Source organism: Nelumbo nucifera, chromosome 6 (assembly GCF_055504915.1).
Source record: "Nelumbo nucifera cultivar China Antique chromosome 6, China Antique-T2T, whole genome shotgun sequence".
NCBI lineage: Eukaryota > Viridiplantae > Streptophyta > Magnoliopsida > Proteales > Nelumbonaceae > Nelumbo > Nelumbo nucifera.
The window spans coordinates 69,159-191,054 of record NC_142654.1 but is presented as its reverse complement, the minus strand read 5'-3'; the positions used below and the strand labels follow the sequence as shown (position 1 = coordinate 191,054).

The following is a 121,896-nucleotide window of genomic DNA, read 5'->3' as shown; positions in this document are numbered from 1 at the left end:
TGAAAGTTAAACAATAGATCCAAAATGATACGAGTTAGTGGGTTTTCGCTAATGGTCAGTCGGTTTTGAGTGATAAATTGCGGACTTGACCCGATCGATTTGGTTGGCGAAACAACCTAAAACTGAATTGAACCAATCATTGAATACTCCTAATTTCAACTAAATTTATAGTCTAATCTCTAATAAATAGCAATAGTTGAATCTCCAGTAATTATTGAAAATTTATAGCAAACGTACACAATCATTGAAAATAAGTTTATAATGAAAATATATTAGATATATAATAAAAATACAATAATTACAAAAATATAATAAATACTAAAAATATACTAATTAGTCAATAAATATTGTAATCTTAAATAATAGTTTAATCTTTAATAAGTATTAATCTATCAATTATAAAAAAGTATATTTACTAAAAATAAATTTATAACAAAAATACAATAAATTAAAATTCAAAAGTTAAATAATAGTTGTTTAGTCTCCTATATTTATTGATAATTTTCTATTAATAACAAAAATAAAAATACGTTTATAAATAATTATTGAAAGCATATTTATAAAAACAATAAAATTACTAAAAATAAAATAAATATTAAATATAGTATATATAAATATATAGTGAATATATACTATTATTGTAAAATTATTACTAATAAATATAATTTTGTTGATAGTTATTTTCTATAATTATTAATTGAAATAAGTGAAATTAGTTATTTACAATATTATTCAGTTATTGAAATAATGTTGTTGTTTAAATTCTTAAAATATTAATTATTTATTGAATTTAATAATCCATAAAATTATAATTGTACTATTATTAATTTTGTAAAATATTAAATTATTATTAATATGAATATTATGAATTCTATTATAATTATTTTTATACTTTTTTGAATTTTTTTTGTAAGATGAATATTACATAATTTCGTTATTTTAACTATTTAAACTTTTGTCATGTTAAATATTTAAATAATATGTAAAATATTTAAAAAATTTCATTATTTGAATTTTGTTTATTTTAATGTTATACACAATATTAAATATTTTGTTATATTATTTAGCTATTTTTATTTTTTTTATTTAAGATATTTACTTATTAAAATATTTATTTAATCCTTTATTTTTGAATGTTAGTTTTTTATTATTTGAATAACATTTTAATTAAATAATTCGGAAAATTATAATTTATATGGTTACAACATATTTTCATGATGAATTTTGTAAAAATATTGAATTATTAATAATATGAATATTATTAAATCTATTAATTTTTTTTTGTGTTTTTAGTAAATATTTTAAATTTGTATATAATTTCTTATAACATTTAAATAGTTCTGAATTTTTTTAATTGAAAATTTCTTTAGATAGATATAGATAAATTGTGGGGGAAAGTATAAATAGGAATTGGAGATAGTTTAGGAGGAAGTGGGGGAAGTTGTGCCATTTGGCTAAATATTAGAAAAGCAAATCCCTCTTTTTATGATTGTTAAAAATATTTAAGCATATGTGATTTTCTTATTGGTTTAATGGGTAATTATGTGAAATTAAAAAATAAAAAATAAAAAAATAGAAAATTGGGAAGGGAAATTTGAAGTAAGGAGAGGGCTGCTGACATGGCAAGAACAATTTTAATATATATATAGATTTGACAAAGGAAGGGATAAATCGAACCAACTCAATCCCATTCTAAATTCACAAGAAGTTTTTAGGATAAGCATTCATATTAGAATAAGGGGTTTTCAAAGACTTGGGTTGGCATGGGGTTGAGGCTTACCTTTCCCGACCTAACCCGGCCCGATCTGCACCCTCTACCATGGTCATAGAAAAAGCGAGGAGTGAGGGGACAGGGAACCGCTACAAGGAGAAGTGGCAATGTCTTTCACGGTTTCGACCCAGTCTTCTCTATTGCCACTGCTGTCATCTTCATTTGATTCGGCCCAAGCGCAGAGACGTAAGGGTATAAGATCGGCTTCCCTTCATTCACTCTCTTCCATTTGCATAAATAACGGCAGTCTATCGTTCCACCGCACCACTTACTTTGATTGGAAATGTCACCGTTCAAGGGGCATAGTTCGTCTAGTGGCAGGCTCCGGAGCGACACCTCTGATTGTTGAATCGTCGAAGAAGCAGACCGAGCTCCCACTAGACACTAGCGGCGGAGAGGGTTTTGGTGGCAACAGTGGCGGCGGCGGCGGCGGCGGCGGCGGAGACGACGGTAACAACAATCATAGAGAAGGTAATAATAATAATAATAACGACGGCGAAGGAGGGTCCAATAAAGACGACAGCAAGAAGAAGATGGCATTTTTGATGTCACAGAAGCTGACGCTCGGTTATGCTGCTCTTATCGGAGGTAATCTTTACTAAATTCCCTCTCCTACCAGGAATGGATGAATGCATATGTGTTGCCCAGACAGAGGTGATTGTCTGTCTACAGGAATAATTGAGGTGAACTTAGAGGGCCTTTACAAGAAATCAAATTGGTGCCCCACAAGCACCACACAGCACCTCCCACCCGTGTATTGGGAACATCTCCCCATGATAAGTACGGGAGTGTTCCCAATGCACGCTGAGATGTGTATGTGGGGGGCCGCACCAATCTGATCTCCCTTTACAATTAATTACTAGTCGAAATTTTGTAAAACTAGTGCTCCATGGAAAAGTTGAACATTGTTGAAAGTTTGACGCTCAATTAATTGAAAAAGCATACAGATATGGGAAATTATTTTGTCACTCTAAACCACTGTGACGTTAGAACACGAGCAGTAGCTTGTTTATGATGATTGTAAATATAAAAATTATTGATAGAAAATTGTAAATATAATAATGCATCGACACATCAAAACTCAAAAGCAGTAGTGCTGTCGTGATAGATTGTTTCGTTGCTCAAGCAGAGTATTAGTAACTTTGGCAGTGGTTGGCATTTTTACAATGTAGTCAAGAAGACAAGATCCAATTACGGCTTTTAAAGTCCGACTCTGATATAATGGTTGTATTGGGCTTACCGACTTATCCAAGCCCATGTAGAGTGTCTTTACAGCCACTAGTGGAAATTATGCAAAACTGGTTTCCATTTATAGAATTATCTGTCACTGGAAAATTGATGTTTCAGGTAACATCAGAAGAAACATGGTTGCACATTTTCAAATTGTTATGTTGCTATAGACTACCGTATATGTGAGAGCAGAAGGGATGCGGCTGGGTTGCTAGAAGAATAGGGTGTAAAAGATATATGGCATTTTTATATATAAAATCTTATTTATTTGATATGCAAGCTATGAGTGACCATTCCAAAATTTAATTATTTTAATGTTAACTTGTTTATTCTTTTCTACAAATATAAGATAGAGGAGCATTATGTCGTGATTAATGTTTTGTATAAAAATTTAGAATGGCCTTATGCAGGACTTTTGTGATTCAACACTGTTGTGAGGATTATTTAATTGTTATTTTATAGTTGCTGTTAGTGGGTTGTCAGCTTAAGATGTTGTCAGTCAGTTAGTTTCTTTCTTTCTTATTAGTTTGTTTCTAGGGAGTGCCACCGGGGGCATACTTGTAATCTCCCATTCCTTTTATATTAAGTTAATATAAATAACTAACTGGTGGCAGCCAGAAGTAGTTGTTTTTTTTGTCTCTCAATCATATCTTCCTCTTCTTCTCTTTCTCTCTCTCTCGTCTCTCTCTCTCCATGAATGATTACATGGTATCAGAGCAAGGTTCTAGGCTATAAAAAAAATCGTTTTCTCTCATTTGAACCTGCTTCGTCCTCTTTTCTTCTTTGATTTCTTGGACGTGGAAGACAGAGAAACCCTAGCAGACTACTTGCGGCTTTTCCTTCAGGTTCTTCCTTGGTCGTAATATCAAGGAGACCCTAGTAGAAGAAGGGCGATGCAGAAAAAGACTCCCTTTCTTATCTATTCGATGCTGTGAAGTTAGTTTTTGGTTGGCACCTTCGTATCGGTGCTGGACAGGGTATGTGTTCTTTTTTTTTATGGCCAATGGTGTGAAGGCCTTATTTCTTGGTTTTATTATCTTTGTTTGGATGCTGGATTGTTAGATTGCATGGGCTGTAGTCGGACTGCTAGTATACTATTCTAACAACTAGTGTTGGACTGATTACTGGGTTGTTTTAATGGCTGAACCATCATTGAGTTGATTTCAGCAGTTTTTTTGTTTTTTTTTTTTCCACATTCCAGAAGTACATTCCTTGAGGGTTGGTATTCTGATTGTGGCTATTGTGTAGTTGTGTGGGATTTGGTCTGATTCAGCAGTACTCTATGGCAAACTATGATTCAACTTCATCGGGGGTTACACCGACCCACAACATTAGCTGGTATGGGAAGTGAAAACATGATGTTTCCCATGCCCATTACCCCTTTAAATGGTCTAAACTACCTGGAGTGGGCTAAAAGTGTAAAACTTTATGTAACGGCAAGGGGAAAAGCTGGTTACATAAATGGAAGGGTGAAAAAACCCAAGAGTGAGATAGTTGAACATGATAGGTGGGACCAAGAAAACAGTATGGTGATGTCTTGGCTCCTTTCAGCCATGGAACCTGATGTGAAGAAGAACTTTATGTGAGCAGACACCGCTAGTGAGATTTGGGAACAGGCTAAAACTACCTATTCTGAGCAAAGGCATTATGCCAAGGCAGTTGCAAGCTGAATCCTCAACCTGTAAACAGGGAAATCGTAGTTTGTCTTCCTATTATTCAGCCTTTACTTCTGTATGGAAAGAATTGGATCATTATCTGGCTATAGAGTGGAAACATGATGACGATGCTAAGGCCTATAGGAAGCTGGTTTCTCAGTAGCGTGTGTTTGCCTTCTTGTTGGGACTAAGCCTATGAACCCTTGAGAGTTCAGATCTTAGGAAACAAAGAGTTGCCGTTGGTTCACGAGGTATATGCCCTTGTTCAATCGGAACAAAGTAGGCGGATTTTGATGGTTACAACCGAGGGGGAGCAACAAGTTGCTTTGGCTGCAATGAGTAATAACAACATGGGGAAGAAAAGTGACACCAAGAAGGCTGATGATAAAGACAAGTTGTTTTGTACCCACTGTCGGCGCTCACAGCTGTGGCAACCCAAGATACTCAGGTTGCCGGTACTACCCGGGACCACCTTACTAATTCTGACCCTAAGGAAGATATAATGAATTCCTTCAGAGACCACTTGGAGTCATATGGTAGGGCTTTGCGCCAGATGGATAGTTCAGTCACTGGTACTCCTTCTACTTCATTTGCATCTACATCAGGTAATGCGGCTTCTGCATTCCATGTCGCTACTACCACTGGTTCCCCTTGGATTATTGACTCAGGGGCATCTAACCACATGACCGGTAAGCCGAACTTGTTTCAGACTTATAGTCTTTTGTTAGGAAGGGATAAAGTGAGACTTGCAGATGGATCATTCTCCTCCATTGCAGGCCAAGGATCAATATCTCTTTCCCATGGCCTTAACCTGAATTGTGTATTGCATGTCCCTCAACTTCCTATAAATTTGCTTTCAATTAGTAGTATCACAAGCTCTTTAAACTGTAGTGTAACATTTTTTCTTGGTTCATGTGTTTTTTCAGGATCTAATTTCTGGGAGGACGATTGGTAGAGGGAGCCTAGTGGATGGTCTCTACATTCTCGACAACAAAGCTGGTCTCTCGGTGTCATCCTCAGAGTCACATAGTCAATCAAATAAGAGTCAAATTTTTTTTGTGGCATAGTCGGTTAGGCCATGTTTCTTTTGAAATAGTAAAGTCTTTGTTTCCGGTTTTATTTAAGTCATGTTCAATGTCAGATTTCCAGTGTCAAATGTGTCAGTTGAGCAAACAATGTAGAACAACTTTTAACTCAAATAATAAAAGATCAAGTGTTCCTTTTCATGTTGTGTATTCTGATGTATGGGGGCCTACTATTATAATCTCTGAGGGCGGATATAAGTACTTTATCACATTGATCGATGACTACTCTCGCTATTCATGGGTATTCCCTATGCATAGTAGAGACGAAGTTCTAAATATTGTGAAAGACTTACAAAGGATGGTATTTACGCAATTCCATGTTGAAATACAGATCTTCCAATCCGACAATGCAAAAGATTATTTCCATAGTGAGCTCAATGAGTTCTTTGCCTCCCACGGATCTATTCATAGGAGCTCATGCGCAAGAACACCACAACAAAATGGTGTTGCAGAAAGAAAAATAGACACCTCCTTGAGGTAGCTCGCGGGATGATGTTACACATGAATGTTCCAAAAAGGTTTTGGATGGATGCTATACTTGCAGCTGCTTATGTCATCAATCGCATGCCCTCTAGAGTGTTGAACTACATGGCCCCTCATCAGTTGCTGTTCCCTCAGTCCCCTTTATTTTCCATTCCCATGAGAGTTTTTGGTTGTCGTGCCTTTGTCCATGATTTGTCTTCATCTCGAGGTAAGTTAGACCCTCGGTTCATTCCTTGTATCTTTCTGGGGTATCCCTTCTCTCAAAAAGGGTATCGGTGCTTTGGTCCCGTTAGTCATAAGTTTTTTGTGTTTATGAATGTGTCATTCTTTGAGTCTGAACCATTCTTTCCTGCTTCTCCTCAGGGGGAGAGTAGTAGTGTGGAAGAGGAGAAACAGGTTCAGGTCCGCCAAGTCTCTCTTCCTTCTATTTCGGACCTTGCTCCCTTTCGTGTCTTCCAACGTACACGCCGTAGAGATCAGCAATGTGATAGAGATGTGGAACAGCCAAACATTGAGCAACCGACACTGTTAGCCTCCAGGAGGTTAGTCCAATCCCAGTTGAACCTTCTGATACCCCTACTCCTACTGTGGATGACCTTGACATTCCTATTGCTCAAAGAAAGGGAGTCAGGTCATGCACTACCAAACACCACATTACCTAGTATGTCTCCTATGATCACATTTCTCCCTCATACCGAACCTTTCTATCCGCAGTTGGTTGCATCCCTGTTCCCAGAAATGTTGCAGAAGCCTTAAAATGCCCCGAATGGACATATGCCATGAAGGAGGAGATTAATGCTCTTCATAAAAATCAAACTTGGGAATTGGTGGATCTTTAAAGGGGGAAAGACCCCGTGGGGTGTAAGTGGGTGTTTACAGTTAAACACAAGGCAGATGGGACAGTTGAAAGGTACAAAGCAAGATTAGTAGCCAAAGGGTACACTCAAGTGTACGGGGTTGACTATGATGAGACTTTTGCTCCGATAGCTAAGATGAAAGCAATTAGGGTTCTCCTGTCATTAGCTGCTAACTTGGGAATTGCATCAACGGTGACCTAGAGGAGGGAGTATACATGGTTCAACCCCCTGGATTCTGTGCCAAGGGAAGTGAAAATAAGGTGTGCAAGCTGAGAAAGTCTCTTTGTGGTTTAAAACAATCTCCCAGAGCTTGGTTCAGTAAGTTTCACATGGTAGTTCAGCAGGTAGGCTTCAAACAATGTCAGTCTGATCATACACTCTTTGTGAAGAGATGTTAGGAACAAGTTGCTGTATTGATAGTGTATGTGGATGATATCATCATTACAGGAAATTGGAGTTCAGAAATACAAAAATTGAAACAATTCCTTGCATCTAAATTTGAAGTGAAAGATTTAGGTCCCCTGAAGTATTTCCTTGGAATTGAAGTTGCCCGCTCAGAAAGGGGTATCTTCATTTCTCAAAGGAAATACACCATTGATCTATTACAAGACACAGGAAAATTAGGTGCAAGGCCAGCAGATACTCCCATGGATGTTGATCACAAGTTGGGTGACTGTGATGGTGAACCTCTGAAAGATGTGAAACAGTTCTAAAGGTTAGTGGGAAAGCCGATTTATTTGTCCATGACCCGTCCAGACATTGCCTATTCAGTTGGGGTTCTAAGCCAATTCATGCACTCTCCTAAGAAACCACACATGGAGGCAGCAGAAAGAGTTTTTAGATACTTAAAAAAGTATCCCAGAACATGTCTATTATTTAGTAAACATAATCACCTAAAGGTGGAAGTCTTTACAGATGCTGATTGGGCATGTGCTGTGGATGATAGAAAGTCCACGAGTGGGTATTACACATTTGTGGGAGGAAACTTAGTGACCTGGAAAAGCAAGAAACAAAGTGTAGTAGCAAGGTCAAGTGCTGAAGCTGAATATAGAGCTATGGCACATGGGGTGGCTGAAGTCCTTTGGCTAAAAAATCTTCTAGGGGAGCTTGGAGTTGTTCATAATCCTATGTCTCTTTACTGTGGCAACAAGGCAGCCATAAACATCACCAACAACCCTGTCCTACATGAGAGGACCAAGCACATTGAGGTGGACAAATACTTCATAAGGGAAAAATTGGAAAAAAGGGAAATTTGCATCCCTTATGTCAACTCCAAGGAACAATCGCTGATGTCCTCACAAAAGGGCTTCCATATTCGCGACACAATGAGTTATGTGACAAGCTGGGCATGATAGATATATTCAGCCCAACTTGAGGGGGAGTGTTGTGAGGATTATTTAATTGTTATTTTATAGTTGCTGTTAGTGGGTTGTCAGCTTAAGATGCTGTCAGTCGGTTAGTTTCTTTTTTTCTTATTAGTTTGTTTCTAGGGAGTGTCACCAGGGGCATACTTGTAATCTCCTATTCCTTTTATATTAAGTTAATATAAATAACTAAACTGGCGGCAGCTAGAAGTAGTTGTTTTTTTTGTCTCCCAATCATATCTTCCTCTTCTTCTCTTTCTCTCTCTCCATGAATGATTACAAACACCATTCTTGAAACTAATCTTAGGTTGTAGGTGTGCAGAACAGAATATAAATATCAAATAAGAAGAAAAAGAGAAGGGGAGATGTAAGGGTGAGGGCAATCACACCAAATTCTATAGAGAACTTTTCTTTGTTCATCAACCAAAAGCTGTTATCCAAATGTGCCTTACAAGCTTAACAAGAAAGAACATTGTCAAGGCTCTCTTCTAGGCGACTAGGCGCCCGCCTAGGCGACTAAGCACTCGCCTAGGCAACAAAAATGACAAGGCGGGCACCTTTTATAATATCATTTATATTGCTGTATCTTATTAATGTATGTGTTAGTACATATTATTTTATGCTATATATATCAATTATACTTCGTTTTAATGTTTTACTATTGAAACTTAAAAGATCAAAGGGTTTTGAGAAGAGAAAAAGAAAGAAAAGAAAGGGGAAAGAAAGAATAGAATAATAAAGTTCTTTTTTTCTATTCTCTCTCTAATTAAATAAAACAGAAATTCCATCCTTGTTTTTTTTTCTATTTTACTTTACATCTTGAATATTTATCATATAAAGTTAATAACCTTCTTTAGCTGCTAATTAATATGAATTTGCTCTATTAAATACTTATTATAGTACTATTATTTTTGAAAATAATGAAATTAATATATGTAAAAGATTTTTATCTTTTAGGTGTGATGATTTGCCACATTTTTAGAGGAAATTTAATGTTCTCAATAAAGAGAATTGCTATTTTTTCTATTAACATACATGCTGAATGGTATATATAAAACTAGGAAACTAGCCAAAAGTCAGTTTTTTATATTATAAATTTTTTTTCGCTTAGGCGACCCAGTCGCCTAAAATTGCCTAAACGCCTTGAAAACTATGGAAAGAAGCTAAGGTAGAAAATTGCTCCCACCCCCAAAGGATTATAACACAACCCCAAAAAGATTATCCCTAAGGGTTCCATGCTTTGCTCCACAAGCCAGTGGCCACTTACAGAAAAGAAGCTAGATTAAACTAAAAACGATAACTTTCATTGAACTTTAGATTAAGGAATACAATTGTCAATTGCCCATGACGAGTGTTAACCCCTTAGTTTATCTCAAGGATTATAAAATAACCCCCAAAAGATTATCCCTAAGGGTTCCATGCTTTACCAAAGTATTAGATAAACTATTGGCTAATCTCTTGGACCATTTGAAAATTGCCCCTGCTACCCTTTCTAAGTATAAATTTCCCTTACTTTCTGTCTATATGTCCAAACCCCAAGCTTTTTGTCTGTAACCATCCTATTAGTAACTCAGACCCTCCTTCAACCTCAAAATTGTGCAGTCCCCATTGCTTAGCCAACCCAAACCTTAGCTCTTAGTTAGTTACCAACACCTATTTGTCCAGAATATAGTGCGATCAGTCTACCCTCCCCATCTCTTAATGCTCCTCCAACTCCAGAGGGACCTGGGTTACCCAATGAACATTCATCAAATTTGAACTTCACTATTTGTTGTGCTGAAGGGACCCATTGCTCCTAAATCACATTCTTTATTATTGAAGAATTTTCTACTACAGACCAACCTCTAAGAATGTCCTCAATTGTGTAGTCATTTAATAACTCAATCAATTCCAACCAACCAAATTTTTTATTACCAAAATAAAATTTCAACCCATGTATGAGCTTAATATTTATGCTGTTAATTACTTGCTTCTTGGATCTTTCAATCCCTTGAAAAATTCTATTATTTCCTTTCCTTCCAAATTGACCAGAGGATAGCTGTTTTTGTGGCTTTCTACGTTACTCTTCCCCTTTTCTTTGGTAGTCTAAAAATACTTGGGTAAAAAAGGCCTATCACAAGGGAAACTACTACGCTAAGAGAAACCTCTCCAGTGAAAAGAGCAACAATGGAGTTCGTGCAGGCAGGTCAGTGGAGAAGATCCTTGAAGATAGAAGCAAAAAATCTCATGTTCGAAGAGATGAGAATCAAGGGGAAGGTAAGCCTGAAGGTAAGGGAAGCGAAAAAGGGTACAGTTTTGCTGGAAGGATTAGAAGTGATCGAGTGGCTAAGAGAAGTTCATAGCTGGAGCCTGTTCAAAAGGTAAGCAGATAAACTGGCAGGACTTTACATTAGAAGGGAGAAGATATGTTGTTGAATGTAAGAGGAATAGAAAAGGTTTCTTCATAGCTTTGGCTGAATTTTTTGGTAAGGGACGAAGGCAACTGGTGTGTCTACCAGCAGGAAAACAGAACCAAGGTTGGGGGGAAGTTGACTGGTTGCTCAAAGAGTTCTTAGTCCAAAGAGTAGCAAATGATAAAAAAGCCTCCATAAGGGAGGAGAAGGCATATCTCAGCAACAGCAGGGTAGAACAAGGGCCAATGGTCATGGCAAAAACAAAAGGCCAATGCAGAATGGTGGGAGGTCTAGAGAGCGAGGAGTGGGATAGTAAGTTTGTGATACAAGCCAAGGAAAAGGTTAATGATTGGAGGAGGGTAGCTGATTTACTGGCAACCAGGTTGAAGCTGAAGAGTGTCTTCATAGTAACCCCCTTTGATAGCTGTAAAGCCATCCTAGATCCATTAGAGAATGATCTGGAAATATCAGCCATCAATGTTCAGGCTGATTTCGGATAATTCACAGTCTTTAAATTGAATCCAACATCCAACTCCAAGGATTTTTTTGTTGAAGATGGTGTGGTGGTGCGTGTAATAGGCTTGCCATTTCATCTATGGAAACAAGAAATAGCAGTGTCTATAGCTGTATTGTGTGGAGGAATCTTGAAAGGAGCTTTCTGGGGTGATCTTTACTCAGTAGCAATCCTCTTAAGTGGTGTGAAGCCAGAAGACATTCCACGAAAGATAGAGGTACGAACAGAGGGGAGCTTTGTCTCTGTGTGGTTAGCTTCCTCCATTGAAGCAGGGCTGTGGAAGGAGGCTCGTATGGTAGGAGGGGAGAAGGACGAAGAAGAAGCACTACGTGGACCTGTGAGACTGGGTAATTCAAATGGGAAGGAATGTTTCACTAAAAAGGGCCAACAAGTTCTGGGAAGCCAAAAAGTTTTGGCGCAGTTGGAAGGTCAAACCTGGAGAAAGCAAGATAAGGATATGACAAATGGCAGATCCTTTGCGCAGGTGGTGTCAGGGGAAACAGACAAAAATTTACCATTGGCGAAAGGGAGAGGGCTGAACAAGCAACCTCAGACAGGGAAGGTTGCTGGCTCGACCAATAAAATAGGGGGGCGTGACTTTTTAAGAGGTCACGTGGGACGAAAAGAATTAGAAAATGGGCCCAATCGAGTGGATCCCTTTTGTGGTGGGCCGGAGAAGGCAACTCAAGTAAAGGTCTTAAAGTTGGGTTCCTATAATCTTGAGCCCAAGGCCCATTACAAGACAGTTGGGCCGAGGGACACTTTAAGTAAGCACGTGACTGGGAGGAGGGATGAGCTGATAGACGAGACTAAGCGTCTATCTTCTTCTACCCCGACTCCCTCCTTTCGATCGAACAGATCAGGCGCAAAATCTCAAGACTCTCAGTCTCGAGGCTCTCTACAGTGGGTTCCATCCAACTTGGCGAACCGTCTTTCACCAGATAGGCGCAACCCGAGATACATGAAGCCTAGTGATTTGAATAGAATAGGGTCTGAAGATTGGTTGTGTGAACAAAACAGTAGTGACGATTCTGATAGAGACGAAACATTAAGTTTGGGAAGTCTGTCTCCGAAAAGCAACAATGAGTTACTTGAAATAGAAAGTTTGCATACAGAGCTGTTGTTTTTAGAGGAAGAGACTAAAGAGGTAGGTGGCGGGAAGACTAGAAATGGTGAAGAAAATGGTTCTAAAGTTGTGAAAACTCCTCCTCCCTTCGTCGAGGGAGCTGACCCTGAGTCTAATGAATTACAGGATGTTGGTGGAGAGGGACAAGAATCGGCCGTGAGGATGGATGTGGGTATTCCAGTGTCGGAAACACAGAGAAAGGTTTTCCAAGTGGGTAGGTCGTCAGGAAGTGATTCTTTCACTATGTCTACTTCACAACCTTGTCCAAAAAAGGGAAAGGCCTTAAACCATTTGCCGCCTGTCAGCACTTCAATTCCAGTGTTTCTAGTCCTACCCCCGTCCTACCAGGTATGGGTGTCAATTCTTTTATAGGTACTGACTTGTTTGCTATGCCTGTAACAGATATCCCAGCTTCCCATTCAGGAGGTTCTGATGCAAGAGAGAGGGTGATAGTGGAAGAAGGAGAGAGGGTGTTGGAAGGAAGTAGTAAGGGGGATGCGAACAGAATTTGGGAGATGATTTGTACAATGATGGAGGAAAAAAAAAGGAAGGACTCTTAGAAAGATGCTGTAACTAAAATAAGTGTGAGCAGGGTCAAATTCTTCCTTAGACATTGGCTGGAAAGGATGGAGAAAAGAAAAAGGATGATTGTTATATTAGGAAAGGGGGGGGGGGGAGGAACAAATAAGAAAAAAAGATCTGAAGTGGAAAGGCTAATTTCAGACATTGAGGGGTTTTTAGAATTCAGTGGTAGAGGGGATAGGAGGAAGGGCCTAAAATGAGGAAACTATGGCCTTTTCATGGGTTTTTTGCTATGTTGTTTCGATGAAAATTATTAGCTGGGGTTAGGGAGTGCAAGAAAGAGAAGGGTGATCAAAGACCTACTCCGGAGGGAAAAACCCGATATTGTGCTGTTACAAGAATTCAAATTGATGGAATTAGATGGGAGATGGGTGAGGAGTTTTTGGAGATCTAGAGGTTTAGGTTGGAGCTTGTCTCCTTCTTGGGAAGCCTCGGGGGGGATTGTAACACTGTGGAGGGAGGATGTGGTGGAAGTAGTGGAAGAATTGATAAGCAGATTCTCAGTTTCCATTAAGTGTAAGAAGGGTGATCAAAGACCTACTCCGGGGGGAAAAACCCGATATTGTGCTGTTACAAGAATCCAAATTGATGGAATTAGATGGGAGATGGGTGAGGAGTTTTTGGAGATCTAGAGGTTTAGGTTGGAGCTTGTCTCCTTCTTGGGGAGCCTCGGGGGGGATTGTTACACTGTGGAGGGAGGATGTGGTGGAAGTAGTGGAAGAATTGATAGGCAAATTCTCAGTTTCCATTAAGTGATAGAATGTAGAGAATGGGTGTGTATGGGTCTTAACCAATGTTTATGGCCCTAATTCCTATAGAGAAAGGAATGAGATGTGGGAGGAACTATATGCAATCAAGGGGCTATGGGATGATCCTTGGTGCCTGGGCGGGGATTTGAATGTCATTAGATTCTCTGATGAAACCGGTAATCCCTAACAAGTAATTTCAACAAGCATGAGGAAATTTAATGGTTTTATTGAAGAATGTGAATTGAAGGAAATACCTCTGCTGCAAGCCAGTTACACTTGGTCCAACCTCTAGGAAACCCCTTTGTGTTCGAAGCTGGACAGATTCTTATTTAACCTTGCCTGGGAGAATAGTTTGGAAAACTTGGTTGCTAGAGCGTTACCCAGGGTCACCTCTGATCACTGTCCTATCCAAATAGGTACCGAGTCATTTTCTATAGGACCCAAACCTTTTAGATTCGAAAATATGTGGCTCATCCATCCAGATTTTGTGAAAAAAGTGAAGGAATGGTGGGGTGAGGAGGAGAGGGGGGTAAGATGGAAGGGGATCAAGTTCCATAAGAAATTAAAATGGCTGAGAGCCTAAATAAAAGAGTGGAATAGAGATCAGTTTGGTAGAATTGAGGAGCAAAAACTGTGCCTAATGTCTCGCATAGAGAACTTGGATGTAAAGGAATCTCAAAATGGGCTGACCGAGGAGGACAGAGTGTTAAGGAGACAATTGAAAAAGGATTTGGAATAGGTGCTATTGAGGGAAGAAATCAGTTGGAGACAAAAATCTAGACACAAGTGGATTTTGGAAGGCGATGGGAACACTAGATTCTTCCATGATTTGGCAAATGGGAGACGAAGAAAGAATCTTGTGACCAAGTTAGAGATAGGAGAGGAGGTAATTACCAAACAGGATGACATAGCTAGAAAATTTGTGGACCACTTCAAATCGATTTATAGAAGACCTTTGAGTGAGAGAGTAGTCATGGAAAGGTTGGATTGGCCAAAAATTGAGGATGGTGTGGCAAGGTGGCTGGAAAGGGATTTCGAGGAAGAAGAGATTAAGAAAGCTGTTTTTCTAATGGATAGATCTAAGGCTCCGGGTCCAGATGGCTTTACGATGGCTTTTATCAAGACTGTTGGGAGGTGGTGAAAGAGGATTTAGTTGAAGTCTTTAAGGAATTTGCAGACAATCACCCTATAAGCCCTGGAATTAATGCCACCTTTTTGGCCCTAATACCTAAGAAGATTGATGCCAACCACCCAAAAGATTTTAGGCCTATTAGTTCGGTGACAAGCATCTATAAAATTTTGGCTAAAGTGCTCTCATTGAGGATCAAAATAGTCCTCCCTTCTATCATTAGTGAAACACAGGGGGCTTTCATTCAAGGGCGACAAATAATAGATCAGATCTTAATTGCGAATGAGTGTGTGAAGGAAATGAAAAGGTCTAGTAAGAGAGGAGGATTCATTTGTAAATTGGATCTTGAAAAGGCCTATGATTTGGTGGACTGGAAGTTTCTATTAGAGGTTATGCAAAACTGTGGGTTTGGGGACAAGTGGTGTAATTGGATCTTTGGGTGTATTAGTACTTGTCACTATTCTATTATGGTAAATGGTATGGTGAGGGACTTTTTTCCAGCTTGCAGGGGTGTCAGGCAAGCGGATTCATTCTCACCCTTCCTTTTTACCTTAGTAGCTGATGTGATTAGTAGGATCATTACTAAGGCTGACAGCGAAGATGCCATTAGGGGTTGGAGAATAGGGAGAGACCAAGTTCCCGTCACTCACCTTCAGTTTGCAGATGACCTAATGATCTTTTGTGAAGGAGGTCTTAGCGAAAAGGTAGCAAACCTAAAGGAGCTAATAAAAGGTTTTGAACGTATCTCTAACTTGAGAATAAATCTGGAAAAGAGTTGTATAACGGGTATAAATTTGGAGGTAGGGGAGGTCGAGGCTATTGCGGAGTGTCTTGAGTGTTCCACTTCTGTTTGTCCTATGTCATATTTAGGGCTTCCTTTAGGGGCAAATCCTAGGGAGAGTAGATTTTTGACCCCAGTGATAGAAAAGTTTGAGAAGAGATCAGCCTCATGGAAGAGGAGTTATATCTCTTTAGGAGGGAGAATTACCCTAATAAGAGCTACCTTGGCTAACTTACCTACCTATTCTTTGTCTGTTTTTAGGATACCAGTTAGGGAAGCTAGGAAACTGGAGAAGTTGATGAGAGATTTCTTATGGGAGCCGGGACAAGAAAAAAAGGATCACTTGGTTAATTGGGAAATTGTGTGCAGAAGTAATGAAGAGGGGGGTTTGGGACTTGGGAGGGTAACTAGAAAAAATCAAACCCTGTTAGGGAAATGGTTAAGGCGATGGCCTTTGGAAAGAGAGAGATTGTGGCATGAGGTGGTGGGAAGCATTCATGGGAGGTCATAGAATGGATGGAATGCTGGTGTATCGAGGCAAGCTAACCTAGCAGCACCTTGGAAGGCTATTCACAACACCTTTCCTCAATTCCTCAATTTTATCAGGTATGAAGTTTGTTTTGGCAACTCTGTCCTTTTTTGGGAGGATATTTGGGTCGGAGACACACCGTTAAAGGATTTGTTCCCTTCGCTTTTTTCTATTTCTTTGTACAAAAAAGAGGTGGTCTCAAAATTTGTCTCACCTTTGGGAACACCCTTAGATCCTACTTGGGATTTTGGGTTTCGTAGAGGTTTTAGGGATGCTGAAATTGATTCTCTTTCTGCTTTGCTTGGTTGTGTTAATCTGGTTTCTTTGGATCCCTCCAAGCCAGATAAGAGGGTTTGGACTCCTAGACCCAATGGAACCTTCACTTGTGCTTCTTTCTTCTAGTCCATCTCTCAACTTTCTACTCACCAACCCTTTCCGTCAAAAGAAATTTGGTGTAGGCCAGTTCCCCCAAAAATTATGGCATTTTGTTGGGAAGTATTCCATGGGAAAGTTATCACTTTAGATAACCTACAAAAGAGAAGACGTTTCCTCTGTATTTCTCCTAATTGGTGTATCCTCTATAGAGCTCACGGTGAGGATTGTTACCATTTATTAATATCTTGTCTCTTTTCTGCAAACCTTTGGGCTTGGCTACTTTCGTTGTTTGGGGGTAGTTGGAGTTTACCAGCATAAGTTCACATGCTCTTCAACCATTCTACCTTTTATTGGCCTACAAAAATAAGGAGAATTTTGTGGAGATGTGCTCGTGCTGCTTTGATTTCGACTCTTTGAGAAGAAAGAAATCTTAGAATTTTTCAAGAAAAGGAAAAGAGTAGCCAGGATTTGAAAGACTGTGTGTTAAATAGGGCAATACATTGGCTGAAAACCTTGGAAATCTTTCATCAACTCTCCTTTTGTGACCTCTGGAGAAATTGGTCAGCAGTAGCGAGGTGTTCATCTCTAAAGGACAAATCAATTACAAGTTGGTCTCCTCCATCCGAAGGCTCACTAAAGTTGAACTTTGATGGAAGTAGCATGGGTAATCCAGGTTTATCCGGAATGGGGGGTGCTTTGAGAAATGCGAAGGGAGAGATTTTGTTGCTTTACTTAGGTTCCTTGGGATTTGGGAACTCCATCAGGGCAGAACTCTTAGCTGCTGTACAAGGGGTGCAATTTGCAAACCAGCTGGGGGTACAACAACTAATAATTGAGGGGGACTCCAAAGTGGTGGTGGGTTGGTTGAAAAATTCTGAAGAGGCTATGTGGCGATAGAAGAATGAAATGAAGAAATTTAGTTGGTTGACAAGGAATATGTTGGTCACTGTACAGTGGGTGGGGAGATCAGCAAATACTTTGTCAGATATGTTAGCTAAGCAAGGGGTAAATAGGGAAAAATTATTTTGGGCTCAGTTGTGATTCTTGTTTTTCTTTCCTAGTTTACTTGTATGTTTCAAGGAGGGGCTGCAGCTCGCGCCTCTCGCTGGGATGATGTATGAACTCACTCTAAATTTGTTTCTGAATCAATAAATTTATTATTATTCATCAAAAAAAAAGGCCTATCACATTTGAAGGAGGGGTCCACCTGCAACCAAAGAATGACAAGAACGAATTCCAAACAAAAGGAAGCAAAAGAACAAGATGATAATAGGTGTATAATTGTCTCACCACAGCTCAAGCATAGGCTACAAACATGAGGTGGCAGGTAGCAAGCTAGCCTTCTTTTTTGAAGCTTATCTAAAGTGTTGATTTTCTGGAGCACCATCTCCCAATAGAAAAACCATATTTTTGGGGGTGAAGGGTTATGCCAGACTTCCTTCGTGGGAAAGGATCTAGCCAAGTTAGAAGATTGAAGAAGAGAAGTGAAGGAGGAACAAGTAAAAGAACTAGAAAGGGACACTAACCAAATCTGTTGTCCAAACAAGATTGATCCTGAAACCTTGTACTTAGAAGAGATATAAGGTCATCCACCAATCCCATTTCAGAAAATAGACAGAAATCTATCTTTAAGAGAGGTATCCCCAAACCAAATTTGTTCCTAGAATAGTACTTCAGTACCTGCAGAAGTGTCAAACCTAGTATACAGAAGGAAGGATGGCAAAATATTGTGGATTGCTTTCCAAGGAGATGACTGCGATGCCTTAGGGTCGAGACTGGCATTTCAACCATCTTGTTCATATCTTGTTGAATGTTGGTTTGATAACAGAAGTTAATTCTCTGCTACTGAAACAAGCATGGGAAAGTCATGCACTGGTAGAGTGAAGAAAATTGTAGTGGATGTGAGCAAGGATTAAAATATCAACACGATAATGGCTTTGTACATGTATTAATTTGTAAAAATCCATATAATTTGTGTGTTGGACTCTTGATTGATGCATTATCAATAAAATTGTATAATATTTATGCATCCTGCTATATTAATTGTAATATATTTCTTCATATATACCATTAAAATATACAATTCCTATGATACATTATTTATAGTTATTTTGACGTTAAACTTATTGTTAATAATATATTTATGGAATTTGTATACATTTTTTTGATAAATAATTTGTATACATTTTCCTACGATATCCAAGTGTTTGCATATTTTTCGTGCATTCCCCAAGCGTATCCGTATCCGTATCCAAGTTATCCAATACGATACCCGATATTGATAGCTTGATCCTTGGATGTGAGGAAGGCAGGCAAGATGGAGGAGAGAATGAAAGTTTTACAGGTGAGCCTCGTAGGAAGAGTTGTGGGAGAGGATTATGAAGCTGAAAGAATTGAAGCTTGGGCGATGATGGAGTAGAGAAGAGAGAAGGTGATGGGGGTGATGAGATTGAATGTAGGGCTTCTCCTGTTCATGTTTCACAGCAAACCGTTCGCAATCGTTTGCAGAAAGGGTGTTGGAAGCAGAAAAAGCAATGGAAAGAGAGTTTGATCTGAGGCTGGACTGGTGGTATCTGGCAACGGTAGAGAATGTTGCAGGTAGGCAGAAGTATGTGGTGCGGATTGGAGTCGTTGGCATCCCATTACATGCGTGGAGTATCCTAACTTTTGAAGAAATAGCCATCTGTTGTGGTAGATTTCTGAAATATGATGAGAAAAACAGAACTTGGGAGAAGCTTGGGAAGGATCTTAGTCGAAGTTGCGGATATCACGGCTGTCCCAGAGAGACTTGAATTTGAATTTGTAGGGGAGATATATGAGCTATGACTGAAGGCGTCAATGAGTTGTTTTGGAAGGAGGAGAGGAAGCCCTCAATGGAAACATGGACAAATGAAGAAGTAGTGAGAAATGAAGGAGTTGGGATAGGGAGGGGTGAAGGATCATCTGGTTGCAAAGAGGAGAAGGAGGCGGAGGGGAAGAGGGAGTCAAAAAGGTTGCTCGGTTAGAGACGAAGATGAAGTGGAAGTTTTTGACAATAGGGATGGACATATGAGCAGAGTTGGAACAAAGTGGTTTGTTTGAGGGGCACCTGGTGGGAAGGGAGGATGAACAAATTGGAGATCAAAAGGTGGGAGATGGGGGTGGGGAGAGAAAGAACTAGGAAACAGGTGGTTGTGGGTAAGAGGGGGAGTGGGTCCACTAGTTTAAGAAGCTTATTTTTAATTTTAAAAAGGGAAGCCTGGGTAAAAGTTTTAAAGAGGCAAAGGTTAATTTTGGGAAAAAAGGCTTTTCTTTTTGAAGAGGGGAAATTACCTATTTGGGGTTGAGAAGGACAGAGAACTGAGGACCCAAAGATGATGACAAGTGGGTATGGGTGGTGACTAGGTTTGAGAATGACAGGAAGATCGACACTTAGGTAGGGACAAGAATGAAGGTGTCTTTTTCCTCCTTAGGCAAAAAAAAGAAGTTGCAAAGCTTTGAGATCATCGGGGGAGATGTGGATTTGTTTCCAAATCGGATTCGAACTGGAGTCCTCAATCAAGGGAGGCTTTCATCCCCTCAAACAGTTCCTGAAATTGAAACACAGTTGGTTAGAACCAATGTAGAGAAAGGGAAGAGAGCTTGTGGGGACCCTAGTCTTGTCAGTGGTGGCACAGAGTTTGGGAGATAGAGGGGTCATGAAGCGATAGGTAATGGTTGTCATTTGGGTTCTACTAAGCAATCATCTGAAGAGGTAAGCCTGGCTTCCCATTCCCTTTCTTCTGCATCTTCTCCTTCTTCTCCACTTTCTCCTCATCTTCTATGGGAGTGGGAGCAGTGTTTAAAAGCGCAAGGTGCATGGGTCTATTTGCGCCTTAGGTGCAAGGTGAGGCGCACACCTTTTTGAAGCAAGGCACAAAAATACAAAAAATGCTAAAAAATAAAAAAATGTCAGAAAATTCAAAAAAAATGCCAAAAATAAAAAAAAGTAAAAAATATAAACTTAAATTTTAAAATAATGTTTTAAAAAACCTACTATCTAAAATTAAAATACATAAACATAAGATGTAAAGCATATTCAAATGAGAATTTAAAAATAAAACCAAACATATAAAACATTTTCAAGCATGTAAAACCTCTAATCTCTTTTTTCACTCAATTGCATTACTTCAAGTAGCTAATGTAATGTAAAACATATTACCCTCTTGATTCTACGAGCCGCCTTTGTGCCACGTCTCTCGAGGCAAGCCCAAACAAGTCCACATTAGGTCTTAAATTCTTACTCTTCACACAAAAAACAATGATTTTATAGTTTTAATTGCTTTTTAAGAAGACATTTTATTAGGATGAATGAATGAACAACATTACCAAATTGGGGGTTCTCGGCCCAGCCGCTATGTTCAAAAAAAATAAAAAAAGCATCAAATTTTCAAAAGGCACACGCCTGGGCTGAGGCGCATCATGCGCACCAGGTGTATGCCTTTTGAAAGGGCTGCGCCTAGGACCTAGGCAGGCGCATACCCTGAATTGCGCCTTGCCTGTGCACCTAGGCACGCCTTTTAAATCATTGAGTGGGAGTGTCAGGCGGTGAGGAAGATATTGGGGGGGGGTATGGGGCTGGAGATTTGGAAGTGAGGGGGTTTATTGAAAGAGGAAAAGAGTAGGGGGGAAACTTAGTAAGGTTTATAACAAAAGAAGAAGGGTTGAGGGAGGGGATAAGGAACAACTGTAGTAGGGCAGTAGGTCCTTGGAGATAGGAAAAGGACAAAAGAGGGGGTTGAAGTGGAAAATCTTCACGGGAGATACCCGTAGAGAGGGAAGGCCAGAAGGGTGGACATGTATAGGATGGTGGATAGATAGGTGGAGATAGGAAAATCACTTGGACTTTTCTATCTAGGGGGAAGGGGTGGAAAGCAATAGAACACCTTGAGAGAAGATAAGGGAAGAACATAATAAAAGGAGAGTTAGTGGGGCGGGGGGTGAGATGTGGGATGAAGGAGAAGGGATAGTGGACGAAGAGTAAAGAGTGGAGATTTTCAAAGTGTAGAGAAGGGGTTTTTGGAAGGTGGGTTCCGAATATGAAGTTGGTGTCTTGGAATGTCAGGAGTTTGAGAGAAGAAAAAAGGAGGTCAATAGTAAGGAACGTTTTAAGAAAGCATAAAGCCAAATGTTGTGCTATTGCAAGAGACGAAGTTGGAGACATTCAATTTGAGATTAAAGAATTAAATTTGGGGGTCTAACAATGGGGAATGGGTGGAGGTGAATGCTGTGGGTCTTTTAGGGGGCTTAGTGGCCATTTGGAATCCAAGGGTTCTCAAGAAAATTGTAGAAAATAAGGGAATGTTTTCAATTTCAATTTGCTTTCAGATGGTGGAAGGGGAGTGGAAGCAGGGACTTACAAATGTGTATGGTCCAAATGAAGAAGGGGTATGGGTGGAATTTTGGGAGGAAGTGGAGGGGGTAGGGGTTAGAAATATGGAGGGTTATGTCAGTGATTTAAAAGGCGCGCCTAGGCACACAGGCGAAGTGCATTTTAGGGTAGGCGCCTCGCCTAGGTCCTAGGTGCAGCCCTTTCAAAAGGCGCACGCCTGATGCACCTTGCGCCTTTTGAAAGTATATTATTATTCTACCTCTCTTCTTACCACACATCAAGTATAGTCTCAGATCTAAAAATCTTGTCATATTCAGGGAGCATGTTTGGGTGGGTAATGTACCACTAAGGACATAATTCCCATCTCTTTATGCTCTTTCCAACCATAGGGAGGAATCTATTTCTTGTTTTTTTTGGCTTTGTCTAATCCGAGTGTTGGGCGTAATTGGGATTTGGGCTTTAAAAGAGGAACTCATGACTTTGAAATGGACAATGTCATGAACTTACTACAAAATTTGGAAGGGGTGTGTTTGGAAGTTGGTAAAAGGGATAGGAGAATTTGGACCAATGTTTTCAACCTGTTGTTGACCCGACTGGTCGAACCGTCACCTGGCTAGGATTTCAAGTCCGGTTCAGTCAAGACCTGCCATACGGTAAAAAACCGTTGACTTGGTCAAGAACCGTTTGACTGTTGGTCGGGTCACGAGTTGCACGCTCAATGCACGCTAAACTTTTGGAGGCCATAACTTTGCACTCTGATGTCCGATTGGGGTGAGATTTTTTGATTTTGGATAACTTTTCGAGATCTATGCATTCCCTTGTTATTTTCGCGAAAAAACCCTTTTTTGGCCTCAAATTGCAATTTTTAATATTTTTTTATAAATAAAAAATTAAAAACTGAATTAAAAACATAAATTAAATATAAAATAATACATATAACATTATCTAAAACATATTTATACATTATTTATTGCTAAAATATATATTTATACACATATATATATATATGTATATAAATGTATATACTTAATACATATATGCACTGATGTGGCACGGTCTGAACCGTTCAACCTGACCAGTCGAACTGGTGACCCATGACCTGGAGGCAAAAATGGTTTGGCCTCGGGGGTCGGTTTTTAAAACATTGATTTGGACCTTGTCAGCCTCATGTACCTTCACTTGTGGTTCTTTCAGCCCTTAGTTAACCGCATGAAACCCAAGGGTCTTCCGTTTCATTTAGGGTGATTTGGGGTAAACTGATCTACCTAGGGTGGGTGGTTTGTGTTGGGAAATGTATTTGGAAAGAATTAATACTTGTGAGCTACTAGAAAGAAAAAGACCTAGCTGGTGCTCCCATTTTAAAGTTAATGGTGAATTGCTATCACTTATTAATCTCCTGCTCTTTTTCCTCTTTAATTTGAGAATGGTTCTTATCTTTGTTTGGCTGCAGGTGGAACCCTCTGCCTTATGTACAAAGCCTATTTGCTCCTACTTTCGTAAGCTGGTCAAAGAAGAGGGGAGGAATGCTATGGTGGTGTACAAGGGCAGCGGTGTGTTGGTTTAGTTGGGATGAGAGGAACCAGAGAATATTTCTTGAAAAAGAAAGTTGCAGAGGAGTTGTCATCAAAGCTTTTATCATCATGGTGGTTCACTGGGTTAAGTCATTGGATGTCTTTAAGGATATTCCTAGCAATGAGGTATGAGAAAGCGGAGAGAGGTAGTTGTTTCTGCACCTTGTAACGAGGTGGTCAGGCTTGTTTGGTCCCCTACATCTAGAGGTGTCATTAAGGTAAACTTTGATGGTAGTAGTGAAGGCAATCCAGGTCTGTTTGGCATAGGAGTCTTCAGGAATGGTGAGGGAAATATCATTGAATTCTACCCAGGTCCTATTGGAATTGGGGATTCGCTAAGGGCTGAAGTTATGGCTGTTATGGAAGGGATTCAAAAGGCTAAAGAGCTGAATATCTGTTGGAGTGGGCTAATAGTGTTTATCCCTCCCCTTTCTTGTTGTACTAAGTTCTTCTTGATTAATGAAATTGATTCTGTTATTGATTAAAAATATCAATTACTTGAAGGATCTTTTCCCTTATAAGTGACAGTCAACCCCTATCTTCTTGGTCCTCTCATGAAATATGGACAACAGCTTGATTGTCACAGTACAACTTCATGGGGCTGTTTACTGGAATTCCAATCTCATGAAATAGATTCTTCAACCATACTAGCTCACATGTAGTATGTGGCATGGCTCTATTCCCAACTTCGGCAGCACTCCATGCCACAACTTTAGGGTCTCTTTATACCAGATTTTAAAGAAGTATCTGAAGAGTCTTCTAGAGCAGGGTTGTAGTCTTTTTTAGAGCTGCAAAATGTTGGGGATGGTGACTAATTATATGTATTTTTCTGGTTATTTTATTTTCTTCTATTGTTGTGATTACTCATCACCTTTTCTGATTGTGATCTTTTATTTATTTGAATGTTTTTTTAATTTATTACCAAAAAAGAATATTATCAGCAGAGTTGGAGCTCCAATGTTTGTTTGTCAGAAGAAGGAATAGTTGTGGAAAACTCTGTAAAAAATTGTTGGGTAATGTCTGCAATTAATAGAGGTCCTGATTTTAGAACCGGTTTTGAATTTGTAAAATAAAAGCATCTATCGTTTAAGGTTTCTGTTGTATCCTGAAACTTGAGAAGCAGTTGGGGGCAAGAGAGCTGGAAATTGAAGGGGATTTGTAGAGAACACTGATGTGGGACCCACTGCAGTGGTCCCCACTATGTTCGTAGGACAGCAGTGTAGTTATTTGTTTCATTTGTAGTAGTGTCAGTTTGAGTCAGTTTGTTAATTCAATTGTTATTTATTTCAGCTTTTATTTACTTTATTTATTATGTAAGTACTAAGGGCAGATGTGTCCTTTCCATTATGTACTAAACATAACTTATAAATATTAAGAGAGTGGCGGCGGCAGATCTTTTAGAATCTGTCCCTCCTTTCAACCACTTGTGTTCTCCTGTTTCTCTTCTATTCTCTCTCATTTCTCTCACTTTTCTTCTGTTTTGTAAACCTAAAACCTATTAGGATTCAAGACTGATTACAGTCTTGATCTTCTACTTGGTATCAGAGCCTATCTAGGGCTTCTCATGTGTGTCTAGTCCAGCCGACCACATGAGGACTAGCTAGGGCTGGAAGCTTTGAAGAAGTTTTCGGTGGCTGAATCTTGGAGATTACCAGGAGAGGTTTGCAGCAGTTGAAGACTTGCTGCGGATTGCAGAGAGTTGGTAATCAGGAAGAAGCAACGAAGGTTAGGGTTTAGGTAACCCTAGAAGACAGTAAACCGAAGTACATAAATCAGATTTCGGATCTGATCAGATTTCAGATCAGATCAGATTTGTGTTGGTTTCGGATCAGATTTCAGACTTGCTTGTTTGACTCTGTTTTCTGGTATAGTGGCTCTAACAGTTTGTAGCCACTAAATCTTGATCAAAGATGGAGTTTAAGGGTCAGGGAGAAAGTAGTTTTGGAAACCACAGTTATGGTAGTGTATCTGAAACCGGGTTTCATATTACAACTATGAGATTTGATGGGTCAAATTATTTGGAGTGGGCTCAATCAGCCATGATGGCTATTGGAGGAAGGGGAAAACTGGGTTACCTCTTGGGAGATGTGAAAGAACCTTCCAAGGAGGACCCAACATACACAAAGTGGGTTCAAGAGAACTATTTGGTTATGGCATGGCTGTGTAATTCTATGCAGCCACATATCAGCCGAAATTACTTGTGGGCAAAGACAGCCAAAGAGATATGGGATGTTGTGAAAGAAACCTATTCCCAACCCCTTAATGTTGCCAGAGCCTATGAATTGAAGTGTGAGGTGAACAGCCTTAAACAAGGAGAGAAGCCAGTTTCTGTCTACTTCTCTACCTTGAAATCCTTGTGGCATGAGATTGACCATCTAGAGACCCTTGAGTGGGAGAGTCCCAAAGATGCACAGACTCACAGAAAGCAAGTCGAGACGAATAGGGTATTTGAGTTTCTGTCTGGTTTGAATTCATAATATGACATTGTGCGACAACAGATATTGACAAGAGATAGTGTGACCCTTTCTCAAGCATACTCCTTGGTGCATAGTGAAGAGACCAGGAGGAAAGTCATGATGCAGCCTCAGCCCTCTTTCCCAGCCTTGACAGCTATTAAACCTAAGCCAGGGGGTGACTCAGAAAGGGACCGGAAGAAGGAAGATAAACGAGATCTGGTATGTGAACATTGCAAGAAACCCAAACACACAAAAGATACTTGTTGGAAGTTACATCTTCACTTGGTCCCAGCAAAACTAAGAAATAAGAAGGGTAATGCTCATATGGCAGTGAACACTGATTCAACATCCTCATCAGGCACATCCCTAGAGACTTTAGCTGCTGTTCGGGCTGCCCTCATACAGTTGGAAAAGGAAGTTGGGATTCAGCTCAGCCATCTCAGTCACCATCAGCTCCTGCCACATCTGCATTTGCACATTCAGGTACTCGAGCCTCAACTTACCTTGCTTCAGCTCCAGGTAATACTGACCACTGTTGGGTAATAGATTCAGGTGCATCTGACCATATGACTAGCTTGCCATCTTTGTTCATTTCTTATCACTTGTCCTCTGGCCAAGATAGAGTATCCATTGCTGATGGCTCTCTTGTTCCCATTTAGGGCAAGGGGGACATCAAGCTATCAGATACTATCTCTTTATCTTCTGTCTTGCATGTTCCTAAGCTTGATACTAACCTGCTTTCAGTTAGTAGTATTACCAAACACATGAACTGTTCAGTAACCTTTTTCCCTGACCGATGTGTTTTTTAGGATTTGGAGACGAGGAAGGTGATTGGGACTGGCCGTGAGACGGACGGGATCTATCTGCTTGGAGAGAGTTCTCGTCGGGAGGAGTCAGTGGATAAGAAGTCTTTTGTTTCCCAGTCTGTGAGTTCGGTTATGCCAAAGCATAACCGATTATGTCATTTGTTTTTTAAGTCTTTGAAGAGTCTGTTTCCTGCTTTATTTGAGTCTGTTGAGTTATCAAAGTTGAGGTGTGAGAGTTGTGAGTTCGCCAAACATTGTAGAACCTCTTATTCTTTAAGTAATAAAAGGAGTAATTCCTCTTTTGATATTGTGCATACTGATGTTTGGGGGCCATTTCATATCTCTTTTATGGGTGGGTACAACTATTTTCTACTGTTTGTTGATGACCATACCCGTTTTTCTTGGGTCTATCTTATGCGTTCTCGGGATGAGGTTCCTGCTCTGACCCAAAACTTCCATCAAATGGTTCTCACTCAGTTTGGGATCAAAATCAAAGTCCTTAGATTTGATAATGCAAATGAATACTTTGCTCAGCCATTGACCTCCTACCTTCTTAGCCATGGAGTTATTCACCAGAGCACTTGCCCTTATACACCACAGCAGAACGGCGTTGCCGAAAGGAAGAATAGGCATATCTTGGAGGTGGCTAGAAGCATTATGTTTACCTCCAATGTACCTATTCGCTTCTGGGGTGATGCTATCCTCACGGCAGTTTATCTCATTAATCGAGTTCCTTCCCGGGTTCTTGATATGAGAACCCCCTTTTCCCTTCTATACCCAGACGAGGAGTTGTTCATTGTTCCCCTTAAAACCTTTGCTTGTACCTGTTTCGTTCAGCTTCTCGGGCCTCATCATTCCAAGTTTGAACCTAAGGCCTCCAAATGCATTTTCTTTGGTTATGCACAAACTCAAAAGGGTTATTACTGCTATGATCCGGTTTGAGGGAAACGGTTTGTCTCCATGGATGTCACCTTCTTTGAGGAGACACCCTATTATCCTAGGGTTTCTCCTCAGGGGTAGAGCTGTGAGAGTGGGGCTGTTTTGAGTTTCTTTCCTCAGGGGGAGAGCAGTGAGAGTGGAAGTGGGGCTGGTAGAAGTGGGGCTGTTCCTTTACCTATTCCACTGGATAATGAAGGCTGTAGTGGTGAGGGTGGTCAGAGGGAGCCGGAGTTGAGAGTCTATCACAGGCGATGCAGGCAGGTTGATCCTAGTCTTCGGCAGTCCCGACCAGCTCCAGTTCTTTCTGTGGCTCCAGATCCAGAGCCTATTGAGATACCTCTCACTATTGCCACTTCCCCTCCCGTGGATGACCTTGATCTCCCTATTGCCATTCACAAAGGGAAACGACATTGCACCACTTCTACAGCTCACAGCATCTCACAGTTCGTATCCTATGATCGTCTGTCTCCATCTTACCGGTCCTATCTCACTTCCATTGCCGATGTCCCTATTCCAAGAACAGTGCAAGAAGCCTTATCATTTCCAGAATGGAAAGATGCAATGCAAGTCGAAATGGATGCCCTGTTGAAGAATAATACTTGGGCACTGGTTGACCCACCAAAAGGAAAGAAACCGGTGGGATGCAGATGGGTGTTCACTGTGAAGCATAATGCTGATGGCTTTATTGAAAGGTACAAAGCCCGGCTGGTTGCAAAGGAGTTCACTCAGACTTATTGTATAGACTACTTGGAGACATTTGCCCCAGTAGCCAAGATGACCACCATCCGAGTTTTGTTATCACTTGCAGCAAATCATTCTTGGCCCCTGCTTCAGATGGATGTTAAAAATGCCTTTCTGAATGGAGACTTGCAGGAAGGGGTTTACATGCAGTTGCCTCCTGGATTCTATGATACAGAGACAAGTAAGAAGGTTTGCTGACTAAACAAGGCATTGTATGGTTTGAAGCAGTCCACCTAGAGCTTGGTTTGATAGGTTCAGATTAGCCCTTGGAAAGTTTGGTTATGTACAGGCCTAGTTAGATCATACACTATTCATCAAGAGGGTGGAGTCCTCTTTGACACTACTAGCAGTATATGTTGATGATATTGTGGTGACAGGAAATGACAGTCATGAGACTGAGTCCCTCAAACAGCTCCTTCATCAAGAGTTTGAGGTGAAAGATCTTGGTGCACTACGGTACGTTTTGGGTATTAAGGTTGCTAGATCCAAGCAGGGGATTTTTATCTCTCAGAGAAAATATGTTCTAGATCTGTTGGCGGAAATTGGAAAGTTGGGTGTTAAGCCGGCTGATACACCCATCGAACAAAATCACAAGATTAGTGCAGAGGGTGGGGAGCCTCTTGAAGACAAAGTTATGTTCCAACGGTTGGTTGGAAAGCTCCTATATCTCTGCCTCACTCGGCCGGATATCAGCTATGCAGTTAGTGTTGTTAGCCAGTACATGCACTCCCCTAGAACTTCTCATCTTTTGTGGCAGAGAGAATATTAGCATACTTGAAGAGATGCCCAGGTAGAGGTATATTGCTTAAGAACAATAATCACATGAGGGTGGAAGTCTATACAGATGCCGATTGGGCTGGGAGTGTTGATGACAGAAGGTCTACCTCTGGATATTGTGCCCCTGTGGGAGGTAACCTTGTCTCTTGGAGGAGTAAGAAGCAGAGCGTTGTTTCCCGCTCCAGTGCTGAAGCGGAATACAGGTCAATGGCTAATGGAGTGGCTGAAATCTTATGGTTGAGGTCACTACTTGAAGAGTTGGGTATTGACTATGAAAAGCCCTTAATGCTGTATTGTGATAATCAGGCAGCTATTAATATAGCCCACAACCCACTGCAGCATGACAGAACTAAACATTTCGAAGTTGATCGACATTTTGTGCGAGAAAGGGTCACATCACAAGAAGTGTGTCTTCCGTACATCACATCTAATATGCAGCTCGCGGATATCCTCACCAAGGCTGTACCAAGGAAGAAGTTAGAGACAGACCTATCCAAGTTGGGAATGATAGATATCTACTCCCAACTTGAGGGGGAGTGTAGAGAACACGGATGTGGGCCCCACTGCAGTGGTCCCCACTGTGTTCGTAGGACAACAGTGTAGTTATTTGTTTCAGTTATAGTAGTGTCAGTTTGAGTCAGTTTGTTAATTCAGTTGTTATTTATTTCAGCTTTTATTTACTTTATATATTATGTAAGTACTAAGGGCAGATGTGTCATTTCCATTATGTACTAAACATAACCTATAAATATTAAGAGAGTGGCGGCGACAGATCTGTTAGAATCTATCCCTCTTTTCAACCACTTGTGTTCTCCTGTTTCTCTTCTATTCTCTCTCCTTTCTCTCACTTTTCTTCTGTTTTGTAAACCTAAAACCTATTAGGATTCAAGACTGATTACAGTCTTGATCTTCTACTGGATTCACTACTGGTCATAACATGGGCAAAGCTAAATAAACTTATTCTTAGGGGGTTTAATATTAATGGTGCCTGTCATCACTGTAGGGATGAGGAAGACATAAATCATCTATTTTTAAACTGTTGTTATTCTAAGCAAATCTGGATGATTGTAAACCAGGACCTCCCCGTGCCTACTAATGACGTTTCTTAGGTTATTGGGTGGTTGACTAGGACTTTAGAATCTAAAAACCAAGCTCTAGACCCATTGGGTAAAGAGAAAATTGTGATTCTCCAGTGGTATATATGGAAGAATAGAAATAATCTTTTGTTCAATAGAGGAAGGGGGTTTGGGAATAGGTAATGTTAGATTGAAGAATCAGGCTTTGCTTAGCAAATGGCTTTGGAGGTTTCCAAATGAAAATGAGAAATTATGGCACAGACTTTAGAATCTAAAAACCAAGCTCTAGACCCATTGGGTAAAGAGAAAATTGTGATTCTCCAGTGGTATATATGGAAGAATAGAAATAATCTTTTGTTCAATAGAGGAAGGGGGTTTGGGAATAGGTAATGTTAGATTGAAGAATCAGGCTTTGCTTAGCAAATGGCTTTGGAGGTTTCCAAATGAAAATGAGAAATTATGGCACAGAGTGTTTGCAAGCATTCATGGCATGTCGAGCAACGGATGGGATGCTGGATGTTTCTGTAGGGCTAACTTGGCTGCTCCCTAGAAGGCCATCCCTGATATTCTCCCTACATTCCTAAATTTTATCAGGTATGACTTGTCTTCTGGTATTAAAATCCGATTTTGGGAGGATGTGTGGATTGGGGATACTTCTTTAGGTGAGAAATTTCCTTCTCTTTGTGATCTGTCTAGGTTCAAGGGTAAGCCTTTTTCAGATTTCCTAAGTCAACCATCTCACTTTCCAGGGTTGAATAGGAACTTTGGATTTAATAGGAACCTTAGAGAGTCTGAACTTCTTGTAGTGTCCGAGTTGTTAGGATTGCTGAATTCAGTTTTCTTGGGGGAAGGTGGGTTAGACTCTAGAATTTGGGGTCCTAATTCTGACGGGTCTTTTTGTAAATTCTTTCTACATTTGTTGGTTGCCACACAATCTTCTCTTCATTTTCCAGTCAAACAAATTTGGTGCCCTCCTATTCCCCCTAAAATTAGTGCTTTTTGTTGGGAGGTTTTTCATGATTGTATTAATACCTTTGATATACTTCAAAGGAAAAGACCAAATTGGTGCTTATCCCTTAACTGGTGTGTCCTATGTAAATTGAGTGGTGAGACTGCTTTCCATCTTCTAATATCTTGCCCTTTTGTCAGTTTTATTTGGAATTGGTTTACTTCCCTTTTCGGGTGAAGGTGGTCCTCTCTTGACAGGGTGGAAGGTTTACTCAACCCTAATGGTTTTAATGGTAAGACAAGGAGGGGAAGGATTCTTTGGAGGTGTACTAGAGCGACAATACTGTGGACCATTTGGGAGGAAAGAAATTATAGAATATTTGAAAGTAAAGAAAAATGCAAGGAAGTTTTAGTTGAAACAATAACATTGAGGGTGGCACATTGGGTAAAAAGCTTGAAGCTGTTTTCAGCTTTTAGGGTCGTAGACTTTTTCAGGGTTTGGGGACTTATTGCTGCTTCATCATCTATGAGATGATAGTTTTTAGAGTCTTGGTTCCCTCCAACGGAAGGTTGGAAGAAGCTGGACTTTGATGGGAGTTGTGTGGGTAACCCAGGCCCTTCAGGTATTTGGGGGGGGGGCATTAGAGATGAAAATGGATTCATTATTGATCGAGGGAGACTCAAAAACTGTGATAAAATGGTTGCAGAAAGGGGAAGGGGTGACATGGCAGTTGAAGAATGATTTCAGAAGATTTAAATGGATGTCAAGGAACATGTCAATCAAGGTGGAATGGGTTAGGAGATCTGCCAACAGTTTGGCAGATAGCTTGGCAAAGCAAGGGGTTCAAAGAACATATATGTTTTGGGCACATTTGTAATTCTGTCCTGGGTCAGCTTACTAAGCTGATTTCTTTTGCAAATTCTTGTTGTATCCTAAAGTATTTTAGTTAATGAAATTCTTTCAAAGTTATTGATCAAAAAAAAAAATCTTTTGTTCAATGATAAATCCACACCCCTCCGGTTCTGTTGGAGAAAGCCTTCCATTTCTATGGAGAGATTACGCCCAACCTTCTTAATGATGAATCAGTTGAAGCCCATAAAGGGTGGAAATCAATTGTTTGGAGAGCCCGAAAAAGAGGGGTTATTAAAATCAACTTTATGTCTCATGTATCTCGGAAGGTTGGTGCTCCATCGCTTGCATTGCTAGAGATCATTGTGGTTTGGTGCGTGACCTGAAGGCATATCACATTGGCCTTGCCTCCGTCAACGTTGCTAAAGCTTGGGTGGCTTGGAAAGCGCTTAACATCACCATCAACTTAAAGGATTCACCCATTATCATTGGAGGAGATTCGAAGCTTGCCATCGACTGTCTGAAGAAAACTGTGGATCCACCGTGGAGATTAAAAAGCATCCTTGCTGAGTGTGTGCGTTTGAGTACCCAGTTTACTTATGGTGTTTCCTTCCTTCATTTGATCCATGAAGCCAATCAAGTGGCTGATTGGTTAGCGCATAAGGCTATGGTGGGAGGGTCTGTTCATTTAAATAGCTTGCATTGGGATCTAAGGTATATTTATTTTAGTGACCTTTGGGGATGTGCTACCCCCAGGCTTGTGTAGCACCTTCCGGTTTTATTAAAAAAATGGGAAAAGCAAATTGACTCAGCACCCTGGAAACTCAGATTTATCTTCAGACAAATTGACATGCTTGCTAAGAAATATAATTCTGGTTTTGGATGGTTCAAAAGGGAAGCAAATGGGTTGGCGGATGTGTTAGCAAAGCAGGGATTTGATAGACCCACTTTCGTTTGGGCATTGCTGTAATCTATAGTATCCTGGGTTACATTTATACTGTAACCAGTTATTAATAACTTAATAAATGATTTTTCTTTGCTGATAAAGAAAGTGTTTAAGGGTTTTATTTTAAATTTGGACAATTGTTGGCAGAAAAGTGTTTCTATTTTCTCTTCATTGTTTTTAATCAAATCTATTTTAAAACATTGTAATAGTGGTATTGTCAGAGGCCTTGCAGAATTTTGGGGTCACTAGTTGAAATGAGGGCTATTGGAATTGCTTCTTATTTAATTATCATTTCTTCCAAAACTACACCAAAAGAAAAAAAACTTTCCTTCTTTAAGGTTGTTTTCAATATCGCTTTGAATAGTATAAGTTATTCAGTTTTGACGTAATTACTTGTTGAATGTTATATCTAACATTGATTTTGTTTTGATTGGCATTGTGACAGCTGGAGGTGTGATGGGCTATTTGAAAAGTGGAAGCCAGAAGTCTCTAGCTGCTGGGGGCTTGTCAGCTTTGCTACTGTACTATGTTTACACTGAGCTTCCGGTGAGACCTGTTTTTGCATCATCCTTGGGGCTTGGTAAGAGATCCATATTTTTTGTGCTATTATTTTTATGTTATTAGGGGCATTGTTTAGTGTAATGGTGAAATCTTAGGTTGACAAATGTGATAATGCGGGCCAGAGTCCAAGAGCAGACACTTCATGCAAGAAAATGCAAGAAATTTTCCTAACATTTCCACGGCATATTTCCATTTCCATGGGTATCAACATGAAATATTACTGGAATTGACATATTCCCTAATGAAAACTGTTGGTGCTATGTGGAGTACAAGAGATGGTATTATAACATAAATTGGGGGCAATATTTTTGTTATTTGTACTGTACTTCTAACTTCTTATTAATAATAAGTTATTGCAGTTATTGATAAAAAAATTTAGATATGTGGAATAGTAATGTTTTTTTCTGATAAATAAAATTTCATTGAGAATTTATTATCAACAAAATAAAGACTGTTACAAGCATCCCAACAGGAGGCACGAGGTGCAGCCTCATCCTTTAAAAGAAAAGAACAACACAAAATTCATAAATGGGCCCAATACAACTGTTCCCTAGTTACTCCTTGTTTGTCTAAGCAATCAGCAAATGAATTAGCCTCCTTCCCACCGATTGTATGATTAAATTCATATGTTGTGTTGCCCATTTGAATTTCTTCAATTCATTTCTGTAGCACCATATCACTGAATTTGTATCTCTAAGCCAACCCACCACCACCTTGGAGTCCCCTTCTATCACCAAGCACTCCATCCCTTTCTCTCTTGCAATCTGTACACCTTGTAGGATTGCATACAGTTTATCCCTTAAAGAGTCTCCATTTCCCATCGGTCCTGAGTATAATGCTCTCAGATTCCCATCCATGTGTCTAATGGTTCCTCCAATTCCAGATAGTCCTGGCCACCTGGGTTGCCTCAACTACTCCCATCAAAGTTTAGTTTCATGAAGACTTCCATGGGTGGTGTCCAACTCAGTCGTGTTTTAGCCTTTTGTACTAAACTAGAATCTACTGAAAGCCAATTCCTCCAAATGTCATCAAAGGAGAAACTTTTAAACAGTTCCACAGTTTGTAGCCAATGTATAGTTTTAGCCAAAACACAATCCATAATTTGCTGCTGCTCTCCTTCTCTTGGAAGATTCTGGCATTTCTTTCTTCCCATAAAGTCCAAACCACTGCTGCTCTAGCACATCTTCACGTCGTTATTCTCCTTTTCTTTGGCCAAGTAAATGTAGATGGATTAAACAACAATTTAATCTCCAATGGCATATTCCACCTGCACCCAAATAAAGAGAAGATCCACTCCCAAATTTCTGTAGTAAAAGAACAGGAAATAATTATATGAAAACAAGATTCACCATCAAACTTATACAGAGTGCACCAATTCGAGGAAATACACAAAAAAGGCCTGTTCTTTTGCAAATAATCCAAAGTGCTAATTTTCCCATATACCACTTCCCAATAAAAGGCCTTTATTTTACGGGGGATCGGCTGAAACCAAACGTCCTACCAAGGAAACATCGGAGAGGAAGAGGACTGGCAAAGAGTTTTAAAGAAGGAGGCCCAAGAGAAGAAACCTTTAGGATTTGGTAACCAAACTCTCCTGTTTGGTTTAGAGGGTCTAGGCAAACTTTATCAAATCGTAAGAAAAGCTCTGTCAAAAAGGAGGCTTCTTTATCCCTTAGCCCCCTTCGAACCCAAAATCCCAATTAAGATTCAAAGGTGAAGTAGAAAAGACTAAAAAAGCTCGAAATCACCTTATTTTTGTATAAGGAAATGGAGTACAAGGAAACAGGTCCTTTAGGGGTCGGTCATCAAGCCAAATATATTCCAATTAACGGATTAGGTTCCCTGAGCAAGCATCATATTTGCTAAAACTGAGGAACTGAGGAAGCACATTGTGGATTGCTTTCCAAGGCAAAGTAGCCCAACGTGATACACCAGCATCCCGACCACTCTCTAATCTCCCATGAATATTGTCCACTACTTCATCCCACAAATTTTCCCGCTCAAGTGACCACCTCCATAACCATTTTCCTAATAGAGCTGCGTTTTTCTGTCTCAAATTCCCAAGACGTAATCCACCCTCTTCCTTACTTTTGCACACAATACCCCAATTGATTAAGCGGTCTTTTCTTGTCTCTCCTGGCTCCCAAAGGAAATCTCTCATAATTTTTTCTAATTTCTTTTCTTCCCTTGGAGAGATCCTAAAAATAGAGAGGAAATAGATAGGTAAGTTAGCCAAAGTAGATCTTATCAAGGTAATCCTCCCTCCCAAAGAGATGTAACTCCTCTTCCAAGTGGCCAGTCTCTTACCATATCCTTCTATAACTGGGTTCCGAAATCTGCTTTCCTTAGGGTTGGCTCCTAGGGGAAGTCCTAAGTAGGTCAAAGGCCAAGGGGTAATCTGACACTCTAAGCACTCCGCGACCAAACATAGGACACTCTCATCCATATTAATCCCTGCTACACAATTTTTGTCCAAATCGATTTTCAGATTGGACACCTTTTCTAACCTTTGAATAAGTTCTTTTAGTTTCCTCACACTCCTAGGGTCTCCCCCTTCACAAAAATAATGATATTATCTGCATTTTCTTTCTAGAAGAGAGAGAGGAGAGGAGAGGAGAGGAGAGGAGAGAAGAGAAGAGGAAAAAGTGTTTGAAAGTCAAAAACTGAAACTGGCGGCTCCCAGCTTCCTATTTGTATTATCATGATGTAAAATAAAAGAAAATGAAATTACAAGCATGCCTTGGTGGCCTGCTCTAATAATAAGAACTTAAACAAAGAAAAGAACATGCTGATAGCATCCTAGATTGATAGCACCCTAACAACAGAAATAAAAAAACTAATTCTAACAACACTCTCCCTCAAGTTGGGCTAAATATACCTATAATGCCCAACTTGTCACACAACTCATTATGCCGCAAGTATGGAAGTCCTTTTGTGAGAACATCGGCTAGTTGCTCCTTGGAGTTGACATAAGGCGTACAAATTTCTCCCTTCTCCAGTTTTCTCTTATGAAGTGCTTGTCCACTTTTCATAGGATTGTGAACAGTTACCCCAAGTTCCCCTAGACGATGCTTCAGCCAAAGTACTTCAGCGACCCCATGTGCCATAGCCCTATACTCCGCTTCAGCACTTGACCTTGCAACTACACTTTGTTTTTTGCTTCTCCATGTCACTAGATTTCCTCCCACAAATGTGCAGGATCCACTTGTGGACTTTCTATCATCCACAACACCTGCCCAATTTGCATTTGTATAGACTCCCACTTTCAGATGATTATGTTTATTGAATAGCAACATTGTTCTTGGATACTTCTTCAAATACCTGAGAATCCTCTCTGCTGCCTCCATGTGTGGTCTCTTAGGGGAATGCATGAATTGGCTTAGGACCCCAACTGAATAAGCAATGTCTGGATGTGTTATGGACAAATAGAGCAACCTTCCTACTAACCTTTGCAACTGTTTCACATCTTTTAGAGGTTCACCATCACAATCACCCAGTTTATGATCCACATCCATAGGAGTATCTGTTGGCTTTGCTCCTAACTTGTCTGTGTCTTGTAACAGATCAAGGACATACTTCCTTTGAGAAATATAGATGCCCCTTTTTGAGTGGGAAACTTCAATTCCAAGAAAATACTTTAGTGGACCCAGATTTTTTACTTCAAATTTGGAGGTTAGGAACCTCTTCAACCTTTGTATTTTTGAGCTCCAGTTTTCTATAATGATGATATCATCCACATACATTATCAGTATAGCAACATGTTCCTGACATCTCTTTACAATGAGAGTGTGATCGGACTGACATTATTTGAATCTTACTTGTTGGACCACCGTATGAAATTTACTGAACCATGCCCTAGGAGATTGTTTAAAACCATAGATAAACTTTCTTAGCTTGCACACCTTATTTTCACTTCCTTTGGCACAGAACCCTGGGGGTTGAACCATATAGACCTCCTCCTCCAAGTCACCATTTAAGAAGGCATTATTTATATCCAACTAATGTAATTCTCAGTCAAAGTTTGCAGCCAATGATAGAAGAACCCGAATTGAGTTCATCTTAGCTTCTGGAGCAAATGTCTCATCATAGTCAACACCATAGACTTGATTGTACCCTTTTGCTACCAACCTTGCTTTATACCTTTCAACTGTCCCGTCCGCCTTGTGTTTCACTGTGAACACCCCACTTGCACCCTACCGGGTCCTTCCCCTTTGGAAGATCCACCAACTCCTAAGTCGGGTTCTTATGGAGAGCATTAATCTCCTCCTTCATAGCATTTGTACATTCAGGGTATTTTAAAGCCTCCGCAATATTTCTGGGTATAGGGATGTTATCAACTACAGATAGGAAAGCACGATAAGAGGGAGAAATGTGGTCATAGGAGACATACTGGGTAATCGGGTGTTTTGTAGTGCATGACCAAACTCCCTTTCTTTGAGCAGTAGGAATGTCAAGGTCATCCACAACTGAAGAGGGAGCTGGGGTATCAACAGGTGGGATAGTACCTAGTTCATTTGGACTTACCTCCTGGGAACTTGAAGGTGTCGGTTGCTCAGTTTTTGGTGGCTCCACATCTTTGTCACATTGCTGATCTCTACTATGTGTACGTTGGAAGACATGAAAAGGAGTAGGATCCGGAATAGAAGGAAGAGAGACTTGATGGACCTGGACATGCTTCTCCTCTTCCATGCTACTCTCCCCTTGAGGGGAAGCAGAGGAGAATGGTTCAGACTCAAAAAAGGAGACATCCATAGAGACAAAGAACTTATGATCAATGGGATCAAAGCACCAGTAACCCTTTTGAGTAGAGGGATACCCCAAAAGATACATGGAATATACCGAGGGTCTAACTTACCACGAGACAGAGATAAATCATGGACAAAAGCATGACAACCAAACACTCTCATGGGAAAGGAAAACAAAGGAGATTGGGGGAACAACAACTGATGGGGGGCCTTGTAGTTCAGCACTTTGGAAGGCATGCAATTGATGACATAAGCAACAACCAATACAACATCTATCCAAAAACGTTTTGGTACATTCATGTGTAACATCATCCCTCGTGCAACCTCAAGGAGGTGTCTGTTCTTTCTCTCTGCAACACCATATTGTTGTGGTGTTCTTGCACATGAGCTCCTATGAATTGATCCATGGGAAGCAAAGTACTCATTGGCTCACCATGGAAATACTCCTTTGCATTATCTGATTGAAAAATTTGAATTTCAACATGAAATTGTGTGAACACCATCCTCTGGAAATCTCACACAACCTTTGGAACTTCGTCTCTACTATGCGTGGGAAATACCCATGTATAACGGGAGAAATCATAAATCAATGTGATAAAGTACTTATACCTGCCCTCCGAAGTTATAGTAGTAGGCCCCCACACATCAGAATACACAATATTTTAAGGGAAACTTGATCTTTTATTACTTGAATGAAATGTTGTACATTGCTTGCTCAGTTGACATGTTTGACATTGGAAATTTGACACTGAACATGACTTAAATAAATGAGGAAACAAAGACTTCATTATTTCAAAAGACACATGACCTAACCGATTACGCCACAAAAAAAATTGACTCTTATTTGACTGACTATGTGACTTTGAAGATGACACCGAGAAACCAGCCTTGTTGTCGAGAGTGTAGAGACCATCCACTGAGCTTCCTCTACCAATCGTCCTCGCAAAAGTTAGATCTTGAAAAACACATGAACTAGGAAAAAAGGTCACACTGCAGTTTATAGAGTTTGTGATACTACTAATGGAAAGCAGATTGATGGGAAGTTAAGGAACATGCAAAACATTATTCAAGTTAAGTCCATGAGGAAGGGATATTGATCCTTGGCCTGCAATGGAGGAGAATGATCCATCTACAAGTCTCACCTTATCCCTTCCTGACTAAAGGTTATAAGACTGAAAAAGGTTTGGCTTACCGGTCATGTGGTTGGAGGCCCTTGAGTCAATGATCCAGGGGGAATCAGGGGCAGTGGATACATGGAAGGTAGAGGCTGCATTACCTGAAGTAGATGCAAATGAAGTAGAAGGGGTACCAGTGACTAAACTGTCCATCTAGCACAAGGCCCTACCATATGTTTCTAAGTGATTTCGGAAGGAATTCATGATATCTTACTTGGGGTCAGAACTAGTGAAGTACTCCTGAGCAGTACCAGTCAACAGTCCACCGGGCTGAGTATCTTGGGTTGCCACATTTGCCACATTATGTGCTGCATTACGCTTCTTCTGACCCTGCACCTTACCTTGTTCTTGGTTCCTTTACAACCCACTTTGGCCTCCCATGGAGCTCCCAACATGTGACCCGTGTATGTCTTGAACGTCGGCAGTGGCTACAGAACAACTTGTCCTTATCATCAGCTTTCTTTGAGTCATTTTGCTTTCCCATATTGTTACCACCCATTGTAGTTAATGCCACCCATTGCTCCCCCTCAGTTGTAACCATCACACTCCTACTTTCCTCAGATTGAAGTAGGGCATAAACTTCTTGAACTGAAGGCAACTCTTTACTTTCTAAAATCTGAACTCTAAGAGGTTCATATACGGGCATTAGTTCCAACAAGAAAGCAAAAATCCGCTGCTGAGAAACCAACTTCTTATAGGCTTTAGTATCATCATCATGTTTCCATTCTATAGCTTGATAGTGGTCCAATTCCTTCCATACTGAAGTAAGGGTTGAATAATAGGTTGACAAACTATGGTTCCCCTGTTTACAGGTTGGGGATTCAGCTTGTAACTGGTAAATCTTAGCATAGTGCCTCTACTCAGAATATGTGGTTTTGGTCTGTTCCCGTATTTCACTAGCGGTGTCTGCCCACATAAAGTTCTTCTTCACATCAGGTTCCATGGCTGCTAGAAGCCAGGACATCACCATACTGTTCTCTTGGTCCCACCTATCATGTTCAGCTGTCCCATTCTTGGGTTCTTTCACTCCTCCATTTTTGTACCCAGCTTTTCCCCTGGCTGTTATGTAAAGTTTTACACCTTTATCCCAATCCAGGTAGTTCAGGCCATTCAAAGGAGTAGTTGGCATAGGAAATATCAGATTTTCAGCTCCCATACCAGTTGTACTATGGGTTGATGAAACCCCATATGAGGCAGAATCATCATTTGCCATTGACAGAAACAAAGGCTTAAAACCATAGGTGCACAAGACCAATCTCCACTCAACTACTAACTCTCACAGTTATAATTAGAGCACTAAACATGTAGAAATCTGCTTCTAAAACAAAGAACCCACGGCTGAAATCTAATGGTAGCCACTAAACAGTTCAAATAACAGTCCAAAAACACTACTGAAATCCTCTAGCAATAATCAAACCATCCAAGAACAGTTCAAATCATCCAGGAAATTGGACTTCAACCAAATAGTTCAAAAAATAGTCCAGAAATAACAAACTACACTGCTGAAATCCTCTAGCAGCACTCAAACCGTCCAGGAATAGTCCAAAAAATTAGACTTCAGTTATTATTGGTCTATGCACAACACACATCAACCAATCACAACACACATAAACTGGGTGGAAGGAATGTGATTTGGAAGAGAAAAGGGATTCCTATCGCCCAGAGTTAGGCTCTGATACCATATTTTCTTTTTAGAAGAGAGAGGAGAGAGAGGAGGAAAAAATGTTTGAGAGTCAAAAACTGAAACTGGCGGCTCCCAGCTTCCTATTTGTATTAACATGATGTAAAATAAAAGATAAAGAAATTACAAGCATGCCCCTGGTGGCCCACCCTAATATTAAGAACTTAAACAAAGAAAAGAACATGCTGACAGTATCCTAGACTGACAACACCCTAACAACAAAAATAAAAAAACTAGTTCTAATAACAGTGCAAATTGGAGGTGAGTAACTGGGACCCTGTTTCTGCCCACTCTCCATCCCTTAACTTCATCTTCCTTATCTGCCTTAGAGAGGAGTCCACTGAAAACATTTGCCATTAAGAACGATGGTGAAATGACAAGATCGAACACATCCAAATACCCAATTGCACATCTCCCCAAACCGCCATTGTTGCATTACTTCTAGTAAGAAATTCCAGTCTACCAAGTCATAGGCCTTTTCTAAATCCAATTTGCATACAAATCCTTCATTCCTAGATCTCTTCATTTCTTCTACACATTCATTGGCTATCAGGATCTGATCCAAAATGTCTCCCTTGAACAAAGGCTCCTTGGAACTGACTTATGAGAGAGGGGAGTATTTCTTTAATCCTTAATGATAGGATTTTGGCCATTATTTTGTAGGTACTAGTCACCAAACTAATGGGTCGGAAATCCTTAGGTTGATTGGCCTCCGGTTTTTTGGGAATCAAAGCCAAGAAGGTAACATTGACTCCACGGCTAACAATATGTGTATTTGAGATTTCCTTGAATACTTGAAGCAAATCATCTTTCAAAACTTCCCAACAATCCTGATAGAAAGCCATTGTGAAGCCGTCTGGACCCGGTGCTTTAGATCTATTAATGGAAAACACTGCCTTTTTTATTTTCTCCTCCTCAAAGTCCCTTTCCAACCATCTTGCTGCCTCCTCTTCTAGTAGGGGCCACGCTAGTCCTTCTAAACTCAGTATCTCCTCCAAAGGTCTTCTATAAAGGGATTTGAAATGGTCCACAAAGGTTCTAGCTATTTCATCCTAATTGGATATCACTTCCCCATTAATTTCCAATCTAGCCACAATGTTCTTATGCCTTCTACCATTGGCCATCGCATGGAAGAATTTTGTGTTTCCATCCCCCTCTTTTATCCACTTGTGTATTGACTTTTGTCTCCAACAAATTCCTCTCTACTAAGAACTTTCTCCAAATCTTTCTTCAATTTCCATCTTGATTCCCTTTCTTCCTCATCAAGAACTCTCTCATTCTCCAACTTGTCCAATTCCTCAATCTAAGATGTGAGGGTAAGCTTCCTTTCTTCAAGTCTTCCAAAATGGTCTCCATTTCACTCCTTTGTCTTTGCTCTCAACCTTTTTTTCTAAAGGGAGTGGGACCATTTAGAAAAATTTCTGATCCTATTCTAATGGGGTGGTGATCCGAAGTGACTCTAGGTAATGCTCTAGACACCAATTTTCCTGAAAGTTGGACCAAGTAAGGATGGTATGCATAAGAGGGATCTCCTTCAGCTCCCACCTGTCTATAAGTTCATTAAATCTACTCATACTGGTGGTTATGGATTGATTGGGGTTAGATGTTTCATTAGAGAACCTTCTATTATTGCATGCGTTTACATGACTACCACTTTAAGCCAGCTCAAAATTGTTCCCATCATCCTTTTCTTTTTAATAAAACAATCTTTCCAAATACGAAACTAAATCTTAGCTTTTATTGTATAATTATTATTAAGTTGATCTTTTAGAATCATTTGACAATAAAATAAAATTAAATAAAAGAAAAAAGAGATTAAAAGAAAGGTGACTAGAAGTCACCCAAGAGAAAAAGAAAAACAATCCTTTGCCCAAGACTCCTGAACTCAAACCCTCAACATCACAACCAAAAGGAAGAAAAACAACTCTTCAAATCTATTCCAACAACAAAAGCACCTAACCCCAACAACAAAAGCCTGAAAAATGAACACAGAAACCCAACTCAACAGAAGAAACCAATTTATCAGAAGCAGCCTTTGAACTTAAATTAAGCTCAGTCTTAACCATTTCCAATGTATCTTTCACCATCCTCCCGCCAACCATTTGTTTTCTCTTCTTCCTCCCCCTGTTTTCCTTTCTATAACTCCGGCACCCTTTGACCTCCCTCACCTTCAACTATCACTCTCTGTTAAAATGCTTCTTTTGCAAAAAACAAATCTATACGTGTTGATATTGTCTACATGTCATAGGTTTTGAACTAGATTCTTGCAAGCTAGTTCACATTCGTTTCCAGGGACCACATTTCTTGAAGAGCCTGTAAGCGTTGCCAATCACCTTGAATTTCGAAGTGTACCATGTAGGTGGTGTAATTCCGAACAAAAGTCCACCCCTGTGTGTCTCACTTGATCCATCATCAGTGACTTTTTACCTAACCTCTACTTTTGCACTTGATCTATTTATTGCTTTCACTCTGCAAAACTCTCTCTCCATCTTCCTCTTTCTCAAACAAGAACAAGAATAATCCTGCGTTTGACATAAGTCATGAATCCTTTTAGAAGTAAATCAGTCCTCTAAACCTGATTAAAAGTAGAGAGAAAGGTAGAAGAAAAGTAGGGAACAGCTGTACAAAGGAAGAAGATGGAGAAAAGAAGAGGAAGAAGAAGAAGAGTTCGAATATCTCCTCTCTCCCCTCTCTAATCCTTTTGTTAATCTTCATTCATTAGGTTAACTACAAGTATGCCCTTAAGTGGGCAGCCAGTCTCTCTACACACTACAAAAAATAAAAGAAATAGATACTAGGGCCCATTCAGCCCAGTCTCTCTACACCTTATTAAAGAAGTAAATCAGTCCTCTAAACCTGATGTAAACTTGATTAAAAGTAGAGAGAAAGGTAGAAGAAAAGTAGAGAACAGTAGTACAAAGGAAGAAGATGGAGAAAAGAAGAGGAAGAAGAAGAGTTCGAATATCTCCTCTCTCTCCTCTCTAATCCTTTTGTTAATATTCATTCATTAGGTTAATTACAAGTATGCCCTTAAGTAGGCAGCCAGCTAAGCAAGAACTTAAAGTAAGCTTATAAAAAGAAGTAACAGGCCCATTAACAAACAAATAAATAACACACTACAGAAAATAAAAGAAATAGATACTAGGGCCCATTCGGCCCAACCTCTCTACACTCCCCCTCAAGCTGAGCATAGATGTCAATCATGCCCAGTTTGCTTATATAGTGTGTCAGTTTCCCTCTTGGAACTCCCTTGGTCAAAACATCAGCTAGCTGTTTTTCTAAGGCAATAAATGGCAAGCAAACTTTTCCTGAAGAAACTCTTTCCCGTATAAAATGTCTATCAATCTCAATGTGCTTAGTTCTATCATGTTGAATAGGATTTTGTGCAATGTTGATAGCTGCCTGGTTGTCACAGTAGAGCATCATTAGCTTTTCATAGTCAACCCCTAATTCTTCTAAAAGTGATCGCAGCCATAGTAATTCTGACGCACCATGTGCCATTGCCCTGTATTCTGCTTTAGCAGAGGATCTGACAACTACAGACTGTTTCTTACTCCTCCATGAAACAATGTTCCCTGCCACCAAAGCACAATATCTCGAGGTGGATCTCCTATCATCAATACATCCAGCCCAATCAACATCAGTGTAAGCCTCCAATTTCATGTGTCCATGCTTGGCAAAAAGAATACCTTTCCCTGGAGTACCTTTCAAGTAACACAAGACTCTTTCTGCAACAGCTAAATGTGTATTTCTGGGAGAATGCATTAATTGACTAATAACACTCACTGCATAGGAAATATTTGGCTGAATCATGCAGAGATATAACAACTTCCCAAGCAGTCTCTGAAACACTCCCCTATTAGATAAAAGTTCACCATCAGTAGCAGAAAGCTTATGGTTGGGATCAATAGGTGTAGAATCCGGTTTAGTACTAGGTTTACCAGTCTCTGCAATGAGGTCAAGAATATACTTGCGTTGAGAAATGAAAATACCATCCTTAGATCTAGCCACTTCAATTCCCAAGAAATATCTGAGGTCTCCTAAATCCTTGATCTCAAATTCAGATTTAAGAAACCTTTTGAGGTTACTGACCTCTTGGGTGTCATTATCCGTGACAATGTCATCAACATAAATGTAGAGAAGAGGGGCCGAATGGCCCATAGGCTATTTATCCTTTTTTATCTTTTATGTTCTTTGCTGTAATGGGCTTTAATTTGGGCTTATTCTTTCTTATGTTATGTCTTTTTTATTTTCTGCCCAACTAGGGTCTTCTCTGTAAATTACCAAAGTTTAACTTAATAAAATAGAATTAAGGGTGTAAGAGAAGAGATTATGTTCAAAAATCTCTCTCTCTCTGAACCCAAGTTGCCGCCACCTTCTTCTTCTTCTTCTCTCCTCTTGAACTCTGATTTCTGCTACTTTCTTTTGAACTTTTGCATCTTTGTAAACAGTCATTTCTTCTCAAAAGGCTATTTTTCTTCTTGGTATCAGAGCATGCTCGTTTTTCCCCTTTTTTTCACCTTTTTTTTTCCCATACACAGTGTGTATGGAGAGCTGAATCGTATGAATAGTTAAAGACACCTATTTCAGCCTAGTTGTTAGTGGTTTCTGGAGAGAAGAGGACTGGTTTTGTCGTCCCCTTGACAGATTCAAGTGTGTTGCCCGAAACCCTAATTTTCTGGAGAAATCTGATTGCGGGCCCTACCGGGAGTTTGACCTGGGCGCTTAGTGATTGAAGGCTTTCTCATTCTCCTTCTTAAATACGAATCAAGTGGAGTGGTGTTCTGTAAAGTCTACAAGCAGCCGCTGAATTTTCTCCGTTTCTCCCAGCTTCCGGGTGTGACGCAGATTACTGGTACGACTGCATAGAGGTTGGCTCACAACACAGTTTTTGTTCTGTCTTCATTTGGTGTTTTTCGAAGTTGTTTGAAGTCTTTTTGAAGTGTTTAAGAAGATGAACTCCTCAGACTTTGAAAACAAGCATGTTGCTGAATCCGGATAGGTTCCGGGAGCCTCTGTACTCTCTATTGGCTGTGACCACAGTCAAGCTGGATGGAACTAATTATCTGGCTTGGTCACAATCAGTAAAGATTCATATTTGTAGTAGAGGCAAGTGGGGTTTTATCTCCGGGAGCAAAAAGGCTCTTTCGGAAGATGATCCATCATATGAAAAGTGGATGCAAGAAAATTATACTGTTATTGGGTGGCTTGTGAACTCAATGCAACCACAAATTAGTCAGCACTATTTGTGGATGAATTCAACAAAGGAAATTTGGGATAGGGTTGCTGAAACCTATTCCCAAAAATTAAATGTGGCCAGGGCTTACAAGTTGAGAAGTGATGTGAAGAATTTGAGACAAGGGGAGAAACCATTAGCTGTATACTTCTCAACACTGAAGTCTTTATGGCAAGAAATAGATTTGATAGAAGCTGTAACCTGGGACACCACTAATGATGCTGAGACCTACAGAAAACTGGTTGAAGAAACAAGGTGTTTGAGTTCTTGACAGGGCTAAATCCAGAGTATGATATTACAAAGCAAAATATTTTATCCAAGGATAGTGTCTCACTATCTCAAGCATATGCCTTGGTAAGTAGTGAAGAAAGCAGAAGACTTGTCCCGGTCCCAGGGGCTGGTCTAAGTGATCACTTTGCTATTATGGGAGTGAAACCCAAGGGGGTTGCAAGGACTCCAAGTAGCTCAGGGAAGAAAGAGATTATCTGTGAGTACTGTAAAAAGCCAAAACACACTAAAGACAAGTGCTGGAAATTGCATCCTGAGCTCCTACCACTTCGGTTTCAGAAGAAGTCTGATAATAAAAAGGCAGGGAGTGCTAATGTTGCTACTGGTCTAGATAGTGATAGATACCAAACTGAAGAGATGACAGTTAGTGTGCAGTTAGCAGCTATGAAGGCAGAATATGAGAAGTTTGGGAGGATGATCAGTCACCTAGAGGGTGTGACCTCTTCTTCCAACCCTTCAGAAAATTCAACCTCTTCTGCATTTTTTCATTCAGGTATACGGGCTTCTGCAAATCATGCAACCATTTTAGGTAATCGTAGGATCCCTTGGATTATTGATTCTGGTGCTTCTGATCATATGACCAGCCTTTCTACTTTGTTTGTTTCATATGATTTACTTCCTAGACGTGACAAAATCACCCTAGCCGATGGCTCTCTTGCCCCTATCTCCGGTAAGGGAACCATCAAGGCTACAAACTCTTTGGTTCTTCCTTCTGCTCTTCATGTACCCAGGCTAAATACAAACTTGTTATCTGTAAGTAGCCTAACTAAGTCATTAAACTGTTGTGTAACCTTCATCCCTTCCTACTGTGTTTTTCAAGATCTGGAGTCTCAGAAGGTGATTGGGAGTGGCCGTGAGGCGAATGGAATATATTTGCCGGATACTCCTAGACAGTGCCATGAACAATCTGGAAAAGCTGCTTTTGGGTCTACATATATAGAGTCCATCAGTCGAGTCATGTTATGTCATTTTTGTTTGGGTCATCTTTATTTTTCTGCATTAAGTCATTTATTCCCAGAATTGTTTAAGGGAATTAGTTTGTCCAGTCGTCATTGTGAGTCTTGTGAACTGTCAAAACATTGTAGAAACAATTATCCTCGGAGTAATAAAAGATCTTCTTCTCCTTTTAATATTGTGCACTTTGATGTGTGGGGGCCTTACCACTTACCCTCTATGGGTGGCTACAAATATTTTATCTTGTTCGTTGATGACTTTTCTCGGTTCACTTGGATATTTTTGATGAAGTCCCGTGATGAAGTTTCCAGACTTGTGAGGCAATTACATGAATTTGTCCTAACCTAGTTTGATACCAGGATTAAAATTTTCAGATCCGACAATGCAAAACAATATTTTGAGAAAAACCTGACCTGCTATCTCATTGATTTAGGGGTTATTCATCAAAGCTTCTGTGTTAGGACCCCAAAACAAAATGGAGTTGCTGAAAGAAAAAATAGACATTGTTGAAGTTGCAAGAAGTATTTTATTTTCCTCACATGTCCCTACACAGTTTTGGGGTGATGCTATTCTCACTGCTACCTACCTTATAAACCGTATGCCATCCAGGGTTTTAGGGTTTAAGTCTCCCTTCAGTCTCCTTCATCCTGACAAGGATCTTTTTTCTATTCCTCTTTGTGTCTTTGGCTGCACCTGTTATGTACATATCCCAAGTGTCCAAAGACATAAATTTGAACCAAAACCCCACAAGTGTATCTTCCTTGGTTATTCCCCCACACAGAAGGGTTACTGTTGTTTTGATTCGAAGACTGGCACTCGGTATGTCTCAATGGATGTCACCTTTGATGAGCTTTCTTCCTTTTATGGTTCTTCTCTGGGGAGACATTGTCCAAAGGGGGAGGATTTGTCACAGGTGTTTGCTCTTCCTCTGCCTGTCCTAGTTAAGTCTTTTGCTGAGATTCTTCCTCCTTCAAATGAGTCAAGGGAGGATCAGTCACTTCACTCTCATTCCAGTGTTCCTATTCCTCCTCCTTTACCTCCTCGCCCTCTTTTTAATCCCAGGTTGTACCAACGGCAGAGTACCAGAAATGAGCAGGTTGTTTCCCCTACAACACATGAGCCTCATGCACTTCTAGTTACAGCTGAGACAACAGGTACTGTGACATCCCCTTTGGAGCCATCCTTCCCAAAGGCAAAGACATATAGACCTCTTCATGTAGATCTCCATTCAAGAAGGCATTTTTTAACATTAAACTGGTGGAGAGGCTAATCAGAGGTAGCAGCAAGGGACAACAAAACCCGGATTGAGATCATCTTAGCCACATGAGCAAAAGTCTCAAAAAAAAAAAAAAAAAGAAGGGAAGAAAGAAACCTGGCTCTAATACCAAAAAGTGAATCAATACTCTAAACCTGATGTAAACTTGATTAAAAGTAGAGAGAAAGGTAGAAGAAAAGTAGAAAACAGCAGTACAAAGGAAGAAGATGGTGAAAAGAAGAGGAAGAATATGAAGAGTTCAAATTATCTCCTCTCTCCCCTCTCTAATCCTTTTGTTAATCTTCATTCATTAGGTTAATTACAAGTATGCCCTTAAGTGGGCAGCCAACTAAGCAAGAACTTAAAGTAAGCTTATAAAAAGAGGTAACAGGCCCATAAAGACAGGCCTATTAACAAACAAATAAATAACACACTACAGAAAAAAAATGAAATAGATACTAGGGCTCATTTGGGCCAGTCTCTCTACACTTTTTTATCCCCATTCTATCCTTTCCAGTTTTGATCATCAGCCTCATCTGGTTTTCAAGTGATGAATGATAAATCTTCCAACCAGACAAGATTCTAACAGCTGCTCAGTCTCTCTTTGAGTTTACCCACTTCATCCACTACTGCACCTATGCATGCCATGGTTCTAACATAAGTCTGCAATCTTGTCCCTAGTAAAGATAAACACCTTATATATTTTATGGATTCTACACTAAAAATTGAATTTCTGTTTATAGGAAAAGTCTTTGCTGCCAGAAAGATATTATACCAGAAGAGCTTTGACCAATCAACCTCCACCCTCCATGATTTTTGATAGATACCACCTGATTGGTCACCAATAATAACTGTATGACAATTCGTAGATACACTTCCTATGCCTGAATTGCTTGGATTATCCAAGCAACACCCATCAAATATCGGATTGACTTGATTTATAGAAAGTGCTGTCCACTTGTTTTGAATGACGTTCTAGTCAATGAAGATTGCACCACTTCCCCACCACTTCCCACCACCCTCTTATGGTGACATTTTCTATAATTGCTTCCTTGGACAGTGCCTTCGAAAAATTCATTCATTTCTTTCCTTCTATATAGACGAAAGGACCGCAGCTGTAATTCACCTCTCCTCTCCTCTTTGTTCTCAAGTTGTTGAAAAAGGAGGTTCAGAACATGTTGTGCAAGTCTCCCAGTGTTGACCACCTACAACCAATAAATCTAGAAACCAGTCCCAAATGCTGGAGGTAAAGGAACAAAGAGATTAGTAAATGGAGAGTGATTCTCCGCTTGCCTTAGTAAGAATGCGGTGAATGGATTCAATTTGACTTCTTATTTTGTAAAGTGCTTATTTGGTTTTTAGAAGGTTTACTTCCCAGCAGAAGGCCCTAGAGCACCCTTCAGGTAACAATCCTTAGAATTGCTTCCCAATGAGGAATCCGAGGATGTTGCATAAACTGACTCACCATACTCACAGCAAATGATATATCTGGTCGGGTAATAGTCAGATAATTCAGCTTTCCCACTAACCTCTTGTATCGTCCAGGGTCATCAAACTCCTCACCTGCATCAACACTCAACTTGACATTCAGTTTCATAGGAGTCTCTGCTGGTTTAGCACCTAACAATCCTGTTTCTTCAAGTAGGTTAAGAACATATTTTCTTTGACATAAGTTAATTCCATGTCTTGACCTTGCAACTTCTATTCGTAGGAAGTACTTCAGCTTACTCAAATCTTTCGTATTGAAGTGGTCTTGTAGAAATTTCTTCAACCTGTCAATCCTATTACTGTCACTCCAAGTTATGACAATATCATCCACATACACAACTAGCAAGATCTTCCCATCTTTTGAGTCATGGCTGAACACAAAATGGTCTACCTGACACTGTTTCATCCCAAAGTTTTTCACTACTTCACTGAACTTACCAAACCATGCCCATGGAGACTGCTTCAGTCCATAAATTGCCTTTTTGAGTCTACAAACCTTACCATCCTACCCCTGAGCAACAAACCCTGGTGGTTGCTTCATATACACCTCCTCAATGAGATCACCCTGCAGGAAGGCATTTTTAATGTCTAGTTGCAAAAGAGGCCAATCATACATAGCAGCTAATGAAATCAATACCCGAATTGAACCAATTTTAGCCATAGGAGAAAATGTTTCCATATAGTCCACACCATACAACTGAGAGTAGCCCTTGGCCACTAACTTGGCCTTCAATCGTTCCACATTGCCATCGGGAAGATAATTCACTGTGTAGACCCACTTACACCCAGCAACATGCTTAGCGGGAGGAAGAGCAGTGAGGTCTCACGTTTGGTTGTGTTGTAGAGAAGATAGTTCCTCTTTCATTGCCTGTCGCCACCCTGGGGAGGTAAGGGCTTCCTGGACAATCTTGCGGATGGAAACAGATGAGAGCAAGGATATAAAGTGGTGATGAGAAGCAGCAGGAGGTGAGCAACTGAAACATAGTGTGAAATAGGATGAGAAGTACAAGTGCGTTTACCTTTCTGCAGGGCAATAGGAAGATCAAGGTCCGAGGAAGGAGGAGCAACCACAAGATTTGTCGACGAGGGCTGGAGTGGAGGAGGGGCCGGTGCTTGTCTGTGTGTGTACACTTGTCTGATTGGTGGCCTCTCAGTAGTAACTGGCATGGGAGGAGGAACTACAGGGGGGACTGCAACTGGAATGGGGACCACAGGAAGAGGATTCTCAACAGGGATAGGAAGAGGAACTACAGGGGAAGGAGAAGGAACCATAGTGTTCGAGAAAAAAGGGACCGATTCAAAGAACATCGGAGCAAACAAATGACTTATGAGAGTGAGGGTTATAGCACTTATACCCTTTTTGAGTCCTGGAGTATCCAAGGAAGATGCACTTCGTAGCTCGTGCATCTAACTTGTCTAAACCAGGGCCCAAATTTTGAACAAAGCAGACACACTCAAAGACTCTCGGAGTAAGAAGAAACGGAGACAAGGTGAGAAACAACACGAAGAAGGAGGATTGACTTCCAAGGATGGACATGGGCATCCGATTGATGAGAAAACATGATGTGAGGACAATATCACTCCAAAAACACTTTGGGACATTCATATTAAGCATCATAGATCGAGCAGTTTCAAGGAGATGTTGATTTTTCCGTTCAGCCACACCGTTCTGTTGTGGGGTGTAGGAACACGGGGTTTGATGAATTATCCCATGATGCTCTAAGTATTGCTGAAATGGTGTTGATATGTACTCTTTTGCATTATTGGAGCGAAGGATTTTAATATGAACACCAAATTGTGTACGTATTTTAGCATAAAATGCTTGAAAAATGGAGAACAATTCACTCCGGTCTTTCATAAGATAAATCCATGTCATTCTTGAAAAGTCATCAACAAAAATTACAAAATACTTATAGCCATTGTATGACATCACTTTGATTGGACCCTAAGCATTAGAATGAACTAAAGAAAAAGGACTCAATGATGTTTCCCAATGGCACGATTCACAAGCTGACACGATTCACAATCCAACGATGAAAGATGACTGAAAGAAGGAACCAACAACTTCAAAGTTTTGAGAGAAGGATGATCAAGTTTGCAGTGCCATTGTAGTGGAGTAAGAGACGATTGAAAGGCTACGGGAGGGCCACCACCATCAAGGTAATACAATCCACCTGCTTCATGCCCTCCACCAATCTTCATCCTCGTCTTGAGATCTTGAAACACACAAGAAGAGGGATAAAAGGTTATGGAACAATTAAGTGACTTGGTTAATCTACTAACAAACATAAGATTAAAAGGGAACTTAGGAACATATAAAATGGATGATAATGACAAGGAGGAGAGATCAATATCACCAACACTACAAATGGGAGATGTAGAACCATTAGCAAGAGTCAATGATAATACATTTGAGATGTGGAGGACTGAGAAAGAGAAGATAATACATTTGGAGTCCCAGACATATGGTCCGAAGCTCCAGAGTCAATGATCCAGTGTGAAGGCTTGGAAGCCAAGCGAGCCATACCTAAATGGGCAAGGGTAGTTGTGTTTTGTTGAGAAGATGTCTAAAGGACCTACTCATATACTGCACGAGGTACACTTACCATCTCCTTCCCAGAAGCACCAGTAGATGTTGAGGGAATCTGATCCGTTTGCGGATTTTCACTAACTGTACCACTGCCCTAGTCATAGCATGGTTAGCCCAAGTGTTGGGTGGACCATGTAAATCGTAGCAGAAATTAACAGTGTGCCCCTCTAATCCATAGTAAGTACACTTCCTAGGAGCATTACTTCTTCCTTTACCATGACCTCCCCCTGAGTCTCGACCTCCACTCCGGCCACCAGCACAGTTAAACATGGGACCACCTCAGTTTCCTGGAAGTCCACGGCCACCACTACCACTACCACTACCTCTATTTCCACAGCCTCCACCTCTAGCTACCACCAAACCAGATCTGTCAGAGAGAGAAGAATGCTCTGTAGACTCAATAGATGTCCTCCTAAGACGGGCAAACACTTTTTCAAGTGAGGGAAGGGCAGACCCCCCCAGTATTTGTGCACGGACAGGTTTATATTCAGCCTTCAAACCTACCAGAAATCTAGTCACATCAAGGTGCTCTCATTGTTGTTGCTGAACCTGAACATCCGGTGTCAAGGGCTAATACACATTAAGCTCATTTCTGATGTTCCTCAAACTTGCATGGTATTCTTCCAAGCTCTGGCTGCCTTGCTTCAGATTGAAGTACTCTTGGTACAACTGATACGCCCTAGTTGTATTGTCTTGCCCGGAATACAGTTTCTTAGCATGATCCCAGATCTCTTTATTTGTATCTAGGAACATAAAGTTCATACTGATTTTTGGTTTCATGCTATTCCACAACCATGTTATAATTTGAGCATCCTCCTTTTCCCAGTCACTAAACCCTAGAGAGTCAGAGGAAGGTTTTTCCTCTTTCACATGCTTCACTTTCTTCTTGGCCTTCAAGAACACCTCCACCGACTTGGCCCAAGGCACATAGTTCTCACCATTCAGCTTAATGGATGTCATTTGAACATTCAGACAATCTGGAGAAATCATTACTTTGTTGTCACTACCATCTCTGGTTGACGACATTTTCATCTAAATCTGCTCTCCTCACAAGAGAGTATGAACACCACCACAGAAATCAGTATGAATACCACTACACGACACAAGGGTTTACTTTCAACTATTCAGAAACATCCACACACCATTCAACACAGTACACCACCACCACACCACTGCTGTTGTGAACTTCAGCAGCCAAAAAACCCTACTTTCAGCACACATACGAGGTATAAACAGAGGAGAACACCACACCACTGCATACTAATCACTTCATGCCTCCACAAAAAAAAATTTTGAACCAAAACACAGCGTCTACAGTCCACTACTTGGGCGAAAAACAGAACTGTTCATACCTGTCCACAAACAGCCCTCTTCGCATCACAGAATAGAGGGCTTCTGGTACACCACCTCAACGACCACCCCCACAGTAACTGGAGGCATTCTCACCTCCAAAACCACAAAACAACCACTCCTTTTTGGCCTCTTGACGAACTGCAACTCAGGCTAGAAGAAAATCGAAGAAGGCTGGACTGGTTGGCGGCAAACCCAGGAAGAAGAAAAATAGTGAGGAGAAAAAAAGAGGAAAAGAGAACTAGGTTTTATTGCTCTGATACCATGTAAAATCCCTATTGGATTCTAGGTTAAAGTGGAAAAGAAGAGGAGAAGGTAGAAGAAGAGGAGGAGAAGAAGGGTTCGGCCAGATGTGGAAAATCAGTCCTCTCTAGTCAACCCACTTGCATTTATCTCACATCAGCTTGGTTACAAGAAAGTCAATATTGCCCCTCATAAGTGATGCAGACCCTTCACTCTCATACAGATGCACCCAAATGACCAAAATACCCCTGTTCTGTGAACTCTAACAGGAATCAAAGGGGAGCTCTTTGATTTCTAATTTTCTATTAAGGGCAGTTTGGGTTGGACAGGGGTTTGGAACATTTGGTAGGAGCGTTTGAAGTTCATCTCCTTCTCCCATCTTTGTTGGGTCCTGTGAAGCCCTAGTTTTGGGTGGTTTAAGAGTTGTTCTTTGCTTGGACTAGCAAATCTAGCTTAGTAAAACTATAATTTGATTTTCGTTTGCATCTATTCACTCAATGGAGCAAATTGAGTGGAGACTCTGTTGGGGGTATTGACCATTGTGAAATAGGATGGAACCAATTATTTAGCTTGGTCTCAATCAATTAAAATACGTATGTAGTAGAGGAAAATGGAACCGGTAAAGGATGACCCTACCTATGAAAGGTGGATGCAGGAAAACTACACAGTAGTGGGTTGGTTAGTGCATTCTATGCAGCCACATATTAGTCAACACTACCTATGGATGGAAATGCAAAAGAGTGGGATAGTGTCACGGAGATCTATTTCCAAAAGCTGAATGTTGCCTGGGCCTACAAATTGAAGAATGATGTGAATAATCTAAGACAAAGGGAGAAGCCCTTGGTTGTTTGCTTCTCCATGTTGAAATCTCTTTGGCAGGAGACTGATTTGATGGAGACTATTGTTTGGGGTTGTACAAAGTATGCCAGAATACACAAGAAGTTGGTGGAGAGAAATCGGGTCTGAGTTCCTCATCGGACTCAACATGGAGTGTGATAATGTGAGGCAAAATGTTTTGGCAAAGGATGAGGTGACTTTCTTTTCAAGCTTATACTATGGTGAGTAGTAAGGAGAGTAGAAGACAGATTCAGTCTATAGAGCTGTAGGTTGATCACTATGCTAATGCCGAGATGAAGCTGAAGGTCAACACTAGGAAGAAACATATTATTTGTGAGTGTTGCAAGAAGCCTAAACATACTAAAGACACTTGTTGGAAGCTGCACTCAGAGCTCATTCCTACCAGACTCAAGAATGGAAACAATGGAAAGAGGATTGAAATGGAAAAGGTGGAAATGCAAATGTAGCCACCTCTCATAGAATGTACAGGGGCAGAGTTGTGGGAAATCAGTGGGAAAGAAACTTGCACTTGCCAGGGCTGAGTATGAAAAGTATGGCCGAATAATCAGTCATCTAGAGTCTATTGTTACAACATCTACTTCTTTAGAGACATTTCTTTCCTCTGCGTATGCACACTCAGGGGAGGGAAATGAAAAGTTTTGGCGTTTTGATTGTTTTGTTTTAGGGTTTATTTCAAAACCTTAGTGAAATGACCCTTTAAGACATTAAGAAATTAAATATTACATATAAATTTATTAATATGTTATATATTTAATACACACACACATATATATGTAATATGCATCGGTTCAGGACAGCAGAACTGGTACCAACCCAATAATAATCGGGACCAGAAAATGGGAACCGGAACCAACCCACCGGTCTATGTTCTGGAACCAGAACTGATACAATCAGTTCGGTTCCATCGGGTTTGTTGGGTCAGACTCGACCCATTGACAGCCCTATAAGCTGGGCATGATTGACATCTATTCTCAGCTTGAGGGGGAGTGTATTGAGAATGGGCATTAGTGTCTTTATTTCTTTTAAGTTTATGTTCTTTCGGTTATGCCTTAGTTATGGGCCTTTGTTTTGTTTTATTATTTTTTTAGTGTTGGCCATCCCATTAAGGGCATCCAGGGAATTGTACTCAGTTTAGAATTAAGAGAATAAAAGACATCGGGGGGGGGGGGGGCTGGAGAGAAAGGATCGAAGTCTTCTCTTCTCTCTTCCCTTCTCTTCTTCTTCCACAAACCTCTGCTGAAACATTTCTTTCTTCTTCCTTTTCTTTTCTTTTTCTATATTTTTCGTTACACAACTGCTCACTATTTTCCAGTTAATAAGATGATTTATCTTTGACTTCCTTGGCTTCTATAGAAAGTCCCCATCAACTTTTCTGTCCTCTTTTCCCTGAAGGCAGGATCCTTACAAATTTATAGGTAGTAGATGGGTAAATCGGACAATGTACACTTAAATGACCGTGATCCTACCCCTTACAAAGATGTAATTTCTCTTCTAAGTGGCTAACATTTTAGTGTTTTTTTTTTTTTTTGATCAGAAACGATAACTTTCATTAGAGACAAAATTAAACTGAATTACAGAAGTCAACCCTTATTAGAAAAGGTTGATCCAATAAACATCAAACATTACAACACTGCCCAATAAAGTCTCTCCCTTGCAGTCCCATGTTTTGCTAGGGCGTCAGCAAAACCATTTGTTGATCTCCTTACCCACTTGAAACAAACACCCACCTCCCTTGTTATGCTATGAATTTCCCTTATCAGCTGTCTATATTTGCCAAATTCCCAGCTGCCCTGATTGCATCCACCCAATTACCAATTTGGAGTCTCCCTCTATCTCAATCTGCTATAGCCCCAATTGTTTGACCAGTTTTACACTTGATGTAGTGCCAAGATTTCTGCTCTTAAGGAATCTCCAACTCCTACTGGACCTGAATACAGAGCCATTATTTTTCCTCCATTATCTCTGAAAACACCTCCTATACCAGATGGGCCCGGATTACCTATAGAGCTTCCATCAAAGTTCAGTTTCACCCTTCGTTGTACCGATGGGGACCAAACTTCCTGTATCATAGCTTTGGAAGTAGTAGTAGATGCCACAATACCCCAACTTCTATAAATGTCTTCAGCTGAGAAATCCTTAAAAAGATCATAGGATTTCAACCAATGGATAACCCTAGTAGTTACTCCTTCCACAACCTCTTCCTTGGATCTACAACTACCTTTGAAGATCCTATTGTTTCTTTCCTCCCACACTGACCACAATATAGCCTGCAAAAAGCTGGATCAAATAGGTTCACCAAGCTCGAGGAGTGAGTCCAACTGCAGCCAAAGAGAGAAGAGAACCAAGACCAAATAAAGAACACAAAGGGACATGAGATTAGTAAATGTGAAATTGTCTCACTAGAACCCAAACAGAAACAACAAACATGGGGGGAGAGGCACATATTTGGCCTCTTTTTCTGCAATAAATCCAAGGTGTTGATTTTTTGGAGTGCCACTTCCCAGCAAAAGGCCTGAATTTTGGGGGGTGCAGGCCTACCCCACACCTCCTTTGAAGGAAAGTTCCCTACAAGGTTAGAGGTCTGAAGCAAAATGTTATAGAAAGAAGAGCAATTGAAAAAATGAGAAGGGGAAGGTTTTCAAATTCTGTTGTCTCTACAAGACTGATTAAGAAAGACTTCCCCTAATTGAGTGATCAAATCATCAACCATCCCCATTTCAGAATCCCTTAGACCTCTTCTCAAAGCCCAAACCCCAGGAGTTATCAACAAACACTAAGGATATCACTTTTCTTTTGTTTTCAGACAAGGAGTAAATAGAAGAAAATCTATCTCTAAGGGAGTTTTCACCAACCCAAACATCTTCCCAAAGAAAGACTTTATTTCCAGCATAGACATCATATTTGAAATAAGGGAGCATAAGAGGCAAAATACCTTGAATAGCTTTCCAAGGAAAACACTAAGAAGCCCCAGGGTCGAGTCCTGCATCCCAGCCGTTATCTGCCAATCCATGAATACTAACAATCACTCTGAACCAAAGTCTGTCCTATTCCATCGGTAGTCTCCAAATCCATTTCCCCAGTAGAGCCGTGTTTCTTAATCTTATATTTCCTAGCCCAAGGCCTATATCATCCCTACTCCTAGAAACCCCCTCTCACTTCACTAAGTGATCCTTCTCGGTATCCTCTGGTTCCCACAAGAAATCCCTCATTATCTTCTCTAACTGTTTAGCTACTTTCATTGGTACTCTAAAGGTAGACAGGAAATAAACTGGCAGGTTGGCCAAGGTTGACTTGATTAAGGTTATCCTACCCCCTAAAGAGATGTAATTCCTCTTCAATTTGCTAACCTCTTGGAGAATCTTTCAATCACAGGGTACCAAAAACTCTCAACCATTGGGTTCCCTCCCAGTGGTAGCCCCAAATATTGTAAAGGCCAGTCCCCCACCACCTCCTCCCTACCAATCCTCCAACTTCTTATCAAATTGTTACCAATCCTCCAACAACTTTTTCCGGTTCCCTCCCAAAAGAAATTTAAGGTATTTCAACAACTTTTTGCTGTCTTTGATGTTAACCCCCACAATGCAACTTTAATCCCAAATTATTCTTTGGTTTGAAATCATTTCAAAACACTTTGGAGTTTGTTTTTTTTGCTGCTTGTTCTCTATCATCATCACAGAAAAGAATTATAACTTCTACAAACCCAAGTTGGGTTACTATTTCCTTCATCCAAATCCTCCATCCTCTAACTGGTTCTTGATTACCTGCCCTAGCTATCATACAACTAAGTACTTAAGGCCTCTAATTAGTCATTGATTATCCTTCCAAAATTGATATCACAGAAACAAGGGGAGAGGTGGTTTCCTTGCCTAATCCATCTCTCGGCTGGGAAGGAATCCTTCACTACACAATTGATGAGGACTGAATAATGTATGAGTCATCCCCATCCGTAATAGCCATCTAGCTCCAAACCCACACCTTCCCATGACTTCCTCCAAAAATGAATAGTACATAATACCATAGGCTTTTGCCTTTTACACACCTATCCTTTCTTCCCAAATTCTTGGACACATTCATTGGTAATTATGCCTTGATCTATAATCCATCTCCCATTAACAAAGGCCTCTTGTTTCTGTGATAACAAATTTGGAAGGGTTTCCTTAATCCTTAAAGAAACAAATTTTGCTGTTGTCTTCTTATACAGGCTTCCTACAGGACTTATAGGCCTAAAGTCCCTAGGATGAGAAGCAATTAAATGTGTTGTCAGAAGAACTCTACTTGTAGCATAAACATTAGGTAAGCATCTTGATTCAAGGGGATTGGACCCACCATTTATTGGTTCCTAATAATGCATTTGCAGTTTCTTGTTCTAGAAACATTGTGATTAATTGTAGTCTTCAATTCTGATTGTTCTGGCATGCTAAAATTGTATTAGCATGTAAATCTTATGCTCCAGAGATTTATGTGGGACTCATCTACAGTTCTTTGCTCGCAATCCTTCACCCTTCATGACATGCCTTGTGACAGGGTCCTTGGGATCTTTCTTTACAAAACCCCATAGCATATTCTAACTGGGTTTTCCATCTTTCCAGGTGTGTCTGCAGTGCTTTCAGGGGTGATGGGCTCTCGTTTCAAGAAATCTGGGAAGATATTTCCAGCAGGAGTTGTGTCTTTTGTTTCCCTTATAATGACAGGAGGCTACCTTCATGGAATTATGCGCACTATGCATGGATAAACCCCTGAATCAGAGAAAGGCTCAATTTTTGGTGTTGAGAAGTTGTTAACACTAACACTTGCAGATTTAAAATTCCCACTTTCTTTAGTTTGCCTAATAAGCATTGAAGCAATCTGTGCTACAGTTTAAGTACATTACTCAGAACTTTAGGTTGACCTTTTTGTTATAGATTGATTCTGCAGAACTGTGCATGCAAAATGGAATTTATTCGGGAGTATGATTATGTGCCTGGTGAATTAGCTTGTTTTTTTGTTACTTATTTATTTATTTTGATCTATAACAGCACTTTTATTAAAAGAGATATGTAAGATACAACCAGAATGGAGGGGTAAAATGTCTTAACCCTCCCTTTCAAACCCGAAAAAACATATTACAGAATAGCCCAAAACAAATTAGATCTTCCCACCCCCTGTTTAGCCAAGGAGTCAGCAATGGAGTTGGTACTCCTCTTAGCCCATTCAAACCTTATAGTCATGTTCTGAGTTAGTTGCTTGATTTTCTTTTTTTCATTTGAGAATTTCCACATGCTGGACTCTTGCATCTGCAACCATTTAACAGTCAGTTGGGAGTCACCTTCCACCAGCAACTTGCTGATATTCAGCTGCTTAGCCCTTTTAACTCCTAATAACCAAGCTTGTTGCTTTGTTATTATTGTTGTTTGGTGTAGTTGTTGTCATGATGCCATCATTGATATTACCTATTATCATAAATAAATCAACGTATGGTCTGGGAAGATCGTTACTATGTTCTAGACTTCTAGGTATTACATGGAGTGACTTCCGTAAACATTATCTGTTTTTTTTTTTTTTTTTATGAGTGCCGTAAACATTATGTCATTAATCATTATTATGTTAGCATACGAGTGTTGTGCAGTAAAAACATTTATTTATTTTCTAATACCAAATAGAAAGGGAGCAAATGTTTTGTGTTGTACATTGTGGGGATTAGTCAGTGGTGGGATTGGCTTATAACTATACTTACATATCCACTTGTAGCTGTCATTGATGTGTTTCATAGGTGGTTTGCTGAGACTAGTAGCTGCCCACATTATCACTTGTTCTTCTAATTAATGAAACATGTTACTGATCATCATCATTAATCATCCAAGCCTTGTCCCAACTATATGGGGTCGGTTACATGAGTCCTGTTTCGCCATTCCATTCTGCTTAATGCCACATCTATTGTTAAATTATTGGTGCTTAAATCATTTCTTACTACTTCTATCCATGCCCTTTTTGGTCTACCCCTGGCCCTTCTAGCCCCTTCAACTTGCAACAAAGCACCTCTTCTTACTGGTTCTGTTAATAGTCTTCTATGCACGTGACCAAACTAAACCATCTTAGTCTACTTTCTCTCATTTTATCACCTATTGGAGCTACTCCTAGGTTCTTTTGAATGACTTCATTTCTGAACTATTCTTTCTATTTTTTCCACTCATCCATCTCTATTCCACAACAGTCATTTGCAACCACCTTCAAAGGTCCACTCCCTTGTTTTACATTGAGAGTAGGAGAAGCTCATGTACAACCACCTCAAAGGTTTATATTGTCATATGTATCAAGGAAGGTGTGCTTGGTGTCTAGGGGGAGATTTTAATGTAGTTAGGTATGTGAGTGAGACAACAGGAGGCAGGCAAAGAACCACATTGAGTATGAGAAAGTTCAACTCCTTTATTGAAGCTTTTGAGTTGAGAGATATTACTTTTGGGCAATCCTGTTTTACTTGGTCAAACCTTCAAATTTCCACTATCCTATCCAAGCTTGATAGGTTTTTAGTCTCACTTGACTGGGAAGAGCATTGGCCAGGTTTAGTCGGAAGAAATCTACCTAGGGTCACCTCAGACCGTTGGCCCATTTGTTTGTTTGAGAGAACTAGTGATGATGGCCCAATCCCTTTTAGATTTGAAAATATTTGGTTCACTTACTCGGATTTTAAAGAGAAAGTTAAGGTTTGGTGGAATAGTTTGGTAACACCTAAAATGCGGGAAGGCAGAAGTTCCTTGAGAAGCTTCAATTGTTGAAAAAGGAGATAAAGGAATGGGATAGTGTGAAGTTTGGGAGATTGGAGGATAATAAGGTGGAGTTGATTTCTCAGATAGAAGCAATAGATAGCAAAGAGGTGGAAGGAATTTTAGATCTGCTAGTTTTTGGTCTCCGGTGGTGGAAAGGATAGAGAAACAATTGGCGGTGTGGAAAAGAAATTATGCTTCGTTGAGGGGGAGAATAACCCTAATTAAATCCACTCTTGCAAATCTCCCAATGTACTATATGTCAGTGTTTAGGATGCCACAAAGGATAGTGAGCAAAGTTCAAAAAATCAGGAGGGATTTTCTATGGGAGCTAGTGGAAAAAAAGAAGGATCATTTGGTTAGATGGGAGAAGGTGAGTAAACTGAAAGAGGAAGGGGGTTTGGGAATTGGTAATGTTAGAATAAAGAATCAGGCTTTGCTGGGCAAATGGCTCTGGAGGTTTCCAAATGAAAATGAAAAATTATGGCACAAAGTGGTTGCAAGCATTCATGGCATGTCATGCAATGGATGGGATGCTGGCTGTTTATGTAGGGCTAACTTGGCTGATCCCTGGAAGGCCATCCATGATGTCCTCGCTATGTTCCTTAATTTTATTAGGTATGATTTGTATTTTGGTAGTAAAATCAGATTCTGGGACGATTTGTGGATTGGGGATACTCCTTTAGGGGAGAAATTTCCTTCTCTTTGTGATCTGTCTAGGTTCAAGGGTAAGCCTATCTCTGATTTCCTAAACCATCATTCTCACTTTGCAGTATTGAATTGGAATCTTGGTTTTAATAGGAATCTTAGAGAGTCTGAATTGCTTGCAGTCTTTGAGTTGTTAGGATTGCTGAATTCAGTTTTCTTGGGGGAAGGTGGGTCAGATTCTAGAATTTGGGATCCTAATGAAAGAATGGTACGATCCATCTAATGGACGCCATAAAGGTTGCGGAATGGGTGGGCGAATTTCAAAAATTTTCCTACCTTCTTCCAACTGGGAATCATATTCCCTTAATTTAGAATACAATATTCAAGGATCCTACTTGAACCATAATCGTACCAGATCTGAACCAAAAAGAAAAGGGAGGATTATACCTGATCCGGAGAAGCAGTATCTCCCAAAGTTGGTGTTCATGTCCAAAGAGGACACCAAGATTCGCTCCTACTGAAGATGACACAACTGTAGGTGGAACGGAACCAACAGAGTGCGTCCTACACACTGGATCCTTCTCAAGAACCCTCTGGAAACTCTAAGCACCAAATCTTTTTCAGTTTTTTCTGCAAGACTGATGTCAAGAATTGATTTCTTGATTTCTTTCTTCTGCAAAGATCAAATCTTGCAAGAAGGAATGGCGGCGGCTGGAGGAGAACTCCTGGGACGAAGATGGCTGAATTGCTTCTCTTCTCTCTGGAGTGTGAATGAGATCTAATCTCAATTCGTAGGATGCTTTCTTTCTATTCACCCTTGATTTGAAATCTGATATTTTTCTCTTTTGTTTTTCTCTTTTCTTCTTGATTAAGAAACCTCCTAATTAGGAGTTATCCCAATCCAAATCAGTATTTGGATAGGGGATGATCTTAATCCTATCTGCAGATTAAGTTAGCTTACTCCTAATCTTATCAGGAGTTTACCAGATTCAAATCTGATTTGAATTTGGTCTCCCATAGTGGATAAGGTTAAAAGGCCCTATCCTTTTGCTAACATTAATCTCAGATCCGCCCCATAGATGGGTGATTAGATCAGCCCAGCTTGAAATGGTCTTTTGGCCCATTTAAGTGTTCAGTGCTTAACTAGTTTCCAATCTGCTGTCCAGTTGGGCTTCTTTGTATGGCGTGGGACCCAAGCATTGATCTACACACCAGCCACGTGGGTTCGGCCCAGCCTTTATTACAAGGCCCAGCCGAATACATTGAAAAGCTTAGTAAACCCCTGAGCCCATCACATGGACCCTATGGGCCCAACACTTACATTAAGTGGTCCCTGGGCCAAGCCATCTTATAAAAACCCAGGGACTGTGGGCAGGTGCAAGATTAGCCCATCAGGTACTATCCTAAATGGTCTTACACTTAACCTCTCAGCCCTTAATGATCAAGCACTGCCCGACAAGAGAGGACCTCTCCTTCGGCTGCAAGGAACAGTGTCGCACTCTCCACTCACATGGATCCCGGGAATTAAAACCATTTGCAAACATTTTTGAAACCGTACATATACATATATATATTAATTTTGCAAAAACAAAATTCCAACGATTGAAATCAACTGCCGGCAGTTTGGTTTCCATCAGAGAGAGTGCATTCCCGATCATTACCTTTGTCCGACAAAGGGGTTGATCCTGTCACTATGATCACCCACTCAGATGAATTCTCAGACTGTCCCAACATACCCAGGTTTTGATCCCCGCTAAGGATCTCACTGATTGGCATATCAAAGACAGCCTGATCCGACACCTAGTGAAGTGTCATAATCGAGTCTAGGGGTCAGGTGTAACTTTCCAGTTTTGCCCATCTGTCTCCAAGGTCCAGGGCAATACTGGAAATCTGGTCCGGTTCAAGGATCCGAGTAATCCCATACTGCCTGTGCCTTGGGTCTTACCCTGGTGGCCGAGACAGGCCATCCCAACACTTGGTGGCACACTAGTATCAGCCTTGGCAAGATAAATCTCCCTAGACTTATCCAATGGCTGTGAACATTTAAAACTAACACGAGTCTCTATAAGTGTCCAGTTTTAGGGTCTTACATAGAATTATACCAAACAACATGAATCAAACATGCACTTTATTTATTTACACTAAATGTCAAAAGTACATCAAATCGGATTGAAGCTAAGGGCATACAAAATTGTCTAACACCTAATTCTGATGGATCTTTTTCTTGTAAATCCTTTCTTCATTCGATGGTTTCCACACAGTCTTCTCTTCAGTTTCCAGTCAAGGAAATTTGGTGCCATCCTATTCCCCCTAAAATCAGTGCTTTTTGTTGGGAAGTCTTTCATGGTTGTATTAATTCCTTTGATGTTCTTCAAAGAAAAAAGGCCAAACTGGTGCTTGTCCCCTAACTGGTGTGTCCTGTGTAAGTTGAATGGTGAGACTGCTATTCACCAGTTTTTATCATGCCCTTTTGTCAGCTTTATTTGGAATTGGTTTAGTTCCCTTTTTGGGTGCAGGTGGTGTTCTCTTCACCGGTTGGAAGGTTTATTCAACCCTAATGGTTGCAGTGGTAAGATAAGGAGGGGAAGGATTCTCTAGAGGTGCACTAGAGCAGCAATACTTTGGACCATTTGGGAGGAAAGAAATGATAGAATATTTGAAAGGAAAAATGCAAGGGGGCTCTAGTGGAAACAATAGCATTGAGGGTGGCACATTGGGTTAAAAGTTTAAAGCAGTTCTTGGATTTTAAAGTTGAAGACTTCTTCAGGGCTTAGGGACTTATTGCTGCTTTATCAACTATGTGGCGACAGGTTTGTGAGACCTGATCCTCTCCAACAGAGGGTTGGATGAAGCTGAATTTCGATGGGAGTTGTGTGGGTAGCCCAGGCCCTTCAGGTATTGGGGGGCCATTAGAAATGAAAATGGTTCCATTATTGCTTTGTTCTCCGGTCCTGTGGAGGAGGAGGATGTATCTTGGGCAGAGTTTCTAGATGCAGTATATGGGGTTGAGAAGGCCAAAGAGTTGGGGATTAATAGACTGATCATCGAGGGAGACTCAAAAACTGTGATAAAATGGTTGCAAAAAGGGGAAGGAGTGACCTGGCAGCTGAAGAATGATTTAAGAAGGTTCAAATGGTGTCAAGAAATATGTCTATTCAGGTGGGTTGGGTTAGGAGATCAGCCAACAACTTGGCTGATAGCTTAGCAAAGCAAGGGGTTCAAAGAACAGATATGTTTTGGGCACATTTGAAATTCTGTCTTGGGTCAGCTTTTATGCTGATTTCCTTGTAACTTCTTGTTGTATATTAAAGCATCTTAATTAATGAAAATTTTCAGAGTTATTGATCAAAAACGAAAAAAGAAAGCAATATTTGGTTTTAAACAGTGTTCTAGGGTGTGGTTTGATCAATTTAATTCATCAGTCAAGAGATGTTGATATAAACCAAGCCTAGTGGATCATACTTCGTTTTAAAGAAAGATGGCCAAACAACCACTGCATTGATTGTATTTGTGGGTGATATTGCATTCACAATTAATTCTTAGGAGAAAATACACACTCAAATAGTACTTTGCTACTGAGTTTGAGATTAAAGATTTGGGGAACTTTTAAGTACTTTCTTGGGATTGAAAGGAAAGGAATTTTTATCTCTACGAAAAGACATTTTGTATTTACTCATTGAGACAAGACAATTTGGCTCTGTACCATCCATTATTTCTATTGATCCAAACCACGATTAATGGGATTGATGGAGAACTACTTGAAGATGTTGAGACATTCTAGACATCGGTATGGAGACTGATTTACTTGCCCTTGACCAGGCCAGAAATCTCTTATGTTGTAGGGGTTGTAAGTCGGTATATGCATGCACCGAGAATTCAACATCTTGAAGTATTTGAGAGGATTTTGAGACATTTGAAATCTACACCTAGAAAGGGATTATTATTTGTAAATTGAGGCCACTTGTAAGAAAAAGTTCATATTGATGCTGACTGGGCTGGTCTAGTTGATGATAGAAGGTTCTATATTAGCTTACTGTACTTCGGTAGGAGAAAACCTTGTTACTTGGAGGATTGATAAACAATTAAGGAGAAAAATGAAGAAAAACTGCTTACCCTATGTAACCATGATTTATCAGTTAGCAGAGTTCTTAACAAAGGGAATAAGAAAACCCAAGGTGATTGAAATTCTTAGCAAGTTGAGCATGTTTGATATCCAAGCTTTACTTGAGGAGTGTAGAGATCATAGACAATAATATTTAGTAAGGTATTTGTGTCGCATTCTTATGTAAGCGTAAGGTAGTAATTTTGTAACTCCTATTCTCATTATAAACAACAACAACAAAGGAGGATGTCAGACCCCACTCATTCAAGTTCTATCTCGATTGTGTTGAAATTTCTCTCTTCTTCTCGCTTTTCTTCCTCTCTCTCCCTCACATCTTTTTTCTTTTTTTTTTTTCCTTCTTTGGTTCTGATCTATGATAGAACATATGAGATATGTGCAAAATTAGAAGGGATGTTGCTACTATGTTCCTATTGCTCGGATGAGGTATATTTTGATGGATGTTTCCTTTTTGGATCAACTCCCTTCTATTTTGAGTTCTTATAGGGAGAGAGGTAATGTGGTTCTTGAGTCTTGAAGTCTCTCTTCTTGTTGGTTTTCCAAAAGAGTTGTGTGGCTATTATTAATTCCATTCATTAATTCTCAATGGAGTCTCTTCAGAGTTCTTCCAAGCGTCTAGAGGTCTGTGGCAGGTACATCCAGTATCTCCATTGTTATTTGTTCTGGTTATGGAGGTATTGAATCTACTTACGGTGAAGGGTGCTCAACTGGGTTGGATTGAAGGTTTTAAAGTGGGTTTGGAGGGACCTTACACATCTCATCTTCAGTATGCGGACGACACCCTCTTTTTTTATGCTTTAGTGGATCAAGTGCTGAGTTTAAGGGTAATACTGGCAAACTTTGAGATGTTAACGGATATGAAAATCAGTTTTTCCAAGAGCCTAATAATTGGTGTGGGTGAAGTAGGAAGAGAGGAGTTGGAATAGTGTGCTGCAGTCTTTGAATGTCAAATAGGGTAGCTACCTTTTCTCTATTTGGGCCTTTTGGTGGGGTCCAAGGTTTCCAAAACAGGGATGTGAAGGCCAGTTTTACAAAGAGTGGAAAAAAAGTTGGAAAAAGGAAAGCAAAATACTTGTCATTAGGGGGGCAGAATAACACTCATTAGAAGCGTTCTCTCAAGTTTACCAATGTACTACTTGTCACTGTCCAGAAGGCCCTCGAGGGATCTGGAATTTGAAGAATGTTTACTGTTGTTAGAAGATCTTCAACAAACTAGTATCTCTATGACTCTATCTCTTCAAGGGACGGCATGTGGTGGAAAGAGTGCAAAAAATGGAAAATTCACTGTGAAATCTTTCTACTTGGCATTGATTAGGGAGCAGCTGGTATCTGACCAAGTGGAAGGAGTATGGGAGAACCATATTCCCCCTAGAGTGGAAGCTTTCACTTGGTTAGTGGCTTTGGATAGCATCTTGACTTCAGATCATCTAAAGAGTAGGGGTTTCTGCATGGCAAGCTTCTATTGTCTGTGTTGTTCAGATGAGAAGACAGTCTACCACTTGTTCTATTCTTTCAGGATTGCCTATTTCATGTGGAATTTTTGTTCCTTTCTGTTTGTAGTAAGTGTGTTTCAGTCTAGAACTATAGCAGTTCCTGGCCAAGACTAATTGTTTACAAGAAAGCAAAGATTGTGCGGATCTGTATCTTTCGCAGTCTACTAGGTTACTTGGAACAAACGAAACAAGAGACTATTTGAGAATAAACATATATTGATAGGCTAATAACTATGGTTGAGAATTGCTTATCAAAAAAAAAAAAAAAACTATGGTTGAGAATTTGGTATCGGATTGGATTCTAGTGCATTGAGAATTTCATCAGAATAGCAGAACAGAATTGGGAGAGAACGTCTGGAATATTCTTGAGTTACAGGCTTGTAATTTTGATCAGTTTCTTGCCTCTTAGTTGTCTCATGTGTTTTGTATTTTGGCTTTTTGTTAAGGTGGTGGTGGGGTGTTATCTTGACACCCCTCGGATTGTATGACTTCTTTTTCTTTAATGAAATTTTTATCTTCAAAAAAAAGTTGGTCACGCACTCCCCTCGTGTACGTGAGGCGTATGCCTCTAGTATGCTCCATGAAAAAAGCGTATGAGGTGTATGCCTCTTGCACCTGAGGCTTACGCCTCTGACCTACGCCTCAGTGTTTTGGGGACATCTCTTGGCTTCTATTTCCTATGTATCTGATACCAAGAGTGTAGTTGAAGTATTGGCTAAGTTGAGTCAAAAGCAGCCATGCAGATAGAGATTAAGGCACTTCTGAAGAATAAGACATGGAATGTTATTAACTCAAGTGAAGACTTGGTTGTAAACAGTTCTTTACAATAAAGTACAGGGCTGATGGTAGCTTTGAAAGATATGAAGCTAAAATTCTAGTTATGTGATAGGAGTGAGAGTGATCTTTGGCCATGTTGGGCTTGGGCTGGGCTTAGTGCCTATTCGGGGCTGTAACCCAATCTGAGGCCCTTGACTTTTTTGATCAATTTATAGGAGTTTTGCAGAATGTGTGCTTCCTAAGTCTCAATTAGATCACACCTTATTTATGGAAAGGAAGGGTGATTAAATTACTATTCTCATTGTTTAAGTTGATAATGATACATCTAAGATTGCAAAACTTAAAGAAGTTTTTTACAGCTCCCTTCGAAATTAAAGACTTGGGGAAATTCTAATATTTCCTTGGGATAGGAGTAGTGAGATCCGGTCAGGATTTGACCCCAAGTTTTCGCTACAACCAGCTAGAGACCTGACCAATGAGTCATTTGTCATCTTTGATGCATCAGTATCTTTGGCCTCGTTTTCTTTTCGGTAAGTTACTTACCTTGGTAAATGCACTTACTTGGGTAAGTGTTTCCCAAGAAAGACTTATCCTGGTAAGTGCATTTACCCATGTTCTTTTATTTCCCATGTAAATAAGGCAATGACCATTTTATCCATAGTACTCTATTATTAAAAGGGGCATTTTTATCACATTCAAGTATTGGCAACTTTCCCTATAGATGGGAAAATTATTTATCCTCATAGGAGATGGTATCACTTACCCCAGAAATAAACTTTCCCTGGTTCCCACATAAATCTAAAAAAAGAACATGGGTTTTTTTGTCAATGAGAATCAAAATCCCATTGACCAACTTTTCCCCTTCTCAAAATCCAAGAAAATAATGCCCCTTTGTGTCTGGCCTTCATAGCTTGTCTGGATATAGAAAATCTTATTCAGATTGTTCATTTTAGCAAACACAAAAAAAATGAAGGCTGGACAAATTTAGAATGGGAGTTTCAGCCTTTATTTAGTAGTGCAAGCTTGATTATATTTTGTCATCCCTTGTTTGCCAACTTAACATCAGCATCATTGATTAGAAAATGACCGAAGGGGACTCTATTCCGATTTGGGATCCTGGGAGTAAGGGTGTCAATGGACTGGTTTTGGATTGGACCCCGTCCAATCTGGATGGATTGGATTGGATGAGGTCCAATCCAAAACCATATTCCCTCTAGACTGGACGGGGTCCAATCCAAAATCAATTTGGATGGATTGGACGGACCAATGAGACATATTGGATTGGACCAATCTGGTCCAAAATATTTATAAGGTTTTGGATTGGACCCTGTCTATTCCAAAATCAATTTGGATGGACCAACAAGACATTGGATTGGATCAATCTGGTCCAAAATATTTATTAGATTCAATTGGGCTTAGTCTGTCCATAACGAATTTGTATTGGATTAGGTTGGATTAAGCCAATATCTGGTCCATTAATATAAAATAAGAATGTGTTAATGGACCAGGTTTGGGTTAAAACCAATCTAAATCAAAATGAACTTGAACAGATTGGACAGTCCAGACATTGAATTGGACTGGTCCAAATTGATCCAAAACATTCGTTAGATTGGATTGAACCTGGTCCATTTATAATGGATTCACATTGGACTAGATCGGATTGGACCAAATCCAGTCAAATTGACACCCCTACCTGGGAGTGGTAGGCTGGATACTGTCCTAAATTTTGGCATTTATTTTTGGGCACAAAGTGACCTCCCTCTGACTTGGCTTTAGCATTACACCAAGTAATGGCCTTCTATTACACATTTCTTTTAATTATAAGGAGGAAAAAAAATACACTTGACGTATCTTTACTACATAGACTATAGTGCCAAAACTTGCGAGCTGCCTCACATCAATGTAAACACTATATATTGCAAGATATATAGATCCCAATTAATATGTGGAAGACGTCCTACTTCACAATACGTATTGAGCTCCTACTTTCCAGAAGTCTTAAAATTGTCATTTAACCTAGTTGATGATTAGTGTTCTATGTAGTTGCGTATGATAATCTACTGACTATTTGATGGTACAATCAATATGACCCTCGATTGACCAAGCAGTTGATTAGTTGTTGCCAATTAATGTGGAAGACGTCCTACTTCACCATACGTATTGATCTCCTACTTTCCAGAAGTCTCATTTAACCTAGTTGATGATTAGTGTTCTATGTGGTTGCTTATGATAATCTACTGACTATTTGATGGTACAATCAATATGACCCTCGATTGACCAAGCAGTTGATTTGATAACGCCGGGGAAGCATCTGCATCCGGAATGAAGTCACTTTCATTGTGATTTTCCATTGCATTTAAGGACAAGTTCAACAGAAAATGGAGCCACCGGAGGCAAAACTAAGATATTGAACCGGAAAGGGAAAAAAAAAATAAGGCCATTCTGGATTTCGGTTTGGATTAAATATAAAATAAAAAATAAAGCATGCCTTCGTGAAAACACAAAAGGTGCCGCTACTGAATTATGTTGTCTTTCTAAAGAAATACTTTAAGCCTATGGGATTATGCCCATTTATCAAAGCTGAGCATGCCCTAATCACTACTACTGCAAAAGATGATTTTGACCATTTCATTTTTCCTGTACTAAGAGAAAATCACTCCATTTTACATGATTACATCGGTTATCGGTACTTTGTGGCTTAAATTTTTGCATAATAACGTCAGAGTTTTTTTTTCTTTTTGATTTTTTTTCCTTTGCATTTAATGTCAAGATGAACATATAAAATGAAAGGTGTCAATGACCTTGCCTTTGAATCGAGTAGCGGGGACCTGAAACGTAGGAGATGAAGCTCCGGGGAGAACCCGGTGTAAAGGCTCCGAAGCTTAAGTTAGGATCTTTCAAAGGCAAGATAAATTAGATCGCGCAAGGTTTGCATATCTCCTCTTTGGGGGTGGAGAGCCTTTTATAACCACCTCGCGCACTCACTCCTAAACTCCTGTCAGGTCGGGAATGAGTATTTTCGTGCTTCTGCCAGTCCGGGCACCATCGCCTCTACTGAGGCAGAACCGTCGCTGCTCCTTTTGTCGGAGCCGTCTCTGTAACTGGAGGCAGTGGTGATAGGTGATGGTGGCAGGTGGCCATTGGAAATGCGGCCGTCAAGCGTCATATCCCAAGTCAGTCAGTGCGCCGCCCCTGGATACGGACTCCCTCGGTGTCAGGTACGGTGTGGTTCGTCCAGTTCAATGCTCCGGAAGCGACGTGCCTGGAGTGATGTGTAAGGAAAAGTCTCGAGTTTGGAGAAGGGGAGGCCCCGAATTGTCATAAGACGGGCCCGCTCGGGTCTCTGCTTTGTGTGACGGGGTCAAAAGGGAGAGTTCGGGCTCCTTGTAGGGAGTCCGATCACCAAGTAGGGAGTTCGGGCCTCTTGCTAGGGAGTTCGAACTCTAGGTAGGGAGCTCGGGCACTAAGTAGGGAGCTCGGGCCTCTTGCTAGAGAGTCTGAGCTCTAAGTAGGGAGCTCGGGCACTAAGTAGGGAGCTCGGGCCTCTTGCTAGGGAGTTCGAGCTCTAAGTAGGGAGCTCGGGCTCTAAGTAGGGAGCTCGGGCCTGTTGGTCCCTTCCCTTTGGCGTTTGTACCCTCGATATGGTCTAGAGTTCCGAGCTGCTTGCCTTTTTTGCCACGTGCTGTGATTTGCGAGGTTGGGCCAAATCTTCCTTCATCAATTGCCCCCCACTCCTCGTGCTAAGGTCTTGCCCTGGCGCGGGGAGTTCGCAAGGTGTCAGGTAGATTTGTTTTGCACTCTGAACCTTGGTTCTGTTGGCGCGAGGTGCGTTTGTCAAAGTTTCTTGGGTTTCTTCGAGCGTCCATTTATGCGGGAAGAGTATTGGCCTGTCTGAATGTTGCTAGATGTGGTGGTGCGTGCGCTTTGCTTCGAATTTTGAAAAAAAAGGGGGGGCATGCCACTTGGAGGCACGGAAGCGGGCGCTTTTTCAAATTTGAAAAAGACGTGCCGCTGCCGTCTTTTCTGAGACGTGCGCTGACGTTCCGTCAGTTTCGAAAAGATGCGCACCGTCGCTGTCAGTTACAGAAAGACGTGCGCCAATCACGTCTCGGTTTCAGGCGACGTGCGGTCAGGGCGGTCGTAGGCCGTCGGATTGGCTTTGATCTGAGCCGTTGCCTTTTGGTCACTGTGTGCATAAATAGCGGGGGGGGGGGGGGGCGTTTTGTTGTCGCTTTTGTATCTCTCGAGCTCGCGTCTGAGTTTCAGCTCGCATCTAGTTCGCGTCCAAGTTTTTTCAGTTCGCGCTCAAGGTCTTCCGTTCGTCCGAGCTCCTGTGGTCTACAACTTTCGTCCGGGTGAGTACTTTCCTAGTCTACTCCCAATGTCTAGCTCGGATGGCTCAGATAGTCATTTCAGCGGGTCTAATGCAGGTTCTACGAACCAAGTTGCATCCCCCGATTGCCTTAGCGAGTCAGAGGTAGAGCTCGAGGAAGAGTTCGAGCCTATAGGCTGTGGTGCTTCGGGTAGTTTGGCGTCCACCTCTCGCCGGGGTCGGATGTTAGACAAGTTCGGCCCTTCGACCATGACGCCCGAGGGGCTCCAATCCCTCATTACTTACTATAACTTGCCCGAGGTGTATGCTTATTTCATACCATCGGGTAGCTTTCCTTGGGAACATGGTCCTGGTGAGATCATAATATTCTGGGAGCAGCTCGCCGCGGGGCTGCAATTGCTTTTCCACCCCCTCTTCGTCGAAGTCTTGGACCACTTCGGCGTGACAGTCGGCCAGCTTCACCCGAACTCTATTCGGAACTTGGTGGGGACAATCTCCCTTTTCTGTGACGAGAGCTTTCCATTGGACTTGGAGATTTTTTCTTCAATCTTGATGCTCAAGAAGCAAGCGGGTCCTCTCCCCGGGCGCAGGCAGGCTTACTACCTGTCTCCTCGCCCGGGTTTTAAGCTTTTACACGAGCTCCCCAACAAGGTCCCAGCATGGAAGCGGGACTATTTCGGGGTGCGAAGTGTGCTGGGGTGGCCTTTTCAGACTGGGTGGGGAATGGCCGCTCCCGACTCTTGGGTTACGCTTGACAAGGAGACGGCGAAGGGCCTCCGGCAATGGGCGCGGCTTGGGCTGAAGTGTGAACAGTATTTGACGGAGGCCAAGCTTATTGCGGCGGGCCTGAGCTCGGGTAGGTCCTTCACTTCGAGACTCTTATCTTGCTGTCTTTCTTGCTTTTTACTGATGGCGAACCTCTTTTCGCAAGTGTGATGGATTCGCGAGGGGCCCGAGGTGGACACTTGTTTCAAGGTATGAAGAGGAGAAAGCGGGTTGCCAAGCGAACTCGCGCCGAGGTGCCTCAGGATGCGGAACCCGAGGTGTCGGGCTACCAGCCAGAAGATCTGCACAGGGGGCCCGAGATGGTCCCTCCGATGCAGGAGCCAGCGGGGGCCCCTTATGCCGAGACTACATACACAGGGGCTCCTACATACTCTGGTGCTCCTGCTTACTCCGGGTCTGCTCATACGCGAGCTGGTCCTTCGGGCTCGAGGGCCCCGGGGGATTTCAGGAACGTGTTGACACCGACCTATGCTCTTCAAAAGAGTAAAGAGGCCATCTTCCCCGAGGAGGTTGCGGCATGGACTGATCTCCCTCTACATCAAGTGGCCTGTCGTGCCATTACCCACGCTATGGTGGTAAGTGTTCTTCTTTTTTAGCTCTTTGGCTTTTGTTTTGTTGGTTCTTTTGATCATTCGGTCTCTCTTTTGGCAGGTAAATTCTTCCATTCACGCTTTGGCGGCTCAAGTGGAGAGGAGCTCGAGGCAGGCGTGAGCTGCCGAAGAGGCTCGTCGTGCGGCCGAGGAAGCTGCTCGTGCTGCTGAAGCGACTGCTCGTGCTGCTGAAGAGATTGCTCGTGCTGCTGAAGAGACTGCACGTGCTGCCGTAGAGACTGCTCGTTATTCCCGGATTAGGCAGGCGAGGTCTCAGAGTGATGCCGAGGCCATGGGAGTGGTGGTGAAGCACATGGCGGACTTGAGGCTGGATCTGCAGCATCAGGTCGAGTATCTTCAGGAGGACATTAGGGAGAGGACGCCGATCTTCTCCCAAGGTATCGAAGATGCCAAGAAGAAGGCAGTCGAAGAGTACATCGCTTCGCCGGGTTTTGACGATCTGATGGTGGATTCATATAGGAGGGGTTTTAAGCTAAGCCGGTGGATGATCCAGAATACATACCCCGAGCTCGATGTTAGCGCCATATCCACTTCGCGCATAACTCAGGAGATGGCTAATGCTGCTGACGCCGAGCCAGACTCTGAGGGTGAGGCGGGGCCGTCGGGTTTTGTCGAAGTGCCTTCAGACGATGATGAAATAGGGCTTGTAAATTTTTTTTTTGTATTACCCTACTTTTGGAATAGAATGATTTGTTTAAGTGCTTGTTGTTCTCTCCCGAACTGAGCATATTTGCCGAACTGAATGTATTTGCCGAACTGACTATACGTCCGGTCTGTTTTCTTTGCTTGTGTCGAGATTCCTTCGTTAGCTCGGCATCCTAGCCCGTAGGCTTTGGTGGTGATTTTACCCATTTCGCTTGGCGTTCTATAGGTAGTATCGCCTTAGGTTGACAATGTTCCATGCTTGGGGTACTTGTTTTCCCTCTAGGGTTTCGAGCTCGTATGCCCCCCCCGAGTGCTTTCTTTACTCTGTAGGGTCCTTCCCAATTTGGCCCAAGTTTCCCTACGCCGGGTTCGGACACCATGACCTGACGGAGAACCAGGTCGCCGATGCGGAAGTTCCTCTTCTTTACTCGTGCGTTATAATACCGAGCTACCTTTTGCTGGTAGGCCGCAGCTCGGATGTGCGCGAGGTCTCTCACCTCGTTCAGTAGGTCGAGGTTGGTGCGTAACTCACCTTCGTTTGTTTGGTCGTCGTATGCTTCTAGTCGCAACGTAGGTACTTCAATTTCCGCCGGGATTACCGCCTCGGTGCCGTAGGTGAGGTTAAAGGGGGTCTCTCCTGTGGCGGTTTTTTCAGTGGTTCGGTGAGCCCATAGAACACTTGGTAGCTCGTCTGCCCACAACCCTTTAGCTCGGTCTAGTCGTGCTTTCAGTCCACGGAGGATGGCTCTGTTCATTAATTCTGTCTGACCGTTTGCCTGCGGGTGTGCGACCGATGTGAAGTTCTGACGAATTCCCATATTTTGGCACCATTCTTGGAACTTGATATCCTCGAACTGTTTGCCGTTGTCGGAGATCAGTACCCGAGGTAGCCCGAAGCGACATACTATGTTCTTCCAAAAGAAGTTCTGTATGTTTCGGGCTGTAACCATTGCTAGAGGTTCAGCTTCTATCCACTTTGTGAAGTAATATACTGCCACCACTAGGAATTTTCTCCCGCTTGTCGCTGGTGGGAATGGTCCCAGAAGGTCGATGCCCCATTGGGCGAAGGGCCATGGACTGGTGAGGTATTTGAGGTCGGCAACGGGCTGGTGGTGGATATTGGTATGCTTCTGACACTTGTCGCATTTTCTGACGAGCTCGATGGCCTCTGTCTTCATCGTTGGCCAGTAGTATCCTTGTCGAAGTGCTTTTTGGGCGAGGGCTCTGTCGCCCAGGTGTCCACCGCACAAGCCTCCTTGAGTGTCGCGGAGTACCAGCTCGGCTTTGGCTGGGCGCAAGCATCGCAGGTAGGGGAGCGTGTAGGATCGTCGGTACAACCGTTCGTCTATCATGACGTATTTGGCTGCCTGGCGCTGCACCCTTTTGGCTGCGTTGTGGTCCGCAGGGAGGGTTTCGTCTAACAGGAAGCTCATGAGTGGTTCGATCCAGCTCGGCTCTGCTTCAGTGACGGGAGCGACCTCTTCTGCCCCACCGAGAATGCTGGGCCGAGGTAAGTCCTCTACATACACGGTCCTCATGGCGTTGTGGCTCGTGCTAGCTAGTCGGGACAGGGCGTCGGCCTCAGTGTTCTCCGACCTCGGGATTTTCTTGATGAAGTGTGACTGGAAGTTGAGCAGAGCCTCCTTTACCTTTGCCAAGTATGCAATCATTGTGAGCTCGCGCGCTTCGTATTCGCTTGTAACTTGGTTGACCACGAGCTGGGAATCACTGCAGATAACTACGTGCTTTGCTCCAACCTTGTGCGCTAGGTTCAGCCCGGCTATCAGTGCCTCGTACTCCGCCTCGTTGTTTGATGCCGCGAACTCAAAGCGTAGTGCGTATTCCAACTTTGTTCCGCTCTGGCGGCGTAGCATTATTCCAGCCCCGCTGGCTTGTTGGTTCGAGGAGCCATCTACGTGAAGGATCTAGGGCTCCTCATCCCAGTTCGCGCTTGGTCTAACCAGGAGGGATGCTACACTGGCTGCTACTTCACGGGGTTCGGACTCGATTGGCTTGGGAGCTCCGAGCTCGCCCGAACTGGGGATCTCGGGCTCGACCGACTCGGGGGCTTCGAGGCTAAACATGCATTCTGCGATAAAATCTGCCAAGGCTTAGGCCTTAATGGCAGTTCTTGGCTTGTACTGGAGATCGTACTCGCTGAGTTCGATGGCCTATTTCGTCAATCGACCGGAAACCTCGGGTTTGAGTAAAACTTGTCTCAGAGGTTTGTCGGTCAGGACAATGACGGTGTGAGCCTGGAAGTACGGGCGGAGTTTCCGAGCTGCTATCACCAGTGCATAGGCTAGCTTTTCTATCTGCGGGTATCTTGTCTCTGCTCCCTGCAAAATTTTACTAACATAATATATGGGTCACTGGACCCGGTCTGTTTCCTTTATTAGTACCGAACTGACCACCTCGTCGTTTGCCGAGAGGTACAGTTCTAAGACCTTGCCCTCCTCGGGCCGAGCTAAGGTTGGCACACTGGCGAGGTAACCTTTTAGCTCGTCAAAAGCGAGCTGGCAGTCTTGGGTCCACTTGAACCCTTTGCCTTTGGATTGCTTTGAAGAAAGGTAGGCAGCGGTCTGCCGACTTGGACATGAAGCGGCTTAGGGTAGCTATGCGGCCATTTAGCCTCTGAACTTCTTTTACTTTCCGAGGTGGTCTCATATCTATGATGGCTTTTATTTTGTCTGGGTTGGCCTCAATACCGCGCCGATTGACAATGTAGCCTAGGAATTTGCCCGAGGTGACGCCAAAGACACATTTGTTGGGGTTCAATTTCATGCTAAACTGACGTAGGATTTGGAAGACAGAATCTAAGTCTTGTATTAATTCTTGTGAAAACTGTGTCTTGACGACCATGTCGTCTACATAACACTCTATCTTCGTGCCAATCAGGGGCCGAAACAGCCTATTTACAAGTCTTTGGAAGGTCGCCCTGGCATTCTTTAATCCGAAGGGCATGACCTTGTAACAATACAGATCGAACTCGGTTATGAAGCTGGTTTTTTCCTCATCGGACTGGTCCATCCGGATTTGGTTGTAGCCTGAGTAGGCCTCTAGGAAGCTTAGCAACTCATGTCACGAGGTCGCGTCCACTAGGCGATCAATTCTGGGGAGGGGGATGCAATCTTTCGGGCAAGCTCGGTTCAGGTCGGTGTAGTCGATGCACATGCGCCACTTGCCGTTCGCCTTTTTTACCAGCACAGGGTTGGCCACCCAGCTCGGGTAATGGACTTCCCTTATGAATTCTGCTGCGAGGAGCTTCTCGACCTCCTCGTCGACCGCCCTCCAGCGTTCTGGGGCTAAGTTGCGTTCTTCTGTCTAACGGGTCTGACTACAGGGTCAGTGTTAAGCTTGTGAGTTATAAGGTCAGGGTCAATACCGGGCATATCGGCCGCGGACCATGCAAAAATATCTAAATTTTGAAGTAAAAAACTCACCAGTTCGGTCCGTAGGGGTTCTTCGACGGAAGCACCGATCTGGAGTGTGGGAGCCGGGTCCGCAGGCGAAGTCAGGATTGCGATTGTTTCTTCTGTGGGCGAAGCACGTTCCTCACCTTGCTCCGTAGGCCGCTCTAGATCGAGGTCGCCGGCTACCTTGGTTTTTCCCTTCAGGGCGGCAACATAACACTTGCGGGACTTGAGTTGGTCGCCCCGCGCTACCCCCACACCGAAGTCCGTAGGGAACTTCATGGCCAAATAGTAGGTGGAGACCACCGCCCGTAGGATATGCGTGATCGGCCGCCCTATTATGGCATTGTCTGGGGAGGGGTCGCGACCACCAGGAAGTCATGGTTGAGTCTGACCGCACAAGGCCATGTGCCGACTTCCACATGTACTGTTATTTTTCCGAGGGGCCTGACTTCCTCTCCGCTGAAACCCACCAGGGGAGTGTTTGCGGGCTTCAGTTCGCTCCTCCGTAGCTGTAGCTGGTCGAATGCTGATTTGAAGAGGATGTCCGCCGAGCTGCCCGAATCTACGAGTACACGTCTGACCTCGAAGTCGCTGATCCTTAGTTTAATGACAAGCGTGTCATCGTGGGGGTAGCGGACTCCTCGCGCGTCGTCCTCCGTGAAGAAGATTGGTTCTTCGGCCTTTGGTGGGTTCCGCTCATCGAGGGCCGCTTCGCGAACTGAAGTTCGGGCTGTTGCCGAGGTACACCCTGCTACCACCGAACCTCCCACAATTACATGGATGGTTCCCCGAACTGGCCTCTCCACCGGAGGTTGTCGCTGTAACGGTTCGGTAGGCCTGCTGCTAGATTCGGGGGCATCCTTTTCGTGCTCCCCTGGCCGATCTGCATTATTGCTATTATTGTTGTGCTGTACAAAGTTTCTCAAGTATCCGCGACGGATGAGCCCCTCTATTTCGTCTCGGAGATTATTACACTGCTCGGTACTGTGACCATGGTCTCTATGGAAACTACAGTACAAATTCTTATTTCTTTCGTTCGGATTTCCCTTTGGGCGAGGTGGCCACTTAACGTATGGGGCGTCCTTGATCGTCATTAAGATCTCGGTCCGCCTTGTGTTCAGTGGCGTGTAATCCGTCCGAACTGCTAGGGGAGCTCGGTACGACTGGTTCGACTTCGGCTCTCGGGCCGGGTTTTTCCGGTCGACTGGGTTAGAGGGCTCGCCTTCCCTCTTTCTTTTCTTGTTTCCGCCCTCGGTTCGTTGGTTGATTTCTTCCTCCGTCCTCATGAACTTGTCCGCGAGCTTGAGGAATTCGGCCACGGTTACAGGCTAGTTAGCTACCATGTGCCATTTGAATTCTTTGTGCGTTACCCATCTTTTTGTCGTCGCGAGCTGCACCGCGGGGTCTAACCGCGGTATCTGCAAGCATGATTCGTTGAATCGCTTGATGTAGCCCCGTATGGGTTCTCCTTCCCTTTGGACTACTCCGAAGATGCTTTCCTCTGCTCTAGGGCACCGTTTGCTGGTGACAAAGTGTGCGGTGAAGACCTGCACGAACTGAGCCCAGCACTTTATCGACCTGGGGGCTAGGTTCCTGTACCAAGTGCGGGCTACCCCCCGGAGGGTGGTGGTGAAGGCCACGCACATGCACGATTCGCTGGCTCTGGCGAGGTGCATTTGGGACTGGAGGGCGTCAACGTGGTCGTTGGGGTCGAAGGACCCGTCATACTTGTCTAGAGGTGGGAGCTTGAAATCTCTGGGCAAGGGGACCGCTAAGAGTTCTGATGCGAGGGGGGAAGGAACCGAGAGAATCGGAGCAACTCCTATCTCGTCCGAGCTCGTCTCTTCTTTGCCTCTGAGCTCTGACAGGACACGGGTGGCAGTTCGGCGACTTCGCCGGCGCTTCCGCTGTTGAGTGGGCCTTGTACTGGCGCTGCTGGCCTCCGTGTTGCCGAGCTCGATGGGCCCGGAATGCTGGTAGTCTGCTGCTGCCAGTGCGCCGAATCGGTTTTCCGTAAGGGGGAACTCGGGCTTGGAGCGCCGAGGTGCCGACCTCGCGGGCGAGGTTCCCGACCCGCCTGCGAGCTGCAAGGCGGGATGACTTTTTTCTCTCTTTGGCCTGGGTACGAGGCCTAGCTGTTAGGGGGGTTCTGAGGCCCGGAGGCCTTTCCTTGGTGGGGGCGCCCATTCTACGGGGAGGCCTTGACCGGTCTCGAAGCAGGGTGGCGAGGTGGAAGTAGTGATTGGTTCAGTGGCAGTTGGGGGAACTGCTGTTGATAATGATACTGGGAGATGTTGTGCAGCACTTGGTGCTGGTGAAGCTGGTGTTGTTGGAACTGTTGTATTTGGGTTTGCATTGCCCGCATGCACTGCATCAGGTCGTCCAACCGGTTTTGGCTGGCTGCCGGGGGGACGGTAGTCGGTTCAGTGAAGGTTGTCTCAACAGGGGGAGGGAAGGGGATGCTTGTGGCAGGAAGGTTTACGGGCGCCACCGCTTGTGGCGCGTTCAAACTGGGGATTCCATCCACCGAAAGGGGGATGGTGAACTGTCCAATGCACACCACGGGAACTTGAAGCTGTTCCCCGGTGGTGTTTGTCTCTGTGCCGCGTCCGGCGTTGCTGGAAGAGGCCATGAGTGTTGGGTTTTTTGAAGAAAAAAGGGGGTACGAGAATTTGGAGGGAGGCTTTTTGAAGCATTCCCACAGACGGCGCCAATTGATGATGCGCAATCCGGCCGGTCTTAGCTGTCAATGACCTTGCCTCTGAATCGAGTAGCGGGGACCTGAAACGTAGGAGATGAAGAAGCTTCGGGGAGAACCCGATGTAAAGGCTCCGAAGCTTAAGTTAGGATCTTTCAAAGGCAAGATAAACCTGATCGCGCAAGGTTTGCATACCTCCTCTTTGGGGGTGGAGCGCCTTTTATAACCACCTCGCGCACTCACTCCTAGACTCCTGTCAGGTCGGGAATGAGTATTTCCGTGCTTCTACCAGTCCGGGCGCCATCGCCTCTGCTGAGGCAGAACCGTCGCTGCTCCTTTTGTCGGAGCCGTCTCTGTAATTGGAGGCAGTGGTGACAGGTGACGGTGGCAGGTGGCCGTTGGAAATGCGGCCGTCAAGCGTCAGATCCCAAGTCAGTCAGTGCGCCGCCCCTGGATACGGACTCCCTCGGTGTCTGGTACGGTGTGGTTCGTCCAGTTCAATGCTCCGGAAGCGACGTGCCTGGAGTGATGCGTAAGGCAAAGTCTCAAGTTTGGAGAAGGGGAGGGCCCGAATTGTCATAAGACGGGCCCGCTCGGGTCTCTGCTTTGTGTGACGGGGTCAAAAGGGAGAGTTCGGGCTCCTTGCAGGGAGTCCGATCACCAAGTAGGGAGTTCGGGCCTCTTGCTAGGGAGTTCGAACTCTAGGTAGGGAGCTCGGGCACTAAGTAGGGAGCTCGGGCCTCTTGCAAGAGAGTCCGAGCTCTAAGTAGGGAGCTCGAGCACTAAGTAGGGAGCTCGGGCCTCTTGCTAGGGAGTTTGAGCTCTAAGTAGGGAACTCGGGCTCTAAGTAGGGAGCTCGGGCCTGCTGGTCCCTTCCCTTTGGCGTTTGTACCCTCGGTATGGTCTTGAGTTCCGAGCTGTTTGCCTTTTTTGCCACGTGCCGTGATTTGCGAGGTCGGACCAAATCTTCTTTCATCAACTACTACTACAAAAAATGATTTTGACCATTTCATTTTTCCTATACTAAGAGAAAATCACTCCATTTTACATGATTACATCGGTTATCGGTGCTTTGTGGCTTAAATTTTTGCATAATAACGTCAGAGTTTTTTTTTTTTCTTTTTGATTTTTTTTCCTTTGCATTTAATCTCAAGATGAACATTTAAAATGAAAGGTGTCCAAATAACGTAAATGAAATGAATACTTTATTCGACCTCTAAACTCCCCGCCCCAACCCTTCAAAGTTTCTTGATCCATAAAAAATAAATCCACGACCTAAGGAATTACTAGAAATGGATTCATATTGTATATATTTGTATTTGTACGCTTTCTAAATTGTACAAATATAAATGTGTACAAAATAATATAAAATATCAGGTTTTTCACTTTACATATTTGTATTTGTACTCCTTTCAAGGATTTACTTTGAACTCAATTGTTAAAAAGCAGTTGAAAGAAATGATTCATTCTGTGTCACTTCCAAATGGCCCGTTAGTTAACGTGTTGATAACTTCAAGGAAAAGGAAATTCGGAATGTGGGAAACAAGCACAGAATAAATCATGTTGGTCTGATATAAATATTACATGGCGTGATAGGAAATCCTCTGTTCCATGTAGGGAGTAAGAGTTAATCAAATAGGTATGAGTGTTTTTTGCAAGTAGACAAGTACTGTTAAGTAGTTAAGTTTGTCTTAAAGGGGCTTTGGTACAGGCTAGTAATTAATCCATTTATGCAAGGTGAACAGCAACCGTTGGTTGGAACTCGTCCGGAACCTTGGGAGGCTCAGAGCAAAAGCGAAGCTGAGGTGAAGCTTCGGCACTGAGGCTGCTGGGTTCTGGTTTGTCCGTTAATTTCATTGGCGTTACTTGGGGATATGGATCCCTGCTCACCAACCTGCAGAGAACAAGAAACGCCAGGTTGATGAATGATGGATAAAGATAATAACATATTTTCCCATTTTAAAATTTCTTCTTTTTCTTCCCTCCCTATTTACTACGTCAAAAGAATAATTAAAGTTATTAAACAGTAAAATAAAGGTTGGACGACTTTGTGGTATAACGGACCGTCTTATTTGAATGCCATTACTTGGATTTACTATTACTCAAAATTAGTTGCATCAAGATGATTGGAATAAGATCATCCAATCTGGGCAAGCTACTGGAGCTCCTATCATGCAGTCTAAAGTGAAATGGTCTGCCAGAAGAAACAAATGGATCCAATTGAACAGAGAGGAAGTGGGTACCTGTCTCGTCGCTTCTCCAAGAAGCGCTGAAGGGAGTGTCTCCTTGCAATTGGAAGTTCTGTTCCAAGAGAGACAAAAGTTATAAAGGACAAGATTTTATTTGATTAGGAAGCAGAGTAAGCATGGAAAGAAGAGTCGGGCACTACATTCTGTTTGACAAACACTTATATTCTGTAGCTTCACTTTTAGTCATTTATTTTCATTTTTCATATCTTCTTTACCAGCTTGCAGTTTGCAGAGGGGATCGGTCTCCATGGGACGAGGTTGAGGCTGAGGACAAACCACGGCAGCTGCAGTGCTCTGGAGGGATGGAGACCTTCTGAGAATAGGTGAAGCAACTGGACAGGGAACTCCACCATCCTTGATATTTGAGTCATTAGAGGCAATGGCAATTGCAGTGGTGGATGCAGCAGCAGCAATAAGCATAATTTGTTGGGCCTTTTAAGATGGGCAAAAGAAATCAAATGTCAAAAGAACTTGAAAGGCTCAGTTTGGAAGGAGTACAAGTACAAATGTGTACAGTGCAAAACCTTGCATTTTGTATTATTTATTATGTATTTGTACTGTACATATTTGTATCTGTACTCCTTCCAAAGTCCAAACTGAGCCTAAGCATCTAACTTGAGCAAATACTTATCATTGTATATTTCTTCTTTGTTTTTGATGGAGGTATATTTCTTCAAATACTTGTGGTTGTATATTCACAAATTTGTATGGCAGACCTTTTCTGGTGTAACTGCATCGAAGATGCTAACAGTTCCAGAATAGAAGATGGTGAGCTGAGCTGGAGGAGAACTGGTATTTGTTCCAGATGTTAGAACCGTTGGAGACCTCAAACAACCAAAAGAAAGAAATCATGTCAGTATGAAATTCAAACATAAATGTCAAATTTCCCCTATCTATACTATATAAAGTGGATACTTGCATTGATTTTGGTGCAAGTCATAATGTCATATAAGTTAAATCTAATATGTTAATAGTTACTTGTACATATGTATAGCATGTGCTCCTACACTAGTATCTAAAATGTAATTTTTATTTTTCTGTGAGGTGAGTTAAGATCAGTGTCCTGGATAAATCATTTAAGGAAGGAATGTACTAATAAAACAAGACTAAGAAAAAGTAGTGAAATTTGGTGCTGATGGTTTGGTAAATAGAGTTTTGGAGTCTCACATTCCCTAGGTATGTTTGGTTTGATAGAAAATAAGAGAAGAAACAGAAAGTTGAAGGAAATTTTATAAGGAAAGAAAATCTATGATGCCAAAAAGACATAATACCAAAGGAGTTTTGACCAATCAAACCCATGGTGAAATTTGATTAATTCCACCTAATTGGTTAATACGTTTATATACTGGTTGATTGGTCATATATATTTTGGATATCATGTTTTTCCGATAACATAGTTGAACCTATTTAGAAAATTTCCTCAACTTTCTGTTTCTTTCTTATTTTATATCAAATCAAGCACAACCAAATTTTTAATGAATTCCTGGGCTTAATATTAACAAAGAGATGAGAATGTTTAGAATATCATCTGCATAATTGTATCACATGATACGAAACTATAATGCAAGTAGAAGATTCGGGGCAAGTTGTTCTTTTGTCTGTTTTAAATGTTCACTTTTTAAGTTTGTTTATGTTTTATTGCTAGAGAACCATAAATTGGAGTTAGTTGCATTGGTTGGTGGGTTGGCGTCTTGGTGGTGAGACTGTATGTGACCATTCTGGTGTGTGTTATACCAATTTCTTAATTAGGTGCCTATCTTGAACGGTTTTCTGTCATTCTCTTCTTTACTTTGCCGCCATCTGGATTATGGGCTTGTAGACAAATGAAAGGCTGCATAAATTCACATGGAACTTTGTTGTGTCCATACACGAAAAATACAGACTTGTTCACTGTAGTAATAGGGTGAAGGCATCTTTTATATGTGTTCTTTCTTGTAAGACAGGCACTATCATCCCTGTGTCTGTGTACACCAACACTATTTGGCTGAAGACCACAGCAATTTTCCACCTATACCCAGAAGGTCCCTATTTTACATATTCATTAAATTTATTTTATTAATTTGCAATAATTCGTTAAGCAATACTCTATCCAAGAGGTTTTCTTTGACCTGTTTCTTTTTTAACTAAATGGAAACAACATCGACGCAATTCATTTTTTTCCGGTAAACATGGAATTTCATTAACACAAGAGAAAAAGCTACAAGCCTACAACAAATACACAGAACAGCAGAAAGAACAGCCAACAAAAAAAGAAATTGCGGCAATTTGGTTTTCTGGTAAATTGACGCAATTCTCATCCTACCCGAGACTGAGAGGGATTCAAATCCAATGGATAACAGATATTCGGATATTGGAACAAAAGGGCCCGCGAAATAGAATTTTTCTACACCGTCCAAATATATGCAGAAATATGCATTTGCTATCATATATCAAATTGGATTTGCAAATCATATATCAACTGATTTTTTTGCCCTGGTGATCTCCCTCTAGGGAGCAATGAATAATGCGTTCATATCCTCTAAATATGAGAAACGTGGCAAATTGTGCCCCATTCTGGACCAGAATCCAACTATCTAAGTGGTTTATGGTCGTGGAGAAACCAGAAGTGTCAGGACGAGGTGGAGATGGTTGATCTAGGTCCTAGATCAGGCTTCAAATCCATTTAGAATTTTAGAGTGAGGTGGAGAGGACTCGGAACACAGAGGTTATATAAAAAGTTACTAACATATACTACTATTGCATATACCTGGTTTGAAGAGCTGTGTGCAAATGGGGCTGGAACTCCTGGAAAAACTTTTTCCCAAATAGTTCGACGCTCTCAGCTATGTCCATTTCTGATCGCTTTCCCGCGCCGACATCGGCGTTGTTGTGGGTCTCCGCGTTGTCCTTCTCCTCCATTTCTTCTTCCGCCGCCTTCTCCATCTTATTCTCCTCGTCTCCTGGCTCTATTTCAGGCTTTCCGGCCTTCTTCAATAAGTCCATTCAGAAGTACCTCCGACAAATTAAGATATCTTACTGCCTGATTTTGATCGACAGATCTATCCTATTTATATGTGTAAAACTGTAAACTGCTCTTGTGTGAGGATTCAGAACCGAGGATGATCAACCTTCAGATATAAGGACATCGGTAAAGAACGGAGGGGAGGGCAAACTAGGTGCCTTACATAATATTAAATGCAATAAAGCCGACAATAGACCTTAAATTAATCACGTGTCAATTTTTAGCAAGTTGATTAATATATACACGTAGATCCTCGATTCCTCGGGAAGGTGAAAACTGGCTCAGGTGTCACAGTATTTTGTTGGGTGATCATGGCCCTATTTTCTCTTATTTAGTCCCTTTTAATTTCTATTTTTTTCTTATTAAATATTATATTTAAGTGATTTTTTATTAATAAAACGTTATTAATTAAACATATCAATATTTTTATGATTAAACTTCTTAAAATACCCTTAACGTTTAAAAAATTTACTAACTATATCTTTTACTGTTTTAGTATTGTCTTAAATTATTCCTACTATTTCGAACAATTGTCATCATCCTTAAATCACAATGGAAAAAATAAAATATTGAATTTATTCTCTATTATTTCTTAAATTTTCAAAATAAAAACCAAATGCTGATAAGGAAAGGGAAACAGGGATTTTTTGTGTGAGCAATGAACGTATCGTTGTTTCGGTTATGGCGACCGAAGTGATGACAAAGATCGGTTTCAGAAGGTCATGGCGTTGAATGAAGTCAGCTAGAGACGGGGATTCTATAGCCAGACGTTCTCTCATGCAAACTAACGTTTGTTGAAATTTGGGTTTATTAGTTTGCAAATAAGTAGATGAGAACGATGATGAAAAGCCAGCGACAAAATGCCGGCACACATGATGAATTGTTCATGCTCTCACACGCAAAACTTAAGAATGATGGATATACTACTAAAAATTTCAACATTTTTTTCCAAATTCATCATCTGAAATATCAACCAAAAACCTTAAGCCCTGTTCGTTTTTCGATAAGTTATTTATCCGGGTAAATACAATTATCTGAGTAAGTTTTTCCTGAAAAACACTTATCGAGGTAAGTATATTTATCTATATTCTTTTATTTCCCAAATAAAAAAGGAAATGACCATTTTAACCATTCTTGTACTATAGGATTAGTGACAAAGACCCCCCTATACTTTAATTTGCGACAAACACTCCCCTGAACTTTAACCGTTATACAAAGACCTCCTTCCTTTAGTATTCCGTTAATTAACCTTGAAAAAGATTTTTATTTAGCATTTTAATTTTTTTAATCCCTAAACTACCATTTTATTGTATATTTGAACAATGAGAAGAAATCATCGGCCAAATTGCCGTGGATCATTCTCCAAGTTCCTGACACCATGAAAATGAAATAATCTCAGTTACTTGAACATCAAACATACCATAACACCTAAAAAGAACCAGTAGTGGACAAAATCACCAAGGACAAGAGAATCAAAATTTTTCTAGCCAATAGAACTCTATTATGTATTCACTCAAACACAGATCTAAGATGTAAGAAATGGCTTGAGGCTGTTGAGCTACTCTCCTACCTATTGCAGATTTGAAAGCCCTCTCCCGGTCAAAGTGAAGAGTAGAGAGATCGGTGAAGAAGAAGGCAAGGGTGGTCCCGTGGTACCCGAGTCAATGTTGAAGAAGAGAAAGAGAAGTGAGGAATGGGCCCTGCAAGCGAAGAAGCAAGAGGTTGATGCCGCGAAGAAGAAGACTGGAGAGAATTGAAAGCTTATCTTCAAAAGAGCGATGCAATACGCGAAAGAGTATGATGAGCAGCAAAAAGAGTTGATTCAGTTGAAGCATGAGGCTAAGTTGAAAGGAGGATTTTATGTCATCCAGAGGCTAAACTATGGTTTATCATCCAAATCCATGGAATCAATGCAATCACACAAAGACCAAAAAGATTTTGAAGCTTTTACGTTTAGGACCGATATTTAATGGTGTCTCTCTGAAGGTAAACAAAGCAACAATATTGAACATGTTGCATCGGGTGGAGCCTTGAAGAGTGTTCGTAAATTGATCTACAAGAGGGGTTATGGGAAGCTAAACAAACAAAGAATTGCATTGAATGACGATTCAATTATTGAACAGGCTCTTATGGGAAGTATGGAATATCATATGCATAGAAGATCTTGTCCATGAGATCATGACTGTTGGTCCCCACTTTAAGAGGCAAACAACTTCTTATGGCCATTTAAGCTCAAGTCTCCATTGGATGGGGTTTGAAAAAAGAAGAGGACCCATTATGTAGAGGGAGGAGATGCTAGAATCCATGAAGATTACATCAATGAGTTGATCAAGAGGATGAAGCATCCACAAAAGGTCATTCTGACCCTTCTTCACAACAACCAAGTTCAGAACTGATAGGTTTGGGCTGACAATGCAACCACGAAGAGACTTCCTTCCCGCTCTAACACTCTTTATTGTGTCTGCCATATCCACGGAAGCATGGTATGCCTCTATGTACTCCCTATTTCATGGGGAATCTTTGCTTGTCACAACCTCCCATAATTTTGAAAACATAACCCTTAATAACTCACCAAGAGCATCTCCATTGACTTCCTATGAGATCCTCTTGTCAAAAAATGCTTGGAGTTTCTGGTCATCGTCGATTTCAACCTTCTTCTGGCATCTAACATCTTGTAGTAGGATTTGCAATATTGAATTTCATCTTTGATCTAGTGTCCTTGCCGTCATGACGAGCAGATGAGGCAGAAAAGATCTGCAGAGCTGAGGAAAAATAGCGGCCAGTGGGCACCCACCATCTTTAAGATATTAAAAAAATGGGTTTCCTCTACATCAATTTCCAGTCATTAAATTTGATCGGATTTTTTCCAATTTGATCGGGTGGCTTGCCCTATTTTTAATTCACCATGTGGAATGACCGAGTGACAATGAACTCAGCAGACAGCATGTTGCTTAGTACAGTTATAATCACAAGCAGTGGTCAAATGACCAACATCCACAATTTGTTGTTTTCAAAGAAGATCGAAACTGACTCTTCCAAATCTGTCTCTACTGATGATGAGAGTTGGATTTGTTATTGCATTTGGGACCGAAAAAAGAATTACTGGATTGGATTGATAATTTAAGAGAAAAGGGTTTTTAAAGAGAAAAGGGCAATGAAAAGAAAATAAATTTTATGGGTATTTTGGAAATTTAATAGATTCTATCATCTGACTTAACAGCTAGGGGGGTATTTGTCACATGGTAAAAGTTCAGGGGGGTGTTTATCGCAAATTAAAGTATAGGGGGGTCTTTGTCACTAATTTTATCGTACAAGGAGGATCTTTGTAATTTACCCTAAAAATTTATTATCAAGAAGACATTTTTGTCTCATTCAAGTATTTGAAACTTTTCCCCTAAATGGGAAAGTTATTTATCACCTAATCTAAAAAAAGAATGCCCCCTAAAAGCCAATGTGGATCTAAGAGATTTGGAGCTAAGATTTAACGTCCTAGGGTTTTTGATCATTTATACCACTAATTTAAACAGTCCTTAGTCATTAAATAATCAAAATAACTTTATGGCGTATCACTGACATCATAGCGGAACCTTTTAGTCATAAAGTACTTTAGAATCATAATGTTAGAATAAAATTTTCTCATTACCTTGGAGTTTATGCAATTATCAATTAAACTTATATTTTAAATCCGTCATTAGAGCAAGTTTTAATAAAAAAATATTTTCATAATTTTTCAAACATGTTAAAGTCTTTTTCTCTAAATAAATTATTAAAGTATAATAATTCAAGTCATGGTTTTGAAAACTAGAGCAGACTGAACAATAGGAACAGTATGATTCTAAAGTACTGTTGACCCATGACCCAAAAAATACTTGAAATTAAAAAAAAATAAATGAAAAATGTCAAAATTAAAAGAATTAATCTTAAAATTTTAAATATAAAATAAAAAACTTAAACATTTAAAAATTTAAAGAATAAACAATAAAAAATAAAGACTAAATAGAAAAAAGTAAAGAGTGGAAACTTCTAATAATGCATAAATAATTCCAATTAGACTTGACAATTGCGTCAGCGGGTTGATCCATGGTCCAACCCAATCTAATCCAATTTTTTCGGATCGGATCGGGTCATTTTCACATTCGCTAGCAAATATGAGACCCTAAACCTGTTTTTTCGGGTTAGATTGGGTCGAATCAACTTTTTGCCAGGTCTAATTGTGGGAGGTCCATCAACTTTTTGACGAATCTAGATCAAACGAAGGTAAGCCGTTTTCGTGACTGTGACACACCTCTACCTCGAGTGTGGGTATAAACTTTAAAGAATAGAAAACAGTATCAGATTACTGCCGAGTCTGGCAAGGGTAAAATATTCGTGTCGGACTCCAACGCCCCAAGATCAGAGACAAGGTAGACAAAGAGGATTGGCTTCGGTTCGTTGAGATTAAGGCTGTAGTTGTGATTGTGTGCACGCTCGTTAATGGATTTGTCATGGCTGAGTGCCTTTCTAGTTGGTGCCGGGTGCTTAGCTTTGGGGTACCTAACCGGAACTCGCCACCGTGCTCACTCTATTGTTGTTAAACAAAACCCTGCAGCTTTCGCCGTCGATCGAAACAAGGGACCCCTCGACATCGAAAAGCTCGCAGACATCGTCGAAGACTTCAAAATGGTATTCACGCGATAGTTCCTCTTCTTATTTTTGTTTTTTTTTTCCAAGACAGGTTTGATAAAGAAAGTCAGGTAGTCTGATTGTCTGCGTCTCAGGTATTGGTTGTGAGGAACGACTTGAAAATGGGTAAAGGAAAGATTGCTGCTCAATGCAGGTAACATTTATCATTTCCAGCCTGGAATCCTTCTACTCACTAAATGTGTAGGCTTTTTGAATTTTTATTGATTAAGAGAACATTTAAAACTTAGGGCTTTATAGTTCAATGGCCGAGCAGCTGCCCAACTGCGTTATGTGCTCGGCCAACTACCCATCATGCATCTTCATTATGAGAAAATATTATCAATTTAACAGCTAGGCAACTAGCTAATAATCAGATATAAGCATTTAACGGAAGTTACGTAACAATGCAAGTGCCATGCAATAATTACAAGAACTGCTCAATGGTACAACATATGTAAGAGTTTAACAGTTGGAATGCTGTAGGAATAAAAAGCTAAACAAATATTGTAATAGAAAAATCTGGTGAATCAGTCCAAAAAATAAAGAATCATAAACAAAGTAAGAAGAAAAGAAATTGAAAAAGTTTTGCACAATTGAGACTAGAGAAGGAAGAAAAACATGCTAAAGTCAGAAGAGTATTTTAGGATTCTCTCAGACTCTATCCACCGAGAACCTCTTGCTTCTAGTTACCATGGTGTCCTCCCTTTTTTGTTCCCCAGCCCCTTTTTCTATCCTGATCTTTCGAACTTCTCTCTTCCTAGCTTCTTCTATTTCTCATTTCCAGGGAGCCCAATTTTTATCCACTACTCACATATAGCCTGGCAGAATGAGACCATACAAATAATTATCTGTCAAGCCTAACTGTAGTGGACTGGCTATTTGGACTTTTGGACTGTCACTATTTCCAGATCCTGCATTTTTCTTATTTTCTTGATCAGTCAGCATGGGTTAACAAAATTTTCCCTGATGATGACAACGTACTAGGAACCTCTCCTTGAACAACAGCTTCAAGAGAACAGTAGGGGCTAAATCTTGATCAACTGGTCACAAAACCAAGGGAACAATTGATCAACTCCAACTGTTTTTATTTCTCCAAGTAACCAAATTCCCCCAACAACTGTACCGTAATCAGAATTGGATCTCTTCCCCATGCCCCTAAGGCCCTAACTCCTCCCTAGTGGTTTGCATTTTAGATCCATGCCAAAAGGTTAATATTACTACAGTTAACCTGTTAATTTTTTTGAAAGATAGTTAACCTGTTAATTGGGGAGGCTGAAATCAACAGTTGTTCCTATGATTAAATAGGCTACTAGGCGGACCATTTGCAATGCATAAACACATGGTTGACTAAGCAATATGACTTCATGCCCATCATATAAGTAACATGAAATTTGCTTTTTTTCCCCGATGTATGATGAACCTTTTTTATTTCTAGCCATGCTACTTTGGGCCTTTACAAGAAGCTCCTTCATAGAGCTTCAAAAGCTTTGGGCAGGTACATTCTCATATTACCACTCATAAGATTCTTTTTTGGGTTGAGATTTGAGTGTTGTTCATTGTTTCTATCTACTTTCTGCAACTAAAATTTGCCTATCTTTTTCTGGGGGTACGTTTTTAGCTTTCATTTTTGCTCTATGCAGGTGGGAAATGTGTGGGCAAGTTAAAGTTGTTTTGAAATGTGAAAGTGAAGAAGATCTGTTGATTTTACAAGTAAGAATAATTAAAATTGTCATTTTTTAGCATGATATGGGTTCTATTAGCAAACTCATCTTTGATAAGCACCCTTTTCTGCCTTGGGTTTCATGGGATTTTTGTTTCAGAATAGGGATTAAGAGACTATGAGAGTTAGGAGGCTAGGGCTTTAATCATGTTGCATTCGACCTGGATAAGGGTTTAGTAAAGTTCATCTTTGACATTGTTACATTTTTATGTGATTTATATAAAAGCTAGCTATCTATCATTGATATTGCCAAGGGAATTTGACAATCAATTCAATTCTTTTACACCCTTCATCTGCCATTTTTTTGATAGGTAAAAATAAAATATCATTAAAATAAAAAAGAATCAATTTATCAAAAAATAAAAAAAAACCAAATCTGTTTGGTGACAAGGCATCACCTGGTTAAAACAAATAAAGGAAGTTGCCCAGATTCAATATAAACTTTCCAAATTACATATTTGAAAACCCAAAACTTCCCCTAAGTTTTCCCCCAGGTCCTCCTTGTCAAATTGACTGAATTCTGGGTGTACCATAACCCAATCAGCCACTGATTTTCTAACAGCAGATACTATGCTGTCCGATCTACAGGATATATCATAAAAAATTCTTCTATTACTCTCCTTCGAAATATTCCAACAGATTGCAAAAGGAATGCAGCTCCATATCACCTTCGCCTTCTTGCTACCTCTTAACTTTGGCAAAGAAGAGAAAAATTTCTGTAGCTGAGTTTGAATGAAAATCAGATACCCCAAACATAGCGGTGAACAATCTCCACAGGAAACCAGCAATCTTGCAACAGAAAAATAAATGTCTGACATTCTCCTCCTGCTCTTTGCATAAACAGAACCTGTTGGCCATACTGAAACTTCTTGATTTCAAATGATCCACAGTCAAGGTGCCATCCATATTCACCAGCCAAGCAAAAGCCTCAACCCTTGGGGGTACCGGGTTTCTCCACACACCTTCTAATTGGATTGAATCTGAACTGATTCTGCTGATAGCTAAATTACAAGATTTCACAGTGAATTTTCCATTTGAGCATTCATTCCACTATAGTTCAACCCTTGACTGAGAAGTGATTTTCACAGCCTCTAGCTTTTCCAGCAGAGAAATGCATTCTTCCACCTCTCTATCCAGCAGAGGTCTCCTGAATTTCGGGCTCCATATCAACTGATCTGCCCTTCTTTCATAGCAGCATCTAATAGTAACTTCAGCCTCAGCCGACCTATACAATCTTGAACATAACTCATTCAGCTTGCCAATCCCACACCAATCATCCTCCCAAATCCTAATTCCTGAGCCGTCTCCTACTGTAAAACTTGTTAGACTTCTGAACTCTCTGTTAAATTAAATCTCATAATCCTTTTCCACACACTCACCCCATATTAAGACCTCACCTGTCTAGGCTCCCAACTGAACCTCACCAGTTACCACCCCGTACTGCCCCACCACCACCCTCCTCCGCAATGATTCTTCCTCTCTCCCTAACCCAAATCCGCATAATCACTTTCCCAACAATTGCCTGTTAAAAACTCTCACTTTCCTATGCTCCAGCCCTCCCTGTTAAAAACTCTCACCCCCTACCCACGCCCTCTCATAAGAAATCCCTCTGCCTTCTTGATTCTTTCAGCCACTTGAGTTGGGATCTTCAGCAAGGACATATAATAGGTTGGTAAACTTGAAAGGACACTTTTAATTAAAGTTATTCTCCCCCCACCCCCACCCCAAAGCAGAGATGTTTTGATTTCCACCCATCCAGCCTTCTTTCAATCCTCTCCAAAATTGGTCTCCACAATGTACCTGAATTTGATGCCCCTTATTGGCATTCCCGACTAAGTTAAAGGGAGTTCACCAATTCTGCATTCAAAAGCATCAGCACAATCCAACAGAACTTCTCTTTCAATATCTCCAACTCCAATCAACATACTCTTTGAGAGGTTAACCTTCAAACCTGTTAACGGTTGAAAATTTGCCAAGATTGCCCTCAAATTTAACACTTGTTCAATCGAGGCATCCAGAAAAAATCAAGGTATCATCTGCATACTGCAGATGAGAGATACATGGGCCATCCCTTTCCACCTTAAAATCTTCAATTAAACCCCTTTGCCCACTTCTCATCAAGAGAAGGTTCAATATCTCCATAACCAAGACAAATAGCATAGGAGATATTGGATCTCCTTGTCTCAAACCCCTAGATGCTTGAAAAAACTCCATGGATACGCTATTTAGAAGAATAGAGAAGGAGACTGTAGACATACATGCATACATCCTAGATCTCCATCTTTCACTGAAACCTATCAACCTTTGAATTTCTTCTAAGAAACCCCACTCCATGTGATCATAAGCTTTCTCAATGTCAATCTTACATACCGGGCCTGGTCTACCACTCCTCAATCTGGAATCAATGCATTCACTTGCCACTAAGACTCCATCCAAAATCTGCCTTCCTTCCACAAACGCTATTTGAGATTCCCCGACAACCTCATGCAGAAATTTCATCAGTCTCTTTGATAAAACTTTAGCCAACAACTTGTACAGGCTGATGATTAAGCTTATTGGTATGAAATCCTTCAATTCCACTGCTCCCTCCCTTTTTGGAATCAAAGAGATAAAAGTAGAATTTGCCATCTTCTCCAAGTTCCTTTCCCTATAGAATTCCTTAAACAATAAATCAAAATCTCTTTCCAGCATGTTCCAGCATGTGTTAGTAAAAGCGAAGTTGAATCCATTTGGTCTTGGGGCTTTATCCCCATTTATGTCTTTTATGGCACCTTTGATCTCCTCCATTCTGAATTCATTTTCAATCCAAGTTGCTGAAGCTTCACTCAACTTCTTGGGAGTCATCTCCCCTAGGGACATCCAGCTCCAGACTCCTGAGGTGTATAAACCCTTATAAAAACCAACCACCTTCTCCTGAATTTAATTCCAGGCCTCCACCATCTCCCCACCCACTTGAATTCTTGGGATAAAGTTTCTCCTCCTTCTAGCACTAGCATCGACATAAAAGAAGGCTGTGTTTTTGTCGCCTGCTTTCAGCCAAGTCATTCTTGACTTTTGTCTCCAGCTCTCCTCTTCTGTGTATTAAGCTTTTTAACTCAAATTCCAACCTTTCTCTTTCCACTCTCTCCTTCCTAGATAGATATCCCACTTCCTCCATCCTGTCTAATCTGGCTGTTTTCTCTAAAATTTCCTTATTCTTGTTCCCCACGTTACCAAAAACAGCTACATTCCATAGCTTGATTTCCTCTTTCAATAGCTGCAATTTCCTGACCAGCAGCACCAGCTTGAAGCCTGCAGATCCCTCCACTTGCATACCTCCCCATTTCTCTTTCACCCAATCCAAGAAGTCTGGATGGCCCGATCGCATGTTTTCAAATTTAAATGATCTTGGTCTTATAACCACTACAAATTGTCTCAAGATCACTGACTTATGATCTGACATGACAAAAGGCAAAGCTTCTTGAATCATTTCACCTATGTGTTCCTCCCAATCTCCAGAATAGAGAAAACCTATCCAACTTTCTTAAAATAGGTGGAGATTGCCCATTCTTCTAAGTGGATCTACAACCACTAAGGGGAGGATCAATTAGTCTATTTCTCTTGATAAAATCACCAAACCTCCTCATACCCAGATTTTCACTTCCATCCCTCCCCCCTTTCATTTCCCCCATTCTTCTGACTATGTTGATTTCCCCTAGACACCAAGGACCACCCCACTCTCGCCTCTCTCCCTCCAGTTCTTTCGACAGTTCCATCCTTGCCCCTTCTACGTTTGGATCATATACGTTTGTAAGTCCTCATTGCCACCCCCATCCGCCATCTGAAAACAAATCGAAATGGAAACCCTTCCTTTTTTGTTCTCTGATTCTCCTAAGGCTCTTGGGATCCCAAATTACCACCAAACCCCCTAAGAGGCCCACCGCATTCACCTCCATCCATTCTCCACTATTGGAACCCCAAATTTCATTCTTCAAACTCATGTCAAAGGATTCCAACTTAGTTTCTTGTAGCAACACTACATCAGGATTGTGTTTTCTTAGAAAATTCTTTATGACCTCCCTTCTTCTCTCATCTCCAACCCTCTAACATTCCAAGTAACCGATTTCATCTTCTAGCACTGCCTCCACTCCTTGAGACAGATATTTTTGTTGTAAGTGTCAAGGTTCGGCTATGTTAGTTTCCAGAGAAGGATGGAGAACATAGAGACCATTCTCAAGTTCTCTGTATGCGATGAATTTGTTATTTCTTTTAATAGTAACAATTTTGAAACAGAAATCAAATTTCTTCTCAAATTTTGTACATAAAGACAATCTTTCAGTACAATTGATCATTCTCTGAAAAATAACTCTACGGTTCCTATAGCCGTAGCTGCAACACTTGCAGAAGTCCCCAAGTAAAGAGTTACTTCTCCGTCACTCAGTCTTCTGCTTATCCTGAACCCCTGCAGTGAGTTACACGCATGAGTTGATGCCCTAGAGTCAATACACCAGGAAGCAGAAGTTACCAACAAATTGGTTTCTATGACAGAGGATTTGTTATTACCTTTCTTGGATTCCAGGTACTGAGGACAGTTCCTTTTCTGGTGGCCGGTCTGTTTGTAGAAGTGACAAGCATCTGATGCTCTGTCCTTCTGTTTCTTGGTCTTGGTGGCTTTCTTCTGGGGCTTCTTCTTTGCCTTCCTCTTTTTCTTGCCCGACTTGCTAGCTTCAACAAGCATAGCAAGAGGCTCATCCTTCTTAATCTGTTCTTCAGCCCTCTGCAACATATTGCGGAGTTCCTGAATGCTGTCATTCAGCTTGTTCATGTTGTAATTCATGATGAACGGATTGAAGGAAGGAGGCAAAGAATTTAGGATGGCATCCACCTTAGGGACATGGTCCAGCCCGGATCCAAGAGCCTCAAGTTCGTTGATATAGCCCATCATCCGAAGACAATGGTCATGAACCTGTTGGCCCTTGGACATCTGCGCGGTCATGAACTTTTTCAAGACCTTTTGCCAAGTAGAACGATTCTACTCTTCATACATTGTCTTTAGACTGTCCAATATGTCATTGGCAAGATCAATCTGATCGAACTGCCTCGGTATCGGATTGTCCAGGGAGGCAATGATATAGCACCGGGCCAGGGAATTTTTCTCTTCCCACTCAAGGTATTCCCTCCTACGAGCCTCAGAAGCCTCATCTCCCGGATGCTCCAGGGCAGGGTTTTTAGTCACCTTGCCCAACTTCTCAGAAGTCAGGACCGGCATAAGGTTACGGTACTAGTCAGCATAGTTTGGGCCCTTAAGTTTGTTGTCATCCAACAGCTTTGCAAATTGTCCGTTTGCCATTTCTGATAAAAAGCAAACATTAGTCCACAACCTAATTTGATTCATGTTATCTACATAGATATGGCTTTTAATCTATGTTCCATTTCCATTTGTTCATCTCCGAGATTTCCCTCTTATCTCATTGACAGAGACAGCGACTTATGTCTCTGGAAATGTGGGAAATCACATAGAGTGCATGGAGCCAACTGTTTCAGCTGCATAACCCCACCACCTTTCTGTGAAGGATCATATCCACTCATCATATGAACTTTCCCTTTGGCCTCTATCAGACAAGGTTCATTGCCATTTTAGGTTAAACCTTTCTGTCCAGTGAGTGCTCACCCATCATATTCGTGAACGCCAAGGTACCGTGAGAGAGTTCCATTTTAGGATAGGCCCCTCCCACATCGGTCTATGACGCCCCTATCATCTTATGAAACATTCCAACAAGTCCAGCAACAAATGGATAGCCCAATTTTATGGTGCGTTTCCTCGTTACTGAAGGACCCATCTTCATGCTAATGATGGAAAGACTTTAGAGAGTTCATCATATGAATCTCCCTATCACATGCACTCATATTTCAGGAGGGAACAAAAGTTACGCCCTATTTTAATTTAGGTCAAACCAAAGTGGCTCCCACTAACTTTCATAAAGCCAGATTTAGGTGGGCCCTAAACGGCTAGGGTTCCGCACGGATCCTCTTTAGGGGAGGTGTGGGGTCCACAACGAAGGGAGATCATCCAATGATCTTTAGGGACACCATGGCAATGATGTGCATTCAGCCATGGTGTGCGCAAGAGCCACTATCGTATCAGCATGAGCCAAGTGCTTATGGCCCATGAACGTTGCACATCACACATCCATACATCACATGTAAGGATAGAATTGATCCAATCAATTAATATCTGTAAAGCCCATTATTAAAGCCCAATTTAATCCATTATATTACTGATTAATATTATCTAGGTATATGGGCTGAATAGCATTAAGCAGTTCGGCCCATATAGCTTTTCTACAGTTGGTGGGCTTTAGCAGTTTTAACTCCTTAAAACTGAGCCTTACAGGTGTGGGCCGAATTAAGTCTCACAATTAAACATCAATCCCTTGATCCAAAAGTGGGGAATTAGGGCTGAGAACAGCCCCCATCGAACCACAGATTCGGTCCAACCAGTTTGGTCCAATCTGGTTCGAATGGGTCTAGGGTTTGATTTTCAATTCAAGAATTAATTCAAGAAAACGATATGAAATTATTTACTGATCAAAGACGATCAGAAATTAGTAACAGGGCTGTTCGCACATGTCAAACCTGCAAAACAGATGTTAGATCACAGTTTATAGTTTCATAAGCGCAGATAACGATTTCTCCATCTGCGAAATCTCCTCCTGCGCGTCCAACTTCTATCTTGAAATAAAATAAATAGAAAAACCCTATTTTTCTATTAATATTGCATCAGATCGAATTCCTATACATTCAGTCTAGAAATTAAAAAAAATTAATTACAGACCAAAATTAATAGAACTGCAAAATCACAGATATCCTGCGCCAATAAAGAATTCGATCTCCTTTGTACGAACAACCCATAAATCAAGAAAATTATAAAGAACAATTCTAAATAAATTTCAGATTTATAAAGAATTAATTTTAGATCATTCGCCCTTGATCTGGGAAACAATTTCCCAGAAAAACCATAATATGCGCAAATCGGGTAGAACGCCTTCTGCCCATTTGCGCAGGTTCAGATATGATCTATTTCGGTTCAAGATTTGAACCTGGCTCTGATACCACTGAAGGGATGAGAGATCCATCATATGGATAGCCGAACCCTGTAGGTAGGTAGGGATAAATTTCAAAAATTTCTCTCTCTTCCATCTGGGAATCACATTCCCTGTTTTAGAAAATCTGCATTTTCAAGGATCAATCTTGAACCAAGAACCAAACCAGATCTAAAACCAAAAGGTAGGAGAGGGAGGTACCTGATATGAAGAAACAATATCTCCCAATGAAAGTGTTCACACCCAAGGAAAACTCCAAATACTGCTCCCACTGAAGATGACACAGCGTAGGGTGGAGCAGAATCAGCAGGTTCTTCACAAGAACCGAATCCTTTAGCAAGAATTCGATGGAGGGAATGTGAGCACGACTTCAGATAAGTTTTTCTCCAAAAACTGATATCAAGAACACTTCTTGATCGCTCTTACAGTGGAGATCGAACTGGCAATGGTGGTAGCAGGAGGGCGCAAGAGCAGAAGATGGCGCAGTCTCACTAGAGCTGTCTTCTCTCTTTCTGTGATCTAAGATCTGATGTGATGAGATGTTTTTTTTAATGGTTCGCCCTCCTCTTTTTATAGCCTTAAAGAGAGCTCCTAATCTCATTAGGAGTTTCCTAATCCAAATCTGTATTTGGATCAGGAGTTCTCTTTAAGAGATAAGGATAAGCCCTTATCTTATTTGCAGATCAGATCAGCCCTCCTAATCTTATTAGGAGTTTCCAGATCCAAATCTGTATTTGGATCTGGGCTCTCTAAGTGGATAGGGATGACTCCCTATCCTATCTGCTGATCCCAATCCCAGATCCGCCCCTCTCTTTAACTAATCAAATTAGACTAGTTCGAATTGGGCTTTAGGCCCATTAAGTCCATGTGTTCACTAACCTTCCAGACTGCTGCCCAGTTGGGTTTTCTTGTATGGCGTGGGACCCAAACATTGATCTACACATCAGCCACATGGGTTCAACCTATCCTCTGTTACAAGGCCTGGCCGAATTCACTGTTATGGGCAGTGAACCCCTGAGCCCATCACCATGGGCTCTTAATGGGCCCAACACTAGCACTAAGTGGTCATTGGGCCAAGCCACCTTATAAAACCCAGAGACTGTGGGCAGATGCAAGATTAGCCCATCAGGTACTATACTCAATGGTCTTACACTTAACCTCTCAGCCCATAATGATCAAACACTGCCCGACAAGAGAGGACCTCTCTCTCGGCTGCAAGGAACAATATTGCACTCTCTACTCACATGGATCCCGGGAATTAAAACCTTTTGCAATCATTTTGAAACCATAATATATATGTATACCTTTATATAAATATATATTGCAAAAACAAATTTCAACGATTGAAATCGGTTGCCGGCAGCTTTGGTTTCCATCAGAGAGAGTGCATCCTCGATCATTACCTTTGTCCGACAAAGGGGCTGATCTTGTCACTATGATCACCCACTCAGATGAATTCTCGGACTGTCCCAATATACCCAGGTTTTGACCCCCTCTAAGGATCTCATTGATTGGCATATCAAAGACAACCCAATGCGACACCTAGTTCAGTATCTTAATCGAGTCTAGGGGTTAGGTGTAACATTCCAGTTTTGCCCACTAATCACCAAGGTCCAGGGTAATATTGGAATTCTGGTCCGGTTTAGGGTTTCAAGTAAATCTACACTGCATGTACCTCGGGTCTCACCCTAGCAACTGAGACAGGCTACCCCAACCAACTTGGCGGCACATCAGTGTCAGCCTTAGCAGGATAAATCTCCCCAGACTTATCCAACTGCTGTGAACATTCTAAACTAACATGAGTCTCATATGTGTCCAGTTTAAGGGTATTACACAGAAACACACCATAATAACATGAATCAAATATGTATTTTATTCATTTACAATAAATGTCATAAGGTACATCATTCTGATTGGAGCTAAGGGCATACACTGTCTAACAGATAGATCTAAAGCACTAGGGACGGATGGTTTCACTATGGATTTCTTTCAAGATTGTTTAAAGAAGACTTGCTTGAGGTCTTTAGAGAGTTTGAGGAAAGTTTGATAATAAGTTGAGGAGATAATGCTACTTTTCTAGCCCTGGTTCTAAAGAAGAATGAGGCCAATCATCCAAAAGACTTTAGACCTATTAGTTTGGTGACTAGCATTTACAAGCTTTTGGCTAAGGTCTTGTCGTTAAGGACAAAAAAGGTGCTCCCATCAATCATCAACCAAGCCCATGGTGCTTTTGTTCCGGGGGGACAAATAATTGATCAAATTTTAATAGCAAATGAATGTGTGGAGGAGATGAGAAGATCGGGTAATCAAGGCTTCGTTTGTAAATTGGATCTCGAAAAGGCCTATGATCTAGTGGACCGGACTTTCTTGTTAGAGGTGCTTAGGAAGTGTGGCTTTGGAGGCAGATGGTGTAAATGAATCAATGAATGCCTTGTCATTTTTCTATTCTAGTTAATAGGGTAGTCAATGACTTCTTCGCAGCCTATAGGGGTGTAAGACAAGGTGACCCACTATCCCCCTTCTTAGACTTTTATCAAAAGCAAATAGGGTTGGGTTAATAAGAGGCTAGAGAATTGGTAGAAATAGAGTTCCGGTTACCCACCTTTAGTTTACAGATGACATTATCTTCTTTTGTGAGGATTGTGACCTGGTGAAAATGAGAAATTTGAAGAATCTGATTATCCTCTTTGAGAGTGCTTCTAATTTGAAAATCAATTTTGAGAAGAGTTGTGTGGTTGGACTAAACTTGGATGAGGGGGTATTGGAGACTATTGTTGCTTTCTTAGATTGCACCTATTTTGAATGGCCTTTGACCCATCTAGGACTTCCCCTAGGTGCCAACCCAAAGGAAAGTAGGTTTTGGAACCCAGTGGCAGAAAAGTTTGAAAGATTGGCGGTCTGGAGGGGGAATTACTTTTCATTTGGGGGGGGGGGGGGGGAAGAGTAAGCTTAATCAAAGCTACACTTGCCAATTTGCCAATCTACTTTTTGCTGGTCTTTAGGATGCCTAACAAGGAGGCTAAGAGGATTGAAAAATTGATGAGGAACTTCCTATGGGAGATAGGGGAAGAAAAAAGGGATCATTTGATCAACTAGGAAGTAGTAAGCCGTATTAAAAAAGAAGGGGGCTAGGGCTAGGATAGAGAGCTAGGGAGAACGAAGTTCTTCTAGGTAAGTGGCTTTGGTGGTGGCCATTGGAAAGAGAGAGATTATGGCATGAGGTGGTGGCTAGTATTCATGGCTGCTTTGAGATTGGTTGGGATGCGGGGGTGCCTCGACGGGCTTTGCTCACAATACCTTGGAAGGTTATTTCCTGCGCCCTCCCTAAATTCCTCAAGTATGTAAGGTATGATGTCTGGTTTGGTAATTTTGTTCTTTCTTGGGAAGATGTTTGGGTGGGCTCTCAACCTCTAAAAGATTGCTTCCCCTCCCTCTTTAAAAAGGAGCATGTCTCAAGATTTCTTTCTCCTTTAGTTCTCCCCTTGACTCTAAATTGAAAATTTGGGTTTCGTACAAGTTTAAGGGATGATGAATCTGTTTGTGTTTTTGTGCTCTTGTTTCTTTTGGACTTTGTTTGTTTGGGCCCCTCTAAACCTGAAAGAAGAATTTGGACTCTAACTCTAATGGCCCCTTTACTTATGCTTCTTATTTCAAGTCCCTCTGTGCTACTCCTCTCTCTTTGGAGTTCCCCAACAATCTCAAATTCTGATTTTTAAATTCCTCCGTTGCTGACACCCAAGACAGTAGTTTACCCACAGCTTTCTGCACCAATACCTTCTATTTCACCTATTGATGCCCTGTCCCTCATTTCGGTCGTGGATGACCTTGACATTCCTATTGCTCACAGAAAGAGAGTTAGGTCGTGCACTACCAAGCACCCCGTTACCCGGTATGCTTCCTGTGAGCTTGAGAGTTGTACTCGAAGTAGAGGAGAGGAGAAGAACACCACTGGTATGCTGTGAATGTCGAACTGAACTGCCCAGTCGACCATGCTATTATTTATATTTGAATGTAGTACAATGATACAAGTAATTACTGGAATGCCCTGATTAGTGATGGGACACCCAGTTAACTTAAAACATTAAACAGGCTTAGGCCCATTAACACATGCCCAGTTACAGTATAACTTAAACTTAAGTATGGGCTGATAAGAACTCTTATCAGCCGAACACTCATACAAAGAGACTTCATTCTAACATTCTAACACTCCCCCTCAAGCTAAGCATGGATATCAATCATGTTTAGCTTGCCAAGTATGTCCCTGAACTTTGTTGCTGCCAGCCCTTTAGTCAATACATCTGCAATTTGCATCTCAGATGGAGTATAAGGCATACAGAGTTCTCCCGAGACAATTCTCTCTCTGACAAAGTGTCGATCAATTTCAATATGTTTTGTCCTGTCATGCTGCATGGGATTGTTGGCAATGTTGATAGCAGCTTTATTATCACAATACAGCCTGAGAGGACCCTCAACCTTAATACCAAGCTCATTAAGAAGAGTTCTGAGCCATAAGAGTTCAGCAACCCCGTGTGCCATAGCTCGGTATTCTGCTTCTGCACTTGATCTAGCCACTACATTCTGCTTCTTACTGCGCCATGTGACCAGGTTTCCTCCCAAGAATGTACAGTAACCTGAGGTTGATTTTCTGTCTCCAACAGACCCAACCCAATCTGGATCAGTGTAGGCTTCAATTTTAAGTCTGCTGTTTTTCCTGAATAGAATTCCTTTCCCTGGGCAAGTCTTCAAGTACCTGAGAATTCTTTCCACTACTCTCATATGAGGGATCTTTGGTGAGTGCATGAATTGACTGACAACATGCACTGCATAGGCAATGTCTGGCCGAGTAAGGGATAAGTATATCGGCTTTCCTACCAATTTTTGGTACCTCTTTATCACAGTATTCCTCACCCATTGATTCTTGTAGTCCATGGTTCGGTTTTATTGGAGTGTCTGCTGGCCTGCACCCCATCATGCTAGTTTCCTCTAGGAGATCTAGCACATATTTCTGTTGACATATGTAGATTCCTTCTCTTGATCTAGCAACTTCAGTCCCAAGAAAATATCTCAGATTTCCCAGGTCTTTGATCTCAAATTCTGAAGCTAAGAACTCCTTCAACCTCTTCATCTCTTCCAAGTCATTTCCGGTAATCACCATTATCATCCACATAAACAATGAGTGCCGTAAGTTTGTCATCCTGTCTCCTTGTAAACAATGTATGATCTGCATGCTCTGAGTGTACCCCACTTTCTTCATGGCCATACAAAGTCTCTCGAACCATGCCCGGGGAGACTGCTTCAAACGATATAATGCTTTCCTTAGTTTACACACCTTCTTTCCAACATCATAGCCTGGTGGAGGTTCCATGAATACCTCTTCATGAAGATCACCATTTAGGAAGGCATTCTTCACATCCAGCTAATGGAGTTCCCAAGAGAAATTTGCTGCTAGTGACAGTAGAACCCGGATTGTGTTGAGCTTTGCTACTGGGGCAAAGGTTTCTTTGTAGTCAATTTCTTCCTTTTGTGTAAATCCCTTTGCCACAAGTCTGGCCTTGTACCTCTCGATTACCCATCTTCCCTGTGCTTTACTGTGAATACCCACTTGCATCCAACAGTGCCTTTCCTCTCTGGCAGGTCCACTAATTCCCACGTTCTTGCTTTCATTAGGGCTTTCATCTCTTTCTTCATGGCTTCTTTCCACCTTGGATTAGATGCCGCCTCTGAGTACCTGGAAGGGACACATACAGAGGAAAGAGCAGACACAAAGGAGTGATAGGCAGGAGATGAGTGTGAGTAAGAAACAAAATCAGCTATGGGATGCCGGGTGGTACAAGAACGAACAGGCTTACAGAGAGCAATAGGAAGATCCAAATCCGAAGTGTGTGAGTCAGAATTACCTTGGATTGCAGAGACAGATTGATCTGAGTTCAACTGGTTGCAATCATGAGGTTGAGGGCCCTTCTTCCTTCTGCTGTATGTAAGTATCTCTTTCTCTTGCCTACTGGAACCTTCAGGAGCATCTGTTGTATCAGGAGAAGTAACTGGCACAGTGGGAGCCTCACTAGGTTGACCCGGAATGTCACAGCTAGGAGTAGTGGAAGGTGATGAAAGGGGAACAAAAAAGAAGGGAGAATGAGAATCCTCTTCCAACCCACTAGTCTCCCCCTGAAGAGGATTCAGAGAAGACTGGAAATAGGGTTGAGGCTCAAAAAAGACTACATCTCTGGTGACATACTTTTTCTTGGAGACAGGATCATAACACTTGTACCCCTTTTGTGTAGGAGAGTACCCCAAAAATATTCCCTTTGTAGCCTTGGGATCCAGCTTGGTTTTCTTTGGATCCTTCACATGTATGAAGCATGTACAACCAAAAACCCGTGGGGGAAGAGGAAATTCTGGAAGAGTTGGACACAAAACAGAGAAAGGAGTCTTCATACTCAATACCTTAGATGACATCCGATTTATCAGGTATGATGCAGTGAGTATAGCTTGAGACCAATATTGCTTGGGCACTTTGTGCTGGAATAGTAGGGCTCGAGTTGTCTCCAATAGGTGCCTGTTCTTGCGCTCAGCAACCCCATTTTGCTGAGGGGTGTTAGAATAGGATGATTGGTGTAACATGCCTGCATCTTCCATGAATGAGTTCAGGGATCTTTCAAAGTATTCAGCCGCATTGTCTGACCGGAATTGCTTAATCTTCTTATCAAATTGTGTTTCAATCATCTTGCAAAAAACCATAGTTATCCGTGGTACTTCATCTCGTCCTTTTAACAGATAAATCCATGTGCACCGAGAATAATGGTCAATAAAACTGATAAAGTAACGAAAGCCATCAATGGAAACAATGGGTGAAGGTCCCCAAACATCAGAATGAACCAAATCAAAAGGAGCTCGAATTTCATTACTAGAAGTTGGATACACTGTTCTACATTGTTTTGACATTTGACACACATCACAAATTAAACTCTGACTTGGAATTCCCTTAAACAATTCGGGAAACAACATTGCTAAAGAAGAGAAAGACACATGACCTAGCCTAGCTTGCTACAGGTGCAGCCTAGCTATTGACTCCACACTTTCCGGACTAGTAGTAGTAGAAGCTTGTAGGGCTGAGCCGATGTCTGCATCAAAATAGTAGAGGCCCCCATACTCATGACCACTCCCAACCGTTCTCCTCGTCAATCTGTCCTGGAAGACACAATGAGTAGGAAAAAAAGTTATACTGCAGTTCAAATTTTTTGTAAGCTTTGAAACAGATAAAAGATTTGAGGTAAGACTAGGAACATGTAGGACTGGTTTAAGAGAGAGATCCTTGCTTAGGTCAACCACCCCCTTTCCAGAGATGGTGGAGAGAGACCCATCAGCCACTCTCATCTTATCCTGGCCAGACAACAAATGATATGAAGAGAATAAGGACATATGTGTCATATGGTCAGTTGCTCCGGAATCAATCACCCAAGAGGTGGAATCAATGGAACTAGTTGCACTAAAGGCAGAGACTGTACCTGATCTGGCAAGAGAGGTGGAAGCTAAAGAATTGTTCTTCAGACGGGCTAATGCCCGGCTGAGAATCTCTACCTCACTAGCCGTGAAGCCCAAAGTACTTGGTCCAGAGGAGTCGGCAGCCTGCCCTATGGAGGAAGAGGACACTGTCAGAGTACTTTGTGAGTTGTCACTACTGTTGTTGGTGGCAAGATTCCCACTTGCTGTGTCACCCTTATGTTGTCTTTTGTCCTTTCTCAAAGCAGTTGGCTTCAGATGAGGATACAAGACCCAACATTTCTCCTTTGTGTGTTTCTCACCACCACAATGGGTACACTTGAGGGACTTCTTGTCTGGATATCTATTTCCCTTAGTGGAGACTAGGGCTGAATGTTCTCCAAATAGTTCAGTTGACTGTGTCTGGGAGTCAACTTGCATCTCCCTTCTCCTGACTTCTTCATTCCTCACTAGGTAATAGACATGGTGAAGCTCCGGTAATTCATCTCTCCCTAGAATTTGTGACCTTATACCCTCATATACTGGGTCTAGGCCAGCCAGAAACTTGAAGGCTCTGCTCTCTTCAATTTGCTTGTCATGTCTCTCATTGTCCCTGGCATTTTCTCAATCCAATATCAAGTGATGATCAAGCTCTTCCCAAAGGCCTTCTAGGGTTGCAAAATATGTTGCCACAGACATGTCTCCTTGCCTTAGAGCTGCAATATCTTGGTTCAATCTGTAGATTCTAGCATTGTTCTTTTTCTGGCCGTAGGTCTTGGATACTTTCTCCTAGATCTTAGCGGTTGTGGGGAAATGATGAACAGTTCTAGCCACCCGAGGAGTCATGGAGGCCAGCAACCAAGACATGACTGTGGCATTCTCCTTGCGCCACACGACATGCTCAGGACTGCCAACTTCCTTTGACAGATGCTATGGCGGAGGAGATTAATGCCCTCTATAAGAATCAAACAAGGGAGTTGGTGGATCTTCCAAAAGGGAAAGACCTAGTGGGGTGTAAGTGGGTGTTTATAGTAAAACACAAGGCAGACGAGACAGTTGATAGGTACAAAGCAAGGCTGGTAGCTAAAGGATACACTCAAGTCTATGTTGTTGAATATGATGAGGCGCTTGCTCCAGTAGCTAAGATGAACTCAATTCGAGTTCTTTTATCATTGGCTGCAAACCTTGACTAGGAATTGCATTAATTGGATATAAAGAATGCTTTTTTATCTGGAGGAGGAGGTGTACATGGTTCAATCCCCAGGTTTTTGTGCCAAAGGAAGTGAAAATAAGGTGTGCAAGCTAAGAAAGTCCGTCCCTCTATGGTTTAAAACAATCTCCTAGAGCATGGTTCAATAAATTTCATATGGCGGTTCAGCAAGTAGGGTTCAAACAATGTTGGTCTGATCACACTCTCTTTTTGAAGAGATGTTAGGAACAAGTGGCTGTGTTGATAGTGTATGCGGATGATATCATCATTACAGGAAACTGGAGCACAAAAATACAAATGTTGAAGGAATTCCTTGCCTCTCTCAATTTGAAGTGAAAGATCTGGGTCCCCTAAAGTCGATTGTGAGGTGAGCCTAATCATAGACCACTGGGCCTAAGTGCCTCAACCATTTGGATACCTAATACAATTTTTGCTCCATTGAGATTAATAGGGTATAAGTTCACTGAAAATTGGTGCCCATGAACTTTAAGTGACAAGCTTGTGCATATACTGTGACAAGATAGGTTATTACCATTGGCTACATGCGCCATAAAGGTTGTTGTTGGCTAAACAAGAAATAACTTATCCATTAGGACTTGAATTATGAAAATAAGGGAACTACCTTTGTCTATGAGGATTGGCGTGTGGTGCCCTCTGATTAATCCAGCTACTCTCATTGTCTGTGGAGATGCAAGCTCGGTGTGAGCTTCTAATGATATTTCTGGTGTTTCCATTGGGCATAGTTCCCATCCTTGGCCTAGATTTGATTCACTGCAACTAGTTTCCGGAATCCTCGGTTTTTGTTTGGAGAAGAACCACTTGTTGTGACCTTGCAACGGTGGCCAGGACCAAAATTTTCTTCACAGTTGTAGAAGAGACCCTTGACTCTAGGGCTTGCATTTCGGTCCACGATAATTGTTTGAAGGGGATGATTGGGCTTGGGCCGGACTTGTCGGGTTTTCCTAATATTTCCTCATTTGGCATTGTCAGTCTGATCACTGGTCCCCATGGATGGTTTATTCTTCTAGCTCACACCATCTTGTCTTCATATAATCTTGCCAAGATTGTTGCGTCTAGGACAGAAGTAGGTGGCATCGCCCTTACTTCCAACCACAGTTCTTCGCTCAAGCTGCTGGCGAAGCTTTCCGCCATTGCCTTTTATGGCTAGCCTTCGACTCGCACAGCCAGTTTCTCAAATTTGACTAGATAGTCTTTAACAGACCCCATTTGTCGTAATTTCGCCAAGCTTTCATCGTAGTCCTCAAAGCCCAGCGATCCAAATCAAATGCACAAGACATTCGTGAAATCCACCCAAGATTGCCAAGGGTGTCCCTCAATACCATTGGTACCACAAGATTGCTTCCCCTTCCAAATGCATAGAAGCCAGGGCAACTCTATCTTGTCCTGAAATCTCATTGTAATCAAAATAGCATTCCGCTTGAAGGATCCAAAGTGTAGGGTTGCCACTAGAGAATGGGAAAACCCTTTCTTCTCGCTCAAACTGCCCCAGATCCACTTCGGTGGCTATTCTCATTGCTCTGCTCCTCTTGGCCTTGTTATTTCTTGACATCCGATCTAACCTATTGAGTAGTGCGGTGAAGCCTCTTTCATTTCCTTGATGTTTGCCAATATCCGATGGATTTCCACCTCCATTTGATCTATCTGAGTGTTCACCGGCATTGCCCTGGTATTAGGCATGGTAACTTTGATAGCAAAATGGTAGGAACCTACCTAACACGGGGCTCTTTGTTGCTCATATCTTGCTATTTATACTGTTTACGACTTAAGTTAGTTACAACCTTTAATCTTTCCTTCTGTTAACAGCTGTTGTGCTAGTTGCAAGCAAGTTGTCCTCAGCTGTTGCAAGTGGCTGGGTTGTTATTCTAGGAAGCTGACATGGCCTTCTCTTGTAAATCTGGCTAACCAACTTTGGCTGTTCTGCTCCAGGAGTCCTAACAAAACCCCTAATGATCCTAACCATAAGTTACGTGCTATGATGGTGGGGTGCTTCCTGACAAGAATTGGTATCATAGATTGGTGGGCCAACTTCTCTATTTGTGGTTGACAAGACTTGCATTTCCTATGCCGTTAGTGTTGTGAGCCAGTTTATGCATGTGTAGAACCACTTATATGTAGACAGTTGATAGGATTCTATGTTACCTGAAGGGTTGCCCAGGTAAGGGATTACTATTTGCAAACCATGAACATCTCAAGATTGAAGCCTACACTTATGTTGATTGGGTTGGATCAGTGGATGATAGATGATCTACCTCAGCATATTGCACCTTTGTTGATGTGGACATAACACGTTTAGTCATTAGGGGTGCAACTTAAGCATGCTCAGGTTGGGATTTTGTCAAAATTTGAATGGACCGGTTTGAAAACCTGGGTCCGATGCAGTGTAAAATCTTCAAATGGTGTACCCAACTTGCACCCCTGTTAGTCATTGAGGTTGATTGTCATGTTGTCATGAGAAGGTTCAAGGTGGTGATGTGGATACCCCCTTTATCTAGTCAGAGGATCAAGTTACTAATTTATTAATTGAAACACCATGGAGGTTGAGGATAGATTTCATCATAAGCAAACTGGGATTATATGATATATAAACTCCAGCTTGAGGGAGAATATTAGGAATGACCTAATTGCCTCTTGTTTCTTTATGATTTTATTTATAGTCATTTGTTTACTTGGGACATGGGTATTGTCTTTTTGCTATTATAGTTTAAGGGGCCTAAATGTCTAATATTTTATTTTAAATAGAGCTGGATATGATAATATAAATAGAGATCTGGTCAACTGGGAGATTGTTCTTTCTCCTCTGATCGGCGGTCTCTCTCTCTCTCTTTCTCTCCATTGCATTGTTTTGTACTCTCTCTTGTTCTTTTATATTTTTCTGTTAATTTCTTCCAAATTCAGTGTTGCTTTCACTAACCATGGACATCTTTGCATTGAAGTGTATATTAATGTCAATTGGGGGTAGATCAGTCATGAACAAGATACTTCAGGTTATTGTTCATTTGTGGGTGGCACCTTGGTCACGTGACATAATAAGAACTAAGAAGTAATATGTGGTGGCAAGTGAAAGTGCATGGCTTAAGTATACTTCATGCACCTTTTATTTACCAAAGAAGAAAATTTTTTAATGCAATTTTATTCTTTCCATATCTTGTTCCCAATTCATAGTTTGTTTATTGTGACAGGGAAGGGCTAAGTCACTCAAATTACCAACCCATATTACAATTGATGCAGGGAGAACTCAGATTGCACCAAGTAAGAGATTTGTACAGGCTTCTCTCCTGAGTTATATATTGATCAAGTTTTTTCTGAAGTGTGATGTAGCATTGGCAGTTTGACTGTTAACATTAAGGGCTGTTTGGAAATGCAAGATGTCAATTCTTCCAAACAATTGCTGGAAGACTAGAGGCCAATAGGAAATAAATGTCTAATGTTTTGAGAGCCAAGTGATACCCGACTTTTACGCAGGAAATATGAGGAAAGAGAGAGTAGAAGCATACTGTGTTGTGTCATCGTTGAAAATTCAATATCTGACACTTTGTGCAGGTGTGCCCTTGCCGTAGAGAGCCCAAAATGGTCTCTGCAATAGCTAATAAAGCCAGTTTGGATAGGGGTCCAGCTTGGGCAGGCACAGGTTGGGATTTTGTTAAAATTTGAATGACCCCCCTCCCCCCAATGCAGTGTAATTTCTTCAAATTGGATACCCAACTTGCACTCCTAGTTTTGGAAGTACAGGCCACACCTAGCATAAGTATCTAACAAATGTTTAGTATAGTGCCTCTAAATTTTAATAGTTTTATCCAGTTTATGAATCCTGGTTGTGTTTATGTTTTGACCAGTTTTCCTAGTAGTTCAATTAATTGTTTCATCTCTTCTGTCTGTCAGATTCACGGACAGTGATGGCTATTCTTGGTAAGTTGCCTTCTTTTTGTTATATTCTATTGGATTTGGTCTTCATTTAAGCCAATAAGCTCAACATAGTCATGTTTTCTCATTAACCAACATTTTTCTAACAAAAGTTGGTAACTTGGTATATAACCCATTTTATGTTCTCCCAATTGTGTTAATATGATCCGTATAAATTCCTTTGATTTTGTTACTGATGAAAAAAAATGGCATCGATTTTTTGTCTATATTGTTTTCATAGTTCAGGTGTATTAACGATCAAAATGAAAAACATTATTATTCTGTGGATGTTGCTTTTTTTATTTTATTTTATTAACTTCGTAAGCTGAAACTAAACTAACCAGTTTCAAAATCTGACATAATGTATTTAATAACTTGTGCATTTTTGCAGGACCTGCCGTTTCCGTTGATAATGTAACTGGTGGACTGAAGCTTTTGTAGTGAATTAGTGATAACCCATTGGAGTTTTGAGTTCAGAAATATACATGTTTTTAAGGCCTTTGGTTCGCCTTGTTCTTTTTCTTTTATTATTATTTTTTTAATTTCTTTGGGACTCAATGGGGTTCTATGAGCCTCAAATGCATCATGTTAATGACAAATCCTGTATTATTGAGATCTATATCATGTAAAAACCATATTTCAAAATTACCCAATGTTGTTCTTGGGCCTCTTGGCTATCTGGGTTCGTAGGAGGACGAATTGTACTTGATTTTTGGTTGCTCTAGATTTCTACTCCTTTTCAGTCCAATATAGTATAGTTTTACCGAGCAATGATCCCAACACAAGCAATTCATTTCAATTTACAAATGTGAATAATCGTACGAGGGAGTGAATTGCTAGGTCCGTGATGAGAGATCCCTGGCCAAGGTTCAAATCATGATGATTGATACGATTGCTAAATTAAGGCTCCGTTTGGTTTGTGGGAAGATTTGGGTGGGATGGGAAAATATGGGATGGGATGGGAAGGTGTAAAAATTTAACTTTTCATTGTTTGGTTTTATATATGGGAAAATAGTAAGAAAAGTACTTTCTTGACCTGATTCTTTGCTGGATTCATGTAAGATGAAGAAGAGAGCTTCATGACTGTAACTCCCCTGCTATCTTCAACAAAGAGAGGAGTTGCAGTGGCCTAACAATGAAACAAAAAGCACACCAAGAGAGAGAGAGAGAGAGAGAGAGAGAGAGAGGGAAAATGAGGGAATGGGAGAGAGATAGGAATGCTGAGAAAGCAAATCGTCGTTGCCGAGAGTTGCAGCGACGATCAGAGAAAGAGATAAATTAAAAAGGGAGGAAGACGGGAAGAATAGGAAGAAGAAGAAGGTGAGGGAGAAGAGAGAAGAGGAAGATGGAGGAAGAGATAGAGAATAGGGTCTGGTTCGATGGTAACAGACCGCCGCCTCCTCTGTTCGATGGTAGCAGATCGCCGCTACCCCTCGCACTGGTTCTCTTGCCACCGCCGCCTCCTCTGTTCGAATTGGGAAGACAATGAATAGTGTCTGGTTCGATGGTAACGAGACCAAGGGGAAGGGACCGTCGCTAGTTCGTTGCCGCTGTCGCCACTTGTTCGTTGTCGCTCTCGAGTTTTCCCATCGGGGTTGCATTGTTTTAGTGCAACCCCGATTACACGATTTTGGGATCCTGTATCCCACGTTTTTCTCATCCCATCCCTCTATTTCCCTCAAAACAAATAAGAAAAAAGGAATATTTTTGAAATATCCCCTTTTTTTCATCCCCATCCCACAAACCAAACGGAGCCTAAGGGTTTGACTATGATACTCGAAAAAACTTATAACCAATCAATTCATAGTATTCTTCAAAGCGTTTCTTCCCGTGTACCTAAAAATGCATTAATAACATTGCATTTAAGTTTCATATATAGCTATAAATAAGGTATATACACAAAAGAAACACATGCTCTCTGGTTATTTGGTGGTTAATGACTTAATGTAAGGTGTGAACCATTGGAACATGCCTAGTAAATGTTTGACAATGACATCACAAGAAAGAAATGTGTATCTACATTCTAGCAAACGGTGCTAAAATATGAGCAGGTTTGGTGTGAACCCTTAATTTATAAACAAACAGTATATATTGCATTTGTTTTACAAATGATAGAACCTGTCCAAAAGGCTACTAAGGCCATGTTTGGTTCATTGTTCTGGGCCTCATTATCTTAATTCTTGCTCATTCTAGGCAAGAATGGGCAAAAATGAATAACATTAGAGTGTTTGGTTACAAAATTCTTACCCATGGCCACATTCTTTTTAGAATGAAAAATCAGTCCCATAGCACAAAAATTAACCATCTTGCACCATGAAAAATCAGTCCCATAGCACAAACAGTATATATTGCATTTGTTTTACAAACGATAGAACCTGTCCAAAAGGCTACTAAGGTCATGTTTGGTTCATTGTTCTGGGCCTCATTATCTTAATTCTTGCTCATTCTAGGCAAGAATGGGCAAAAATGAATAACATTAGAGTGTTTGGTTACAAAATTCTTACCCATGGCCACATTCTTTTTAAAATGAAAAATCAGTCCCATAGCACAAAAATTGACCATCTTGCACCATGAAAAATAATCATGCCCCATCTTGCTCATTTCACTATGAGGAAACTCTACCTATAAAACTATTGCCATAGATGTTTACTTTTGCGAAAACACTTTTACAAAAGTACTTTTATGAAAGCACTTTTACAAAAGCACTTTGTTGGAAGTACTTTTATGAAAGTACTTTTATAAAAGCACTTTTACGAAAGTACTTTTATGAAAGCACTTTTATGGAAGTACTTTTATGAAAGCACTTTTATGGAAATACTTTTACAAAAGCATTTTTATAAAAGCACTTTTACGGAAGTACTTTTATGAAAGCACTTTTGCGGAAGCACTTTTATAAAAGTACATTACTAAAGCAATTTTACGAAAGTACTTTTATGAAACACTTACAAAAGTATTTTTATAAAAACACTCACAAAAGTACTTTTATAAAAGCACTTACGGGAGTACTTTTATAAAAGCACTTTTATAAAAACACTTTTATGGAAGTACTTTTATGAAAGCACTTTCACAAAAGTACTTTTATAAACACATTTACGAAAGTACTTTTATAAAAGCACTTTTATAAAAGCACTTCTACGGAAGCACTTTTATAAAAGCACTTTTACAAAACCACTTTTGTAAAAGTACATTACTAAAGCACTTTTACAAAAGTGCTTTTATGAAAACACTTTCGAAAGTACTTTTATAACTTACACAAGTACTTTTATAAAAGCACTTTTATGGAAGTACTTTTATGAAAGCATTTTTACAAAAGTACTTTTATAAAAGCACTTCTATAGAAGTATTTTTACAAAAGCACTTTTATGGAAGCACTTTTATAAAAGTACATTACTAAAGCACTTTTACGAAAGTACTTTTATGAACACACTTTTATGAAAGTACTTTTATAAAAACACTTACAAAAATACTTTATAAAAGCACTTTTACGGAAGTACTTTTACAAAAGCACTTTTGTGGAAGTACTTTTAGGAAAGCACTTTTACAAAAGTACTTTTATGAAAGCACTTTTATAAAATCACTTTTACAAAAGTAATTTTATGAAAACACTTTATGGAAGTACTTTTATGACCACTTTTATAGAAGTACTTTTATAAAAGCACTTATGGAAGTACTTTTACAAAAGCACTTTTATAAAAGAACTTTTGTGAAAGTACTTTTACGAAAGTACTTTTATGAAAGCACTTTTACAAAAGTACTTTTATGAAAGCACTTTTGCGAAAGTACAAAAGCACTTTTAGGAAAATACTTTTATAAAATCATTTTTATGAATGTACTTTTATAAAAGCACTTTTACGAAAGTACTTTTACAAAACACTATGCCAATTGGTAAATATTGACTATTGGAGACCTAGGTTAGCGGTTTGTGAATATTGGCACAATTTTTTTTTGAAGAATGAAAACGAGTAACATAGGACACTTGTCAGTCTGAAAAGAATTCATTTTTAGGAAAAAAAGTATTTGGTTCATAACAATATTTTCTCATTCTGCCTACATTTACCCATTCTTTTCCATTTTAGAATTTCATCTTGGTAAAAATGAGAAAGAATGAGAATTGAACCAAACATGATCTAAGATGACAGGGAATGATTTTATAGTTTCATAAATCACAACTTGGGGTCTGGAAAAATCGTGATAGATTTCGAATTCTACACCCACACAAAATAAAAACCCTAAAAAATTGCTCCCAGTTCTGATTCAAGAGGCTCCAGAAACCAGGAGCACCTCTTGTATTAGAACAAAAGTCCACACTGAAAAATTAGTTTTTGGATCCAGAGAGTTCAAACCACACAAATCATCCAACATCAAATTAGGTTACGAAAATAGACCCTCCTTGTGCTAAGAATTAACTTTGTGCACTCTGTTCAGAATCCAAGTAGCACTTATATCCAAATTCCTAAAAATTTTTCATTGCTTGCCTGCCAAATAGACCTGTTCATGGGCCTGGCCTGGCCAAGTTCGGGCCAGGCTTTTCCTCAATATAAACAGAGAATTACTAGGCCCGAGCTCGAGCCTGGCCCAACCATTGGGCCTAGATCATGAGCTCGAGGTCGACCCTATATAAAGCCCAAAGCCTGACTTTGATAGGTATTTTATAACATATTAATTATATATTATTAATAATTTATTATATATTATATAATATTTTGTACATTTAATATATGCAATACTTTTGTTGCTATTAATTTTATTATTATATAATATATATTATTAACATATATATTATATTTATGTTATATATTTAATATTAGGGAAAATTCCTGATTAGTACTTTGTACTTTGGCTCGAGTGACAATTTGGTCCCTAGACTTTAAAATGCGACAATTTAGTATCCAAACTTTCAAAATGTGACAAACCAGTACTCAAACTTTCAAATGTGACAATCCAGTACCTACCGTTAACCAGTCTGTTAATCAGCCATTAAGTGACATTTGAAAAGTCAACATTGACAATAAATAGTCCCAAATTCTAGATTCTTCTAAATAGTCACCAACTTTTTTTGAATAGAAGAGGCTACGATTTGGGACTGTTCAGTTTTTTGTCAATGTTTGGATTGTTGATAAAGACAATTAGATGGCATTCTAAGGACGTTTTTGACTTTTCAAATGTCACTTAATGGCTGATTAACGGACTGGTTAACGACAGGTACTGGATTGCTACATTTTGAAAGTTCGGATACTGGATTGTCAAATTTTGAAAGTTTGGGTACTGGATTGTCACATTTTAAAGTTCGGGAAACAAATTGTCACTCGAGCCAAAATACAGGATACTGATAAGGAATTTTCCCTTAATATTATTGGGCCGGATTCGGGCCCAAGCTTATTTAAGAAACCCGAGCTCACGGGCTTAAAATTTTGTCCAAACCCGATTTAAGACGGATCAGACCGGGCCTGCCAGTCAAGCTACCCTGCCCATCAACAGGTCTACTGCCAAATGAAGTACCAAACGACAAGTAACCACTAAAGAATATCGTTAGCTGATTGATAATCACCACTTAGCTGGAAGGATTAAGTCAAATATCATTATGAAGTTTTGGCATTGATCTTCCCTAAACATTAGGGTAGGTTGAGTGGGGAGGATGACAATCTGGATAGCAACTATGCAAAACAGTGCAAGAACACAAAATCTTCATGTTGAGGTAGGAGAATTAGGGTAGGTTCAGTGGGGTGGATGACAATCTGGATACCTTCGTCTGGGTGCTTGGGTAGGCTTGAATTGGGTTTTTTGTCAAAATTTCAATTGGCTCGGCCTAAAGCTTGAGCCCGAAGCATGATAAAATTCTAACTCAGGCCAACTCGAGTTGCACCCATTGTTTCTTCCAAAAGTTGGGTTGGAGGGAACTGAGATAGTAACACTCGCTGAAATTTGTAACGAGGTGTTTAAAGAATTTTTAGCCTAACAAAAGGTTAGAAGTTAATAAGTTGCAATTATGCAAATTGTTATTGAAATCATTCTTGGTGTATAGCATCTTCAACTATAAGTTTAGACCAGTAGGCTAACAAAGTTTACTCGGTGCCTATTCGACGCCTCTTAACACCAAATGCTGAAAAGTATACATTTTCAGAGGCAATATGAGCATCCGGTTCCATTTTTTCTTTTCAGCTTTAACGTCTAATCCATCATTTCTTTTGCGATGAATCCACTTTTTGTTTTCCAAAAATTACCGTAAGTTTTCTCCAACTATGTATGTTACAATTTGAAAATCCTATATATGCAATTTAATTATTTATTATCTAGTAATATTTATTTTATTATTCATTAAATTATTTAATAATTCATTATTTTAATTAATTAGGAAATACATAAATGCTAATTATTAATTAATTATTATTTATTTAATTAATTATAAATCGAGTCTAGGTAGAATCAGTCCCGAACCAATTATTAATTGAGACAAAATCATAGACTCAAAACTGTCATAGTCAACTTGAAACCTAAGTTTAAATAATATCTTATGTTAATAACTGAACTGATTATATTGAAAACTATATATTTTTATTTAATAGTAACTTAAAATTTAAAATTTGATAATATAACCTTAATTAAATTGAAAGAAAAATTCTAAATTATTTATAGATAAAAGTTAAACACTTTTAACTAATATTGTCTATCAAAATTTCCATTTTAAAAATATAATATGATAAAAATTATAAGAAAATTAAGGAAATATTGTATATAATTAGTGGACTAATCGGTTTTGAGTCGGTTCAAGATAGGTGAGAACAGGAGCCCGCCCAATTATTAATTCAAACAAAATAATGGAACTAGAACCATTATAATTGGTTCAATTTGTTTGGGTCCACAAAGTAGACCTGACCCAATGACAAACCAAATTCAAGAATAAGGAACAAGGGAAGACCAGTGTCGCAACAAGTCTGGTATTTCTTTTTCTATGCTTCATAGTCAATGTTCAAAGTTTGGTTATTGTAGGCTATGATTCTGTTATGGAAAGTTGATTTTGGACTCCCACAAATTAATAAATACCTCCAAAGCATTGTCAATCATATCATTGCAAGTGCATTATTAGTAGTTCTCATTTTTAATTGTGGTATCAAGGATGACTATGATCATGTAAGCCAACATTCCTTTTATATGCTAAAACTTTTTTAAAGGCTGACATTTCTTTATTGTCATAGTTATTCTAGCTTTTTTTTTTCTTTTTTTTTTTAATTTTGTAAACTCATCTAGAACATCTTCAAGCATTGGAAATTCTAAGAGATTAAGTTGGTAAAGACGATTCAATGGTTCAAATTGGAGCAATAATGGGCCTAGGCCTCACATATGCTCGAACCTAGAATGAGCCACTATAATGAGCTTCTTTTATTTTATTTCTAGAATTATTTCTTCTTCTTCTGTTTGTGATTGGATATTCTTGGGCAAGTCAATGTTTTTGACATACAAAGGAGATTCAACCTTGATAAAGATTCAGATTGCAATGGTATATGCTTATTGTAGAATGTCTAGAATGCAGACTTTTAACATTTTTTGAACTCAATGTTTGTTGGTTGTGTAGGAAGTCATCATATTCTTAGGTCTTATAGGTGCATACACCAACAATGCTCGAATTATAGGCATGCTTGAGGTGGCGAGTGGGTGGCCAATGACCCAGTACTTGAGGTGGTCAGTGGGTGTTATTTCCTAATATGTTTTGTTAGTACAACACATACTCCCTCATTCTCTCTACATCTCTCAAACACACACAAGAACACATGCACAACATACCTATTAATAAGGTATTAATGTGCCATATTGTGAGGCTTAAATAATTCAGAGGTCCTAAATTTCCACATTTTAAATCATGTATCAAATGCCATTCTTTTTCTCTTGTATCCCATTTGATTTCTAGTGTAATTTATGTAATTGATCAATTGAAAAGAAAAAATGAAATACATTTCCATTATGTGCTTTTTGTGTTTGACTTTCTTAGGTAAGTGCTGATGTGAGTGTTGATTTAGCTAAGTAGAAATAAGTAGCAAGCTTAGTTAAAGCTTTAGTGAATGTTTGACTTTGTTCATGAAAATGCACAAGAAAGCAATTTGTGCAAACAAAGTGCCAAGGAAAAAATGTAGTTGTTTAAGTTCAACATTCTGGCTATGTTTACAAGGTTAGCTCTCCTTGCGAGTTGCATAAATTCATAAAAAAATCCATGCGACAGCAAGAGAGTAGGAGGCATCGCTATATGAACTAATGTGTCAATAATATGGACATGATGATAGAAGGGATTTGTGCAGTTAAGAGGCTGGGATACAATCATGCAACAAAAAATTACAGTAAAAGAGCATGGTTGGGGCGATCGGCTTGAAATAGTATGATTGGGTTTAGGGTTGAGGGATTAAGGTTTAGGGTTTAGGGTCTTAGGATGTAAGGGTTTAGGGTTTTAGGGGTTAGTGTTTAGGGTTTTAGGATTAAGGATTTAGGGTTGTAGGGAATAGGGTTTAGGATTTAGGAATACAATTTAGGGTTGATGATTTATGATTATGGTTTAGGGTTTTAGGGTAGGGATTTAGTGTTTAGGGTTTTTGGTTTAGGGTTTAGGTTTTGGGGTAAGGGTATTGGGTTTAGGGTTTAGGGTATAGGGCTTTAAGGTTTAGAGTTTAGGGTTTTAGGGCTTAGGGGTTAGGATTTAGGGGTTTAGGGTTTAGGGTTCATGATTAAAAGTTTTTTAGGGTTTAGGGTTTGGGTTTTATAGTTTAGGGTTTAGGTTTAAGGTTTTAGGGTTCTGGATTTAGGGGTAAAGGTTT

The 121,896-nt window shown here is 40.8% G+C and overlaps 3 protein-coding genes and 1 pseudogene across 8 annotated transcripts; 3 read left to right on the top strand and 1 right to left on the bottom strand.

Moving 5' to 3' along the window:
- Nucleotides 1-1,729: 1,729 nt before the first annotated feature.
- Nucleotides 1,730-60,456, top strand: LOC104589437 (uncharacterized). 2 transcript variants are annotated; one of them, XM_010247770.3, is made up of 3 exons: nt 1,730-2,359; nt 33,529-33,663; nt 60,097-60,456. In XM_010247770.3, exons 1-3 carry the CDS (start codon nt 1,879-1,881, stop codon nt 60,237-60,239), a joined length of 759 nt encoding a protein of 252 aa, XP_010246072.1. In that variant the 5' UTR covers nt 1,730-1,878; the 3' UTR covers nt 60,240-60,456. The 2 variants fall into 2 exon arrangements, with proteins under 2 accessions (XP_010246072.1, XP_088745866.1); XM_088889740.1 differs by lacking the exons at nt 33,529-33,663; nt 60,097-60,456 and adding an exon at nt 5,583-12,982 and having other exon boundaries at nt 2,218-2,359.
- Nucleotides 60,457-83,310: 22,854 nt separating this feature from the next.
- Nucleotides 83,311-87,152, bottom strand: LOC104589438 (protein TIFY 3B). The gene is made up of 5 exons (XM_010247771.3): nt 86,770-87,152; nt 84,740-84,848; nt 84,239-84,455; nt 84,018-84,075; nt 83,311-83,668 (listed from the first exon to the last, which is right to left on the bottom strand). Exons 1-5 carry the CDS (start codon nt 87,003-87,005, stop codon nt 83,503-83,505), a joined length of 786 nt encoding a protein of 261 aa, XP_010246073.1. The 5' UTR covers nt 87,006-87,152; the 3' UTR covers nt 83,311-83,502.
- Nucleotides 87,153-87,705: 553 nt separating this feature from the next.
- LOC104589441 (large ribosomal subunit protein uL30y pseudogene) lies at nt 87,706-89,420 on the top strand (annotated as a pseudogene).
- A 1,865-nt stretch (nt 89,421-91,285) lies between these two features.
- Nucleotides 91,286-113,775, top strand: LOC104589439 (Peptidyl-tRNA hydrolase II (PTH2) family protein). Of its 5 annotated transcripts, XR_016077901.1 has the most exons (8): nt 91,302-91,686; nt 91,782-91,840; nt 93,122-93,181; nt 93,327-93,396; nt 112,378-112,447; nt 112,739-112,826; nt 113,078-113,104; nt 113,490-113,775. XR_016077901.1 is itself a non-coding variant. In XM_088890777.1 (7 exons), the coding sequence occupies exons 1-7, from the start codon at nt 91,498-91,500 to the stop codon at nt 113,506-113,508; spliced, it is 540 nt and encodes a 179-aa protein (XP_088746903.1). In that variant the 5' UTR covers nt 91,297-91,497; the 3' UTR covers nt 113,509-113,775. The 5 variants fall into 5 exon arrangements, 4 of the variants coding, with proteins under 4 accessions (XP_088746904.1, XP_088746905.1, XP_088746903.1 ...); XM_088890777.1 differs by lacking the exon at nt 112,739-112,826 and having other exon boundaries at nt 91,297-91,686; nt 113,032-113,104; XM_010247772.3 differs by lacking the exon at nt 112,739-112,826 and having other exon boundaries at nt 91,306-91,686.
- The last annotated feature ends 8,121 nt before the right edge of the window (nt 113,776-121,896 follow it).

What these genes read in the sequence shown, in the direction of transcription:
- LOC104589437 (XM_088889740.1), top strand. Translation starts at nt 11,645, where the DNA reads ATGGTAGGAGGGGAGAAGGACGAAGAAGAAGCACTACGTGGACCTGTG.
- LOC104589438 (XM_010247771.3), bottom strand. Translation starts at nt 87,005, where the DNA reads ATGGACTTATTGAAGAAGGCCGGAAAGCCTGAAATAGAGCCAGGAGAC. An exon ending in CACACAGCTCTTCAAACCAG is followed by an intron (nt 84,849 to 86,769) that starts GTATATGCAATA and finishes TGGTTGTTTGAG; the next exon opens with GTCTCCAACGGTTCTAACAT. An exon ending in ATGCAGTTACACCAGAAAAG is followed by an intron (nt 84,456 to 84,739) that starts GTCTGCCATACA and finishes CCATCTTAAAAG; the next exon opens with GCCCAACAAATTATGCTTAT.
- LOC104589439 (XM_088890777.1), top strand. Translation starts at nt 91,498, where the DNA reads ATGGATTTGTCATGGCTGAGTGCCTTTCTAGTTGGTGCCGGGTGCTTA. An exon ending in AAGATCTGTTGATTTTACAA is followed by an intron (nt 93,397 to 112,377) that starts GTAAGAATAATT and finishes TTATTGTGACAG; the next exon opens with GGAAGGGCTAAGTCACTCAA. An exon ending in GAGAACTCAGATTGCACCAA is followed by an intron (nt 112,448 to 113,031) that starts GTAAGAGATTTG and finishes TGTTTTGACCAG; the next exon opens with TTTTCCTAGTAGTTCAATTA.